Here is a 144179-nt window from a genome sequence, read left to right on the forward strand (position 1 = left end):
GAATGCAGTTTTATTTCGCCACTGAAATACGTCGTTTTGAACAATGCATGGTATCTTTACGTCGTCGATACTCATTTCGATAACCAGTCTGCGTGCATCATCGATAGATAATGGACTCAACAGACAAGATAAACACTGTGAATGTTGTACTAATACTTCCTTTAGCTGATTCTTACACAAGGACGAATATAAATGTTTAAGAAGACGTGATTCTAAATTTTACTCAGCCAGATAAATGCTCAAATTTGCAATCTTGTCATCTAGTAGTTGCAATCAGCTCTCTCTCCTTTCCTTATTTGTGACACGGTGCAGAACCTCACCACACACCGACAGAACCTTTGGACTGGGGCAAACCTGTCCCTTACCTCTTGTGCCTTCCTCTCCACTTTGCAGACTTGTGTACTTTTCACACAGCCCTAACTAACACATTATTGACTATAATAAAATATTACAACTGGAATTTATAAATATCTGTTTCTTTTCTTGTTTACTTGGCTTTGTAGTAAACCATTTTACATATAAAGAACAATAGTATTTCAACGTGGTTTATACCTGCTAATCCACTGTAGCTCTGTAGTTACGGTCATAATACAAAGCAGTGTCTATTTGATTTAGCCTGTTTGCTTTCACTCTACACTTACAACATCCTCTATTAATGGGTTATTTTCTCGGTGGTGGGGTGATCAGCCCAAATAGATTTTATTGCGAGGAAAATTGGATTTCCTTCACGATTTGTGAAACGCATGGTATGAAATATGCTTGCAGTTTGCAGAGTTTTGACATATTATAAAACACATTAATTACTTCTACCATATTTTACAGAGATATGCATTTTTCTCTCCCTGCAAGCTTGGCTTTTTGTTACTGCGCTGATTAAAGCTCTCCACAGACTCAGGATTTGCTCAAATTTTATTTGAAAGTATTGTGCTGAAAAGAAAACTTTTGAAGACAGTATCTTAAAAATAAGATGTATTCCAGAATGAAAAAAATGCGCCTAATATAAACGAACGTTCCACTAAGAATTTTAAAACTATATAATATGTTTATGATACATTCAATCTGCATACACTGACACCTGGGTGTACTCACCTTTGTTTGACAATCTTTCTGTTCTAAAAGTCCATTTTGCTGTACGGAATTCCCAATGCATTAAACAAGCACTAACCGCCTGGATTCAGTTAATGTTAGTAAAACGAAGCAACCTTAATCAGCATGCTGATTGCATCGCCAGCTAACAAATAATTTACTACACAGGGCATTCCATTCCATTAAAACCTCGTTAGATTTTCTGTTCTGCAGTGGCGATTTTTTTCTTTTGCTTTCGTTTGCAGCGTGGGCACTTGGAAAGAATTCAGATATGTAGAATCTACGCTGAATATTTCGGTGTAAAACATTTTGGACAAAAATTTTATTGCACGAAAAGATCGAGATGGTGTCTGAAGGTTCAGATGATCTGGGTCTCGGGTGCATTGTAAGCAAATCTGCGGTGGGCATGATGCACCCGGGAATAATTTAAAATGTTTTTGTTGCGTTATATTTTTCATGAAAGGGTATGGCTATTACACAAAGTGGATCTAAATATACATATATCTGATGTATCCTGCCACACACACGTGTACGTGCATGTAAATGACAATATACCTCCGTACGTTTGCATGTGTACATTTGGCAGTTAAGGATTTGCTCATTTCCCATTTAAAGCGTATCAGAAATTATGGAGTGTATGAAGTTGAAGTCGACACAGCGTTTGTTTTTCTTGCTTCAGACCATCATTTGGGGGGAAAGTCTAAAAGGAATACAGAGAACATCAACGATGAAGTTTAGAATGATTCCATTCTTTGTGTCCCTCTGCGACATCAAAATTAACTTTATATAATTCATGCCACATCGAAATATTTGTAAGATGAGGATTTGAAGCGGACCTCACAAATTCTAAAGACTTGCTGGCGCTGTTGGAGGAATTGGAAACACAGGGGACATTGAAACCACAGCCTGCAATGTTTTACTTGCTCGCCGAATTGATCGCACAGATCCATTCTATACAGCTGGGTGGTATCTCTGCATTTGCCGATCCCTCTGTAAAATGATGCAACGAGTGGATTGACATTCGTTCGTTCCAGCTTTATTTACAGAACATTTCTATTCAATGTTACAACCAACGGTTTCAAATTCAAATGACTACGAACCGTTTCTGCAACATGAAATATTTAGCCATCCAATGATTAATTCAATGCACCATATAAACCTTCCTCGATTGTCAAATATATAAATAAAAAGTTGGAATACGTGTAATTTTGAGATGGCATCGTCTAAACGGCAAGACGCTGGAAAGCGCCAGGTTTTAGCATAAAACCACATATCTACCACGCTAATTAGCATACAGTCATGAACTGCTAATTATGTGCCTGCACATTTGGGTCATTGTGCGTGAGTGGCTTCAATGTGCCGAACGATCTCAGCTGTTCGAATTGTTGCTGTACTGCAGTGCCCTCAGCTAATACTGAAATCACTGCCTGTGTCAGGTGTAGTTCTACATGCATCAGTGGTTGTATCATTTGCATCCATTCAGATAAACTAACTCTTACAAGTAAGGGCTTAAATGTGCACAGCTTATAATGCAGCGAGGGGCGGGGGAACAACCGATTTCGCCGAAGACTCACTTAATTCCCAAACACACTCTCGATGACACCCAGTTATAACACGGCATTATTACTAATTGAAATTCAGTTCAATTAACATTTCCGTGCCATTTGTAGAGGCTGCATTTTTTTAAAAAGTTATTCATTAACTACTTTAGCGATTTCCAGGGTTGAACCTCTGACAGAGAGGGGGGGTTGTTGCAATTATCGTGCAGTGAATTTGAAAGCATATCAGGTATCATTAAAATACAAATAATCAATCACCACACTATATATCAAGGAAATGACAACTGCTTTACCCTAGCTCTCTGCTCAAGGCCATGTTTCAGAACTGAAAGAGATCTACCTGGTCCAATTCTAATGTCTTAAATATTGAAAGAATCAATTTTACATCCCATTTACTGGCAGGTATTTCATAAATAAAATGTGTGATGCACTATGGCGATACCTGCTGTTTAGTTCTCTGGGTCATTATGCAGTGCCACTGGTACGATAAACCCCTAGTGCTGGTGCCAATATATCGTCTATATTAAATTATTAGCATTGCTCCAGATTCCGTGGGAGTTATTCACACATCTGAAGGAAAGTTTTTTTTAACATTACACGATTTATGTGCAACTGAACGCAGCTTTTCCATAAAATCCACATTTGGTAGTAGCCATTTGCGCCTTGAAATATGACCTCACATCAAGCGCAAGATTGCCAACTTTAAAGTTTCTTGGAATTTTAGAGAATTTTTTCAAATCAGGAGATTGTTTGTAACGCTGACCCGTATTGCGTAGGGTGCATAGGTATGATTTGCATTTAGGGAATTAGTACATTCCTTCGCCAGTCTTCAGGTGAGCCTGAAGTTCAATGAGGATGAAGAACCTGGAAAACCCCAACTAGAATTATTGCAGCCATAGCGTTTGACATGTCTGCCTTGGCTAGGAAACTTAGTTATTGTGCAAACTTGAGTGATCGTTGCAGACAAATTGCATTCCAATTGTGGCAAAATTTCATGTTGCTATTGTATGTAAGGCCAACACTATAACTTGACCCTGAAATTAGTTTATTCATTAATGTCACAAGTAGACTTACATTAACTTTCCAATAAATTTACTATGAAAATCCCCCTAGTCACCACACTGCGGCATCTGCTTGGGTACACTGAAGGAGATTTTTTTTTAGCCACGCATCTAACCAGCTCCTCTTTCAGACTGCGGGAGGAAACTGGAGTATCTGGAGGAAATCCAAGCAGATACAAAGGATGTGCAGACTCCACACAGAGAGAGACCCAAGCTAGGATTCAAACCCAGTTCCCTGGCACTGTGAGGCAGCAGTGCTAATCACTGTGCCGCCATGCTCTTCTTTGTGCTATTTTTTCTCGAAGAATTGAGTTGTTGCTTCTGTTTGGGATTTATATATTCCTGTAATTCTTGACTCCCCTAAAAATCAGCATTGTACATATGTGCTCTTTTTCACCTTCAAATTTAATTATTTGGTTTCAGTGTGGATGAAGGAATCCAAAACGAATTTCACTGTTACAAAAACAGAAAATGCTCGAAAATCACAGCAGGTCTGACAGTATCAGTGGAGAGAGAATAGAACTAATGTTTTGAATCTGGATGACTGTTCCTCAGACCTTAATTTCAATGTTCCTTTTACTGAAATAATTTCTGACTTTGTATTTACACTGGCAAAGGCTGAAGGTCAAGATTCAATAGGCCCGAGCTGGGGTTGTCATGGAATTCAACTAAGTTGGCACAAGTAGCTAGGGAAATATAGCTAAACTATGTGATGAGTGGAGGCCCCTTAAGTTATTGGTGCCCAGACTCATACTTCAATTTTCTTGGTCCTAAGGAGACACAAAACATAAGTAAACCTTTGTGACTTTCAACCCCTACCCTCCCAATATCCCAATCTGACCTCCTTCTTTATACCTCTGGCTTCTTACACTGCTCCTTCTACCTTTATCAATACCTTCAGCAACCAGTCATACTCTGGAATTATGACTCTCTTAAACCCCTTCATCCTTACGTTTCACTCTCCTTTAAATAGTATTTCTCTTTAAACAAAATGTTAGTATTTCCTCTAAATTTTTCCCAGCTAGGTTATTTATTTTCCATAAATATATATGCAAAATATCTTGGGAAATTATTTATGTTCAAGGTTCTTTAAAATTTAATTTATTGTAATTAGCTGGCAATATAGTTGGCTTCAATTGTCATAAGTTAGGCTATTGTGCATCTCAATCCCCCAGTGATGAATTTACACCATAACTTGCTGTTAAAGTTAGTAGAATAGGCCACCAAGAGGCCAGAGGTGACTTTAAAGTGGCTTAGACAATGACCAACGTATAGATCTCTAAGCACTAATCATGAAAAAGTAAGATAATATGATAATTTCTAGCTAAAATACTAAGTTGCATTAAATTAATTATTTGGATTTTTACCCAAAGTTAAATGTTGGAGTGGAAGTGTTTAAAGTGAACTGGGTGATTGAAGATCTGCAAATAACTGCAAGCATCCAATTAGAAAAGGCAAACAAGGAAGTGGCCAGCAGATACCTGAAGACATATTGCTAACTCATTGTAAATCCTGTTCTCAATGATAGAGTAAATGAATCATTAAATCAAGAGAATTATAGCCGCTGATTGTTGGTACAGAACTTGAATATTGCTGACAAAAAAGATATGCTGTCAAAGTTTTTCATCTTGCACTCATCAGAACAGATGCAAAAATGCCAAATTTCAAAGGAGACACTAAATGAAACTGCAAGAGAAAAAGGATGCTGATTGGTTAGAAAGTCAGCTCTGATGGGTTGAGACTTTGCCAGGATGAATGCACTAGGGAGCCAATGTCCCCCATCCTTTTGTTTATTTAAAAACAGTGCAATGTCTGGACATTTTTCTTTTGCCTGCAAAAAGCATATCCCTGTTGATGAATATATAGAGCTCTAGCAAGAATAAATGAGCTCCATTGTGAGCCCCACTGATAATCTTAAAGTGATTGTTAGTCTAGATCTTGGCACACTCAGGATTTTTTAGTAAATGCTGCTCATCATGAAATTACATCTAATGTTAAACATTTTGTTCTGAGTTTTGGAAGCAGTGATTGGTTAAGTACTGTTATACATTTTGAAAAGAGTGCAGGCTGCTTTAAGAACTGATTACATGATTTGATAAGGATGTTATTAAGATGTGTGATCAGGCTGCTTTTTCACTCTGTATTTTGTATTCTGCAGTGCAGAGAGGGCAGCTCTTCAATAAAACTTGTGTGTTATTTGAACTTACTTGTGCAAACCATGTATTTTTCTTTTGGATAAAACCCACAAGTCCTAACATAGTTAGAACATTACAAAAAGATAATTGGTGATGAGATGGGGTTTTTTTTCATTGAGGAAACATCCTAAGGGAAACATAGTGGATCCTCATAGGCTGAGGAGAATCAACAACAGGATTAAAGTGCCAGTTCAGGAAGACACAAGTAAGAAAAAGCTCTATTTGTGGTTTTAAAAGAGGGTTTTTTTGATCAGAGAAGGGTGAGATTCCAGACTGAGTGGGGTGAGATTCTGGCTATTTGAAAAGCGTGAATGATTTACTGTACAGCTGGGGCTATTTGAAAAAAAGAATAAAGCAAATCAATGATCTAGATTTAAAAAGAGAAGTACTGGGAAGTCGGCATAAAAAGATTGAACAGTCTCAAGTCGCTAGTGCCTGCAAGAGAAGTGGCAGGTCAATTAGAATCGGTGGATACTTTCAGTTAAGAAAATTAAACATTGAGTTCCTCTGCAGAGTATTTTTAACATTTTGTACAAGCAAATAAAATTGAAAATGAAATGGTCATACCGGTTTTTCTCAGTACAATTGGATATAAAACCGATAATTTGATCCGGAACTAGGTTCATCCAGCAAAAACTTATAATGACTTGAATAAGATCCTTGAGAAGCATTACTCTCCTAAGCCGCTGATCATCATGGAATTGTTTATGTTCCACCAAAGGAATCAAGTGGAATATGGAAGCTTTGCACAGTTTCTGGCAACCTTAAAAAGGCTGGCACAATATTGTGAAGTCATTGGAAGATTCTCTTTGCAATCATATAATTTGTGGTCTCCCAAATGAAGCTGATCAAAGAAGATTGATTACTGAACTTGCTTTGTCTTCAAAAACAGCTGTAGAAATCACCATATCTATGGAACTGACTGCTAAAGCGGCTTTATAATTTGGTGCAGGAACGAAGATCGACAAAGTTGGAACTGCCTATAAAACACCAAAACAGCAACAATATGTCACAAATGTGCCAAAATGGGTCATTCAGTGAGTTAATGGGAAAACAATGCAAGAATTGTGGCAAAGTGGGTCACATTGCAAAAGCTTGTTGGGCTAGACCATCTTCCCCCTTGAGAAGAAAATTCAGAAGAAGAATCTGGGTATCTTTAAGAAGAAGAACAAGTTGCATTCTACAAAAAAATTGACAACATGGAAGGAAAGAATAATGAGTGTGAAGATGAGAATGTTCAGAAACATGATGAAAAGTTCCAACTGAATGTCTCATCCATAGAGCATGACTCACATAGATTCTGGATGATTCCAAAGTTAAGTGGACAACCTATTAGGTTGGACATTGATGCTGGTGCTGTTGGATCTTTAATCTCTGAGACTACATATCAACAAAAGCTGAAGCATCTTCCTTTAAAGCCAACTGATGTGATTTTAAAGGCATACATGAAAGAAATTCTGCTGTTAAAAAGTTACATCATGGTCAATGTAGAGTAGAATGGACAAGCAGAAGAGTTGCCTATCCATGTGGTCCATGGTAATTTTCCACCCTATTTAGGAGATCATGGTTGGAGAAGATAAATCTTGGCTGGAGTACTGTCAACAGATTGGTCAATGACAGAACAAATCTATAGCACATTTTGGATAAATGCAAATGTGTATTCAAAGAGACAATGGAGGAAGTTCAAGTGAAACTCAAGATAAAGCCTAACTGTCAACCAGAAAGTCTCAAAGCAAGAACGGTGCATATATAATTCATCCCAAGGTCAAAGAAGAATTAAAATGAGTTGTTAACACTGGTGTGTTAGAGCCAGTTATAATGAGTGACTGGGCCACTCCCATTGTATGTGTCATGAAACCAGATGATCAGTTTGCATTTGTGGTGATTTTGAAACAACCATATGCCTTTGGAAGTGGAATGACTAATAGTTACTGCTTCGCATACTCTGACTAGTGCCAAATCTAACTATGATCAGCAAGAAAAAGAAGCATTGAATATAATTTTCGGCATGAAAGTTTAATCATTATTTATATGGTTATCATTTCACATTAATGACAGATCATCGACCCTTAACTACTATTTTTGGGCCATATAAATATATATCATGGTTAGCTGCTAGTCAATTGCAAAGATGGTTGCGGATCCTATTTGCACATTCTTACAATATAAAGTATCATCAATCAAAGTGCCATGTTAATATTGATGCATTATCAGGCATACCTTTGCCTATTGAGCACATGCCACCAACTAATTTTGCTAATATTCTTTATTTTTTGCCTCTGACAGCTTCTTAAGTTCATTGACATACCAGGAATAATCCCATGATGGGGAAGATGATGGATATGGTATTGAAAGGAACTCTAGCTGGGACACATCATCCACATCCTGATCTGAAACCACATGTGTCAAGAAAGTTTGAGTTGACCGTCCAAGGTGGGGGTCTATTGTGGAGAATCTAAGTGATCATTCCTGCTCGTTTGCATGGAAGAGTTACAATTACATGAAGTCCAGATGGAGGAAGTTAGCAGTTAATTGTTTTTGGTGGCTGGGTCTGGATGTTTAGATTGAAGAAAAAGTGGGACATTGTTAATCCTGTGTACAAATAAGAAATTCACCACTATTGTCTCCTTTACATCCCTGGGATTGGCCTAAAATGCTATGGCAACAATTACATGTAGAGTTTGCTGGTCCATTTGAGGGTTATATGTTCTTAATGAGAATTGATGTACACTTAAAGTAGCCAGAAGTTGTTACCATGTGATCTACTACATCTGAACAAACCATTGAAAAACATGGAGTTTGCATGTTCTCCCCATGTCTGCATGGGTTTCCTCCAATGCTCTAGTTTCCTCCCAGAGTCTGATTCGATGCATTGGCCATGCTAAATTCTCCCTCTGTGTACCCGAACAAGCGCCAGAGTGTGGAGACTTGGGAATTTTCACAGTAACTTCATTGCAGTGTTAATGTAAGCCTTCTTGTGATACTAATGAATAAACCTTAAACATTAAGATCTGATAAACCATAACAGAAGTGTTAGCGATAATGTTTCACAATTTACTTCTCAGGTGTTTGAGGATTATCTCAAAGCAAATGGCATTCATCATAAAAAAATCTACATCTTATCATCCGTCAATCACTGGATTAGCTGAAAGATTCATTGAAACATGATTTGAAAGCTTCACAAGAGCAAGGCTTATTAAACTATATGATTAACTTTTTGCCATCTTATAGAAACACTACTCATGTGACTAGCTAAAGTTTACCTGCATTATTATCTTAAAGAGAAAGTTGAGAACTATGTTGCTAGACAAGAAATGAAGGCAAAACAAATTCATTTCAACAGGAGATGGCATGTTAGCATGTAATTTGCCACAAGTGAGAATTGGATGCCAGCAATAGTTTTAGCATAAATAGGCCCAATTTTTTCCATGGTTTAAACTGAAGTTAAACTAGTTTGGTGACACCATGCTGACCAGTTGCTATCATCTCAAAATGATTTATCAGAATCATCTCCAGAAGCCCCAACTTCTTTAGTCCCTAGAGTTGTGAATATTACTACGTAAGAATCTGAATTGCCTGAAGATTGTGGGCCTGATTTTACCAAACATTCGGGCACGAAATCGCGGTAAATTTGGGCGTCAGGCCTTTAACGCAATCTGCACCTGAAACAGCAGATCGCGCCTTTACCGACACCTGATTTGGGCACAGATCCGGTCCGCGCCCCAGTTGGGTGGCCCAACGATTTAAATGCATTAGCATGCATTTAAATCAACTTAATGAACCGCGCGCCCAACTCTACCGTCAAATCCCATTTTACTGTCTTTGGATCTGTTCTGGATCCGCACTTTTACCAACCTGCAGAACAAAAATCTGAAGTGGATTCCTATTCTGCAAGGGAACCTCCGAAGTCCATCCTCCTCGAACATCCTTTGCAGACCCCCCAACTAACCACCCCTGCAGACCCACCGCCCCCCCCCGCACTCCGAACCCTCTGGGAGGCAAACCCCCCCCCGCCCCCGCACACACCCCTGCTATTGGACCCCTCCTGCGAAGCAGGGCCCCCTTGGCAGAGCACACCGCCCCCCCCTCACCAAGATCCACCCCCCCCCCACCCCCCGAAGGCAGCCTCCCCACGCCGATCAAACCACCCCGCCCCTCCCGGAAGGCAGGACCCCACCCCCGGCAGACCCCCCCCCCCAACGTCAGAACCCTCTGGGGAGGCAGCCTCCCCTCCACCCCAAGGCAGGCCCCCCTCGGTAGAGCACACCCTGGGGGAAGGGGGTGCTGGTGGTGGAGGATGCGGGGGGAGGATGAACTTGGGAAAATCTCCACCACCACCCCCCAACCAGACATCCATCTGAGCCCGCCCCCGTCTTCTGGCAGATGCCAGTGGAAGACCAGGAATGTGCTGCAGGCTGTCCAATGAGTGCAGTAAGATGTCGCACAACACCAGGTTAAACTCCAACAGGACTTTAACCTGGTGTTGTGAAACTTCTTACTGTGTTGACCCCAGTCCAATGCCGGCATCTCCACACCAACAGGTTCAGGTCAGAAGGATGGTGGACGGAGAGCAGGTTGGGGGTGTGCTATGACGAGGGGGGCCTGCCTCCCAGGGGGGGGTCTGATCCTTGGTGGGGGGGGGGGGGGGGGCTGCCTCCCAGGGGGGGCCTGATCGGGGGACGGGGGGGGCTGCCTCTCGGTGGGGGGGCTGCCTCCCATGGGGGTCTGACTGGGGATAGGGGGCTGCCTCCCAGGGAGGTCTGATCGGGATTGGGGGGCTGCCTTCCAGGAAGATCTGATGGGGGGGGGGGGCTGCCTTCCAGGGATGGTCTGATCAGGGGCAGGACTGCCTCCCAGGGGGGTCTGATTGTGGGGACATCTGCCGGGGGAGCCTGCCTCCCAGGAGGGTCCGATCGCAGCTCATCCTCCCCTCCATTGCCCCCCCCTCCACTCCCTCGGCTCTCTCTGCTAGTTTTGTCTTTTGCGCAAGGGCGTGCTGTTTCAGATTTTTTCGAGCTGTGCGTGCGCAGTTCAGAGCTCCACTCGTTCCGGCAGCGCTAAGCCCAGTCCACAGTACAGACTGGACTGGAGCCGGCAAAAAGCATATGGGCGCCCTAGAACGAGGATTCTGAGCTCGGATCCGTTTTATGCCCGGATCTGGCCCTTAGCCTCCAATTGGTAAAATCGGGCCCTGTGTCTGCTTCTTTATTGAGTGAGAAGGATACAGGACGAGTTTCAAGAGAAGTGTTAACTGAAGTTCCAAATCATCTTCTAGGATTAAAGACAACCAAATTCCAGAATGCTGCATGCAAACAAAGAGGAATAGACATCATCCTGGTCAACTTTCTTATTGACTGTGTATAGTGATTAATGATGCATAATACTAAGTCTAAAGATTACTGATCCTATATACATTATCGTAGTAATTTGTTGTCATGGTCATGGAAGTAAAGAGGGAGGGATGTTATATAGTTTAAAAAGGGTGCAGCCTTCTTTAAGAGCTTTAAGATCACATGGTTTGATGGTGCTATCATTACGGAGTGTGGTGAGGCTGCGATGTTACTTCTGTTTTGTATTCCTTAGTGCAGAGAGAGCAGATCATCAATACAACCTGTTGCATGTGGTTTGAGTCCATGTCTGCGAACCACTTGCTTTTCTAACGTAGGTAGGACATTACAAGTATGGTCAACGTTCTGCCTGTTGTCAACAGCTAAATTAAATGTGCTGTTTGATTCAAATCAATTTTTGGGATACTTTACCCTTCCAGGGTAATTACCCATGGTGTTTCACACATACTAAGGCCACCACTTTTGAATTTAAAAAGTGCCCAGTCTGCCTCAAACTGCTCTGGAAGTGAAAGTATCGCAAAAATTTATGCAACAGCTGAACCCTACCATTTCATGCTGCTACTATGCAGTGGCAAGATGATTGGTGTTTTCCACTAATAGAATGCTGCCATCAAGCCAAAAAGACATTCTGCTGATTGCACAAATAAGCAATGTACTATGTGAATATCAGTGTTGGTGAAATGACAGATGCGTAGGCCATATGTCCCAACATCTGGTGGATCATATCAAACAGCATGTTCCTTCATGTAGCATAAACTGTCCTCCTCTTTTAAATTTGGCAAGCTTGAATCTGACATGATATGGACAAGACAAAAAGCTTCAACACTGAGGGGACGATTTCTGGCCTCGTCGCACCTGGCGCAGAACACGTTAAATGTGCGAGCCTAAAAATCAGTTTCATGAACATCAACAAAACGTTTGCAATCATCCCAGACCCTTTCTAATGGCGCAAACCAAGTTACACCTCAAAAGAGTGTAAGGCCAATTAGTATATTTAAAATAGTATTTAAATATGCATAACAGGTTCAATACCAGATTTTCCCAACTCACAGAGTCATAGGTACTTACAGCCTGGAAACAGGTCCTTCCCCAAACTTCGTAGAATCCCTACAGTGCAGAAGGAGGCCATTCAGCCCACCTATTCTGCACCGACCACTATCCCACCTAGGCCCTATCCCCACAAACGCATGCATTTACCCTAGCTAGTCCCCCTGACACTAAGGGACAATTTAAGATGACCAATCCACCTAATGCACATATCTTTGGACTGTGGGAGGAAACGTGAGCACCAGGAGGAAACCCATGCAGACATGGGGAGAATGTGCAAACTCCACACAGACGGTGACCGAAGCCAAAAATCGAACCTGGGTCCCAGGCGCTGTGAGGCAGCAGTGCTAACCACTGTGCAATCATGCCACCCTTGTCCATGCTGCCCAGTTTTTACCATTAAGCTGGTCCCAATTGCTTGCCTTTGACCCATGTCCCTCTATACCAATTTTACCATGTAACTGTCTAAAAGACTAAATTCTACCCACCTCCACTATTACCTCTGGCAGCTCATTTCAGATACTCATCACTCTCTGCATGAAAAAGCTGCCCTTTTGGACACTTTCGTATCTCTTCTCTCTCACCTTAAACTTGTGCCCTCTAATTTTAGACTTCCCTACCTTTCGGAAAAGATTTTGATGATCTATGTTATCTATGTCCCTCATTATTTTATAGGCCTCTAAGCCTCCTAGGCTCCAGGGAAAAAAGTCCAGTCCATCCTGTCTCACTTTATGACTCAAACCATCAAGTTCCAGTAGCTTCCCAATAAATGTTTTCTGCACTCTTTCCAGTTTAATAATATTATTTCTATAATAGGGTGACCAAAACTGTACACAGTACTCCAATTATGGCCTTACTGATGGCTTGTCCAACTTCAACAAATTGTCTGACTACTGTATTCAATGTTCTGACCAATAAAACCCATCTTGCTCAATACCTCTTCATCACCCTGTTCAACTATGACTCCAGTTTCAAGGAGCTATGAACCTGTACCCCTAAATCTCTTTGTTCTATAACTCTCCCCAGTGCTCTACCATTAACTGAGTAAGTCCTGCCCTGGTCTGATTGACCAAAATACATCACCTCACACTAACCTAAATTAAACTCCATCTGCCATTCATCAGCCCACTGGGCCAATTGATCAAAAATCCATTACAATCTTAGATAACCTTTTTCACTGTTCACTATGCCACCAATCTTGGTGTCATCTGTAAACTTACTAATCATGTCTCCTAAGTTCTGATCCAAATCATTAATATAAATGACAAATAATAATGGATCCAGCAATGGTCCCTGAGGCACACCACTGGTCACAGGAAGCTGGTTTGAAACCAACCTCTTTCGTCATCAAGCCAATTTTGTATCCATTTGGCTACCTCACCCTGGATCCTGTGAGATTTAACCTAATGCAACAACCTACCATGCGGTACCTTGTCAAAGGTCTTACTAAAGTCTATGTAGATGATGTCATCTGCACTGCCCTCTTCTACCATCTTGATTATCCTTTTAAAAAGCTCAGAAAGCACGATCATCTTCAATACCGATGCCCCACAAGGCAGTGTTCTCAGCCCCATTATACACCTATGACTGTGTGGTCAAATTCCCTTCTAACTTGATTTTCAAGTTTGCTGATGACACCACTGTAGTGGGTCAGATCTCAAACAATGACAGCAATGAGATAGTAAATCTGGTGAACTGATGCAACAACAATTATCTCTCCCTCAATGTTAACAAACCAAAGGAGATTTTCAACAACTTCAGGAAGGGAAGTGGAGAACATGCCCCTGTCTACATCAATGGGGGGGGGGCGAAGTAGAAATAGTCAAAAGCTTCAAGTTTTTAGGTGTCCAGATCACCAACAACCTGTCCTGGTCCCCCCATGCTGACACTATCATTATGAAAGCCCACCAACGCCTCTACTTTCTCAGAAGACTAAGGAAGTTCAGCAAGTCAGCTATAACTCTCACCAACATTTACAGATCAACCACAGAAAGCATTCTTTCTGGTTGTATCACAACTTGGTATGGCTCCAGCTCTGCCCAAGACTGCAATAAACTACAAAAGGTTGTGAACTAAGCCCAATCCATCACGCAAATCAGCCTCCCATCCATTGACTCTGTCTACACTTCAGCTGCCTGGGCAAAGCAGCAGCATAGTTATGAACCTCGTGCACTCATGACATACTCTTTTCCACCTTTTTCCATCAAGAAAAAGATACAAAAGTCTGAGGTCACATACCTGCTGATTCAAGAACAGTTTCTTCCCTGCTGCCATCAGACTTTTGAATGGACCTACCTTGCATTAAGCTGATCTTTTTCTACACCCTAAATATGACTGTAACGCTCCATTCTGCACTCTCTCCTTTCCCTCTCTATGAGTAGTATGTTTTGTCTGTATAGCATGCAAGAAACAAAACTTTTCACTGAGTAAAACACGTGACAATAATAAATCAAATCAAATTCGTGAGACATGATTTTCCACTCACAAAGCCATGCTGACTGTTCCTAATCAGTCTTTGCCTCTCTAAATGTCTTTCAGAATACCTTCTAACAACTGGTCCATTTTGGTAGTGGTCCATTCTGGCAGGACCAATGGGATGAAGGAGTACAATATCAAGGGTAGGAATCTTAGCAATGTTGAGGAGCAGAAGGATCTTGGGGTCCGGGTCCATAGGACTCTTAAATTGGCCTCGCAGATGGAGGGGGTGGTCAAGAAGGCGTATGGTGTACTGGCCTTCATTAATTGAGGGATTGGGATTAGGAGTCAGGAGATAATGCTACAACTTTATAGAACCCTTGTCAGACCCCACTTGGAGTACTGTGCACAGCTCTGGTTGACTCACTACAGGAAGGATGTGGAAGCTATTGAGAGGGTGCAGAGGAGATTTACAAGGATGTTGCCTGGATTGGGAGGCATGCCTTATGAAGATAGGTTGAGGGAGCTAGGTCTCGTCTCCCTGCAGAGACGAAGATTGAGAAGTCAATGAAGGAGGGGATGTCCCAGAGCATTGTGAGATCAGGGTGCCCTAATAAAATGGCGCCCTGACAATTTGCAGCTGGGCTTAGGCCCCAGTGAGGCCCTGCCCCTCCCAGAACTGGTAACTCACCACCCTCCCAAAAAATGACTAATTTTGGAATGATTGTGGTCTGGACTGTACCAGAAAGACCGACACTGATTGCTCCAGAAAGGGCATGATCTGGTTTATGCCATTAAAAAGGGACAGTGATGAATGCAAACTGTCTGGCACCAGGCACAAAATCAAACTTTGGCCTTGCGCTCTTTTCCAAAATCAGCGTGATCTGCATCAGAAGCAGCAAGTTCAGAAAATCACCCCCTCCCTTTTTTGGGGGAGAATTCTGCCTGATGTCGCTTTTTTCAACAACTACAACTGTCTTATAAAAAGTTATTTTCAAAGATCCTGATAGTTTGAAAAGGTCATCCAGCATATACAATTGCAACATATTTGATCAGCTCTACTATCTGCACATATGTTTCTCAATTATGCTTATTCTATTAAATATAATTGTCATTAAGTTACTTGTGCTCACTGATCTTCACTGGATCCCAGTCTGGCAATGTCTCAATATTAATTTAAAAGATTTCTCTTCTGGTTTCATTCCCTATATCCCCCCACCTTTCTCTCCTCCTTTAAGATACTCCTTTAAAATGTCCTCTTTGGTTATTCTAATGGTTCCATGGATTCTGCATCAATTTTTGCCACTTCAGATTCTGCGAAGCATCCTGCAATGCTTTACTATGTGAAAATCACATTGTGAAGAAATCTTTGTTGGGGCAGGACAGGTTAACAAACCAATCAATAACGTGTATGGCTTTAAAAATAGCATGCAAATGTCAGTTGGCCTGGCATTAAGCCTATATAAAATATTATTTTGACCTCAGATAGAGTATTGTGTTCAATTCTGAGGATCACAATTTAGAAAGGATGTTAAGGCTATGGAGGGGGTACAAAAGAGACTTACCAATACGTGATGAGGAATTATACTGATGAGGGTAGATTGGAAAAGCTGGGGTTGTCCTCCTTAGTGCAAGAGAAGAACAACAGGAGATTTGATATATATGTTTAAAATTATGACAGGCTTGGACAGAATAAAAAAATACTGTTTTCAATGGCTAAAGGATCAATAATCAAAAGGAACATACTTAAATAAGTGATACAATGACCAGAAATGACTGGAGGGATGCACTGTTTGTTGGGATGTTGGATAGAAATTCAATAGCAACCTTCAAAGGGAATTGGATCAATAATTGAATGGATATGGGGAAGTGTAGGTGGCAGTGCAACAAAGGTGGGCATAGCAGTAAGTTTGCATATTTAATAAGTGACAACCATCCCTGTTGATGGAAATGCCAGGTTCCTGAATTACCACCTCTAGCAGCTCACAGCTTCCATGGATAATCCCAAAATCCTGTGAAAATTGACGGAACTATTACTTTTGTTGCAGAGAGCACAAAACATATTTAATGAATTAAGATGCTGTGCAGAGGAGGGTGTACACTATCTGTTGCATGCAGGCCTTCACAATCTCTTGGTTGAAGGTACAGAAAACATCAGCATTTGACTAAAAGGAACTGGAATCACCAAAATTGACAGCTATCATTACTTTCATTTGACAATGACTCGTTGGAGATAGGCCACAATTTCAGGTTCTTCTGGAGAATTTTGCAGAGATGAAAAAAAGCATAGTTTATACATGCACCAGCTTCTCCCAATGTACCCCAAATGTTCCTTGTGCACTCACAAGGTGGAATGAAGGTCATGGCAAGTTTAATGCAGTTCAAAACTATGGACCCTCACACAACTTACATAATCTCTCCTCCTTCAGTTCTCCCACAATTGGGAACATTTTTTCTGAATCTGCCCTATCTGACCCTGTTAGAATTTTATAAGTTTCTATGCAAACCCTCCTCACTCTTCTAAATTCCAGTGAATGTAATCTGAACTGACTTGGTCTCTCCTCATATGACAGACCTTCCAGCCCAGGAGTCAGCCTGGTAAACCTTCGCTTTACTCTTGCTATAATTCACCTAGGGCAACCAAGTGCATGAATATGGTCAGTGAATAGGCCATGACAATGCTTTCACTCCCCTTATATGTAGGAAATGAAGTGCCTTCAGACATGAACATTGCTGAGGAATTGACAAGATTGCCAAAGCTGAGAGATTTAGAAAAAGAAAACTTGGAGAGCAAATTCCAGACTGTTGGAGTGAGGTGCCGGACACAACTCCCACTCATCTGATGAAAAGGCAGCACTCCGAAAGCTTGTGATACCAAATAAACCTGTTGGATTTTAACCTGGTGTTGTGAGACTTCTTACTGGAGTGAGGTGCCACAATTTTAATCCTTTTTGGTGTTTCAGGTTGTGATTCAGGGAGGATCATAGATCAGGTCACTCAAACAATTGCTGTGCCATGAATAACAGAATAAATCCAGACAATTGGAGATCACGATTAACTGCCATGAGACCTATTTCCTTCTACGTAGCCAGAGCTGACATTACATTCCAAAACAGCTCACTGGTTGGAGAGAGCAAATATTCAGCTATATCCCATGTCAGAACCAACAACGGGAGCTGAGTTTTTTTTGGGGGGGAGGGGGGGAGGTAGACAGGGGGTGGTTGAGGAGGGGGTAAGTGATTCTGGGTTGGGTGCACACCTGGATCAGCTGCAGATAAGAATTTTTTGGGGATCCAAGTTGAGCATTTCTGCTCTTCCTCATCCCACAGAAATAAAACTCAGAAAGAAGTCTGGTCCATTTTAAGGCCATAAGAAAGAGGCCATTTGGCCCCTAGAGCCTGCTCTGCCGTTTAATAGGATCTTGGCTGATCCGACAACATTCCCCAACTCTACTTTCCTGCCCTTTTCCAGTAACCCTCAATTCCCTTTCTGATCAAAAATTTATCTTAGCCATAAATATACACAAGGACTCTTTCCCACAGCACTCTGTGGCAAGGAATTCCAAAGCCTCACAATCCTCTGAGAGAAGAAATTCCTCCTCATCTCAGTCTGAATTTTGATTAGAGATGGCCCTTTATTCTGTGGCTATGCCCTCTGGGGTCTTCGATCTCTCATGAGGGGAACATTCTCTCAGCATTTGTTCTATCAATCCCTTTAAGAATTCGTATGTTTCAGTGAGATCACCTCTCATTCTTCTAAATTCAAATGAGTAGAATCCCAACCCGTTTAACCTTTCCTTATAAGACAATCCCCCCACACCGGGAATCATTCTCGTGATCCTTCTCTGAACTGCGTCCAATGAAATAATGGCCAGAATTCTCCAGCCATTCATGCCAGCAGGATTCTCCAATTCCTCCAACAGCACACAGTGTGGGGGTGCCATCAATGGGGAATCCCATTGACAGCAGTGGGACCAGAGAATCCTGCACTAGCGAACAGCACGCTGCCTGCCACTGCTAGGCAACATATGGCTGGGAGGCTGGAGAATCTCACCCAATATTTTTCCTTAAATAAAAGGACTAATGCTGCTCACACTATTCAGCAGTACCTAATATAGTTTTCTGAAATCTCCTTTATCAGTCTCTTTAAGGATTGCTCAACTCTGGGCCAAACAGGCAGTGCCAAATGGCCTCTTTTTGTGCTACAATTTCAATGATTCTATTATTGAGATCATAATATTAAATCTTTTGAAGTGCTTATTTTAGACCGATTAAGAAAAACATTGTAAAAATAGTTCACTGTACTACAGACTGATAAAGCAATTTAATAAACCTCTCATTATAATGAACGTTTATTAGCATAGAGGAAAATTGTTACAGCCTAGATGTGTAAGTAATGCAATTGAAATAGTCATATATGGATAATTAAAATATTGAAGTGGTAGTGAGTTGCAAGTTATTCTTAAATAGACAACATCCCCAACTTGGTTGAATTAATTGCATAATACTATTAATATCATGAAAAATGGAAGAAAAACATATACTGTGTTCTGCGAAAGACAGATTCAATTAAAGCAATAAGTAGCTTTCAAAAAGTAATTTTACAAACAAAACCTTGCACATCTTTGAGAACCTATGTCATCCCAAAATGCTTTACAGTCAATTTTTGAATGCAAAAATGTAGTCACCGCTGTAATGTAGGAAACACCATGAATTCAGATTTGGAAGGAAGAGGCAAGTCTAATCTGGTGAAACGTTGTGCGGTCCACTTATTTTAGATTTTTCATAAACATTACATACTGCTCGGGGAAAAAAGTCTCACAACAAAATTTCAGCAACAAAGGTTAATACCCTTTTTATAAAAATGGCAACAATTATTTAAAAAGCACTCTGAAGATAAAAGAAAGGTAAAAGGTATGAAAGCATCAATGCCCACAGTTGGCCTAATCCTTTGAGAAAAGTTAAGTCATATTCTAAGTGGCTGGAAAATCACTTTTTGCTTTGTTTAAAATGGATTATAACATTTAAAGGAAACTGTTACAATCCCAGTTGATATTTACTACTGGATAAGTCAGATTTTAGAGGAGAACATGACCTGATAGATCCTTTTCTTTTTAAGCTGTGGAGGAAAATTATTGAACAAGTTTACAGGAGTCTGCTGATGAACCTTCAAAGAATAAAATGTTTATTAAAAAAGCAAAATGACAATATTACAGCGGACAAAAAGGTTGGACAAATCTCAATACAAACACATGAAACGATTCAAATATTCACTGTTCCTTCACCTTCAGAGACTGACACATTCAGAAATATGAAACACTTTACAATAGCAAACTTATACTCTAAAAATTCAAGGCAAGAATATAGGTCATAGAACATAGAACATTACAGCGCAGTTCAGGCCCTTCGGCCCTCGATGTTGCGCCGACCATGTTCACATGGCACAAACTGGTGAACTGTAGTCAGACCACCACACTCCAATGTAAATGAAAGGTGCAACCAAAACAGACTCTTCAGCTAGAATTTTACTGCCCCACCTACCATGGGAATCAGAGCAGGCAAGGAGTGGACCATGGAAAGGTCTGTTGACCTCAGGTGGTATGTTATGGTTCTGGAATGAGCGAAGCCGTAAAATCCCACCCTATGGATCTCTTAACTATCTGCCGAGATGTATGTCATACTGTGGGCCATTCAGTCTCATTGAAACTCTATCTTTCTCACAGGGTTTTTAATCCTCACATTTGAAGAACCGCCTCGGAGTTCTCTCCAAACTTTCCCACTAAGATAGCTTCTGAAGGATCCAACTCCAGGGTTTCAACCTTGCCTTCTGAGATTCCTTTCCTCTGAATCTCTGAGTACACACAAGCTTCACCTTCCAAGCACACTTTCAGATCTTGGCCATGCAGAGCAGAATATTATTGCTGCGGAGGCCTACAGCACAAAATCACCAACTTTCAGCCTGGCTTCTGTTGAGCTCACATTGCTTTAAGTCTGCTCTCTGCAACTCCCTCTCTAACTCAGAGTCCATTTCCTTGCTCCTTTCTCTCAACTTTACTGAACTTATCTTTTCTGAACACTGCATTTGTTCCTCACCTGGGAGTTTCTTCTGGGACCTCTTTCTGTCCCATTCCCTGTTTCGGGACCTTCCTCTTGGTTTGGCACCTTCCCCTTGTCCTGCTCTTGAGACACCTTCTCTCAAATGGCACTCAGGTTCACCTGACCAGTCCAGTAGTTTCGCACTGTTTCACTTATTTTCTTCCATTCCTTCTGCATGTGTGCACAGAGCTTATTCATGGCCCAAAGAACACGATGTGAGTATGCTGGCGTTGGACTGGCGTAAACACAGTAAAAAGTCTGACAACACCAGGTTTTAGTCCAACTGATTTATTTGAAAATAAAATAATAATAATAAAAGAACACTAACAGAGTAAAGGTTTTTCATCCAAAATCACCTTTCTTTGGAGGAATTATGATTTAGATGAGAGAAGTAAGTGTAATATCTCCAAATTTGTAGACAATGCAGAGCTTTATGGGAGGGTTAGCTGTGAAGAGGTAGCTAAGATGCTTCAGTGTGATTTGGACTAGTTGAGTAAGTGGGTAAATGCCTGACAGATGCACTGTAATGTGGATAAATGTAAGGTTACCCACTTTGGTAGCAAAAACAGGAAGACAGATTATTGTCTGAATGGCTATAAATTGAGAGACAAATGTGCAACGAGACCTGGATGTCCTTGTACACCAGTCACTGAAAGTAAGCATGCAGGTGCAGTAAATCAGGCAACTACTCCTGCTCCTTTTTTTATGTTTCTATATTTGCAAGAGTATTATTGCACACAAAACATTAACTCTGTTTCTCTCTGCACACATTATGCCAGATCTGCTTAGTTTTCCCAGCACTTGCCATTTTCCCTTACAGTCATGACCACTTTAAGCAGGTCTGAAAAGCCTGTGTGCATTGCTTGGATGTTACAGATCCAGCCACATACATAACTAAGCCAGATTTGTGCTTCCTCATTGCCTATTCTGTTCCTGTGTAACTGGCCATAGCAATTGGAAAATGCACCTTCTCGTATCAGGTCATTCATTTGATGAATTGTTGATCAGTTATCCATTATTATTAACAGTAACAAATGGCAATCTGATTCTCTTTGTTTTGCTGGTAGGTTTCAGGAAGGTAACTCATTTCATCTCATAACTGACAGCCTAATGTCATTTAGAACTGATACGTTAGAAGCTTCAGGTTGGTATATTTAGTTCTGAATTGCTGTGCAGACACTGGTTCCTCGGGAACTGCACTTTATTCCATGCCTCTGAACAATGACCTCATGGAAGATTTCAGAAGTCATGTCAGTGCCAATTTTATGAGGCCATACCAGTTTTGCAGGGCCTTGTTTGTGGCAAGTGGGGTCAGGAAATATTGTGCTTGGTTTGTAATGTACTGCATTTTGTGACGGCTAATATAGAACAGCAAAAAAGGATAACATTACAGGAATGCATGGGTAACATTAAAATATCTAACTACGTTAAACTAGTCTCCTGCAAAATCTTGTAACTTCAAATAATGTTTCACTGGAATTGATGTAAAATATGTGCATGGATGCCAAACGATCATGTTCACTTAGAAGTGGATTTCTTAAAGGCAGATAACAGTTTCATTTGCTGATAGTGACAGATTTATTTAAAATTACATTTTGTTGAATTAATTCATTATGTTGGATAATTTTTAAATTTTTTATACTTCCAATCTGCTTGGAAAAATGTGTTTGTGTACTGTGGCTTGCCAAAGTCTTCGGACCACTGTGATCACCAAAGCCATTGTGTAGAAGTTATTTTATCCACCAAGTGAAGCAGATGCCCATAAATGCCTGTCTCCACAACATTAGACTGATGGGAAGTATCCCAAAGGTGCATTAGGGTATCCCTCTCAGAAGTTCCCAGGTAAGCATTTACACTGCAATTGTCCAGATGTGCTAACATCCCCTGGGTGCATTGGGAATTCTGGATTGTTCTGCTAGTGTTAAGCCAATAGTTACTCTGAAAAAGTCAAAATAAAGAAAACCACTTCTAACCTCAGCTTAACTATTTTAAACACCCAGATTGATCCTTCCACACAAAGCTCCCTCCAACACTCCCAACACACAGGGGACTCTGCCACCATTGCCCTCCCCCCACTAAGTGATGGTATTTATCACACCAACCATCTACCCGCACGGGATTCACTCCCTCCTCAACCTGAGCCCCTGCCCAACCTAACAACTCCCTTACACCTCCCCCAGAACTAACCCCAGATCCAACCAGGCTGGATGCCTCCAACCCAACATGATGCTCCCATCTGATCATATCCCCACCCGACCAGCCATCCACATCCCAATATCTGCCCCCCCCCACAATATCTGACTCCCCTCCACTCTCCCAATATCCAATTCCCCCACTGCCCGATGTTCAAAACCCCACATGTTCAAGATCTGACTATCCCCACCCAACCCCAACACGCGATCCATCTCACGCCATGTCTGATCCTCCCCATGTTCCAATCCCTAACTCTTCCAATGTCCAACCCCCTATGCCTTCCGATGTCTGACCTTGCACACTCGTCCACAATGTCAGAAACCTCCTTACCAACCCATGTCCCAAACCCCCATCTCTCATGTCTGAGCCTCCACTCCACATGCCCAACCTCCCCACCCCTCCCATCCACTTACCTTGGACACTTACCTTCTCCCCGGCCTGTTATTTTCAATGGGAGCTTTAAACTTAACTGCTTTATAGCAGCTAGTGCTATAATAAAGGAGGTCATCCTCCTGCACTATGATTCCTTTAGACTCTGATGCCAGACCCAGGCATGGACTGTGTGGCCTTCGATCTGGCCTGAGTCAGAAAGCTCAGGCAAGACAGGCACGGATTAAATTTGGGGCAAGTCAGCGGTATGGAGTGGCAATCCAATGTTGATCATCACGCCAAGTACAATATTGCCTCACCATGGTGTCAGGAGTGTGCAGTTGTACTTGAGTGGTTTTGGATAGCTGTAAGAGAATTGGCTATTGTCAGTAAGAGTGGACAATAATTAAAATTTCGATCTGCAACTTTAGAGAGATTGTTGAGTGCTAGATGAGTCAATGTGACTCAATATGAGTCATTATTTGACCTTTGCCTCCTATGGAGATGAAGGTAGATTTAAAAATGAATTGGAATTTCTTCCAGACTCAATGGCAGAGTTATGACATTACTGTTACTAGAGAGGCGGTGCTCGACAGACTGGAGGGGCTGATTGTGGACAAGTCCCCAGGACCGGATGGAATGCATCCGAGGGTTCTGAAAGAAATGGCGGAGGTGATAGTGGATGCCTTGGTGGTTATTTTCCAGACATCGCTGGATTCCAGGGAAGTGCCGGATGATTGGAAAACAGCTAATGTTACGCCGTTGTTTAAGAAGGGTGCCAGGCAAAAGGCGGGGAATTATAGGCCGGTTAGTTTAACGTCTGTGGTAGGTAAAATGTTAGAATCTGTCATTAAGGAGGAAATTGCAAGGCATCTTGAAGGGAATTGCTTGATAGAGCAGACGCAGCACGGTTTCATTAAAGGGAAGTCGTGTCTGACAAATTTACTGGAGTTCTATGAGGATGTGTCTAGGGCAGTAGATAGAGGAGAGCCGGTGGATGTGGTCTTTCTGGATTTTCAGAAGGCGTTCGACAAAGTACCTCACAAGAGGTTATTGCAGAAGGTCGAGGGACATGGAGTTGGGGGTAGGGTGTTAGCGTGGATAGAGGATTGGTTGTCAAATAGGAGGCAGAGAGTGGGGGTCAACGGGTGCTATTCGGATTGGCGGATGGTGACTAGTGGAGTGCCCCAGGGGTCGGTGCTGGGGCCTCAGCTTTTTACCATTTATATAGATGATCTGTAGGAGGGAACCGAGTGTAGGGTGTCGAAATTTGCTGATGACACCAAGATTGGGGGAACGGCAAATTGTGCGGAGGGTGTAGAGAGTCTGCAGAAGGATCTAGATAGGCTGGGCGAATGGGCCAGGAAATGGCAAATGGAATTTAATGTTGGCAAGTGTGAGGTGGTCCACTTTAGTAGGAATAATGGTAGGAAGGACTATTACTTACGTGGCGAAAAACTGCAGCAGACGACGGTGCAGAGGGACCTCAGGGTCCTTGTGCATGAGTCGCAAAAACCCAGCTTGCAGGTGCAGCAGGTGGTCAGGAAGGCGAATGGGATGCTGGCCTTCATAGCGAGGGGGATTGAATATAAAAGTAGGGAGGTCTTGCTGCAGCTGTATAGGGCATTGGTGAGGCCGCAGCTGGAGTACTGTGTGCAGTTTTGGGCGCCGCACCTGCGCAAAGATATTTTGGCCTTGGAGGGAGTGCAGAGGAGGTTTACTAGGCTGATACCGGAGTTGAGGGGGTTGAGCTATGAGGAGAGGCTGAATAAACTAGGTTTGTACTCGTTAGAGTTTAGAAGAATGAGGGGAGATCTCATTGAGACGTATAAGATGATGAATGGGATGGATAGGATAGAGGTGGAGAGACTCTTCCCACTCAAAAAAGACAGTAGGACTAGGGGGCACAGCCTCAGGATAAAGGGGGTGCAGTTTAGAACGGAGTTGAGGAGGAACTTCTTCACTCAAAGGGTGGTGAATCTCTGGAATTCTCTGCCCGTTGAAGTGGTGGAGGCTGCCTCGCTAAATATTTTTAAGACGCGGGTTGATGGGTTTTTGATAAGAGAGGGGATTAAGGGTTATGGGGAGAGGGCGGGAAAGTGGAACTGAGCCACGACAGATCAGCCATGATCTTATTGAATGGCGGGGCAGGCTCAAAGGGCTAGATGGCCTACTCCTGCTCCTATTTCTTATGTTCTTATGTTCTTATGTTATGAAATTGGTACAGAGTTAAACAAGAAAATTGAATAAGTAAGAGCAACTCTGTTATCAATGCTAGGGAAAGAGTGCTACCAGTTGTATTGCACCCTAAACTTCACTGACGAGTAGAAAGGCCAGTCTTGTAAATGTATGGAGGCCCTGAAGACTCACCTTGAACCCTTTATTGATGTTATTTATGAATGCTACATATTCAACACCAGAACTCAGGAAAAAGGGGAGAATACTAATCAGTATGCTATCACACTGAGATGTCCAGCTGAATCCTGTGAATTTGAGCAACTGAGGGATGATTTGAACAGAAAAATGATCGCTTTAGAACGAAGAAATCCTGCCACAAGAGCACATCTGCTGAGAGAAATGTAACTTACTCCCAGGAAAGCTATTGACATGTGCAAAAGTCCTGAAGAGATTGATCAACAGCTGAAAAGTATTGATGAGAAAGCTGATGAGGGTTGGCACTAGCAGAAAGGTAGTTCAGGCCTTCCAAGCACAAGATCAGCAGTCAGTGAAAGCTCTATCTCTAACTACAATAGTAGAACAGCTGGTTGACACAACAACTACTGTATACACACAGGCACAACAGTTTGCAGTCAACATTCCACGATCACAAAGGATGCTGGAAACTAGTATCAGTTTCTCATCATCGACAACAATCATGTAGAGATGTGCGTGCCACTAAACATTCTCACCACAGAAACACGATCCTTCAGCCTCAGGGGACTTTGATACAGCATGGAGAAAGAGGAAAACAAAGAAGTGCCAAGGAGACATGTTCGTTCACCTCACAAGAAACAATTGAGATTCAAAGCAACCCGTGTCAATGAGACAGCCAAACTCATCAGGTATGGGTCAACACTTAGCAATGCAAGAAAAGAATGAAAATTAACTCGACTGTAAACCCAACCTCTATGTCAACAGCAAGAACCAGAACCAACAGAGCTTGTTACTCTTCCAACAGAAAATGAAATGTAGAAGAGTTACAAGGCCTTCACACCACTTGAACCTCTAACTTCAAGGGCTTGAAGCGGGAGTGATGGAACAGTCAGGATGTTGTTAATGCTCATAGTGTAATAGCAATAATGTTGGAATAGCATTAAGATTATAACAATATGGTAAATGCACAAGACTTACAACAATATAAGATTTATAACAATGTAAGATTTGAAATAAACAAATGCAGCTCTATATCAACAGGATAGACTTGGGGAAGGTAGAGTATAAGAAACTGACCTCAGAACCACTCACACAGTGAGGTAAGAAGGTACATGATCCAGACCTAGGAGTTACGTGTTAAGACCCAGACATCCTTTTCTGTGCCCTTTTAGTGTACAAATGCATATAGTTACAAGTGGTTAAGGACTGGCTGTTAATATCCAGAAGACTACAAAGACTTCTTTAACCAATACAGCACAGTACACATATACATATGTTTCCAAAAACCATAAATACATCACAGATGGCATTATTGCAAAAAGTGGATATCGGAAAGCAAAACAAAAACTGCAGGAAATACTCAGAAGATTAACATTGTACCTTTTTAGATAGTCACACATTTTGGGCCCTATTTTACCATTTTGATTCTAAGTGCTGGGCGGACTTGAAACAGGCAGTGTTTCAGATCTGAATTTTAGACCTGTTCTAAGGCACTCCCAATCCACCTAAAAAATATCACTGATTCCGAATCACGCTGCACAGGCCTGTGAATGGGCATAATGCAACTGAAACCCTGCAGCTCCGATAGGCACTTCCAACTGCACATGGGCAGAAAAGAAATAGAATGAAGCTCCCCTGCTAACCGCTCCTGGGCCAGAAATTGCCTCCCCACTGGCCCCCACAGACATTTCTTCACCCTCCCCAACCCCCCCCCCTCCATATTACTGACCCCATATGTCCCCACCCTCATGCCAGCCAGATTGATCATGGGACCCTTCACCCCCTTAACCCCCACCGATATCAGGCAAAGTGGCAGCAGACTCCCCTTCCTCCTCACTGATCACAGGCAGATTGACAGCAGACCCCTCCTTTCCCCCCCCACTGATCTCAGGTGGAGTGGCAACAGAACCCACCCATTCCCCCGAGTGATCTCAGGCAGAGTGGCAGCAGATGCCTTGACCCCTCTTCCCCCCCTACCAATCTCAAGCAGAGAGCCATCGGACTAACCTCCCCTTCACCCACCACCGCCCCAACTGATCTCAAATAGAGAGCCAGCACGCTCGGTACTTACCTCCTCACTAACTGGAGTGCCCGAATCAGACTTTTATGGAGCATGTCTGTTTTGTGCTGATTCTGGATGAGCGAATGCAGTGGTAAAGGGGGAAGTGGCGGTAAGGTTAGGCATACAGCCCATTAGGTCAATTTAAATGCATGCAAAAGAATTTAAATGGCTGTCGCGCCTGTTTCGGGCCCAGACCTGATTGTGACCATTTTCAGGCCTTGGTAAAGGGGGAACCAGCGTGGAGGCGGATGCAGATCGTGCTACTCGTTTCACGCCCAACTTTGCCAAGTTTTCGCACCCAAATCACACACAATATGATGGTAAAATTGGATCCTCTGTGTCTTATGTGTCTTCTATTTCTTTTCCATTTCTCAAACTATGTTTCATGCAAATATCTTCTGCCATTTAACCATCTGCCTTCACTAAAGCATTAGAGATCAATGTCTTTTTTTGGGTACGGATTGTGCCATGTTGAAGGCTCCACAAAATATGTGGACAAAGAAGTACATTACAGTTATCTTCGCTTCTTTCCTGATATCACCAAATGTATCCCTCTCATTTTTCAGGCAACTACAAGAAATATCGAAAGCTGCATTGATTATTTTTTCTTTATAAGGGGCATTGTTGGCAAGGCCCACACTTGCTGCCTATTCCTAATGCCCCAGAACAGAGTGGCGTGCAAGGCCATTTCAGAGTCAACCACATTGCTAAGAACTGTGAACCTTTTCTTGCTACTAATATTACTGATAAGCTACAATTTTTGTGAATGCTACCTTGTCAATGTTATGCTCCTCTTTAAATTTAGATATATCCCGTGCCACAAGAGATGCCTTAGCCACACTAAACACAGAAATATAAGGTGATTTTGATTATTCATCAATACTGAGACATTCATGCTGAGATATAACTAACATTGGATGCGATCTTACTGCCTGTTCACATTAACGCTCTTGTGCAGCAAAGATGGAGAATTAAGCAACAAGCCAGGAGCTAAGTTGCTGCTGTTAATAATGGTTCTGATCAGTACTTGACTTGATTTGATTTATTATTGTCACATGTATTAACTTACAGTGAAAAGTATTGTTTCTTGCATACTATACAGACAAAGCACACCATTTATAGAAAAGGAAATGAGGGAGTGTAGAATATACTGTTACAGTCATAGCTAGAGTACAGAGAAAGATCAACTTAATAAAGGCAGGTCCATTCAAAAATCTGATGGCAGCAGGGAAGAAACTGTTCTTGAGGTGGTTGGTATACGACCTCAGACTTTTGTTTCTTTTTCCCGACAGAAGAAGGTGGAAGAAAGAATATCTGGGGCGAGAAGTCCTTAATTATGCTGGCTGCTTTGCTGAGGCAGCAGGAAGTGTAGGCAGAGTCAATGGATGGGAGGCTGGTTTGCGTGATGGATTGGGCTACATTCACGACCTTTTGTAGTTTCTTGCAGTCTTAGGCAGAGCAGGAGCTATGCCAAGCTGTGATACAACCAGAAAGAATGCTTTCTATGATGCATCTATAAATGTTGGTGAGAGTCATAGCTGATATGCCAAATTTCCTTAGTCTTCTGAGAAAGCAGAGCTGTTGGTGGACTTTCTTAACTATAGTGTCGGCATGGGGGGATCAGGACAGGACTTCATCCTCATTGATGTAAACAGAGGTATGTTCTCCTTTACTCTTCCTGAAGTTGATGATAATCTCTTTCATTTTCTTGACATTGAGGAAGAGATTACTGTCGTTGCACCAGTTCACCAGATTCTCTATTTCATTCCTGTACTTTGTCTCATCATTATTTGAGATCTGACCCACTATGGTGGTTCATCAGCAAACCTGAAAATCGAGTTGGAGGGGAATGTGGCCACACAGTCATAAGAGTGTAGGAGTTTAGTAAGGGGCTGAGAACACAGCCTTGTGGGACACCGGCGTTGAGGATGATCTTGGAAGAAGTGTTGTTGCCTATCTTTCTTGATTGTGGTCTGTGGGTTAGGAAGTTCAGGATCTAGTCGCAGGGGGAGGAGCCGAGGCCTGGGCCACAGAGTTCAGAGATGAGTTTCTTAGGAATAATGGTGTACTTCAGTGAGACAAGATCCTTAATCAGAAGATCAAGATACAGAATCAGTTTGCGTGGGGCTAACAAGTGGCAAGGACTGCAAACATTGGCTACCAAACAGTCGTAGTAACGTAGGGCACGGCATCATAATCCCAACTGATGTCACTACTGGACAAGTCAGATCCCAGGATGGAACCAGACATGACAGATCCTAATTTTTATTTTTTTTGTTTAGATATATGAATGAACAAAGTCACAAGACTGCTAATAAGCTTATAGCAAAAGAATAAAACATTTATCAAACAAGAGAAGATTAACTTTACTACACTACTCCTTCACCCCAGCTATACCTTTACAGATATATAAAGGTTTGTGAGGATAACACAGTTACAAAATTTAACTATCCTCTAATATTCACTGTAAATTGACAGTCCGTGTAACCAATGGGTTGAAACGGTCAGACACCCAACACTCTGAAACCAAGTGACAGATGTCACCCAATAAAACTTCTCTAGATTTCTCCATTCCCTGTCTCTTGAACCCCCCTGCCCAGCACCTTGTTCAAATTCCTATTTTTTTCGCTTTTGACTTCACAGTCTTCTGGAGAGCTTATGTCCCATTCCTTAGTTTCGAGGACTTCCTTTTCTTTCTTTTCGAAATCTGCTCTCAGCAGTTCCCTGTCTCATGTCCAGCTTCTCCTGTTACTGGTTTACAACTAGCTCAAAAGTCCTTGCTATCCCAATGTGTCCCCTGGTTGCTAGGCAATAGCCTAGTTTTTCTAAACCCCATTTGCTTTAGCATTGTAAACCTCATTACAATGCAGGCATCTGAACTAAACTAAAGTTATTAACCTTTACAAAAATAGAAACATAAGATTAAACTTACTTAAAGCTATACCTTATTTCTACTATCCACAAAAACAAATATAAATGATTTACAACTACCTCTATTTCCTGATATCTCCCCCCTTGAATGAAATAAAGCTTCATAACCATGAAGACTTTCTCATAATGGTGTTACTTCCACTTTGCATAATTTTAACATTTAAATATGTAACAAAATAACTAATTACATCATGCAAGTAAACTTTTTATCTTATTTCACATCTATACATGTTATATTGTATAACTGCAATGATTTAACTAAGGCAATAAATGCAGCCACATTATTAAAATCTGCACATCACAGCACTATCATGACTCAAGACTTGTGTCTCTTTTATCTCTTATTCCCAGTTCTTAACTCAGCAAAGAATATTTCATTAAAGTCCACAGTCCCAATCATCCTTCTCATTAACTATAGGTGGAATTCCATTCTCAAGCTTATTTTCCAAACTCAAATGTGGTAAATTCCCACTTTGGTTTAGCCAAGTCAAATGGCATTTTTGTGCATTATCATCTTATTTCTCTGGTCAAAATCTTTTTTAGTCATTGCAGGGATGTTGTTAAGATGTTTCTTATGTTCACGGGGCTTTGTATTCTTGGTTGGTTTGTTCTTTGAACATTTTATGATCTTGTCATTTCTCATAGTTCCATTTCAAATGAGTCTTTTCAATTCTCTTTGAGCCATTCAAACAATTCCTCCCTGTGGAGTTTTATAGTTTGTTCTAACTCTTCAACTTTTTTTGCATAATTTATGAACTGTCTACGTCCAGACCTCAGCAGGTTTTGAAGGGTCTTTTGTGAACTGTCCACCTGCCTGTATACCAGCTGCTGCATCTTCTGTATTATTATTGGCAAGCACCTGTAACCCAGTGTCTCTGATCATTGACCATTGCATAAATCAGGAGATTAAAGGTGCTTACAAGAGGCTAATATAGCAATCATGAGGGACTTCAATCTATATAGAGGTGGGTAAACCTAGTTAGGCCTTAAACTGTGGAAGAAAAATTCCTGGAATGTATTCAGGATGGTTTTCTAGAGCAACTTTTTGAAGAACCAACTACAGAACATGTTACTTTAGTTCTGGTCAGCAACGATAATGGGCTAATTAATAATCTTGTTGTAAATGAACATTTAGAATGAGTGAAAATAATATAATGGTATTTTCATTATATTTGAAAGAGATGTTTCAATCCAAAACTACAATCTTAAATCTAAGCAAAGAAAACTATGGAGGTATTAGGGGCACATTAGCAGTGGTAGATTGGGAAACTACTTTAAAAGGCATGGTGCTCGATAGACAATGGCTACCATTTAAAAAATTAATACAAATTTATATTCCTCTAAGGCACAAAAATCCAACAGGAAAGATGATCTAACTATGGCTAACAAGATTAGTTTAAAAATTGTAGTAGATCAAAAGGAGAGGTTTACAAAGTTGCCAAAAGTAAGCAATAAGTCTGAGTGTTGGGACCATTTTAGAATTCAGCAAAGGAGGACTAAGAAACAGATGCAAAAAAGAGAAGTTAGAATATGAATGTAAACAATCAAAAAAAAACTTCTTTAAAAATTGTAAAACTACTATAGTATGACAAAAGGAAAAGATGAACAAAGACAAATGGGGGTTCAATACAGAGAATGACAGGAGAATTTATAATCGGCAATAAGAAAATAGCAGAGAGGCTAAACAATTGCTTTGGGCTGAATTGTCCTATCTCACCATTATCGGGTTATGTGCTGCCGGGATGCAAAAAATCTATTTCTTGGTGTCAAGAAAGAGGTTAGGGGTAATATGCTGGCATGGATTAAGAATTGATATCTTAGGATACCTTTGTGTTCTGTGCATAAGTCACTGAAAGGTGACATGCACGTGCAGCAAGCAATTGGGAAGGAAGATCCTGCTATAATTACTCTCAAGAGTAAAGATATCTTACTGCAATCATCTCAAGACTTGGTGAGACTGCACTTGGTGTTTGTGTGGTATTGGTCTCCTTACCTAAGGAAGGATGTATTTGCCTTTGAAGGAATGCAACAAAGATTCATAAAGCTAATTCCTGGGACGGCAGGATAATCCTGAGGAGGAATTGAAGAGTTAAGAATTTTAAATGTATTAAAACAGACAAAATTCAAAATTTTTACATGCCTCAACAGGGTAGATGCTGAATGTTTTTGGTACCAAGGTCTAGCCCGCACCCAGTCTCAGAATAGAGGTAAGCCATTTAGGACTGAGTGGGAATTTCTTCATTCAGAGGGTGGCAGATCATTGGAGTTCTCTACCATGGAGGTTCAGTATTTGAATATGTCCCAGACAGAGATCATTAGATTTCTAGACATTAAAGATATTAATATATCAGGATAGTACAGGAAAATAGCACTGATGTTGATCAGCCATGATCTAGTTGAATGTTAGAGCAGGTTCAAGAGGCCAAATGGCCTACTCCTACTCCAGTTTCCTTTGTTCCTATATTCTATTACTGAGCATTTCTAGATGGTGAAATTATATCATTCCCTTCCCTATCTGAACTACTGTGTTTAATAATTGTCCTGATGGCTGCTTGGACCATGCCATTTCTTTGCTCTATTGCTACTCATGACTGTCTCAGTGAACATTAGATGGCAGCCTTGGTCATCTTGATGCCTGCTCTACATTCTTCTTTCATCTTACAGCCACTTTGAAATTTGCCTTCCCTTTCAAATAGTCCAGACATAGACTGCCTTCAAAAATTTACTTATAAGGTTTTATGTTTTTTGTCTCTGACTTCTATAGCCACAGGGGTGGGACCCATTATGATTCATGGAACCAAGCACTTATGGCCATATGGATTCCATCAGAAACATACTGAAATTAGGGGAATATGTAATGCAAATATTTAGCAATATCTTTTGATTTTGCAGCTAGTTCTCCAAGAGCTTATCCGAGGAAAATACACATCAGTGACCTCTGAGATGCACCTGTGTACAGGGTACTGTGATTTACTGACACTGTTCGTATCTCTAATGGGAGGAAAAGAGTGTGTGCACTGTGGTGATCTTGAAATTACATTACTTTTTGTGAAAGTCAGTGTCACAAGGACGCAAAACCCAATTTCTCATCAGTAAAATGAAGCCTTGAACATTGTCTGATAGGCACTTTATTTTAAACTAATTCTTACATGTACACACACTGGCAAGGGTGACATTTAATCCCCTTCCTTAAGTGTCCTGAGGATGTGGTGAATGTTTCTTCTTGAATTGCTGGTTTGGATACAACCAAATTTTTGGTTATATCAATTCCAAGGGCAGTTAAGAGTCAATGACATTGGTGCAAGGAAGCAGTCATACATAGGTTGGATCAGTTAAGGGTCATCAGATTTCTTTCCTTAATGAATATTAATGAACACCTCCAGACAATGGAAAAAATAAGACTATAGTATCATAGAACCTTAAGGATGTCATTCACCCTATTATATCTGCCATCTCCCTCCTTCAAATATTTACTTCATTTTTATCTTGAAATAAGAATGGTGTTAATCTCAAGCAATTTCTATTTAATTTTTTACAAACATACAACAGCTTCATGGCCACTTAAACAGGTACTAGTTTTTTTTCTCCCTTGGGGAGAAATAGAGAAGATTATATATGTCAAGGTAGGAGTGGGCATTCCGTACCCAATGTGATCAGATTGCCTCAAATTCATTCTTTTGTCCCCTTCCTCTTTGTCGAAATACTGTGTTCAAGAAAGAGGGTAATGCTCATCGAAATTCCCATCCCTAACAATTTTAGTTGTGACAATGACAAACTTTGCTATCAAAATTTCCAAAACAAAGATGATCCAGAATAAATATGTGGATATTAAGGTGGAGGATGTATTAGAACTTTTGAATTCTATCAAGATTGATAAGTCGCCGGGACCAGATGGGATATACCCCAGGATACTGTGGGAGGCGAGGGAAGTGATTGCAGAGCCCCTGGCGATGATCTTTGCATCGTCAATGGAGACGGGAGAGGTTCTGGAAGATTGGAGGATTACGGATGTAGTCCCTATTTTCAAGAAAGGGAACAGAGATAGCCCGGGAAATTACCGACCGGTGAGTCTGACCTCAGTGGTTGGTAAGCTGATGGAAAGGCTTCTGAGGGACAAGATTTACGACCATTTGGAGAGGTTTGACATGATCAGGAATAGGATTTGTCAAGGGCAGGTCGTGCCTTACGAGCCTAGTTGAGTTCTTCGATAATGTGACTGAACACATTGACGAAGGAAGTGCCGTGGACGTGGTGTACATGGACTTCAGCAAGGCATTTGATAAGGTCCCCCATGCAAGACTTCTTGAGAAGGTGAGAGGGCATGGGATCCGAGGGCCTTTGGCCTTGTGGATCAAGAACTGGCTTGCCTGCAGAAGGCAGAGAGTGGTTGTGGATGGGTCTTTTTCTGTATGGAGGTCAGTCACCAGTGGAGTGCCCCAGGGTACTGTTCTGGGACCCTTGCTGTTTGTCATTTTCATAAATGACCTGGATGAGGAAGTGGAAGGATGGGTAAGTAAGTTCGCTGATGACACGAAGGTCGGTGGTGTTGTGGATGGTCTGGAAGGATGGCAAAAGTTGCAGCAGGACATAAATAGGATGCAGGACTGGGCGGAGAAGTGGAAGATGGACTTCAATGCGGATAAATGCGTAAATTTTGGCAGAACCAACGGGATGAATGAGTACACTATCAAGGGCAGGAGTCTTGGTAGTGTTGAGGAGCAGAAGGATCTTGGGGTCCAGGTCCACAGGACTCTTAAATCGGCCTCGCAGGTGGAAGAGGTGGTCAAGAAGGCGTATGGTGTACTGGCCTTCATAAATCGAGGGATTGAGTTTAGGAGTCGGGAGGTAATGCTGCAACTTTATAAGACCCTTGTCAGGCCTCATTTGGAGTACTGTGCGCAGTTCTGGTCGCCTCACTATAGGAAAGACGTAGAAGCTATTGAAAGGGTACAGAGGAGATTTACAAGGATGTTGCCTGGACTGGGAGGCATGCCTTATGAAGTTAGGTTGAGGGAACTGGGTCTCTTTTCCCTGGAGAGACGTAGGTTGAGAGGCGACCTGATAGAGGTTTATAAAATGTTGAGAGGAATAGATAGGGTGGATTCTCAGAGGCTATTTCCCCGGGTTGAAATGGTCGCTACGAGAGGACACAGGTTTAAGGTGCGGGGAGGAAAGTACAGAAGTGATGTTAGGGGTAAGTTTTTCACTCAGAGGGTGGTGAGTGAATGGAATCGGCTGCCGTCAGTGGTGGTGGAGGCGAACTCGCTAGGGTCTTTTAAAAGACTTCTGGATGAGTATATGGGGTTTTATGGGATTGGGGGTTATAGATAGGTGTTGATGTGATCGGCGCAACTCGTGGGCCGAAGGGCCTGTTTGTGCTGTAGTGTTCTATGTTCTATGTTCTATGTAAACACCCAAAGAAAAACATTAAAAATGTCATCAGTAACAAACTGAAAGACAAAGTTGGCTTAGTATGTAAAGTTGCTTCACCTTTGGACACTAAATGCTTGGACCATATTCAACCATTTTACATGAATAAAGTGAATATACAGCTCATTTCCTGCCAGAAAATCTCAGCTATGCTGATTTACATTTCAAGTGCATTGGTTGGAATATTTTCTTCACGTGATGCATTCTGATACAAGTTAAAAAGACCGATACATTGGCCCTAACATCTGCTTAGTTTTTAGATAAACTTTATACTTTTTGAAGGTGAAGAATGTTATTGATGCAGTGTCCAAATGAACTGTCAAGAAAGACAAGGGCAACCCTATTTGCAGAGTAAAATGGCCTGTACTTTATCACAAAAATGTCTTCTGCACATCATTGTGGATCTTTCTATTTTGCTTAATATGCCAGCCTGTGTTTGCCAATAGAAGCAGACTATTTTGTGTCAGGAGAGTAACAATGTTTTGCTGCAGACCCATGCCCAAAGAGAACTGATTGAGGCAACCCAAAATAATTTCAGATAGGATCCTTAGTCAGCAAAGAGATTTTCATCCCATGAATCTGGCTAGGATTCAAACATACATTCAAAGTGAATGTTCAGCGTTCTCATCCTCTTCCTCATTGAATCCCATATTCCCCTTTGTGATGGAGAACTGTACATTTGCAGGAATGTCATTTCAACTAAATAATGCAAACTTTTCAACTGACAAAATTTACATGCAAATGCAATGTGTGATAACATCACATTCCTATGTTTATAATTTTTAAATTAGCATCAAGACACTTATTTTTAATACATTATGACAGCTTAAAAGTATCATGCACCAGAACATAGGCACATCAAGAGTTTGCCCATGCCTTTCATTGATTGAAATTTATACCTTAATACATCTATTATTTTGGGATTAGGCCATCTGTAACATTTGATGACTTTTATCAACAGTACAAGAACATCATCCAAAGTGGAGTCACCTGATCCTGAAATGAATTGTCTTCAAGTGATTTTCTTTTGGCAAGTCACTAACTCAGCAAATCCTGTTGCTCTTTGGATATAACGGAAGTCAGACTTCTTTGTGAGTGACAGCAACATGGTAATGATACCAAAGGCTTACAAAGCCTCTGCTCATTTCCCTGGCAACCATCAATAGCACAGCACCAGTGGTACTGCCTCAAAGCAAATCAGTCTGATGTATTTGTTGGCGCTGCTGCTCACAGTGATTTTATTGTGAAAATCAAGAAGTTTATTGTTGATGCATTCTATTAAAAGCGTAAAGAATATGTGGGAAGAGTAAATATTGATGCATTATTTAAATAAGGATGGCAAGTTTCAAGTTCCTAAGATTTAAATTTATGTGTATTGCACACATAAAGTAATGCAGCGGAAGGGATTCCTCCTGAGTTGGAATGTACCTGCCTAGAAGAGCACTTTCACACAACAATACGAGTCTGGTAGCTACAATCTAGGATGTAGCCAGACTGCATCTTCTTTACATTGCTCCAGTGAAACTTGAATTATTTTACCCAGTAGAAAGCTACGCGCAAATGTACTTAATTTTATGAGCAGCGTTTCTCTATCAGTAGCTGCATTTTAAATATATAGTCAGTGTGAGCTGAAGCATTCAGTGGGTTTATGTAGCCAAACTACCAATGGAATGATGTGGTACCTTTCCTACTCTTTTGGCACCTGACTCCATACAAGGTCAAAAAGAAACATTATAAAACTATTTCACCAAGGAGTTTCATCCATTTATTGTTGCAGGCAGGCCAGGCCTTAACTCTCATGTTACACCACTAATTTAGTGCCCACTAACTTCACCATTTATTTACACTGACAGTCAGGCTTAGAAATTCAGGTACATTGGGACACAGTGATTAATTAATTCATCCTCCTGAATGTGAAAACTGAGATGTCTTCAATATGGGGCCTTGGGTCTCATTTCCATCAAGTCGGTGAAAAGCCCACCAGCAGCCCTCTGTTATGTGAAGGTAAATGACTCTGGGAAGAAGAGCAGAGGTCTGGTTAGGGGAATGTGAAGCTGAGTTCCAGAGAGCAGTTGTAGTCAGGTGGGGAATGCTGCCTGCATTCATTAAAGGTATGATTTAAAGCACTATTACTCCCATAACAGTGACTACACTTAAAAGTACTTCATTGACTGCAAAGCCCTTTGGGGTACTCTGAGGTTGTGAAAGGTGCTATAAAAATGTGAGGCTTTTTTCTTTAACAACTTAGAGGCAAATATATACATTCATGTTTGGCAGCTGTAGACATTGGTACAGATAGACCTCAAGTACTTAATAAAATCCTTCTCATGCTGTAGAAGTGACAGAATTAGCAGCAACAGAACTTGCAAGAGTTATCAGCAGCACAAGGGATGAGAAAACTAGGAATGGGAGAGGTACACATGGTACAGAAGACTTTAACGTGAAGTCATTAGTCAATACAAATGCTTTGTGCTCTTGCTGCTGCCAGTTCTGTGCCACAAGTCACACTGCTGCCTCTCCAGCTCCTGTTCCCAATGCCTCTTTCCCTCTCAGACCGTTGTCTCTTACCTTCCTGGTCACAATTAATTGAACATTCTGTCACTGCCTCTCCCATTCCTCTGGCTTTCCTGCTTTTCTTTCCACACTGCAAATTCCTCTTATACTCCTCTGATTCTCCTGATGATTGAGTGGCTTCTGTTCCCATAATATGAAGAATGATTCTGCTGGTGGCTGTGTACAATATGATTGTTTTAACTGTATTGTGCATAGTGCTTTTGCACACCACATTACAGAAATATGGTGAGAAGTTGAGTGCCTCTGTGAACTAGGGAAAGGGCGCTTCCTTCTGTAAATATTGGTATATTCCTACACAGAATACATCTTTTACTGCAGAATTGACAGAATAAACAATGTTAGAAGCTGCAGAAGAATCCGCAAACCCAGAGCAAAAAGCGATCTGAGAGGTGAGATCTGGGAATGGGAGACCTATATGCAATACACAGGCTTTTATTGTGAAGTTATTAGCTAATACAGACATCTTGTGCTCTTGCTGCTGCTGCCATCTCTATGGTTACAGATCCTACCGCCTCCTCTCCCAGTGCCACTGCCTCTCTGTGACTCCTGTGGAAACTAGTCAGGTTTAACAAAGAGCACCAATACATGTTCACAATTTCTCCACAAGAAATAAAGGATAACTTTTGTCACAATTTCACACGAGACAAGCAATGAAATATTGGATAAACTTGCACTCTAAGTAATGACAAGTCCAATTACTTTCAGTGTAATAATATGGCATAGGCCCATGCACTATCGAATTTGAGTTTGTAGATTTTATTGGATTGCAGTGGCTTTTCATAACCTGTGTGTCACCTTTTGCTTATTTTCTAGGTTGGCATGCCAGCTAATACTTTGCACCAACCCTAAAATAGCTGTGTGAAAACACTGCAAATCGTTGCATTGGTTTCCTCCTACTGCAGTGATAGAATAGAATTGAGATTTAGCATCTTCATTTCTTTCCCTGTTTCTACATATTAACTGAGTCTTTGTAAAGAGCATATTTCAATTTAAATGCCTTGAGGTTAGTACTGGAGTGATTCTTGGATTTGATTCAGTTTGCGTTAGATTCTCTGTTCTCTGATGCCCTGCAGGCATAATCTGTTGCGGTGATCAGATTTCAGTTCAATATCTCACGTGCCTCTCATGCAATGTACTACTGATTAACCAGTTTCAATTTAACATAGCACGTAGAATCAGATGGGATTTTCCAGTTCCGCCCACTGCAGGAATCATCATGGGTGGGATGGAAAATTTGATGGACTAGCAAAAAGGTCATTGACTTCAGGCAGGAATTTCACAGGACCAGAAAATCCTGCAGCTTTTAAATTAATCTTTGTAGATTCCCATTTTCACCATTCAACATAATTTTGTGCTGATTTAAGAAACTATTGTTGTGTATTAAATCCTCATTGCCTTGAATATTGTTTTCTGCTTTGATTGAACAAAAAGGGTTGAATTCTTTATTCATATTAATGAAAATTAAACAACAATGGGCTAGTGGTCTTGTATGCCACTGTGTATGGGTATGGAATGTAGCATATGGTGCCATGACTGACATATGTAAAGCTAGCTGAATACATAAATTGTAACATAACTGTTATCCAAAAGATATTTCTGTCCCCATTGCCGCCATTTTATGCTGAATCAAGGAAAAGGTGATCATTACCCTGCTAATTACAAGCCAGAAGGCTTTAAAAATTGTGCAAAGACTGTGTGAAAATCTTATTAAGTCAAGGACAAGAGACAATTTGATTTAGTAATTGAAGACCAGAACTGGCTACAACTTGCAGGAAATAAGGGAATAGCAAGCATGAAACAAAACTAGATCAAAGAATCGATCCATAAATCGCAAAGCTTCTAAATTGAAATGTGATCTTTACAAAGACTCAGAACACAGAAGTTTATGGAGGATAAAAGTTTTGTTGCACAATAATCAATTTTCTCCACGTATGCCTTTGCTCATGCAGCCATATTTAAAGAACCAGGTTTACTCAAATGGAAAGTCCAGAGTAAACTGCCTTCAGAGACTCCATATCAACTGGATAACAATGATAATGGGCTTCAATGTTAACTGTCTTTCCCCACTACCCTCCAACTACGTGTGGGAGAGGATTGGGTGAAGGGATTAAAAAGAATGTGTCCCTGACATACAGTAGCCATGCCCATTGCAATTTTTTTATGGCTGTGAGTTCAAGGGCTTAATTTCAAATTGTCCATGGGGGTAAGTTCAGATGTAGGTGTGCTCGCAAGTTGGCATCACTGACCATCATGTCAGCATGCTGCCATGATTCTGACCCCCTCAAGCCAGGTTGAGCCACGAATGGCAGACTGCAATCAAGGAGCCTCTCTTAGTTTTCCAGTCTTTTTCTCCATCTTTAGATTGGCAGCTCTCACCTCAGCTGATCAGACTGCTGATCTGTGAATGCTGCAGTGCTACTCATTGGCTTGCCAAATTGAAGAACAGTCCCAATTGGAGGGATTTAATTTAAATAGTAGGGTGGGGAGAGGCAGGAGGGTTTGAGTAAGGGGAAAGTTAGAAAGTTAAAGAGAAAACACAGGTAATGACACAAGGTAGCAATACAACTAATGACAACCAAAATGTGACAATAAGGCAGAGCATACAGACATAAAAGTGCACTCACAAATAAGGTCAAAGTAAGTAAAAATGGTTAAAAGACAGAGTTAAAAGTTTTCTACCTCAATGCTGAAGAAAATGGATCAATTGATGGCACAAGTAGGAATATATGATGATCTGCTTGCCATTTAAGAGAAGCAGTTTCATGATGAGCAAGCCAATCAGGGACATTTGACATTTTGGTAGGACAGAAAGAAATGTAAAGGAGATGGGATAGCTCTGTTACTAAAGGATAAGAACAGCACAGAAGTGAAAAATGATCCTGGTTTGGAAGATGAAAGTGCAGGACTGGTTTGGCTGGAAATAAGAAATAGAAAAAAAAAGTCACTGGTGAGCGTAGTTTATAGATGCCGTAACGAACTACACTGTAGGACGGAATATAAATTAAGAAATAATAGGGCTTGTTAAGAAGGATATTTCAAAAGTCATATGCAATTTTAATCTTCATATAGATTGCACCAGCTAAGTTGGCAAATGTAGCCCGTGAAATTAATTCAAAAATGTATTCAGGACAGTTTCTGAGAACAATATGCTTTGGAACCAATGAGAAAGCAGATTATATTAGACTAAGTAATGTGTAATGTGGCTAGATTAATTGATAACCTTATAGTAAAGGATCCTCTAGGCAACAGCGATCATAATATGTAAGGATCTCGCTTACAGTCTGAGGATGAGAAATGTGAATTTAAAACTAGTGTCTTAAATAAAGACAATTACAAGGGTATAAGGATAGAGTTTGTTAAAGTGGACTGGAAGATTAAACTAAAAGGTAAAAAAAGCAGTGGCAGACATGAAAGAAGACAAACCATAACTCTTAACAAATATATATTCCATTAAGAAGGAAAAACAGTATGAGAATGATGTACCATCTGTAACTAACTAAAGAGGTGAACAATGGAAACCAGATTGGAAGAAAAAGCTTATAATGTTGTTAATATTAATGGTCAGCTAGAAGATTGGAAAACTTTTAGCAAAGGATAACTAAAAAAAGGGAAAAATAAGAATATAAGCAATAAGTTTAAATACAAACAGTAATACCTTTTAAAAGTATATAAAAAAGAAAAAAGAATAACTAGGATAGCGTTGGCCACTGACAGAATGAGACTGGGGGATTAATACTGGGAAACAAGGAAATGATAGAGACTTTGAATAAGTATTTTGTAATGTCTTCACAGGAGAAGGTGCAAAAAGTATCCCAAGAATAGTCGAAAATTGAGAGGCAAAATGGAGGGAGGAGCTTAAAACAATCACAATAGCTAGAGAAAAATAGGAAAACTATCTGAACTAAAGATTGACAAATCCCATAGACTTGATGGCCTGCATTCTAGGCTCATAAAGGGATGGCAGCAGAGATAATGAACGCATTGGTGGTAATCATCCAAATTTCCCTAGGTTCTGAAAAGGACACAATAGATTGAAAAGTTACAAATTGAAGAAATGAGGGACAAAGAAATGAGGAAACTACAAGCCTGTAAGTATGGATATGGCATTGAGATAGAGGATCAGCCATGGTCATGTTTGGTGATAGAGTAGGCTCAAGTCCTGCTGTTAATTTCTATGTTTCTAACATCTGGCCTTATGAAATTGCTGAATTCCATTATTAAGGAAGTAGTAGCAAGACATTTAGAAGATCATAGTGCAATTAGGCAGAGTCAACAGGGTTAGTGAATTTGAAATTGTGTTTGACAAATTCATTAACTATCATTAAGGATATAACAAGGAGGGTACATAAAGGCAAAGTAGTAGATATAGTGTATTTGGATTAACAAAAGGCATTTGATAAGGTGCCTGTAAAAACAATTACAAGAGCTCATGGTGCTGTAGTTGATATATTAATGTGGATAGAGGATTGGCTACCTACAAGGAAATGGAAACATGATAAATGGGTCACTTTCAACTTGTCAAACTGTAATGAGTGAGGGGAGATTCTCCTAGCCTGCTGTGTTGCTCAAATAGCACAGTGGATTGGAGACGTCAGCGGGGTCTATTTCGCAGGCTGCCCATTGGGTCTCAAAAATTTGGTCTCGTATCTCTGGGACCAAATTTTTCAGCATCATCAGCTCCACGTGGGAAATCAGTGTGGAGCTGATCAGCATATTAATGGGGCATTGGCAGTCTGACCCCACTGGAGAGAAGAGAGGTCATTGAGACATCCCTGGGAGGTGGGGGTAAAGGGGATTTGCCCCTTGAGCAGTGCCAGCTTGGCACCCTGACACTGCCAAAGGGGCAAACTGTCAATGCCCTTCCAGGCATCAGGCAGTGCCAAGGGGATGGGACATACTGGGATGGGGCCCATTGAAAACAATCGTTGGTGGGGTGGGGGGGGGGGGGGGGGTACCTGCTGCCACTCTGCAATTGTAGCATCGAGAGATGATGAGGAGAGGGAGATTGGAGCTGACCATCCAGGTGGAGGGGTGGGTTTGGGACTGTCGGGGAAAGATCAGGGCTGGCATGGGGAACATTGGGGCTGGTCAGTGGGATCAGGAGGAGTAGGACTATCTGGGGAAGGTCAGGACTGTTGAGGGGGAATGAGGGAGATGAGTGGGGGGGAGATCGAGGCTGCCAGGGTTAGAGGGGGTGACATAGGGATTGGCCCGGGGAGGTCCAGCGAAGGGGGATTGGAAGGCCAGCGATAGGAGGTTGTGGCCCCATGCCCCATACGCATCTGGAGGATGGGAATGGGGTGGGGGGGGGGTGCCATTGCACATGTGCCGATCTCTGCTCTGACAGATCAACGCATGCGCACTGGACTGCTCAATGCTATGCTGCCAGCCTCTAGGGTGGGAATAGGCCCCGCCCACAGATTTGCAGAGTAAATCACACTGAGGCACGCTGTGAAGTACAGGGTGTCAGATTCATTCTGAAAATCACATTAAAAAGGCAGGTGGGAGTTACACATCGGGAACTTAGAATTTTTTTGGGAGAACCCTGGCCATGGAGTGTCGCAGTGATCAGTTCTAGGGACTTGACTATTTATAATCTACATTAACAACATGGATAAAGGGACTGACTTTCTAGTAACTACCTTTGATGATAATAGAAAGATAAGAAAGCAAGCTGTGCGCAGGGTATAAAAGTCTACAAAAAGATATAGATCAGTTAAGTGAGCAGGCAAAAATTTGGCAGATGCAATATTAAAAAATGCAAGGTTGTCCATTTAGGCAGGAAAAATAGAAACACACAATGGGGATAACAGATGGCTCTAAATGTCTTTATACAAGAATAACAAAATGTTGGCACGCAGGTATAGCAAGTAATGAGAAGGGATTGTTTGGCCTAAGTTGCAAGGGGATGGAGTACAAGAGGAGGAAAGTCTTGCTACAACTGTACAATGCATTGATGAGATCACAGCTTGAGTATTGTTTGTAGTTTTGGTCACTTTCCATGACAGTGGTTTAGAGAAGGTTCACTAGTGTGATTTCAGGGTTGTCTTATGAGGAAATATTAAGAAAGGGCCTAGAGTCATTTGGTGTTTATAAGAACGTGAGGCGATCTTATTGGACCATATATGATTCTGAGGGGGTGTAATGGGATAGATACTGAAGAGTATATTCTCTATCCGTGTCTTGAGAGGATGAAACTCATTATTTGGCAATAATTCCAAATGGCTGTGATTTTAAGAGAGCTCATTTTACATCCTGCCTGATTTTCTTTTCCAGCCAGTTCAAAGGACAGCACATTGAACAAGTGTAAAATAAATTGCTGGTTCACTACCACCTGAGTTTAACTAGTGTCAAAGACCAATTTAACCCACCCACTCCAATAAGCTCTGCCAGTCAGATGCCATTGAAGGATGAGGAGCAGGAGGCAAGGTGGGTGAAACATTTTCAGGAGATCTTCCACCAGCTCAGCCGCAGCTCTACTTTCGAGTTTGGCAACAACACCTGCAGCTCAACATCAACCTGGGAGATATTTTCAGATTAGAGGTCCAAGAATCACCAAGATAATGAAGCACAACAATGCACCCGGGATTGACAAAACCTGCAGTTCTTGAAATCTGTCAACATCACAAGAGATCTCCTGTTCAACAAGGTCTTGCCTGTATAGGATCTTCTGGATGAGTCAAGCTGCCAAGATTCAGTGATTGAAGCAACTGGCAAGGTTTTTTGCACGACGCTCCTCAGCAGTGAAAGCAGAAGTGGACGGTACCCTTCACAAAGAACAGGAACATCTTCAAGATGACAGATCATGCAGAACATCGGGGAACACCATAGATCAGAGCCGAGGGTACCAGAAGCCACTTGTTATCAACTTTATTGATTTTTAAAAAAGTTTTTGATAGCATCCATTGGCAATTACTTTGATACACTGCAAGACAATATAGCATCCCAGAGCAGTACATTGACATCTTCAAAGCCTTATACCACAACTCCAGCTGTAGAGTCAAGACTACCACCAGGGATTCCTTCATCATTATCATGGGAGCACAGTAACACTGCATACTCTCCCCATTTCCTTTCTTCTTGGTTATCAATTTCAATGTGAGGAAGGTAATGGTGGGTGCATATTTTAGCATCTCATGGTAACACCATCGTTGATGGACCTGGATTTCACAGATGACATTGCTTTACTGGTTGAAAGATTGTGTACATGCCAAGACATGATCACCAATCTTGAGAGTAGCACTGTCATGTGGTGTCATCAACTGTGAAAAGACCAAGACAGTAATGACTGGAATGAAACAAGGTTCTCCCATCACTATCAAGCAACAGAACATCGAGGACATCAGCCACTCCCCTCTATAAGAAGGAATATCTTTAGCGATGCAATGTAGAGATCAACAGTCACACAAAAACTGGCAAAGGATTGTTGATTTTTCAACAGTCTACACAGTCTCGGCATTCAACACCATCAACACAGCCATGAAACTGTGCTTGTACATGTCCGAAACAGTACTACCTGCAGTTTATTACAGTGAGATTCTGGGCATCACGTGGAGAGACATCACCAATGAAGTAGTGATATAAAAACACTGTGGGACATTGTGACAAGTGACTGAGAATGGCCTGACATTCAAGTTGCCTCCTGAATATACGTACCACAGTAGCAGTAGAGTAGACACAACCAGGTTGAAAAAGATGGCTTTCCAAAGAAGGCCTGGTGAAATACATTTACGGAGGATTTTCAAGAATGAGACACCACCTGGGCTGGAGTGAAAGAAGTTGTGATGACCAGGGCTGGTAGCGGAATCTTGCTGCTCATTGTCCTGCATGGGACTGGAGGAAGTAAGTTTAAGTAAAACTCAAATGAGGTAGCATGAGTTACAGGAGCATCCTGTTACTCAGAAAGCAGGTATTCAATGTTCCCAAACAGAAATGATCTTGTAATTTTCAACTTTCCCTCACTTTTAAAACGATCTGGACAGATAGGCTCTGTGAAATACTAAGAATTCAAATAACATGCAGGGCAAAACCTAGTTCAGGATTCCAACAATTCTTCCATTTTTCCTAGCATGTGATTACTGGGATAACGATCAGAATGTTGGTTACTGAAGAAATCTTGTTATCCTATAAAGGAGATGGTTAATGATTTTATAAGTGCAGAAGATATACCATTTACCTGTTTTTTGTTCAATTTCAATATTCCCTTACACAAATTTGATGGTTTTATCCTTCAGATCCAGAATTAATCATTGTATAAAGTTTGGTACCATCAACAAAGGGAACAAATGATTTCTGGGGACATCCTCAGGTCATTCACAAATGTAAGGAAAAACTATCTTGTGAGCAAATAGGCTCCAATTCCTACTGGGATGTAGATAAGGATTAAACAAGTTACTGTGTGCAATTTCAGGCACCCAATCATCAAAAGGACATTGATTTATTAGAAAGGGTGAGGAGAGTGAGAAGCAATGATGATTCTGGGACTTAAAGCTAAACATTATGAAGAGTTTCACAGAATTAAGCATGTTTTTGTTGGAGAAAAGAAGATTAAGAGGGACATGACTCTCAGATTGCTGAAAGGCTTTGATAATATAGTTCTAAGTAGGTTATTTTTAGAGTGTGAGCATAGAACTAGAGAAACAATTCCATAATGAACAAACCTGAAGCAAAAACAAGAAATTAGAAGAAATAGGTTTCCCAGAGAGCAGCAGCAAAGTGTAACTGCCTTATAAAGAATGTAATAATGTTGCACACATTCAATTCAACGAAATAGAGTTAGTTATATATCTAGTTAGGAACACTACGACAAAGTTACTCCATTGCTGAACTTTTTGGATCAGAAAGGCCTTATCTGAATCCACAGCTTATTTTCGGTGAACTGAACAACTGAGATTTTGTAACACAGGTTGCAACATTAAATTATAAATAGTAACTCTGAATATATTCAATATATATTAAACACTTCTGTTCATAAATGCATCATCACAATAACTCAATGATGTTAACCATCACTGGTATCGAAAAATCCCATTCAGAAATATTACATTTTCTCAAGTGGTTAATCTGTAGACAAGCAAAACTTCTTTTAAATAAAACTTCTATTAAGCAACAACATCAAAACAAAGTTTTCATTTCTTCTCGTTAATAATTTATTTTTAAAATCCCCAGTGTTATTAGGCTTCATGTTGTATATTTTCTTCTTGTTTCCAAATAACAAAAGAAAAAGCACTTTCAAGTGATTAATCAGACCCAAAACTATCTCAACTTACTGGAGGTCTGTAAACTAAGTTTCACACTGGTTAGCTCAGCAATTCACACCTGCTATGGTCACAACACTGACCAAAATGAAGATAATTCATTCAGGAAGGCACCAAACACGTAGAGAAACTTCATCAGGAACACACAGTGGCATTGGAGATGTACAAACCACCTAACAACTCATCTACCTGACCCTTAAAGCATGTGGCAGAATCTGCACATTGGCTTCATCAGCCACCTCAGAACCCATTAAGCTGGAGTGGAAGCTAGTCGTCCTTGATCCGGCCTGCCTAAGAGACAGATTTGTTTCACAGTTGATTGTCATTGTCCTCCCTTTTTACCTGCATTCGATATCCAGCACTGTAATTTCAGGCAACTTCAATTCCTCTTCCCACAGAAGTTTCATTCTACCCAGCCTGCATGTCATTCCCTTGGAGGTCAATTATTCTTTCCAAGGTGGGATGCTCACAATTGAACTGTGAGGTGACAGCTGCCTACATTGTGCACTCCAGAAATCAATCCTCCTCCTCAGTAGTAAACAGTCTAAGAGAACATGGACAACTTTGTGTTAAGTCCATTCTGCCAAACACCCACTCCCTTTATACATAATTTCCATTTGATGCAGATAGTCATTGAGTTAGAATGACTATCCTCAATGCACATTCAGGAATGGAAATTAACTTAGTTTAGACCTCTCTCCAAAGTTGCCCTGTAGCAGCTGCCCCCCTTCTTTGATTAATTCACTATGCATTTTGAATCAAAATTTTACAGGTGCCATGTAAACCTGAGAAGGAAATAGAATACTTAGAGTGCAGAAGAGGCCATTCAGTCTACTGAGCCTGTACCAACAACAATCCCACCCAGGCTTTATCCCCATAACCCCACATATATACTCTACTAATCCCCCTGACATTCCCCTGATACTAAGGAGCAATTTAGCACGGGCAATCAACTTAACCTGCACATTTCTGGAGTGTGGGAAGAAACCAGACTTGGAAGAAACCCATGGGGAGAACGTGCAATCTCTGCAAGGTGACCCAAGCTAGAAATCAAACCCGGGCCCCTGGCGTTGTAAGGCAGCAGTGCTAACCACTGTGCCACCCCAGTGGAAACAAACCCCGTATGAATCAATAGAGTTGCACATGTTGAGTGTGGACTGAACCCAATATGAATGGAATACAGTGCTTCTGTATGTGGTTTGTGGCAGACGATCAAGACGTTGGTTTCTCTATCACCTCCAGTAAGTTGAGATAGTTTTGGGTCTGATTAATCGCTTGAAAGCGCAAAAGTCATTCTACTTTTTCTTTAAGAATTAAAATTTACAATGTTTAAAATGAATTGTAATGCATAATTTTAAGTATAAGCTTCCTTTCCCACTGCAACATTGGAGCGGAGGTGGTGGTGGTGATGAAGTTAGAAAGTGTGTCCACAATTATCATACTGAAATGAACCTATTTTCAGTTAGCGTTGTGAGTCTCTTATGGGGCATTAGGCATTTTTATTAGAGGAAAATTCATTGAAATTCTTTCGTTGCTGCAACAAATTATCTGCTGATCTTGGGCAAAGCAGTTCAGAAAAATAAATAAAAATAAGTTAAAATTGCAAACTACCAGAAATTATTTGGACCGAACAAGATAAATTAACATAACGAATATACAAGATATAAGATGAAGGCATGTAGAATCGCCAGTATCAATGCAGCCCTCCCCAATGAGTTCAACGCATTCTATGCTCACTTTAAGAACATAAGAACATAAGAAATAGGAGCAGGAGTAGGCCATCTAGCCCTTTGAGCCTGCCCCGCCATTCAATAAGATCATGGCTGATCTGTCGTGGCTCAGTTCCACTTTCCCGCCCTCTCCCCATAACCCTTAATCCCCTCTCTTATCAAAAACCCATCAGCCCGCTTCTTAAAAATATTTAGCGAGGCAGCCTCCACCACTTCAACGGGCAGAGAATTCCAGAGATTCACCACCCTTTGAGTGAAGAAGTTCCTCCTCAACTCCGTTCTAAACCGCCCCCCCTTTATCTTGAGGCTGTGCCCCCTAGTCCTACTGTCTTTTTTGAGCGGGAAGAGTCTTTCCACCTCTATCCTATCCATCCCATTCATCATCTTATATGTCTCAATGAGATCTCCCCTCATTCTTCTAAACTCTAATGAGTACAAGCCTAGTTTATTCAGCCTCTCCTCATAGCTCAACCCCCTCAACTCCGGTATCAGCCTAGTAAACCTCCTCTGCACTCCCTCCAAGGCCAAAATATCTTTGCGCAGGTGCGGCGCCCAAAACTGCACACAGTACTCCAGCTGCGGCCTCACCAATGCCCTATACAGCTGCAGCAAGACCTCCCTACTTTTATATTCAATCCCCCTCGCTATGAAGGCCAGCATCCCATTCGCCTTCCTGACCACATGCTGCACCTGCAAGCTGGGTTTTTGCGACTCATGCACAAGGACCCCGAGGTCCCTCTGCACCGTCGCCTGCTGAAGTTTTTCGCCACGTAAGTAATAGTCCTTCCTACCATTCTTCCTACCAAAGTGGACCACCTCACACTTGCCAACATTAAATTCCATTTGCCATTTCCTGGCCCATTCGCCCAGCCTATCTAGATCCTTCTGCAGACTCTCCACACCCTCCGCACAATTTGCCGTTCCCCCAATCTTGGTGTCATCAGCAAATTTCGACACCCTACACTCGGTTCCCTCCTCCAGATCATCTATATAAATGGTAAAAAGCTGAGGCCCCAGCACCGACCCCTGGGGCACTCCACTAGTCACCATCCGCCAATCCGAATAGCACCCGTTGACCCCCACTCTCTGCCTCCTATTTGACAACCAATCCTCTATCCACGCTAACACCCTACCCCCAACTCCATGTCCCTCGACCTTCTGCAATAACCTCTTGTGAGGTACTTTGTCAAACGCCTTCTGAAAATCCAGAAAGACCACATCCACCGGCTCTCCTCGAACCACCGCCCTAGACACATCCTCATAGAACTCCAGTAAATTTGTCAGACACGACTTCCCTTCAATGAAACCGTGCTGCGTCTGCTCTATCAAGCAATTCCCTTCAAGATGCCTCGCAATTTCCTCCTTAATGACGGATTCTAACATTTTACCTACCACAGACGTTAAACTAACCGGCCTATAATTCCCCGCCTTTTGCCTGGCACCCTTCTTAAACAATGGCCCTTCTTAAACAACGGCGTAACATTAGCCGTTTTCCAATCATCCGGCACTTCCCCGGAATCCAGCGACGTCTGGAAAATAACCACCAAGGCATCCACTATCACCTCCGCCATTTCTTTCAGAACCCTCAGATGCATTCCATCCGGTCCTGGGGACTTGTCCACAATCAGCCCCTCCAGTCTGTCGAGCACCGCCTCTCTAGTAACAGTAATGTCATTAAGACCCTCCAGTCCTACCACCTTTCCATCGCTAACACCCGGCAAATTATTCACGTCCTCCTCCGTGAAGACAGAAACAAAAAAGTTATTCAATACCTTAGCCATATCCCCATCCCCTACCACTAGGTCCCCTTTCTCATCCTCTAAAGGACCAACGTTCACCCTATCCAGCCTCTTCCTTTTTATATATTTATAAAAACTCTTGCTATCCTTTTTTATATTAAGCGCTAGCCCAGCTTCATAGTTTCTCCTACCCTTCTTTATCAACTTCTTTGTCAATCTTTGTTGACATTTAAACCTCTCCCAATCCTCTTCTTGCCCACTACTCTTAGCTACTCTAAATTCCTCCGCTTTTAATTTAACACTTTACTTCACCTCCTTCGTTATCCACGGCTTATTACCTCTCCTCCTACTGTCCTTTTTGACCATCGGAATAAATTTCCGCTGAGCACCAAGAAAGATCTCCTTAAAGATCCTCCACTGCTCCTCAGCAGACTCTCCCTCCAACGCGCTCCCCCAGTCAACATTTGCCAATTCTTCTCTCATCCTACCGTACTCCCCTCTATTCAAACAAAGTACGCGTGTCTGGGAACCCACTTTCTCCTCCTCCATCTGCACCAGAAACTCCACCATACAATGATCACTCTCCCCAAGAGGATCCTTCACCGCAAACATGAGGTCAGCAAGAGCACACTTTCCACCCCTCAGCCAAACCTGTATCCGAGATCATCATCACAGACGTCAGATCTGCCTTCTTGAAAGTTAACCCACAAAAAGTGGCTGGCCGGGATGAGGTACCTGGACGTGTACTCAGATCCTGCATGGTTCAGCTGGTGGGGGTATTTGCAGACATCTTTAACCTCTTTTTAGACCAACATGATGTCCCTATCTACTTCAAGAAGATGACTTTCATACTAGTACCAAAGATTAACCAAGCAGCGTGCCTTAATGACTATAGCCCTGTGGCTCTGACACCCATTATTATTTGATTTGATTTGATTTATTATTGTCACATGTATTTACAGTGAAAAGAGTTGTTTCTTGCGCGCTACACAGGCAAAGCATACTGTTCATAAAGAAGAAAACAAGACAGTGCAGAATGTAGTGTTACAGTCAGAGTGAGGGAACCCCACAAGGCGGTTTTATCCTCAGCCCCTTACTATACTCCTTATACACCTATGACTGTGTGGCCAAATTCTCCTTTAATTCAATTTTCAAGTTTCTGATGACATCACTGCAGAGGGTAGGATCTTAAATAATGATGAGACAGAGTACAGGAAAGACATAGAGAATCTGGTGAATTGGTGTGACAACAATAAACCCTCCATCAATGTCAACAAAATGAAGGAGATTGTCATTGATTTCAGGAAGTGTAGTGGAGAACATGCCCCTTTCTACATCAACGAGGATGAAGGGAAATGGTTGAGAGCTTCAAGTTTCTGGGTCTTCAGATCACCAACAACCTGTCCTGGTCCCTCCATGCTGACACTACAATTAAGAAAGCCCACCAGCACCTCTATTTTCTCCAGAGACTAAGGAAATTTGGCATGTCTGCTACAACTCTCATCAACTTTTACAGATGCACCATAGAAAACATCCTTTCTGGTGTTATAGCAGCTTGGTATGGCTCCTACTCTGTTCAAAACCACAAAAAACTGCAAATAGAACATAGGACACTACAGCACAGTACAGGCCCTTCGGCCCTCAATGTTGCACTGACCAGTGGAACCAATCTAATGACCCTCTAACCTAAACTATTCCAATATTATCCATATGCCTATCCACTGACCATTTGAACATCCTTAAAGTTGGCAAAGGGTCGTGGATGAAGCCCAGTCCACCACTCAAACCAGCTTCCCATCCATTAACTCTGCCTCCACTTCCTGCTGCCTCAGAAAAGCAGCCAGCATAATCAAAGATCACAAAGACATACTCTCTTCCACTTTCTTCCATCGGAAAAAAAAGATACAAAAGTCTGAAGTCACATATCCACAACAGCTTCTTCCCTGCTGCTAACAGACTTTTGAATGGACCTACCTCATATTAAGTTGATCTTTCCCTACACCGTAACTTTAACCGTAACACTACATTCTGCACCGTCTCCTTTCCTGCTCTATATATATTATGCTTGGTTTGTATAGCACGCAAGAAACAATGCTTTTCAATGTATACTAATACATGTGACAAAAATAAATCAAACAATAAAAATAGAGTGGAGAAGAAGATCACCACCATAACCAGTGGAAAGAGGAGAAAGAATGCCAGTTTTAATGACATATAGAAGAGTACCAGTTTAAGTTGGTTGGACTGCAAGATTAATTGACAAGAAGACTTACAAAACAAACTAGAACTGTCAGAAAAATTGATGTCTTCATGAAAGGTTAGCTTGATGGGATAAGTTTTGGGTAAGTGATTAGTGCTGAATATCCAAAGATCTTTGTTTCTCATCCAAAAAGATATGAGTTGCAAAATATAAAAATGCTTAAAATCAACAAAAATTGTTATTTCAATGCAAAAAAAAACATGAGAAACATCCCCGATTCCCCAGGAATACAAGAACGCAGGGAATAGAAGTAGGAGCAAACCATATGGCTCATTGAACTTGCTCTTCCATTCGGGCTTCAATTCCATTTTTCCTCCAGATTCTCATTTCTCTTCCCTGTGACACAAAAATCGAACTCATCTTTAAATGCATTCAATGATGGAACATTCAAACACTTTGGAGTAGTGAATTCCAAAGTTTCACAATTCCTTGAGTGAATAAATTTCTCAGTCATGAACAATTGGCCCCTTAGCCTGAGACTGTGCCGTTGTATTTTGTATTCCCCGATCAATGGAAACAATCTGTTTCCACCTTACCATGCTCTTTCATAATTTTGTAAGTTGCATGGAGATCGTCTCTCACTCTTCTAAACTCAAGAGAATATTAACCTGATAAACTTAGCCTCTCATCATAATACAAGTCACTAACAAAGGATCATCCAGACTCGAAACGTTTGCTCTACTCTCCCTGCACTGTTGCTGTCAAATCTGCTGAGATTTTCCAACATTTTCTATTTATGCCCCTTATCCCAGGCACCAATTTAGTGAGCTTTGCACCAGATTGCTTTTTGTTGTTGCCCTTTGGGGATCTTTATTGTCACTTGTTAAATTCCACCTTTTTGACTAAACTCTGGGTTATCTATCTTAAGCCCCTTTTTGTGTCGCTATGCGAAATTCTGGTCTGATGAGATGCCCATGAAAGCCTTCGGGGACATATTTACAGAGTTGAAAGTATCAGCAATAATGGTGGGAGTGCAGGCAGCACCAACGGTAATGATGGGAATGCAGATGATACCAGCAGTAATGGTGGAGGTGGAAGTGGCGCCAGCGGTAATGGTGGGGGTGTAGGTAGCATTAGCGGTAATGGTGGGGGTGCAGGTAGCATCAGTGGTAATGGTGGGGGTGCAGATGATGCCAGCAGTAATCGTGGGGATGCAGGCAGCGCCAGCGGTAATGATGGGGGTACAGGCAGTGCCAGTGATAATCATGGGGGTGCAGGGGGTGTCAGTGGTAATGGTGAGGGTGCAGGCAATGCCAGCAGTTATGGTGGAGTGCAGGCAGTGCCAGCGGTAACGGTGGGGGTGGAGACAGCAGTGCTGATGGGGGTGCAGGCAGTGGTAATGATGGGGGTGCAGGCTGCGGTAATGATGGGGGTGAAGGCGGCGATAATGATGGGGGTGAAGGCAGCATAATGATGGGGGTGAAGGCAGCGATAATGATGGGGGTGCAGGCGGCGGTAATGATGGGGGTGAAGGCGGCGGTAATGATGGGGGTGAAGGCGGCGGTAATGATGGGGGTGAAGGCGGCGGTAATGATGGGGGTGCAGGCAGCGATAATGATGGGGGTGAAGGCGGCGGTAATGATGGGGGTGAAGGCGGCGATAATGATGGGGGTGAAGGCAGCGATAATGATGGGGGTGAAGGCAGCGGTAATGATGGGGGTGCAGACTGCGGTAATGATGGGGGGATGAAGGCGGCGCCAGCGGATCCTTCACAAAGATGGCGGCCGGCAATATGGGGCCTTTCTCAGTTGTCGGCAGGCCTGGACATGGAGACTAATCATATCCCCGATCAGCCACGTCGGCACTTTGCATCCAGCAATTAAGTTTGCTGGTTCACGGCTGTTCGGATGCCACGAATTTTTAAAAATTGCCCCAGTCGACGCGGGTAATTCAGCGGTTTTTGCGTCCCGCCGTGTGAAATAGATTTATTTGGCGAGGCGACAGCGGGGGACAGGTGTAACTGGGGTCCTTCATGACCTCTGTGTGAAGGGGAGGTTGAGCCATGGCGGCTGCTGGTTACTTCAAACCGCTTTAGACTGCGGCCCGGGGCTTCTGTATGATCGCAGCCGGGAGGGGGGGATTCGTGTCCTGGCGGTCTCTCCGTTCACCTTCCCGCTAACATGGTGAGTGCGCTCGGGGCTGTTGCTGCTTTCACCCAGACGGAGCTGCTCATCAACCTCAGGCTGGGAGGCACCAAAGGGCGACTCATGCACTGAACCCCAGGAGAGTGCTGGGTGAACAACGTCCTTCACCCCCACCCCCAAACCTCTCTCTTCCCCACCCCCCCCCCAAACCCCTCTCTTCCCCCCCCCCCAAACCCCTCTCTTCCCCCCCCCCCAAACCCCTCTCTTCCCCACCCCCCCCCCAAACCCCTCTCTTCCCCACCCCCCCCCCCAAACCCCTCTCTTCCCCACCCCCCCCCCCCCAAACCCCTCTCTTCCCCACCCCCCCCCCAAACCCCTCTCTTCCCCACCCCCCCCCCCCAACCTCTCCCCGTTTTACATTTCCCTTATTCAGATCTTGGAAATAATGTTCTGTTTTTAACTGCATTCTTTCACTTATTCCATTATAAACCTGTTGACTGGTGAATTGCTGAGATCTGCTTCTCTTCACGCTGTGGACAGCAGTAGATCAAAATGAAATAGTAAAAATGTTCTAAAAACAAATGGACCAACATTTTTAATGCTTTGTTTAATGGATAGGTGTTCTATTGATGCAAAGTTTTTCACCCAGAAATAAATAGCTGGGATGTTGTTTGGGTGGATTGATGCTACTGCTGTACTGTTGCGTTGAATGATTTTGCTTTGTTGAGAAGTTGTAGTGTAAGTTTAGAGCTCACTTCCAATTTGAAGTTAAATAAAGCCTGATTTATTCTTCTTGCTTCTTAATATCCACAGATGTGTAGTCCCCTTCGCTGCCTCAGGAAATCCCTAAGCATCATAGAATTCGTACAGTGCGGAAGAGGCTGTTCAGCCCATTGAGCCTGCAATAACAACAATCCCACTTAAGACCTATCCCCATAACCCCATGTATTTACCCTGCTAATGCCCCTAACACTAATAGACAATTTAGCATAGACAATCCACTTAACCCACACACACATCTTTGGACTGTAGGAGGAAACCAGAGGAAATCCACGCAGACACAGGAGAAAGTGCAAATTCCAGACGCGCGCGCACACAGTGACTCGAGTCTGGAATTGAACCTGGATGCTTGGTGCTGTGAGGCAGCACTGCTAATTGCTGTTACACTGTGCTGCATCATACAGTCGAAGAAGGACTTCTGAAGCAAAACAGAAAATGGTGGAAATACTTAATAGGTTAGGTGCCAAGGTCAATTTTCATCAGATCTGGAAAATCTTAAGAGCTTTAATTTGAAAGGGGGAGGAGAGACCAACAATTATAGGCTGTGGAAGACAGGATTAAATGGCAAAAAGGATGATAGCATAGGTCAAAAAAAAGGTGAACCGAGCTGTGAACGACCACAGCAGAGTATGCCCAGTGTGTCCTGAGCAATAAGAAAGGGGAGCAGTGGTGATGGTTTTAAATTGTTGAACCAAATGTTCAGTCCAAGAGATGATATGATGAAAGATGATGCTCCTTGACACTCTGTTCCTTGAGATTCTGAGCTTCATTGAAACAATGTAGAGAACTGAGATCAGGGTGGGGTAGGGTGGGGTGGGGTGGGGGAAATAAAAGTTGCAAATGACTGGAAACTTAGGGTCGATCTTTAGGATTAAATAGAAGTGTTCAGGCAAACAATCACCTAGCCTACATTTAGGGCTCCCAATGTGTAGGTGACCATACTGTAACAATGAATGCTATGTACTAAATTGGAAGAAGTACAAGTACTGTTTCAACTGGAAAGCGTGTTTAGAGTCTTGGATGATGCGAAGGAAGGAGGCAAGAGGGCAAGTGTTGCATCTCTTACACTTGCTTGGGAAAATGTTGTGAGAAAGAGAGTGGGGGGGTGGATGGGACATTGTTAAAATCACAAAGTCGGCCATCTCAATGTTGAAAAGAAGAGGGAGAGATGTTGGGTGGTGGAATCATGTGACAGAAATGGCTGAGGATGTTTGTTTGAATGTGGAGGCTAGTGGATTGAAAGCTGATGAAAAGGGGAATGCTATTGTACATCTTCATACGTTGCTTACAGTTTTGAGGCACCTTGTCCTTCCTGGGTAATCTGAGGTAGACTGCACTTTCAGGGCCTTGGGCCCATTCTTGAGTTTGCGTGATATATTGCATGAAATGATCTGATCAGGGCAGCCATTATCCTGCAAGAGAGGGCACAGTGGTTAGCACTGCTGCCTCACAGCGTCAGGGACCTAGGTTCGACTCCCAGCTTGAGTCACTCTGCGTAAAGTCTGCACGTTCTCCCTACGTTTGTGTGGATTTCCTCTGGGTGCACCAGTTTCCTCCCATGGTCCAAAGATGTACGGGTTAGGTTGATTGGCCATGCTAAACTGTTCCTTAGTGTATGGGGATGCATAGATTAGAGGGGTAAATATGTGGGGTTACAGGGATGGGGCCTGGGTGGGATTGTTGTCGGTGCAGACCTGATGGGCCAAATGGCCTTCATCTGCACTCTAGGGATTCTATAGTTAATTTCGTTTTAAGGTGATGTTATGCACTTATTTATTGCGTGAATGCATCAGAAATCCTTTTGTTGCTGAAATACAATTAATTTATTAAGAAATATTATTTGAATAATTTAAAAAACTTTGACATGGTTCATGCTGACTTCTTTCCCTTCCAGGGTGTTATCGGCGTGCAATTGGTGATTACTATGGTAATGGCCAGCATAATACAGAAGATCACACCTCACTACTCATTTGCTCGCTGGCTGCTTTGTAATGGAAGGTATGGGGATTATTTTCTATTGAGACATAATGGGATAACTGGTTTTGTATTTGCAGTTCATGTTTTGTGCATCTGATATTGAGACAATTATCTTTTTATTAGGTGAACTTACATCACCAAAGACAATTTGCTCAATGTTGTTCAGGCAGTGTTTTCCTCTTTTTCCCAATTAGATTAATGTGCCCCATTTTTTAATATGGGACAGAATGCCCCCTTTTTTCTTGGAGGGTACTTTCAAATTCAGGTCTTGAGAACTAAAAGCAAAATATTGCAGATGTCACTAATCAAAAACAAAGTTTTTTAAGCACTCAGCAGGTTAAGAAATAGTTGTAAAGACCACAAGTTGCCATTTTGCATGTTGAACATTTCCTCCACACTGGAAGATAATACAGATAAACTATAACATTTTAAAGGGAAAGGGGGAAGGAATGGAGTCGGGGTGGCATGAAATGCATGTGACCGGTCGTGGTGTAACTAGGTGGAAAATGGGAGATTTATTAATGTTGGTGAGGTGGTCTGCTGCCTTGGTGTTGGTGTTTGCTCCTAAACCTTGGTCTTCTTTGGTCCTCTTTAGCTGTTCACCCATACTCATTCCATATATTGTGCATATGTATTATGCCTCTTGTTCTGTTCTCTGCATGAGCACTTTGAGTTATTTTTTTCCTGTGTTCTGCTATCCTTAAGTTCATTTTAACTTGCTCACTATCCCTATCTCGCACACCATCCCTTTGTACTTTCCCATGTTCGATTCATTTTTAAATCCTGACCACTTTTAATTTTTATACAGATTTTGCTTCGCCTGGATATTTCCAATGTTCATTTGAGATTTTGACCAAGTTGATGCCAGCTGCCTTAACTCAGTTGATTGCTTGAGATCAAAATATCAAGAATTTTATCATCAAAAAATCTCTCCATGTATCCTACTCTTATTTATATTCACATTGCATATTGCAAATTTAATTTTCTTCATTTAGGACAAATAATTCACTTGAACTTGCTGTTTGAGGGATTAATTTTTGGATGTAATATTTCCTTTTCCTCCCTCCCCTTAGACTGATGCCCTTTTCATGTGAGATTTATCAGGTCAAACTGTAAGAGTAGTGAGTGGCCTTTGTGACTGAGCAGCAGTCATTTATACATATATGTGACTTGGTAAGCAGGTCAGGACACTTGTCTATTTTCTTTCATTTTGGTTGCTTTGTTCAGTACCTTAGATTATTATTTAGCCACAGTGAGCATCTTAGTTTCTGGATTTTGTTCTTTACTAATCTTGATCAGGGTGATGTTGCAGTTGTCCTTTGCGTATCCATGCTAAGGATGAGAGAAGCAGTTGCCGAGAATTTGGTGTTCCTGATCACCAGACAGCTGACTTGATATTTTGCAAATGTAGATTGTGTATGTGTCTGGCAGGACAATAAAAGGCTTCATAGTGGATATCAGCTGTTAGGCATTGTCCTGGTTCAAGCAGAATACTAGAGCAGGTTACTTGCGGATTTCTTTTCTTCAAATTCTTATTGAGTTATTGCCAAAGCTGGTGACTCAAAGGAACAAAAATCAGAAAGCTGAGGAAGGCCAAAAGAAAATCTCTGGGGTGTAGTAATTATCTGTTTCCAAATGATGGCCTGTTTCCCACTTAGGGAAGATATACTTGAGGTGGGGTGGGGGGTGGGCAGGGGCAGGCAAATGTGTATTTTTAATCCTCTGTTAAACTTTTCCTTGCATAGTTTAACATGTTGAACACCTTCCTTACTTGACGTGGTTTCAACACTCACCTTTTATTTAGCATTCCTGAGTATTTTAGCACTGATATTTGACAATTTTTGACCTCTGGTTCTACTTGTAGTATTTGACCTCTATTGCATGTGCATTGTAGTTATATTGTATATGCGTTACGGTATGCTGATATGGGATTGAGTAATGAGTTATCTTGTGTTGGTTCTCTTAGGAATGGTAACTGAATCAAAGGTTCTTTTGTATCGGATCTTTTTCAAACTAATGTTAGTGGTTATCACCTTGCTTGCCCTTGGGGTACTATGTTTGTTACAAATTTGGATCAGTTAATGTTTGTCACCTGATTTCTTATCATTGTTTTTCAGGAGGTAATTTGAACACAAACTATTAGCTAGCCAGACATATAGCATTCTTAAGGATAACAAGATGATAATTATTACCATTCATTTGAAAACTTCTATTGATGTCACGATAAAGAAAGAAACGTAGCCAGGAACAATCAATATCCAATTGAGACAATTATCCCGTTGCCTGAGGCATATATTTGATTTGCAGTGTATCCTGCATGTAGAAGGTCATTGAGGTTACATCACTGTTTAAAAAGTGCTTTAAGTGTGGTTGATTTGTATTCGCGTTTACATCTGCTTGCCAGTAGTTTGTCCAAATCTTGGCAGTTGGGTGCTATTTTACTGCCTACTTCTGATGTTTAAGAATTCACATCCTTTGTTTCCCTTTTCCTGAATAGGGTAGGAATATACACCTACAACACGACCACTTCATTCCGTCATTAATTGTAAGCTTGGTAGTATTGCGCAGGTCTGACTTATTTGGCATGTAGTTGGAACCAAGTGTTTGGCAAAAAAACCCAGAACTCTTGAAGATGTGATTGGCCCTTGTAATGCTGTAGAGTGGAGGAGGATGCAAACACAGTCCTGGTAACTTCTTGGCCATATATCAAGCTGCTATAAGTGTTTGTCGTTATGAGGTCATGGTAGTATCCAATATCTGAGCCTTCCTCCTTGTCTACTTCTGTCAATCATAATACTTAAGATGATTGGCAAAATAACTTTAGTTACCATTGTAGATGTCATTCCAAGTAGATTGCAGGCAAGCAACAGTTTGTCCAGCAACATCTAGATTCTGGCTTCTTTGAAAATCTGCAAACAGCCATTAGGAGGATTTCTCTACACTGATCAAGTATATAAATTGTGTAAATAATCTGCATTCTCTGCAGTAGCAGACTGGCATAAAGTCAATTATAACTGCAGTGAATTTTGTAAATGTTTTTGATTATGTGCTAGTTGAAGCACTTTTTTGTTACCAACAATGAGCCTGCATTTCTTGCCTCAACCTACTCTTCCCAATGGCTACCCATCCACTTTCCCAAACTCTTTTGACTTGTGGAGTGGTCAAGTCCTGGAATGCAAGATCCAGGAAACTCATCCTTCCTAATGCTGCACAGTGACAACAGCTGCCCTTTGAACTTAAGCCACTGGAGTCACTTGAGACATGTATGGTCCCCCAATACTCATGAAGTACCCTGAAGCTCCCACGTGGTGCAGGAATTGCAAACAGGTCAATTAAGATCGATTGGATGGATCAGTAGTTTTTTGATTCTGTCCCATCATTTTTGCATAATAGATTTGTGGAAGGTTTACCCTCCTTGTTTCATTGAAAAGGCATAGATAGATCTATCAGCAAAAAGCAATGGATAGTTTTTTCGATTTTTATTGTTCTGTATGTCTTACTAAAAACTTAGCTAGATATCAATTCGAACATTGAGATTTAAATGCAAGAGTCAGATATTTGGCAGGAAATTGTAATTGCAATGGACTTTGGCCTTCAGTTTTGAAAGATGGATTTCCAGAAGTTGTTGCAGACAACCTAAGCAAAGATTTGTTTGATTAGGAATGTAAGATCCTGAAGCAGTTATATAAATGAGTGGACTTTCTTTGAAAGTCTGAACATTGATATTCCGGTTACCAAATAGGTACTTGGGGTTCATCTCATCAGTTAGGCAGTGCATCTGCACACCAAAGCCGTCTTTTGCTTTGACCATAACAAAACAAAGCCATTGTTTAAAAAAAAAATGCAAGTCTAAACATGGAGCTACATATCAAATGGGAATCCCAGCCCTGATGGAACTGAGGCATGCACTGACCTGTTGCAAGAAGAAACTACGGAATTATGATATCCTGATTTGTCGAATACTGGGTGGGTTTAATGTTGGTATAGAAGAGCAGCAAACAATCTACAGTAAAATTACTTAACTGGAGGAGAGTCAATTTCAATGGGTGTGAACAGATCTATCCCAGGGAAGTTGGAATAAAAGATTGGTAGGCAGAACTCCAACCGAAACATAGGCTGCTTTAATTTGGCTGTACGTTTCCATAAGGGGTAAAGATAGCACAACCAGAGTAAGGTGAAACAGAAAAAGAGTGCATGTGACAGATGCCAGATTGTTTATACAAATGGGAGCCAGACTGATGTAGAAAATTCAGAGGGGAATTCAGTGGAATAAGATAATGGGAGAAAGCAGAGAATGGCAGACATTTCCTCTCACTTCCCACCCTTATTTTATTATGCATGTCATAATTTGTGACATTACATTGGTCAATAATATTAGTTTGTATATCTGCCAGCCTCTAGACCCAACCACACCATGTTCCCATTTTGTGTTTTTACATTTATTCATTTTCCTTGAACGTTTGAGTCTTGTACCATTTGCTGGTAAATTCCTTTCTAATTTGCCAAACGCAGGTAAGGCGATTCTGATTGGGCCCTGTAGTCCAGTACTGGACTTGTGGAAGAAAGCAATAAAGGAAGAAAGGACATTTCAAAACAAAATTGAAGTAAAGAAAGCGCAGGCTGTGTTGCAGTAATAACATGGTTGATTTGTGTGACTTTTTGAGATGTGCTTGGTCCATCGTGACTGAACCTGGGGCCAACTTCAGCTAACAGCATTGGATGACCTATAGTATGCAACATTGCATTTATTCAAAGTAGAACACTTTTTATGTGCACCTGATTTATTTATAATGCTGATTGTTGGAAAGGGGAACTTTCTGAATGTCACTAATTTTGGAATTTTATTGTTACAGTTTGAAATGGTATCAGCATCCTACAGAAGAACAACTTCAGGCCCTTGCTGGGAAACAACAAAAAGCAAAATCCAGGAAAGACAGGTAATGGTAACAAGATCACTTTATGTACATTAAATTTTTTTAATCTATTTGACTTCCATCAAATAAGCCCCCTGTTTAAAATGTCCATGCTCATGAGGATTTTTCCCCCAGTAATGGTAACTCTATTAATAGCCCACAAACTGGTGAACCTTTTCTTTCACATTTTCCTACCTTGTCCTTGGATGTTAGCAGTGGCTCAGTGATGCCACTCTTGTCTGATTCAGAAAAGTCTGGTTTCAAGTTCCACCCTGAGGTTTGAGCACAAAACTGAAGTCAACACTTCTAGTGTAGAACTGAGAATTGGAGATACCATGGGTTGAATGAGATATTAAACTGAAGAACCCTAAGATTGTGTGAAGCAAGAGTAGGCCATTCAGCCCATTGAGCTTGCTCTGCCTTTCAGTAAGACCATTGCAGACCTGATTGTAGCCTTAACTCCACTCGACTTCCTGCCTGCGCTGCAAAACCTTTGATTCCCTCCAAGATTAAAAATCTGTCCAACCCAGTCTCGAATATATTCAATGAGCAAGCCTCTGCTGTTCTCTGATTATTGATCCTCTGAGAGAAGAAATTGCTCTTTATCTCCATCCTAAACTGTATCCCTAGTTCTAGATTCCAACAGCCCTACCTTGCCCAAGGGGAGAAGCCCCTTCAGGACCTTGGGTATTTCAATAAGATCATCCTTCATTCTTCTAAATTACAATGAGTGTAGGGCTAACCAACTCAATCTTTCCTCAGTGAACCTTTTCTGAACTGCTTTCAATGCAAGTATATCCGTCCTTAAGTAAGGTGACCAGAGCTGTACATGGTACTTTAGGTGCAGTGTCACCAATATTCCATACAGTTCTAACTTGACTTCCCTACTCTATTTCCCCTGTCCAAGTGAAGGCCAACATTCCATTTTCTTTCCAGATTACTTGCCATAGCCACATGGTCACATATTGTGATTCATGTACAAGGACACCTAGATCCCTCTTCTGTTTCTCTCTCCATTTAAATAATATTCTGTTTTTCCATTCTCCCTGCCAAAATGAGCAGCCTCACATTTTTCCACATAAGACTCCCGTCTCCAATTTTCCCACTTCATTTATCCTGTCTATATCCCTTTGTAGAATTTTTGTGTCCTCTCAACTTGCATTCCTGTCTGTTGTTGCATCATACAATACACTAGGTCCCTTCAGTAATATAGGTTATAAAGGCTAGCATTGATCCTTGTGGTACCCCACTAGTTACAATTTGCCAACCTGAAAATGATCCATTTATCCTGACTTTGTTTTCTGTTAGCTAATCCTCTATTTATGCTAATATATCACACCCAACACCATGAACTCCTAACTTCTGTAGTAAACTTTTATGTGGCATCTTACTGAATGCCTTTTGGCAGTCCATCTAGTGGTTCTCCTTTATTGACCCTGCTTGTTACATCCTCAAAGATCTCTAATCGATTTGTCAAGCACGATTTCCCTTTTGCATTACCATGTTGTCCCTGCCTGATTATGTTATGGTTTACTAAATGTCTTGCTGCTATCTCCTTAGTAATGGATTTTAGCATTTTTGTGGTGACAGATGTTAGGTTAATTGGCCTATAGTTTCCTGCTTACTGTATTCCTTTGATCTTGAATAGAAGTGTTACATTTGCATTTATCCAGGATCTGGGGAATTTTGGAAGATTCCAAAATATGCATCCACTACCTCTGCAACCACTTATTTTAAGACCCTTGGTTGCCACCCATCAGGCCCAGGTGACTTGTCAGCCTTTAGTTCCATTAGTTTTCTCGGTACAAAACTGTCTTGAGCTGTTTGTTAAAAATTGTGTGAATTGTCTCAAAGAAGAGAAGGGAAATTCTCACCAGTGCCTTGGTCAATATTTACCGCTAAGCCAGCTTCCTTTATTTAAAAAAAACAGATTATCTCATTACACCATTGCTGTTTATGGGGCAAATTGGTTACTGTACTTCAAAACTGTAAATCATTGGCTTTAAAGCAATTTTGGTCATCCTGAGGTCCTAAAGAGTGCTTGTCTGTTTTTAACTCTCTGCTCTTAACTCTCTTTGCTACCTTCCTGTTTGTTTATTTCCTTTTTACATGCAAAAGTATCCAAAAATAGAAGGGATTATCAGGTCAGAGTGAAAGGGTGAGGAGTACAAGGGAGAAGGGTGACCAAGTAAGAGGGAAAGGACTAAAGCTGTACACCGGGGGTCTTGGTCTCTTTTTGGGTCAGTGGATCATTGCTGGCTAATGAGGGTAATATGTAGGCCACGTAGCAGTTTTTGATATTGAAGATTGAGTACCAGTCAGGTAATGTCATAGCAGGATAGAATGTGGTAGAAGATGAACAGAAAGATGTGGAGCTAGATAGATGTGGAATGGGAGAGGGAAAGACGATAATGGCCAGGAAGGATCAGATACTCAAGGAAATGGCAATGTCCAATTGCCCACCTAGCCTCTGCCTTGGGAATGTATGTTATGTGTTAGCAGGCTTCCTTCAAGTCATGAATAAACCCTAAAGAGAATTCCTTCCCTTCCAAAGCTAGTTTGTAGCTCTAACTGGGAATCTTCAATTTCTGCATAGATGTATTTTTGTCTTTGGCCCTCTGATCGTACAAATCATTTGTGTTTGTACCAAGGCCATGTTCTTGATCAAGCTGTTGCTCGTCCTTCTAAACCTCTGGTAACAGTTTGAGACCAATACCTGAGTCCCTATTTATATAGCCTGTGCTAGCAGCCAGATGAAGCCAAGCGATATAAATGTCTTTGCAGAGGTGCAAACTTATCAGCATTCAGAGTTTCGGTCACATTTTTTGAAGTGCTAGTATAAGACTCTGTTTCTCAGTCCAAACAGAATATTTGTTTTGCACCAGTTGCAACTGGTTCTTGTTCATGAATTTGAGAGATACGATACTTTGCATTTGAAAGAGAGCCAATACTGTTTGGCACTAGGAAAAACAATGTCAAAGAACTGTTTGTTAACAGTTTCTCTTGATTTTTATTTTATTTCCTGGCAAACACTTTCCAAGTTACGCAGTTCTGTTTCTTTACTTGCTTAATAAATTTTAACTTTGCTAGTTCAGTGTCATAACCATTTGGGTTAATGTACCCTTTACTTTCTTTAACTGTTCTTTTGGAACCTCTATTTTCAAACCTTTTAGCAGTGTATTTATATAAATAAATGAAAATAACTGGGAAATATTTGGGATTACAGTTTTGCAATACTGCTTTTGAATGAAAATCTGTTAAAGCATTAAGGGATCAATAAAAACAAAGTTTGACTTATTTAAAAGGCTTCTTTGTCAAATGTAACCATAAAGGTGACAAGTAGATCTCTGGATTATGGTGCATGCTGTTAAGTTGCCAACATGATGCAGTCTTCTCACTAGATAATGAGAATCATTCTAAGCTCTCTCACTTTGGCTCCCTCCTTTGCTTCCACTACCTCCCTTTTTCTCATTTACTGAAGACCACTTGTCAGCATAAAAAGCGCCTATTTACCACTAGTATCAGCCCTGGTCCCTTTATGATTTGGAACCTCAAAACATTTTCAGTCTGAGCTGTTTCCTAGACAGAGACCAACTGCACCCATCTTTATTCCCCTATTTTATGTTAAAACTCTGATACCTTTATTGCATCTTTTCTTAATCACTGCAATGCTGAACTCCCATTCATCAACCTCAAAACTCAGCTGCCTGTGTCATATCCACACACCAAGTTCCAAAGGCCTTTTATCCCCAATCTTGTTGACTTTTGTTGACTGCCTCAGCATGGACAATATACAAAATTTAAAATTCAAGAATCAAATTTAAAATCGTTTGCCTTTTTCCTCACATCAGTCTATGCACTCACATGTTCAAAGCTCTTTAACATCCTGCCTTTTCCTGTGAACTTTTCATTCTTCTGACTTTAGTATCACTTGCCCTCCGATTTTCCCTTGCCCCCTTTCACCCAATCATTCTTGCCTTCAGCTTCCTTGATCTGATTCTGGATTTCCCTCATAAATCAATTTACCCTCAGAAAAGCCCCCTATACTAAACTTTTGGAGACCTCAAATTATGCTTTCTTGGCTTGGTTTATGCATTCTCTCTTATCTAACGGCCTTTAGATTTTCTGCTTTAAAACTTCTATAAATGCAAATTGTTGTAGTAACAATGTTTACAGCCTCTCCAAGTAAGATGGAAGAACATCAGTGTTTGTTTACAATGTTTAGACATGGTCAAAATTAATCGTTGCCAGGGATGAGAAGGTAAGGATCTTCCATCTGGAATCGGAGTGAAGGAGCATGAGTTTCCATTTGTAGACTTACAGCCACTTATATCGTGGTTTTGCCAGGAAGTACAATGGGCACATAGAAAGCAAGCCACTGACTGTTCCTAAGGATATTGATCTCCATTTGGAAGCAAAGACCATTACAGAGGTGGATACACGAGGTAGGATATATGGCTGAAGATGCACATTTAATTATTTAATTGAAAAACCCCTTGAACTTCATGTGGTGAGTACTCTATACTCACTAATTTTCTTTCAATGTAACTGAAAAATTAACTTTTATTTTTCAATCACCCTATGGTGTATATGGAAATATTTCAACTGATGTTTTATTGAAGTGACTCTCCATTTCTCTTATCAGATTTGTACAAATGTGGCATAGATTCTTTAAAACATTTTGTTCTTTGTGATGGAGACAGCAGTTTTTATTGATTTATCGTGGTCATACATCAAGGTGGAGCAAGTCACTGCAAAATAATCCTTCAGGCATTTTTATTCACTGAGGTCATGTGAACTTTTTTATCATCACCTTAGTCAGTGGAAGATGCTGACCAGTTGTTAGCTTTTTTTTTGTGCTGAAGTCAGCAGATCATTTCCTTGCTATCAAAAGTTCTCAGAAGAAATGCATAATATATTTCTTCCTTTAGCTATGCCAAATGCTTCGTGCTCCAGTGCACAATGTAAGCCTTGTTCTGATGCAATGTATTTTTTTTGAGCTTAAGGTGGTCCCCTGCTTGTCACTTGTTTCATCACATCAAATTTTGTGACTCTATTTGTCCGATACCTCATGCAGCAGTTGTCCTCCACGCTTTTCCTTTTTGCTCCTGACTCATTAGAATGCACTAACCTAGTAGATAGATTCCTGAACATTAACCAAATCCAGGAAAGCCTGACTAGTTAAGTGTGATCATGTTATTTTGAATTAATCTGACTTAATCCTTTAACTGCTTTGTAGCAGTATTCATCAACTCGTGATTATCATAGAATCATAGAACCCTACAGTGCAGAAAGAGGCCCTTTGGCCCATCGAGTCTGCACCGACCACAATCACCCAGGCCCTATCCCCATATCCCTACATATTTTACCTGCTAATCCCTCTAACCTAAGCATCCTAGTACTCTAAGGGGCAATTTTAGCATGGGACAGTTTCCTCCCACATCTTTGGACTGTGGGAGGAAACTGGAGCACCCGGAGGAAACCCACAAAGACACAAGGAGAATGTGGAAACTGATGAGAAGCGAGAGCTGTCGCTGTTTTCTTCCCTCAATGTAGCGAACCACGCGTACCCTTCCAGTGTCATGTTTTAAAGATATCGTAACCAATTGTAGTTCCTTTGCCATGTGCTGAGATCAGGTACTCAACAGAGAATGGGATCATTTCTGATTGTATGACCCAGAACAACTGAGGTATCAAATGCTGAAATACATTGTACAAAATACCAATCATCTTTCTCAAGATATTCACTTACGTTCTTTGATTTCTCGGAAATTAAATGCAAATTTTACTGACGTTTTAAAAAAAAATTGAGATTGTGCAAACATGTTTTGCATAAAGCCAAAACAGCTTGCTTCATTATGCTCAAGCTCCTTAATTGTAAAATGGTTCAAATGCCTACAAACTGTACTGTAAGGTGATTTGATGCTATTGGTTAAAGTGCGTTCAACATCAAAGGTCAAGGTAATAGAGCTGGACTGTAAAAATCAAAAACGAGCAAGATCTTGTCCAAGTTAATCATGCAGAAAAATTTACAAATGGGTTGACAGTCAAAAATCTTGAAATCTGAAATGCATATAGTGAGGTGAATTTTACGCAAACTATTTCTTGTTTCCCCGGTTTTAAAAAAAGTTTGTCATGAGCCAACCCAGCTTAAAAAAAATTGTCCTGCAGCCAGAATACATTGGGGCAGTCTTAACAAGCTGAGTGTGGGACTTGTGTGCCTCAGGAAAGTCCTGCCCTCGAGTGGCTGGTCAATCTGGCCAGCAACTGAGTAGTCCTCAACAACCCCAGAACTCAATAGTGGCTGCAGCTAGGATTATAAACAGCACCCAGGGATCCACAGTGCTGGGTATGGTGGTGAGTCTTGTGTTTTGGCTCAGGGAGGGATCAGGGGCCTGAGGGAGGATGAGAAAGGGGGGAGGTCAGATTCTTGGGGGTAAGGAGGAGGAGCAAAGCAGCATTGCCATCTTTGAAAGGAGAGGTGTATTATTGCATTGAAGATAGGATAGCCACCCACTCTATTTTGCAAGCCCACCCCACCACCTGCAAATATGCCAGTGCGGATCATAAAATTCCTCCTAGTACAAGAAATATTTCAGTAAGGTGAAAAGGATTTCTTTAAATACTGAAGTTTTAAACTAAGCAACTTAAAAGGCAAGCATAGCAAGACTAACATTGTGGATTTTTCAGTGCTTGTGGAGGTAGTGTACCATTGGCTGGGAACTTCTGGCCAAGATCTGACAATGCTTAAGATAACCAGGAATATAGAGAGGATGGTAAAAGGGTACATGGAGATATCTGAAGACATGAAGGAAAATACACAAAAGGACTTGCAAAATTTCTAAGAATATGAAATGTGGGGAGTGTGTTCAAGAATGAATAGGGAGGGTGAAATTATCATTTTTAAAAAATGATGGTCTAGAATTTGCTGCCAGAATAATGGTGGACCTAATGGTACTTGCTATTATTTATGCATAAATGATGAAACAACATCAAGTGAGAAACTTTTGGGAACAAAGGAGTAAGCTATAGGGTCCCTCAAGCCTGTTTTGCTATTCAAAAACACATTTAAATGCACGCAGTCCACTCCCTCAGCATTGATATCCATAGAATCAGAAAATTGTATTTTTGCCTGATAAACATGAACTAACGTGTCTCAGATATTGGACAAGACATTAATAGAGTAAATAGCCATCTAATGATGTGAGAATTACTGCCATGCAACTCCTCGGGCACTGAAAATAAATAATTACAGATGTACAATCTTGTTCCTTCAAATGTTGAATTTTGCTTGTCAATTTTAAAAATGTATTTTTTCTCAATCTATTCATTTTCTACCCTGTCTTTGTATATCTTGCTGTATTTGATTTGACATTGAATTCATTCTCCTCTAGTTTCAGTGACATGAACATAAAGTCATTATCAGACAGGTTTTCTAGAGTTTTTAAGAAGTAAGATAGATTTTATTGTACTTGGGCTGGTCTAATTAAAACTAATAAAATCTTGCTCTCTCTCAAGTGTTGCATTACCTACTCACCAATCCCACAGTACTATTTGTACATGGTTTAAATTGTGAGCAGAGGCCTGCAGATCCTAAAAGCCCAGAAGGATCTAAATTATAGGATGATTCAGATTTCCAGATGAGAAAAACACATACTGCCCTGCAGCCATTTAACAGCCACTTGATGATTAATGAGCTATAGGTGGGATTTCCACCTTTCTCGATCACAAAATCCTGGCTGGCCAATCGAAGGCCGACAGCTCTCAAACAGTTTGGGACAGAAGCTTGCAACACTGGAGCAGAATTTGAGTAAGCATTTGAGGGTATAGCTTGTATGAAGTTCCATGCTAGACAGGGATGAAGATCAAACATTGGGAGGTGTTCTGTTCTAAGATGGTGGCTCCTGTTCCTCAGATGGCACTGGCATGCCCAGAGAAACCTGCCAGGCTAGTGACTTGGTGCAGGCCTCTCCCAGCAGTAGTGGGATGAGGCCCTCAAGTGATTATTAGTTGCTCAACAGGCAGGGTGCCTGATGTCACTGTGGGGACAGGAATAGGCAGTTAGATTGATTTAACGAGTCTCACTGAGCAGTAAATCAAGCCCAATGTTTCAGTCTTCAAATTGTGGTGTAGGCAATGCAGCATCTTTTACAGATGAAGAGAGAAGCAAATATAACTTTTCCTTGAGGGACGCTGCATAACTGGGATTTTCCTCTCCCAATTAATCAGATGGTTTAGGATTGTGAGAAAAGTTTTATATTGTGATACACAACCTATCACAATTGTGTGGGGCAGATTGGTTGGACCAAAGGATCTATATCTGTCATTGTTTGTGCAAAATCATTGCAATAAGCTTACTTGTGACACTAATAAATAAAACTAAACTTAAGTACATTCATTATATTTCTATTGAAGTCAATTTGTTTGACAAACTTAAAAGCGATTCATGAAGTCACTGATTGCATTAGCTATGAAAGTTGTCTCGTAAGAAACCTGTTGGAAAAATTCAGACAATGGCAGAAGATGTTTAGAAGTATGGATTTAAAGAAATGAGTTGACAGCTGGGAAACAGTGTTAAGGCATTTGAATGTTTCTCGAGTGAAGAAAGGTTAGAAATTATATTGCAGCAGGTGTCAATGGAGGGCCCACTTTTGTTCTTTGTGCGTATTGATGATTTGAACTTTGCTGGAGGGAACATAACCTTAAATCCTAAAAATAAATTTTGTTAAATTTAAAAGAAAAGTAAAAGCTTTGGGAAAGCATACAGATTTTTAAAAAATGGACGACTTAGATTATTTTGGTTCAGAGGACATCGAATTAGGTTAGGTAGAGATGAAAAATAATAAAAGGAAGCAGTTACTTGTGGGTATAGTTTATAGGCCCCCAATAGTAGCGACTATGTTGGACAGATTATACATGAAGAAATAATATGGACTGTTAAGAAAGGTACTGCACCATGGGTAATTTTAATTCTCTCACATTAGACAAATAAAATTGGTAAAGGTAGCTTGTAAGATGAATTCACAGGGTATATATGGGACAATTTCTTACATTCTAGAGCTAGCCAGGGTGCAAGATAGTTTAGATTTGGTAATCTGTGATGAGATGAGATTAATTAATTAATTACATCATAACAATGGAGACTCTAGGCACTCGTGATCAGAGCAATAGAATTTCATTTTCTGTATGAAGGTGAGAAGTGTGGGCCTAAAACACATGCTTAAACTTACATAATGGCAGTTGCAAGATTATAAAGACAGAATCAGCTCAAGTCGACTGAGGGAATAGGTTAAAAGGTAGAAAAGCAGAGGCGGGTACTTAAGGGGATATTTCATAACTCTCAACAAAGTCTTTACAAATGGAATGTATCTATGAGAAGGGTACATTGTCTGTGGCTAGCTAAGGAAGTTGAGATAGTATCAAATTGAAAGAAAATGTGTGCAATACAGTTAATATGGTAGGTCAGCAGATTTGGTCAAATTTTAAAAATCAGCAAGGAATAACTGAAAAAATAATCAGAGAAATTAGCACAAGAGAAAGCTATCCGTCAATTCCTTCACCACTGGCTCACATTGGCAGCCTTGTGTGCCATCTACAAAATGTACAACTAAGCCTCATCAAAGCTCCTTCAACACCTTCCAAACCTATGACCTCTACCACCGAGAAGGACAAGGACAGCAGATGCATGGGAACACCTGCAGGATCCCCTGCAAGTCACTACTAATCTGACTTGAAACTAAATGCTATGCCATCACTCCCTTAGAGCACAGAGCATGTCTATACCACATTAACTGAGTATGAACCAAGAAGGCAGCTCGCTTCCACCTTCTCAACGGCAGTTTGGGATGGGCAATAAATGCTGGTATTTCCAGAGACACTCAGATCCCAAGATCCAATAAAAAATATTACCAGAAGGATGCTAGAGATGGGAGGGTATAGTTATGAGGAGAGACCGCAGATACTGACACTATTTCTCCTGGAGCATAAGCCAAGAAAAGATTTAAGAGGTTTTTAAAATTGTAGCGTTTTTATAGAGTGCATCGGAGAAGACTTTATTTCATTTAGGGTATCTGTAATGAGGATTCATCAATTTAAGATTATTACGGAGAGTAAGGAGAGGTTAGAAGAAATGTATTTACACGGGCTTATTGGAGCATGTAATGCTTTGCCACAGGGAGTGGTTGAAGCAGGTACTGTTGCGTCTTTTAACGGAAAATTGGATAAATATTTGAAGCAGAGAAAGATAAAGGGCTATACAGAGAATGTAATGCAGCAGAATTAGTTCAGGATTGCTCTTGCAAAGAACCAAAGCAGACTTGATCTGCATGGCTGCCTTTTTCACTGTAAACTTTTATTTGATATTTGGAGAGTAGTATGTATAGTGCCTGCATTCTCTACTATAAGATGGATTATTTTTGAAATTCTGATCAAGCTTGAAAGGTGGGTTAAAGCAAATTTTGAAATTTTAATAATGTTGGTCAGATAAAATTTTGGATTATTTTTAGCATTTAAGATATGTTTTAGGGACAGTGGAAGAGGCTGATGGAATTACACTGTTTCTCCCCTGCAGAGACATAAACTAGAAGTGTTTTTTTCTATTTTTAGAGTTGGTTTAGAAGGTGAGATTAAATTAAATTAGAAGTAAACTGGAAAGGACCCTTGGGTGTGGAACGAAGCAGGGATAATGATAATTAAAAGCATTTAATGAAATAAGAATGGAATTAAAATAAACTTGAAATTGAAATGTTGATGCGAGCAGAAACCAGCGAGAGAGGGGGGAAAGAAGAACCCAAACTTTCAAGGATCTTTTGATTTATATGTTCGTCAGAGAATAATGAAGGAAGTGAACTCCATTCTAACAGAGCTTTTGTAAGTGATCCAAATTGATGATGCCCATCGAGTCCTGACATCAAAAATGTTTTTAAATGTTCTGAAATTACATCTGTGATAGAAGGGAAAACATTATCTTAAACATTGTGTTGGGCATTGGCAGTATATTTTCAATTGTGTGCCAAGTCATTTGTAAAATGTCATGCTGTCTGCAATGCTGTCTCACCAGATAAAATATTCCTGTGATAACAGGCTCGTTTCGCTTAAAATTTGGAATAGGTGTTAGAAAGAAAACAACAATTTTTTCTCTTCCCTTTCATTGTCTCCTGAATCACAAAGCAGGAGATGAGCTGAGATCCTTGTTATATTTGGATACAGTACAGTATGCATTTATCCACAACAGCTTGAATTGAATGTAGAAGCAGTTGGTTATGTTTTAAAACAAACGATTGGTGTACATAGCCGATGACACTTTTTTTCTTATTTTTCTGACATAGTTTCAAACACTTGGTCATTGAAACAATTATTTTCTTCCACAGTTCTCCATTATTTCCCTGAGTATCAATGGTTGGTGGATTTTGCTGCTTCAGCCACAATTGTTTATATTATTACAGAGATCTACTACAGCCTGACAAACCCCCAAAATGAGATGAATGTTAGCATAATTTGGTGCCTGCTGGTCCTTGCCTTTGTCTTGTATCCTTTTTAATAGTTGGAAAATAAAGCATTTGAATCCTGTATTGACTTGTAAAATGTACAAGGAATTGGCTGAATTTGTGAGCTGCCCTGAAAATAATGGTTTGTATTGGGTTTCATTTATCTATTTTGGTAGCATTTCTACGTGTTTTCAGTAATTAACTTGATTAACATGGTTAACCTTTGTTAAACTAACTCCAATTTCGAAGTGTGGCAATGTAGTTATTGAACATGCACTATATATTCTTTTGACTTGATAGTTCTTATTTTAAAAAAGCATTATAATTGTTCTAGTTCTGTCCTACAACTTCTCCAGACTTGCATTTCCATGCTGTCAGTGGCAACCTTTTGAGAAAGAAGAGAACCATTATGGTGATGGTTGTGATGTCTCATGAGCAGTTAGGTAAAGTGCTGTGATATATGGCAATACGCAAGTGAATGAGATGATGCATTGAATATTATGGTGGAGGGAATCCAGCAATTTTATTCAGAAGTTTTTCACAAATCAAGAGAAAATTCAGTTATAAATTGAATGAAAAGTTCCAGCGTAAGCCTGTGCAATAACTTAATGCTAATGACCTTTTGACAGTGCTTGATACAATGCTGCATTGAGTTTGATCTATTTATTCTTTAGAGGCGTACCAAATGCTTTGGTTGACCACAACGCTTATGCATTTTAAATGATCTTGTCCTTTCTAACAGCAAAATGTAATGATTTGGGCTGTTCCTCAATGTAATAAACTAACTTGCTGATTCTTGTAAATTTTGAGCAGCAACTTCGTGCTAGCCTATGAGGAAAAAGGTGTTATTTATGGGTCAGTGGAATATCACGTATTCCAAACAATTCTGTTAACACCACTGAGACAAGTGCAAGAATGACCACAAGTGGATTGTGAGCATCAGTAGCTAAATATTAGTAACAGAACTTTGTTAGTTTGTTGAATTTCCTGAAGGAAATACTCCAATCAAACAATTAATTTGGCATATATCAAGTATTGCAAGTGTTGTTTTTTAAGAAGAGCCTCCTTTGTAGAAGAGAAAGGGTTCATCCTAAATACCTTGATTAAAATGCTGTATTTCTGGTGACAAATATTGCAAGTCCAATAGTTGGTGAGAATGCATGTTGCTTATATATGGTAGTCACAAATTCACAAATGTAGTTTTGAATCCCATTGTCAATTTGCCAGTTACAATATATAACTTTCAAAAAAGCTTTGTTTTGCCCTCTTGTTACCTGGCCAATGTTTGCTTAACTAGGAAGATGTAGCCTGATCCAATTTTGTACACTGCCCTTTGGCTAGTGCTACTTGCTATGCTTGTAGTGATGTCTGTTTGCCTTAGCTGATATGGAAGACAGCAATTTTAGTAGGTTCACTAAAGTTTGTTTCTATCTTTTTTGAAGGATACATTTGTATGGTGATTTAGGGGTAATATTACTGGACCAACTATTTAAACCATGAGTGTTTAAATCTCAGCATGACTGGAGTACTGTGTGCAGTTTTGGTCTCCGCATTTGCAAAAGGATATATTGGCCTTGGAGGAAGTACAGAGAAGGTTCACCAGGATAATACCAGAGATGAGGGGGTTAGCCTATGAAGAGAGATTGAATAGACCGGGTCTGCACTCATTAGAATTTAGAAGGCTGAGGGGGGATCTTATAGAGACTTACAAGACAATGAAGGGGCTAGATAGGGTAGAGGTGGAGAGATTCTTCCCGCTTAGAAAGCAGAGTAGAACTAGAGGGCACAGCCTCAAAATAAAGGGGGAGGGGGTGGGGGTGCGGGGAGGCAGTTTAGAACAGAGGAACTTCTTCACTCAAAGGGTGGTGAATCTCTGGAATTCTCTGCCTATTGAAGTGGTGGAGGCTACCTCGCTGAATATATTTTAAGTCATGGGTAGATAGATTTCTGAAGACAAGGGAATTAAAGGTTATGGGGAGAAATCGGGAAAGTGGAACTGATCGACTTCTGATCAGCCATGATCTTATTGAATGGTGGGGCAGGCTCGAAGGGCTAGATGGCCTATTCCTGCTCCTATTTCTAATGTTCTTATGTTCTTATTGAGAATTTGTATTCCATTTATTTAAAATCTGGGAATAAGCTGGCCCCAGTAAAAGTGTCCATGAACCTTGCAGCAAAATGTTGTAAAAATCCAACTGGTTCAATAAAAATTCTTTAAGAAATGGCCTCCCCTGTCCTTAGCTGGCCTGACCTATGTGTGACTAATTCCAGAGCAGTATAGTTGATTGTTAATTGTGCTCAGAAATGGCCCAGTCAGTCATCATGTGGTAGGAAACTTAGTACAATACCAATGGTTTTCAAGACCAGTTAGAGATCGGCAATAAGTGCTAACCTTAGCAGTTGTACCCACGTTTGGAGAATAAATTAAATAATTCTTTACACTGACAAGAAAAGCTAAATATAGCTTTTATTTTTTTTAATTACTTGTTTTTTTTTGACAGGTTTTCCTGGTTTCCTTTCCACTTTTTAAAAGATTTTCTCCTTTTTGAAACACTTCATTTCCTCGCTGCTACGATGTGCTAACCTGAAGTTTTTATTTTCTCATATTTTCAGTTTATCATATATCAGTCTTTTGTTGCTAGCACAATAAAAGATGGTCATCAAAGTCTTTCAGCCATTGCTATCCATATTACATTCTGAAACTATGACCCACATAATTAAATCATGGCAAATACAATGGGTCATTCAAACTCAGATGCACTGTTGATACTTTCCTTTCATGTGAAACATTGTTTTACATAAACATATGGAATCTTACACAAGTATAGTAAAATACAAGTTTGCCATTTGTGAAGGCAAATGAATAAAAATAGTTTGAAATGAACCATTTTTGTAAGTACATTACTCTATGAAGGAACAGCTGCACTTTTTTCTGCTTGTGCATGCAATAGCACCCATTACCCAAAACTCTTATCCTTTGTTTAAAACCCACATACAATTAGTCAAGTATTATCATTGATATAAATACATTAGCCATAATTTTAATTCCTGGGCAGAAAATCTGAGGGATGTGTGGTTAGACATCCAGGAGTTACAGCGGCAGAGACAGTCTGTTGTGTCTTTGGGCTGCAACATTAACATTCTACTGATCAGCTGCCTGACTAGTGGGGCGTGTTCCAAAGCAGCTTGGTTTTGAACCTATGATGATTGGATTGTCGGGAGGCTGCCGTTTTAACAGCCAGCTAAGTGGTAGTGGGCAGCGGTTGGGAGAGTTCGCCACAGGTCAGGGGTTGATGTAGAGTATGAGGCTGAAACAGTCCAAACTTTATTTATAGAATGCAGAGTACTTCTATTGCTCCTGACTCATGAAAGATATTTAAACTTTGGGGTTTTGCCAGGTTTTACTAAATGGAGCATTTACATCAGTTACTCTATTCATTCGGCATTTGAGATTGTGTCAGAGTCCTCATGACACCAGAAACCCAAATTCATAATTATTAATAAGGTTCCTACCAAATCCAATGGTGCTTTAACTACCCAAGAAGCAATGCTCTTTATAAAAGGAATGACTGGTGAACTCACTGTTTGAACTTTTAAATCCTGTTCATCCCATCCATCCAATTTCTGCTATGTCGCAGGAGTTATATTTCCTTTTTAGTTATCCCATTCCATAATGTGAAGTTTAGCAAACTAACTTCCTTCCCAAAAGCTGTTATTTAGTAATCATAGCAGAAAATACAGATGTCATTCCTTTAAATCACAGCTGAGCAGTTTTCTTTTTGCAATATGTATTGTAAACTTTTTGGGTTTGTTACTTACACTTCAACATTCACAATTCAGATCTCATGAAATACATGATGTACACAGAACAGTCAGCTATTGTATTCTGTTGTGGAGATTGTTGTAGATTGTAATTAAAACTTCATCTGTTCTCTGGAGGTTTATGATATTAGAACCCCATGATTGAATTACTGCCTTGTAACTCCCCCTGCCATTGTCGTTATTCTATGTTTTTGGCTTTGTATAAAAAAATGTTTTATTTGTGAGCCAAATCTTTCTTCAGCAGACAAGCAATTTATCTATGGTGATGTAATCTTACCAAGAGTGCCCTCAGGAATGGAATGTTATCCCCAGATGTAATATTGCAAACTTGATGGCCCCTTTTTTGAGTCACATGTGGTTAAAGGACTTTCTGGAGAATGTTTTGATAACAAAGTAATGTTCCTCAATGTAAAATTGAGGAACATATCGATACATGGGGAATCTTCCACACATGGGATCTAAGGAAGTTAATTAAATTGTGAATGAATCAGATTGGATTACTGTAATGACCTGCTTGTGGTCAGTTGCCCACTCGATGGCCCGAATTTTATGGTTAGAATAAATCAAGGCTACTCATCACTGTCTTCAAAGAAAACTGCCAGCACAGATCTAGCAGTCTTGATGGTCCGGATTTTCTCTTTCCCGACAGTAGTTTAAATCTGATGTCAAATTAAGGGATGTCCTGGCATGGTGCTGCTGTGATTAACAGCAAGCAGGTGAGGCCTTCGTCACCTTAAAGTATTCATTTACAACCATCTGGGATGTTAAAAACACTTAATATACTTAAATTTTAGGTAGCAAAATAAATGATTATGATTGCATTAACGTGGAAGCCAAAACAATTGAGGAACAAAAAAATTTCAGTCTAATATTTTTGTTCCCTCAACCTCATTATTTGATCGTTATTGCACTGCTATTTGTCAAACTTTGCTCTATGCAAATTGGCTGCTGCTTTTTCAAAATTCTAATGGTGACTTCATTAAAAATGAACTGCATGTTCTATAGTTATAAACATTTCAGTGTCACTCAGTTCCTGACCTCATTGCAGCATTGGACCAAACATGGAAGAAGTAGCTGAACTCCAAAAGTGAGGTGACAGTGACTGTCCTTGATGTCAAGTCAGCATTTGACCAAATATAGCCTTAAGGTGTGCTAGAGAAACTGGAATCGATGGAAGTTGGTGGGAAACTCTCCACTGATCAGTCATATGTAACACAAAGGAAAATGGCTGGGTTGTTGGAAGTCAATCATCTCATTGCTGGGACATTGCTGTTGTAGTCTCTCAAGACAGTATTCCAGGCCCAACCACCTTTAGCTGCTTTATCATTGACTTTCCTTCCATCATAAGGTCAAACATAACGATGTTTGCTCATGATTGCACAGCGCCATTTGTGACTTCTCAGATGCTGAAGCAGCCCTGACCTTGACAATACTCAGGCTTGGGCAAATATATGGCAAGTAACATTTGCCATATATTTGCCCAAGTGCCAAACCAGTGAGAATCTAATCATCTCCCCTTGATGTTCAATAGCATTATCGTTGCTGAATTTACCACCATCAACATCCCATGGGTTATCATTGACCTGAACCCACAATATAAATATAGTGGCTGCAAGAACAGATCAGAGGCCTGGAATTCTGTGCTGACTGACTCACCTCCTCACTCCCCAAAACCTGTTGTCCACCATCTATAAGGCACAAATCAAAAGTGTGATGGAATAATTTCTACTTGCCTGGACAGGTGCAGCTCCAACAAGGCTCAAGAAGATTGACACCGTCACAAATTGACACTTCTGTCACCATTACCACAACAAATTTCCAGGCCACGATGACTGGTTAAGTACTTTAGTTAGAATGGTAATCCAGAACTCATTGATCCTTCTAGTTGCTGCCTTAATTTGTTACAAAATTTCATTGTATTACAAGATGTCTTTGAATTTTGGCCAAGTGGTGACTGTTAATAGTGTGCAAAGATTATGGGTGAAGAGCAGGAGAAAGTCAGTTGCTCAAAGTACCTGAGCTCTGGGTGGAGTAATTAAAAGAAGTGCAGTGGACTGTTATAGAAAAGTATTGCTGAAACTGAAAGAAACATTCCACAAGACAGTTGAGAAACTGGTCTTGTTATACAGTGCAGAATGATGGACAACATCAAGAAGAGGAGAGAGCGACTACTGAATGCAAATGAAATGTGGATACTAAGATGGAAATGTGGGTTAATGAGAAAGGACAGTATCAGAAATCAGTACATCAGGGATCATTTGAAGGTTGTGGAAGCTCAAAGAAAATAGCTAAAATTGAAATGGTATAGGCATTTGTTGTTGAGTGAAAGAGGACAAATGGTGCATGATCGAGTAATGTAGCTGGAACTATCAGGAACAAGTAGCTGATGAAGGTCCAGTACTGGATGGAAGGTTGCAATGGCATTGAAATACATGATTGACAGGAAGGGATGTAGAAGGGTGACCAACCAACATTTTGGTAGCCCCCAAGTAAAATGGGGTTAGCTGAAAAAAAATAAAACTTTTTTTCGTAAACAGATATGTTTATCAAGGTAGATCCCATCTTCCAAATGGAGTTTTAGGGTGCAAGTAATAGATTTATAGATTTTAAAAAGAATAAATGGAAATCCCACTATACATTCTTAATGAGGTTGGAAACCAAAATTATAGAATAAATGTTATCCAGATAAGACTTGAGTATACAACTCACTAACCAAATCGTATTCAAAGGTGGAATGATAGTGTCATTATCAAGTAGAAAAGTGGAGGAGAAAATGATTGATTGGATTTACTGCAAACGTACTTGAGAGCAGCAAAATACCTGAAATTTCTGTGCAGTGGCTTGGCTGTGAATTTTTGTAGCGCTGAAGCTCTGAGAAATCAGTTTTTGTCTGCCTCATAGCTTACAAATTAAATACTTTGAAACACTGCATTTATTTTAAGTTTTCCTCAACAAATGTTCTTCAGTAAAGTACTGTTCTCCCTGACCACTCACTACTTTAAAGTGGAAGAAGGTGGGGAGAGGTCACTCTGCATCACTTTTGGCTTCTTTTTCTTTGTGAAAGCAATGGCGATCCTGATTGTGACTGAGAACTATCTGGAGTTTGGACTGGAGACAGGTACTTGTGATATTGAGCCTAAAATTTTAACTGATTACTGTACACCGGGGCATCAGATTCCAGCCTTAGATAAGTAATAGCCTTAGAGCTTCATTTTTTTTTTGCAATACTGTCAATTTACTGTTGCATCTATGCAAATATGTTTTTATTATGTTGATTTATGATGATACTCAATTTTTTAATTACACTTCCTGTAGATGTTTTTCTGCTTGCCTTGCATACCATAATTCTTAAATGCTCTCTCCCTGCTTTCACACCACTGGCACATCAGTGGCTGGGAAGGGAGCACAACAGAGGAGGGAAGGGATCAAAAGGGCAACTGAGGAGGCAAGACGGAGTGAAGCTATCACCTAGTAAATATAGGGATTGGGTAGGCGATGGTTACAGCCGGATGACTCGACAAGAAGTGCTGTATACTCAGTGTGCTATTGATGGTTCCACACAGAGATCAGAAGAAACCTGTGGAGACTGGAACGGCACTAGGAAAATTATTGCAGGTGGTTCGGCATTGAGACTGCCAGGACAGGAATGGTCCATGCAGCAACATGATCAAAAGTTGCGGATAGCCAAACACGTTTTCCATATCCTATGTAAATGTTTGAAAGCTGTGTTTCCTCTTGTATCCATTGTTTTACTCTTGGCTGGATTTGATATACAGCTTAATTGTAAAGAACTTTAAAACAAGTCTTCAATATTCTGAATCAGCTGCCTAACCTAGTTTTCTACATAAAATAGTGCGGCGTTCTGGATGAAATTGAAACCGTAGCATATTCATTGGCTGATATATCTCTTTCAGCACTGTGCACACCTGCAACACAGTTAGCTGACCTGTTGATAGTGTCACGACAGTCCATGTGCTGCTAAGACTCTGGTCAAAGGATGGAATAACCACCTCCAACAGCTCTCAAAGGTATGCTCATTTCCCTTTAGGGGGGTAAATGGCCCTACCAGTGGAGTGATTGAGAACTACAGCTTTTTGAAGATGTTGCCCTGAAGGTCCTGTTGCACGTGGTCCTCTTACTTGACAACTGAGCAAAAATGTTCCACTTACTCAAGTGAGTCAGTGCCAGGATCCATGGTGTACATTTGTATATTGCCATACATCTCCTTGGCTAGCCTACAGAAACATTGGAGAGTGTGATCACTCTCTACTGCAGAGCTGCCTTTGGCTTGGGTCCTTAGTTCAGACTTAGTTTCCATAAGAATTCCTTTGGTGTTCTTAAAAACCTTAGGCTTTGATTTGCTGCAGTTCTCGTTGTCGAGATTCACTGTTGGCGAATAAGGTTAAGGCAGGAAAACGGCAGGGCTTGAACAACCAGATTGTGGTCACTCTTTGGGTGGAGAGTATTCCATCATTTTTCTATGCTAATCCAGGAATTTGATTGACAGCATTATGTACAATTGTCTGATCAAAGTTCCATAGTGAACCAGGTGCTGATGTTGCAACTACTGAAGCTCATCAGTTTCTGAGTTCAAGTTCCACCTCAGAAACATTAGCATAAAGTCCAGGCTGACATATTGCAATGCAGTACTGGAGATCCCATCTTTCGGATCAGAAATTAAACTGAGGCACCATCTGCAGCCTTGAATCGGCATTTAAAAAACAAATCCCAGTGCAGTATTTCAAAGGAGAGAGAGGAGATCTCCCCAGTGTCCTGACCAGTTTTTATTCCTCAGCTAACCTCACTGAAGCAGATTATCTGATTGTTATCACATTTCTACTTGAGGGACATTGCTGTGCATAATGGACTGCTGTTTTTCCTATAGTATAATGGTGACTTGACTTAAGAAGTATTTAATTGGCTGTTGAGTTGCCTTGAAGCCAAGTGAGGATGCTAGAAAATGGAAGTCTTTCTTTCATTTTTGTGTTATGTCCTAAATAGTTGGATATTTTCTTTACAAATACAATGGTGCTTCTGAAATGTTGTTTTACTAATTAAACTTGATCTTAAGTTTTTTTTAATTGAAGAAAGCACATTTTATGGTGCTTTTATGCATTCACTTCATATGATACCAAACAAATGTATTTGGTAGAAGGCTATGGGTTCTGACAACATAACGATTGCAGTTCTGAAGACTCGTGCTCCAGGACTAGCCGTGCCCCTGGGTCAAATTATTTGTGTGCAGCTATAACACTGGCATCTACTCAGCAATGAGAAAAAATGCCTAGGTATGTTTTATTTTCCAAAAGCAGGACATATCCAACCCAGCCAATTACCTTCAGTCAGTCTTTATCAATCATTGGCAAAGTGATGGAGGGTATCGTCTGCAATGCTATCGAGCATCACTTACTCAACAATAACCTGTTGACCAGTGCTCTGATTGGGTTTTGTTAAGTCTATTCAGCTCGTCCCATCATTACAGCCTTTGTCCAAATGTGGACAAAAGTGGTGAATTTCAGGAGTGAAGCGAGAGTAACTGCTTTTAACATCAAGGCAGTATTTGACTGAGTCTGGCAGCAATGAAACAAAATTATAGTCACTGGGAACTGGAGATATCATTTATATTTAGCACAAAGGTTTTGCTTGTTGAAGGACAGTCATCTCAGCCTGAGTACACCATTGCAAGAGTTCCTCAGCAGTGTTCCCCCGGTCCAACCATCTTCAACTGCTTCATCAGTGGCTTTCCGTCCAAGGTCAAAATTGGAGATAACTGCTGATTGCAATGTTCAGTACCTCAGATATTGAAATACTCCATGTCTGCATGCAGCAAGACGTGGACAACGTTCAGGCTTGGGCTAATAAGTGGCAAGTGACATTGGGACTACACAAATGCTAAGCAATGACCATCTCCCACAAGAAGGAATCTTAACCATCACTCCTTGATGATCCACCGTACTACTATCACAGAATCCCCCCACTGTCAACATCCTGGGCAGCCGCTGACCAGAATCTTAACTGGATAAACCATGCAAAGTGTGGCTACAAGAATGGGTCGGAGACCAGGAATTCAGCAGCCTCCAGATTCCCCAAAGCCATAAGGCACAAGTCAGGAATTTGGTGCTTGGATGAGTGGAGCTCCAACAACATCTTGATTTGACATCATCCAGGATAAAGCAACTCATTTGTTTAGCAGTCAATATACCATCTTAAACATCCACTCCATTACTGGCACATTATCTTAGCAGTCTGAACCATCTACAAGATACACAACAGCAACTTGCTAATATACTTTGGAAAGCATCTTGTAAACTCAAGATCAATCTCCTCTAAAAGAACAGCAGCAGACACAATCTCTTGCAGACTTGCATACTTTTATTATTTTCACAAGAGGCTTTCAAACAGCCCACTATAGCACTTGGCAGTTCCTGAGGCTACCTCCAATTTGCATCTGGAGCAGGTGGGTCTAACTTCATCATGCACATGCACGCCCCACGAATGCACACGCATACGCACACTGTACCCAGCCCCCCCACACCTTTGTTTCCACAGTGGGTGTGTTAAACCAGGACATTTTCTGACTTGCTCTCCTGGCCTTAAAGGTGCATGTTTATTTGATCTTGGATGTAGGCTTCCCTGACAATGGCAGCTATTGTTACCCATCTCTAACTGCACTTGTTGTCTCGAACAGCTACATCCACAATGCTGTTAGGCAGGGAGTTCCAGGCTGTTGACCCAATGACAGTAAAAGAATGGCATTGGAATTCCAGGATGATGTGTGTGATTTGGAGGGAGGAAAGGTATCTTGTATGAAATTAAGTTACTTAAAATGGCTATTTTGAAAGTAAATTTTCAATAAAATTCTGAACTAATGCAAATTAACATGTTGTAAACCTTGTGGTGAAATGTGATCTATTTGATCATGAAGTATAATTACATCGCTGATTTGATTTATTATTGTCACAGGTATTAACATACAGTGAAAAGTATTGTTTCTTGTGCGCTATACAGACAAAACGTAGCGTTCATAGAGAAGGAAACGAGAGTGCAGAATGTAGTGTTACAGTCATAGCTAGGATGTAGAGAAAGATCAACTTAATGCAAGGTAAGTCCATTCAAAAGTCTGACAGCAGCAGGAAAGAAGCTGTTCTTGAGCTGGTTGGTACGTGAACTCAGACTTGGGTATCTAGGTATCTAACACCTTGGTATTTTACACTAGTGACCATTCTGGTATGAGTTTAGATGATTCAGCTGTTTGTTTGACTGGACCAACACAACCATATGTTCTCTCACACACATCAGCTCCACCCACAAACTAGCTTAACACTCTAGAAAGATTAAGTAACTTTGAAAAGCCTGTAGACTCTGGTCAATAAGGCTCTGTTCTACTTAGTAAATACATTTGTTGATTTGAATTATTACTTCTAAATGTTGCAGATTTTTCAATGTTTCTGATTAGGGAAAGTTTAATAAATTCTTAAAATTCAGATCATTCCTTTTAGGTGGAAAAGTGCAAAACAGTTGCACATGGGATTATATTCCATTTCCTATACCGGCAGCTGATAAACATCCAAAATGCATTTATTTCCAAGCTGAGCAGGCTCCCTAGGTTTTTGTTAGTGTTGGTCAGTTGCCAGCTGGAAGATATGAGGAAGGGTCTATGAGGGAGGGCTGGAATAACTTGAGTTTTGTTTGTTGACTGTTGCATGAAGATCAGTATCCAGCACCCAAATGCATATCTGCAGAAAATCCAATTGAGCTGCATTGTTGCATCTGATTCCAATGAAGTAACTAAGATAAAAAATAAACATGTCTAGGAAGTAGGAATTCACATCTTAGAATTAAAGAGAAGAGGGAACATGTGCATTTATAGTTCTTGATCTTTGCGCTTCCATGCAGGCTGCCATGGTACTTTTACCCAACTTGGAATAGGTTTTCACATTTTAGAGTTGGGGAAAATGTTCAGTTCTAATTCAGTGCACCGTTTGTTTTTTTTCATTGTTTGTGTTATGGTTTAAGTAAGTTGATAACATTATAAACAAATACTGTAGTAGCATCAAGAATGCTCTATTTACATTGCATAAAGGCAGTGTACTTATATTATTCTGTGAATGTATGCAAAATATTGAATGAAATTCCTGTCAAATTAACTTTTTTTCAATTCTCTTTTCTTCACATTTACTTAGGATTTGCAAACTTTTCTGATAGTGCTTTGCAGTTCCTTGAGAAACAAGGCCTGGAATCCCAGTACGTTGAATAACTTTTACTTTTTGTAATAATAGTCATTCATGTAACTACTAAAATAACTCTGCTTTTGTGACTAAATATAATTTTGAGATTTATCAGTTGCCATTGTACGTTTTCTTTGTGTAGTTAATGCTAGTTATCATAATTCATATACTTCTAATACATAAACATTTGGAAAGAATAAAATTTGAAGGATGAATATAGCAATTGTACGATATTCATTTAGCGCATTTGCATTTTATTCTGAATGGAATTGCTCAGAGTAATAAATGTATTTCCTTAGCATGCAGAGATAACTTATTCCAGAACTTTTAACACTTTGCCATTCTGCCAGCCAGCAAGTTTTAAAAAAAAGTGTTGAAATAAAGTTAGGTTAGCAGACTTGCCTTCATCTGCGCAACTATCTCTGCTGAGTTGAACAATTCTGTTTATAGTAAATTGCAGGCATAAAGACCATATTGTAACGCAGGTATGACTTAGAAGCAGAGGTAGACCATTTATCCCTTTGAAATTGTTCTGCCATTCAGTAAGAACATGGCTGATTTGGTTGTGGTCTCAACTTTATTTGCCACCTGTCTCCATAACCTTTTAGTTCCTTGATTTATCAAAAACTGTCTAATTCTGCGTTGAAGAAGTTCAATGACCCAGCCTCCATTACTTTCTGGGGAAGAAAATTCCACGTTCTAACCGCCCTGTTAAAGGAAAAGTTTCTCCTTATCTCCGTCTTAAACTGTAGACCTTTTCTTCTTAAACTGTGTTCCCTGGTTCTAATCTCCTCACAAATGGAAACACTTTCTTGATAACTACCCATCAAATGACTATCAGGATATTATATCTTCCAGTAAGATCATAGAATCACACAATCCCTACAGCACAGAAGAAGGCCATTTGGCCCTTCCAGCCTGCACCGATAACATTCCCACCCAGGTCCTATCCCTGTAATCCCATCTATTTACCCTTCTGACTCTAAGGGGCAATTTAACATGGGCAATCAACCTAACCTACACATCTTTGGACTGTGGGAGGAAACCAGAGTATCTGGAGGAAACCCACGTGGATACTCAATGTGCAAATTCCACACAGTCACTCAAGGCCAGAATTGAACCCTGGTGCTTTAAGGCAGCAGTGCTTGCCGCTGTGCTGCCCATATCATCTCTCATTCTTCTAAACTCCAGTAGGTATGATCCCAACCTGTTCAATCTTTCTTCATAAAAGAAGCTTTTGAGTCACATGAACCACCACTGAATTGCTTCAAATGGAATTATTTGAAATGTGGAGAGCAAACCTGCACACAGTAGATGTGATCTCGCCAATGCCTTGTACAGCTAGAGTAAAACTTTCCTACTTTTATGTGCCATTCTCCTTGCAATAAATGCCAACATCTATTTTCTTTCCTAATTGTGTCTGTCCCTCACTCTAATTTTTCATGAGTCATGCACCAGGATACTCAGGTTCCTCTCTATCATCAGGTTTTCCAGTGACTTTAAATGAAATATGCTTTATTTTTCTTCCTGCAAAAGTGGGCAAATTCACATTTCCTCACATTATACTCTTGTCTGGCAAATTTTTGCCCACATCTCTTTGCAGACTGTCTCTACCTGTTAACAATTTACTTATTTAGTGTCGTAGACAATGTAGCTATCATCATTGGGTCCTTTCATCCAAATTACTAATGTAGATTTTAAAAATTTAAGACTTCAGCATGAACCTTATGGTACTCCGCACCACTTATTAAAACTTGCAAACCTTAAAAAGACCCATTTATCACCATGCTCTGCTTCCTGTTAGCTATCCAATCCTTTATCCAGGCTAAGCATGTAATCTGATCTGGTTTATTTACCTTTGATATGGTTCCTTAAACCAAACGCCAATTGGAAATCCAAACACACCACATTTTACAGGTCCTCCGTTATCCACGTTGCTCTGTTACTGCCTCAAAAACACTCTTTCCCTTTCACAGACCCACATGGACTCTGCCTGATCAAATTATGATTTTCAAAATGGATTCCAGCAATTTTTCCTTAACAGATGTTGGGTTAATTTACCTGTAGTCTCCTGCTTCCTGTCTCCTCCTTTCTTGAATAAAGGTGTTGCATTAGTTATTTTCAAATTTACTGGGGCCCTGCCAGAATCTAAATAATTTTAGTAGGTTATAACCAATGGATCTACTGTCTTTGCTGTCACTTCTTTTAAGACCCTAGGATGCAGGCCATTTGGTCGTTGGACTTGTCAGCCTTTTAAATCTAATTGTTTTCCAGCATCTTTTCCCTAGTGATAATTGTTCACCTGTTGATTTTCAAGCAACTTTAGGAAGTTTTCTAGATCTTCTACCACTTGAAGTCATGGACTGTCTTACCTCTTTCTGACTGAGTGTGATGTTCCATCCTGTTGTGATCACTGTCACCCAGAAGCTCCTTTTACAATGAGGATATTGATTAATCTTGTGTCATTGCTCATTATCAGATTCAGAATAGCATGATGCACATTGGCTGTAGAACTTACTGCTCTCAGAAATTGTCCCGAATACACTGTATAAACTCATGTTCCAGGCTACCTTTGCCAATCTGATTCAGAATGTGGCACTTGGATACATTGATTGTGTCACTAGATTACCATAACATGAATTGCCAAGTGTAAATGATTCAATAGTAATTTCAACATTTTTAAAAAGTAAGTGGTAAATCTAATATCCAGTTTTTTGTTAACAGATTATCTCTTATAATTAGTATTTCTAATTAAGGAACCTTTTTAAACAATCCATTTTTACCTTTTTGAACAAACATTTTCAGTATTTTTGTACAAGATTGATTTTTTAAAAAAATCTTCTTATTTTGTTATTCCAGGGGTCCTGTCTCGAAACTGACCTTTAAAATGTTTCTGGCTGTTTTCTGTGCTCTCATTGGTGCTTTTTTGACATTTCCTGGCCTGCGGTTGGCTCAAATGCACCTGGATGCCCTGAATCTTGCAAAAGAAAGGCTAACACAGTAAGGAAAGTTATTATGATTAAATTAACAAAACACAATCCCATTTGTATCTGTTATCTCCACTAATTTATATAGTCTTAAGCAAATTGGGTGGACTTTTCTAAAATTTAATGCAGAATATGACTTATTGCTTCTGTCCTCTTGTATACTGAAGTCAAATGGCTCAACAGACTCATGGGGGAACTGGGACACCTTTCAGGATTGCGTTGTGCCATTCCATTATTTTGTTAGCTTGCATGATATATAACAGCTATCTCTTGCTGTCTCCTTCTTAGTTCTTTTTAATCCTGTTCATATTGCATTTGCATTGATCCCATTGAAAAAAGGTCTCTAGTTGCAGTGTGGGCACAGGCCAGCTCAGTTTCCTAAAGGTACATTTATTTCAGTTCTCGGATTAGTGTTACACCAGTTTCTTCACAACAAATTATGACTTTGTTACATATCAGTTTTGGAACAGATTCCGGATCAGATGCAGGAAAGTTAACTCTTGAAATTAGAAAAAGTAAAGTAAAGACAACAGCCACCTCTTGTCTGCTTCACTACACAAGCTCTGTACCATCCCAATGACTTGTCTCTTTTTACAGCAACATGTGCTGATTTACCGCCAAGTATCTTTGCAGCCAACTCGCTAGTTCTAACTTTCAGAGCTCAACTTATCTGAAACAAAGTATTTGTGGTGAAGAAAATATATTCAGACTCCACCTCTTCTGAATTCAGATTGATCAGTAAAGAGACTGTCATTGCTGGATATGTCAACTTATTCTCTGAAAATTGGTGCTTTTAAAGGTGAGATTTGACAGTGTCACTGATGTGTAATTGACATTCTGAAACTGATGGATAAGATTCAAGTCCTTATACAGGGATACCATATTGATGAGTACAGAGCAGGCTGAACGGCCTCATTCTATCACGTTCATGCCAGCCAACAAAGGTCCGGCTAAACTAATCCCATTTTCCATCACTTGGCTCAAAGCCCTTGAGGTTATGGCAGCACAAGTGAATGGCTAAGTACATCTTAAATGATACAAGAGTTTCTTACAGTGAGTTCTGGACTCCCACTATCTCCTGAGTGAAAAGGTTTCTCCCCAACTAAGCCCCCAGGTTATTGAACCCTTTCATGGCTTAGCTGGCACAATAGGCCCAACAATTGCTTTAATATTGCTTATCAAGTGAAATTCTTTCTCTTATACTAATGCTAAAGGTGAGATATGAACTTAAGTATTAAGTTCTGTGAGATGTGAACTTATTTTGCTTTTCTTTGCATTCTCCAAAATGTTAGTGAATTTCAGGCCCATACTGGATATAAGAAATCTGAACAAGTATCTTGTGTGGGAATTCAGTCTTTCCTTCCTTAAAGGTTGGCTAAATGTTCAGGATTACCACTTCTGTTGAAAGGTTCCTTAAGCCAGGTACCTGCTAGCAGTTCGGTTTGTTCTTTTGAAATTCAGGTCTCTAATGTTGCAACATGTGCTGAACAGTTTGGTGCATCTTTGTTATTGGAAAACTGACTGATCAGCTTCACAATAGAAAAGCCAAAAAGTGGTTAAGACCATAATGTTACAGATAAAAGAACTGGCATGTTCTTGCTGAGCATGAAGAACTTCATAATGCCTTGAGTCAGACACACTGCAGCTCTTCAATGGCAATTTTGTTGGATATCCAGAAACTCATATCACATGGTCTAACTAAATATGTCAATACTGAATTTTTCTGGATTCTTATGCTTGGCTTTTTGTGAGGTCACATTACATCTGTAATTATTTTACATATGCTCACAAATGTGCACATGCCTCTCATCTCCAAACCTCATTACATAGTTTATCCATGTTTGGACCATGTATCTAAATTCTAGAGGGGAGATGAAGACTGAGTGCCCTGACATCTGGATAGCAATTGACAAAATCTGGCACCTAAGTTTCCTAGGAAAATTGAAGTCAGTATGCAAATGTTCAGTTCCTTTCACAACTCCTCTAATAAAGCAGTCTGTGTCCACATGCTGTGCAATCTTGTCAAAATTTACACCTAGGCTGTAAATGACAAATAGCATACATACAATGATCCTCTCCAACAAGGCAGAGTCAAATTATTGAATGTCAATGGCATTACCATCACTGAAATCCCACCGTCACCATCCTGGGGTGACCAATAATATAATTGGATCATCCATTAAATAACTGTGGTCACAAGGTTAGGTCAGCAGTGGAATATTTTGTGGTGAGTAACTCATCTTCTGGTTCCCAGAACCTTTCTGCTGTCTACAAGACATGCATTAGTAGTGTGATGGAATACTGTCAACTTGCCTGGATGAATATGCCTCCAATAACATACTTGAGCTCAAGTCTATTCAGGACAACTTGGTCTGCTTGATTAACATTCCATCCACATCATCGGTGCACTATTTACAAGAAAAATGCAGTGCAGCATCAGCCAAGTTTTCTTCAACACATATATACACATGACCTCTACCACCCAGTAGAACAAGGGCAGTAGACAAATGGGACTGTCACCTTCTGCACATTTCCTTCAAAGTCATATGCCATACTGACTTGGAAATGTATCATTGTTACTTCATTATTTGACCAAAAACCTGGAATTTTTTCCTTTTCAGCACTATGGGTGTACCTACATGACGTAGATTGTAGAGTTTCAAGAAGGTAGCACCTTTTACTAATCAGCAATAAATTTTAGCCTTGCCAGTAATGTACACACCCATGAACATACAATGGTTCATACGCAAATCTGGGATTGTGAATTTGTTTCCTGCTTTGCAACAAGAATTACACTTTGAAATTACTTAAATGCTGCTTCAGGATATTCTGAAGTTGTAAAAGGCCATGGAAAATAAAAATCCTTTGTCACTTCTCCATTCATATTTTCTTGTGCACAGCAGCAATCCTCAATGGCTTTATCCTGTTGAAAAATAAATTGGATGGAATTCTCTCATTTTTTTGACTGAAGTGCCAACTTGAGCAGGGAAAATAGAGTGTAGGCACTGATTCCACTGCTGGATTTTCCCACCATACCTTTTGACACTTAGTCAAATAACGATCAAGGGGAGGCAGGTCCCAGAATGTTGTGTATTATCTTTTTGATATTCAATAAAAGAACCACCATCCCCGCAGCACCCACCCAAACAACCTTCCAGTATTTTGGGGGGGGGGGAATCGTTAATAGTGGGGATGCCTAAACGTATTTATATGTATTACAATGCTGTTATGTCACTGGTGGCAATAGTGGAGTGGGGAAATCCCACCAGCGTGAATGTCACTTTGGAATTCCCAATCTATTCTCCATACACTCTACCATCCCCACTCAATGAAATGTGGGAAAAAAATACCCCCACCCTCCCATTGTGTCTGTCTTGACCAGGATAAATCTAAAAAGTGGTTTATAACAGTCAGAATCTTTACTCTTTTACCAAATATCTTCCGGGGCTAGCTACAATTGGAGAGTATGGCTGTTGTGATTTGGAGAAAATGTGATAAGTCATTGTGGAAGAATCATGTGTTTCGTCTGGAAATACTGCTTCCCTTACTATTTAAATGATGCTTTGATATTATAGTACATTGTTTTGAGCCCAAGCTTCTACCAATTTGCTATATAATCCTTCAGGCATTTTTAGACTGTCTCCTGTGCCTCTTTACTAGATTCTGCAGCTCTGTCTTTTGGCCACTCTTGCATTCTAGTTTTCCTATAGTCCCAACGTATTAGCTTTGCATTTGCACATTATCTTTTCTTGAGTGGAACACATTCCATCAATTCCTGAGGGCACAGAATTTTTGCCATATATTCTATGCTTTACATTTTTTAATTCATATTAATAATTAATGACTGCATGTTGGTTATTCCTCATTACTTTGGGACCCTGACTTCACAACATTCTCCCTGTCAAGGTTGTTCCAAAATCAACAACGAGTTTTTAACATCAGACTGTAATCACGTTTTATATTGGCTAAAGCATTTGGTCAACAGTCACCTATGGAATAAATGGTGTGTGGCTAGTCTTAATAGTTGCTATTACTCTCCTGCGACTGACGGTATATAGGTCGGAGTGATGTTTGCATTAACAGGCTGAACAAAGTCAACGAAGCAGAAGTGCAACTTAACATCTTTTGGATAAGGTGCTACATCATAAAAATCATAAGATCACAAGAAATAGGAGCAGGAGTAGGTCATCTGACCCATTGAGCCCACTCCACCATTTAGTTAGATCATGCCAGTTGGGTGTTAGTGCTAAGGGAATGGGACCTGAGTGGGGACTGTGATAGTGGATCATGATTTTGGGGGGGTGTATGCAGTGCATGATGGGGACATATCGAGGGTTATGAAGGGGGACTTAATGGGAGGGACTGGATGTCAATGACCCATATCAGGGAAGGGGTGGAAGAATATGCCACCGATGAGAGGGGGGGTCCTGATGTCCGTGGATAGCAGGAGTGGATCTCCCTTTCACTGAGATTGGGCCACCCCTTGTGAAACAGCGTTGGAGCTCACCTGTGTGCAGCTCTCCAAAAAGTGATGAGTGTGGGACAATTGCAGTGTGGAGCGCAGTTGAGAGACTGGCGAGGATCGCTCCATCATTTTCACTGTTGTGAAACTTTGTTTTTTGTGGGAAATTTCCATTCCGTGACTAATCTAATTGTAGCTTAAACTTCACTTTTCTGCCCATCTCCCTTCCCTGCATTGTCGATCAACTGTCTGTCTCAGCCCTGATTATTTTTATTTTCACTACTATCTGAGGAAGAGAATTCCAAAAACTAACAACCCTCAGAATAAATTCTCTCTAATCGCCTTCAATGGGAGATCCCTTATTTTGAAACTGAACCGCCTCGTACTTGATTTCCCCCTGCTCTTTCAAACCTGCTCAGAATCTTGTAAGTTTCAATAAGGTCACCACTTGTTCTTAATTCCAATGAATATAAGCTGAATCTGCTCAACCTTTTCCCATAAAACAATCCCTTCATTTCAGGAATCAACCTGGTAAGCCTTCACTAAAAACTGCTTCCAGTACAGGTAATGATAAATCTCTCAGATCATCTTAAAAGGTCCCGTAGCTTTATTTGGAAGAAAAGGTCAGATTTATTCCCAGCACCTTGGGCCATCAATTATTTCACAATCAAAATCACAAAAAAAATTATCTAGTTATTATTCTTGATTGCTATTTGTGGGAGCTTGTTGAATCCAAATTGGCTACTGTATTTTCTAGATAAATGACTAGGTGTCAAAAAGTACTTCAAATGACTGCAAAGTTCTTTGAGATGTATGGTGGTTGTGAAAAATGTACCATAAATGCAAGCCTGCCTTTTTAATTGATTAGTAATAAAATAGCTAAATGTGGATTTGATTTGAAGATATCAGCCTATTTCAGTTATAGCCTTTGAGTGAGAAGGTCATGAATTCAAGTCCCACTCTAGACTCTTCACATAATGGTGGCTAACATTTTACTGCAGCATAGAGTATGTTCTGAACTGTTTATGTTAAGATGTTAAACCAAAGTCCTGTTAACTTCATTATGTATATGCAAAAGGTTCTATTGTATTATTTGAAGAAGAAAAAGCAGGACAGTTCTCACAATCTCCTGGCCAATATTTATCCTTCAATTAATGTTGCTAAAACACATTACATTGTAATTTGTCTCATTTCTATGTGCTGCATTTCACTATATCATGACAGTATCTGAACTTCAAAAATACCGTGTTGGCTGTAGAGTGCTTTGATGTATTTTGCATTCATGACAGTGCTGTATAAATAAAATTTATCTCTCTTCCTTACCCTCTTTTTACTTTTCCTTTCTCTTCAAAAAAAAGAGTTCTTCTGGTTTGGAATGATCTAAGGTTTTCTCTAATTTATATTAACTGTTTCACTTACTGCCTTCTCATGCAACCTTTTGTCAATTTTATAGTGTGTACACTCACTCCTTAATCTGTCTACTGGCTTGCAGTTTTACTGAGCATGAAACAAATCTTTTCATTTACAGTTATTGAACAGATTTGAGTTTGCCCTGTTCAATACTTTACCTATAAAGAAATTTAATTCCAGAAGGTGATTGGTATTTGCACATTTGTTCATGTTTCAGTCTCTCAGTTAATATTATTTTCCTTCTGTTCCTTATTCTGGACACAATAGGGTTTTCCATGTGAAACATTTGTTTGTACTTGCTTGGAAATAAATAAGAGAAGTACATTGCATATTATAGAGGAACTGACAAAGTTCAGCATTTCTGATATCAAAATGAACATAGAACATCACAGCACAAACAGGCCCTTTGGCCCACAAGTTGCACCAATCACATCTATACCTATCAAGCCATAGAACTATCTGTAACTCCCAATGCCATTAGGTCCCATATACTCATCCAGAAGTCTTTTAAAAGACCCCAGCAAGTTCGCCTTTACCACCACCGACGGCAGCCGATTCCACTCACTCGCCACCCTCTGAGTGAAAAACTTACCCCTAACATCTCCTCTGTACTTGCTTCTCAGCACCTTAAACCTGTGTCCCCTCGTAGCAACCACTTCAGCCCTGGGAAATAGCCTCTGAGAATCCACCCTATCTATTCCTCTCAACATTTTATAAACCTCTATCAGGTCGCCTCTCAACCTTCGTCTCTCCAGGGAGAAGACACCTAGCTCCCTCAACCTATCTTCATAAGGCATACCTCCCAATCCAGGCAACATCCTTGTAAATCTCCTCTGCACCCTCTCAATAGCTTCCACATCCTTCCTGTAGTGAGGCGACCAGAACTGCACACAGTACTCCAAGTGGGGCCTGACAAGGGTCTTATAAAGTGCAGATACATTTCCACAATTCTTGTGTATGTCAGAATATTTATGCACGTAGTGATAGAATCATAGAATCCCTACAGGTCAGAAGAATGCTGTTTGGCCCATTGGGTCTACATTGACTCTCCAAAAGATCATCTTACCCAGGCCTCACCCTAGCCCTGTAGCCTTGCACATTTTCCATGGCTATTCCACCTAACCTGCACATCTTGGGACATTAAGGTGCAATTTAGTATGGCCAGTCCAGCTAACCTGCATATCTTTGGAAGGAAATCGGAGCACCCAGAGGAAACCTATGCAGACAAGTGGAGAATGTACAAATTCCACACAGTCGCCCAAGGCCGGAAGCGAACCTGAGTCCCTGGTGCCGTGAGGGAGCATTGCTAACTACTGTGCCAACGTGCCGGGTTGATGGTTGACCTGGAAGAAGGAAGCATGTGTTCATTCTGACATCCCAATAAATTACTTTTAAAGTAATCGGCACTTCTAAGTAATTGAATGAATCCCTGTTTATTGTGGCACATGTGGCAAAAGTCTGTGAAATGCGTAGACCCATTAATAGCCACTGAGCTGAATGACCAGTTTGACAGTTTTGGCTGTGGGAGGGAAAACAACAGGAACAGGAGCACTGCCTGCTTTAGAACAAAAAACAGGAGAAGTTTAACATGACGCTAATGGAGCAGTCAGAGGAGGAGAAAACTGAAGTACATAAGCAGGCATAAAACGCGATGCAAACACAAAATTGTTAATATTTTGAATGATTACTACCTCCAAGTGTTCACAAGAGAAAAACATGTACCTCTTCAGTCCCTCAGTGGAGCTAAACATAATAAAAGCAAGGACTTTGATATTAGTTGGAGCTTCTAGATGGACCTAAAGGGCTGAATACCCTTCTAGCAATAAATAGTGTTAATTCCAGTATGCTGGGAGATGGGAGAAAAGTTACTGCAGCACTGAGGAAGCCAGTGGAATATAGTAAGATACCAGGAAATTGGAAACACATGAATATATTCAAATTCAAAATGAAAGGGGTATGGATTTTGAAGAAGCAACTCATTATAAAATGTATTGGATTAAATATGTAATTGGGCAGAACAATGGGTGATAATAGTGCTGAAAATTTAAGATTATTACTGCTCTCTTTAAAAACTGCATTGAAATAGTTTATCATGCAATAGGTAATGACAGGCTAGCTTTTTCCATCCATTAGCTATGAGTGGATGTAAAATTCTAGAGTCAGTTGTGTTGTGGTGAAAACATTCTAGCGATAACCATAGGGACTGTGGAAATTGCGTATTCGGAACAGTCTATAAAAATAAAGGCTACTCTTTGGCATATGAGGATTTGCAGCATGAATTACAAAGCTAAAATTGAACGTGCGAGAGGATATGTGATATGATCACATAAGAGCTACTACTTGGAGTTATACAGCACCATTAACTTAGAAAATACTCCAAGGCACTTCACTGAGCAGTAGTAGAAGTATTATTGCAGAAGTCAAAAAAGATAGCTTTTTAAGTGGTCTTTAAAACCTGGGGGGGAAGCAGTAAAGCAGACAGATTTAAAGAGATTGTTCTGAAAAGTAAGGCTAAGGTGGCTGAAGAGTTTGCTAACAATATTAGATTGTGGGAGGTTGGGAGCACAATTGGAATTCCCCCTTCCCGCCCTGTAGTCATGCAATCTCTGGAGACAAAAGAAAAGAAAAATTCCATGGTGCTTGAGCCAGAGAGAAAAAATAATTTTTTTTCAAAATATTCAATTAGCAAAACACACCCTGCTGCTTATAAAGCCGTATTACTTGTCCCTTATGAATGATATAACAGACTTGAGGAATTTATTTGCAACATAAGAAAGGGCCTACAATTTTTTGGCAGCTTTTTTCCCCGCCCTTTATTGAATAAGGGTGAAATGTGCTCTGAAGATTATTGGAAAATTGTGAAACTGCTATCTCTGTTCCACCATTTATTTGTAATCTGGGATGCCTACCATCTGAGCCAGTGGCATGTCACATTTCAGCTCCATTAACCATTTCATCTCCTCTTCAATTATTCTGTATTCCACCACTTAAACTTTCACTTTTTTGTAAGCAGTAACACAAAATGCTAATTAAGCATCTAATCCCTCACACTGATGAGTTGACATCCTTTATCTGCAAAGTGATCCCTACCTGTCTTTAACATAATTTTGCTCATGCCAGTAAAATTCCATGGTGTTTCCTTTTCTGCTGACTGCCACATCCTTCTACTTTTATGCTGTCTTTCTTCTATTCGGAGTTCTTAATCTCCCTTAGGGCTTTTCTTCTATTATTTTTATATTTCATAGTTTTCCTTTAATATTATTCCTCTTCTGTTGTTCATATCTTTTTACACTTTTTATTAGGCCTTTGCTATTTATTATGGAATACACTTTTGAACTCCAGCAGTAATATGTTTAAATTGCACCTGATTCATCATGTACTTGGATGTTATATGGTGTGCTTTCTCTTTTTGCTTTAATTGATCTTGCATTGAGTTTAGATAAATTCCAGTCTACATTTTTACCGTTATCATCTACTTATTAGGTTAGCTATGCTGTTACCTAAAGGCTCTGTTTCTGATTATCTACTTGTCCTGCTTGGTTATCTAGGATCAGATCTAATGCTGCATCTTCTCTTACTGATACTGAAACACACTAATAAGGGAACGGGTTTTGGGGCATTCCAGAAATGTTCCATCTTTTGACCATAAACTTTGTTTTATCTGCCTAAGAATATATGGGTCCGTATTTGTGTTCAGTGTTGAAGTGGCGGCATTTACCGCTGGCCTTGAGGAAAGCTGTCCACAAGGATCAGCTTGTCTCTTGTGATGTGAATTCCGTATTCCTGACCATTAATTTCAATTTGGTGCCAAGGATAGGAGACCTTATAAGTCCAGTGATATTAACATATGTCAAATAAAATAGGCTGAGTAGCCAGTCACTTTGAAGATTTCTCTCTGGCAGCAAGCCAGCGAGTGAAATGCATTAAATAGCTTTCACTTTTTGATCATTTTATCAAATAACAAATAGTGGTCAATATAATTGGCGTTAAGGTAGAAACTGAAATACAGGCTTGTTAATTCCTCAGACTGGCAATCCACTGGAGATACTCTGGATGGACCGGGGGATGTCATGTATCTCCAGGGTATCCCTTGCGTGGCTCGGTCTGCGTATTTAAATGGTTACTCAAGAGTTGGAAGTGATTCTTTTCCCTCGACTCAGGAACAGTCATTATAGTTCCAGGTCAGGGTGGTGTTTGGCTTGGATGGGAACTTGCACGTTTGTGTGTTCCCATGCCCTGGTCCTCTGTAATCGAGATTATGGGTTTGGAAGGTGCTGTCAAAGAAGGCTTGGCAAGTTGTTGCAGTGCACTTTGTATATGATGCACACTGCTGGCACTTCAGTGGTGGTGGAGGGATGATGGCAGCTTTGTCCTGGATGGTCCAAAACGTCTTAGTGTTGATGGAGTTTCACTTATTCAGTGGAGAGTATGCCATTGCACTCCTGACTTGTGCCTTGTAGATTGTGGATAGGTTTTGGGGAGTCAGGAGGTGAGCTACTCCCAAAATCCAGTTTCTGAACTGCTTTTGTGGGCACTGTATTTATATGGTTGATCCAGTCAAGTAACAGTTCAGTGGTAGCGCCTGGGATTCTAATAGTCAGGATTCAGTGATGGTAATGCCATTGAATTTCAAGGCAGATTGTTAGGTTCTCTCTTGGTGATTAATTAGTTATTGTCTGGCACTTGTGTAGCGCGAATGTTATGCGCCACTCATCAACCCAAGCCTAAAGGTTGTCCAGGTTTTGTCACATATGGGCATCGACTACTTTGGTAGCTGAGGACTCACAAATACTGCTGAACCTTGTTCAAACATGAGAGAAGATCATTGATGCAATTGAATTGATTTGAGCCTAGGCCACTACTCTGCGGAAATGGTGCAGCGACATTCTGGCATAGAGATGATCGTCATTGATTTTTAATTTTTAGCCAGTAACACGGTGACACTGTGTTTAGCACTGCTGCCTCACATTTCCTTGGATCCAGGTTCAATTCTGGCCTTGGGTGTCTGTATGGTATTTACATATTCTCCCCATGTCTGCATGGGTTTCCACCAGGTTTTCTGGTTTCCTCCCACAATCCAAAGATGTGCAGGTTATATTGATTGGCTGTGCTAACCCTTAGTGTCGTCACAAGATGTATAGGTTACATGGATTAGCTATGGGAAATGTGCGGTGTTAAAGGGATAGGGCAGGAAAGAGGGACTGGATAAGATACTAGGTCAGAGTTGGTGCATACCCGATGAACCGAATGGCCTGTTCGGCACTGTAGGGATTCAGTGAGGAGACTGGAGTTGTTTTCCATAGAGCAGAGAAAGCTGATTGAGATGTACAAAGTCATGAGGGATACAGATATGGTAGAAAAGAACCTTTCCCCTTATTAGATAACCAGGGGTCATAGATTTAGGGTAAGGGGTAAGAGATTTTGAGGGAATTTGAGGAAAATCTTTTTCACCCAGCATGTGGTGGGAATCTAGAATTTTTTGCCTGAAAGAGTGGTAGCGGCAGGAACTCTTACCACATTTTAAGAAGCATTTAGATGAGTACTTAATGCCAGACCAAACAAGAAAATGGACCAAGTGTTCAAAAATTGAATTAAAATAGTTAGGTGCTTGATAGTCGACGCAGACAAATTAGGCCAAAAGGCCTCTTTCTGTGCTGTACAATGTGACTTATGATTTGTGGAAAAGGTAAAATCAGCGCTAATAGCTTCAGGATTTCCTGGTTTAACTTCAAATGTGCAGGCACGAGAAGTTATTGTCGGTTTCATTGAGCAAATGCATGGCCGCTGTCAGTTTTGCCATCAACACAACTGGGCAATGGAGTCCCCATAATTGGAACAATTGTTGTTGCATACCTTTCAAAATTGTCTTGTCTTGAATTTCTTTTACACTAATTCGTTGAGAATGTAGTACCAATGTTATTATTTCCAAACTCAGTCCAGATGGATCCTGCCTACAATTGCTCAATTGTAGTCGTATCCTTTGTGCAAGGTCCCCTTGTTTCTCCTCTTCTTGAAAATGGTATCGATGGAAGTATTTAGCCAAATTTTGAACAAGAACACAGGATCAGTGTCTATTCATTATAATTACTGATCGCAGCTCCTAAATTATTTTGTAATCTTTTGTACAGTCAAACGTATTCTTCCTTTCTTTACAATCTTTTCCTAAAAATATGTATCTGCATTCCTCTCTTGAATGAACTATTGTGGATGGATTTGATCTTTCTAAACTTTGTTCTGCCCAATTTCCAACTGATTTGCTCTTTCTCTGCCTTAGTTTTCTCACTTTGTTGGGATATTGGTACCAGTTTAATTTAAGATTATACCATTCAATTAAACATTCTGTCATTAGTCCTTCATCAGAAAGCTCACATTAAACCCTTCCATGCTTTCCAAAGGTGAAAAAGTCCGAGCATGAAGCAACTATAGTGCAACTGATCTAAAGAGTTTGGTTTGGGCATGAGTTCAGTGATGAACAAGAGCTTGGTTGCTGCATCAGACCAAGATCAAGCACCAGGCAATTCAGCCTGATTCTTTCAATCAATTTTGGATTTGGTAATGGTGCTGGGATTGTGAATGTTACATATCTGTTCAGAAAAGGAGAGAGGTAAAGATCGAAGGGGGTGGGGGTAGATATTCTAGCCATCCCACAGCACGTTTTTCATGGCAGAAGGCAGAGTGGCATTCGCTGGCAGCGGAATCATCTGGTTCTGCTGCTGTCAATGGGATTTTTAACCACTTTCTGATTTCAATTTTGTTAAGAGACCAAAAGTAACGAGTAGTGGCGAATGTTTGTTTATGTCATTGGAGGGAAGTATACCATGCAGTTCACCAGGAGCTGGTGTTGAGGCCACTGCTCTTTCTGATATATCAATGATCTGGACATTACCTGACCCCCAACCTCTGGAATTCCCTCCACACACCTCTTACCTCGCTTTCCTCCTTAAAGACATGGTGAAAGGGAGTGGTTTCGATTCCGGCCTTGTCTGCGTGGAGTCTGCATGTTCTCCTCAGGTGCTCCGATTTCCTCTCGTAGTCCAAAGTTGTGCAGGTTAGGGGGATTGGCCATGTTAAATTGCCCCTTAGTGTCCCAAGATGTGTTGGATAATCTGGAGATAGCAAAAAATATTGAAATGTCATATAAACTTAAGAGGGAAGTAGTAAACTTCTGAAGGATATATGTGAAATGAGCAGATACATGATGGATGAAATTCAGTGCCAAGAGTGTGAAGTTTTCATATTTGTTCTCCCAAAATGCAAGAGGCGATATAAATCAAAGATGATGTAGGAGCAGAGACACCTGGGAGTTCACATAAGCAAAACTTTGAACATGGTAGGACAGATACAACTGCACTCAAAAAGGTGGCACATTGTTTAACACTGCTACCTCATGGTGCAAGGGAGAGGTTTCAATTCTGCCCTTGGATGACTGTATGGAGTCTGCACATTCTCCTCAGGTGCTCCAATTTCCTCCCATAGTCCGAAGATGTGCAGGTTAGGGGAATTGGCCATGCTAAATTGCCCCTTAGTGTCCCAAGATGTGTAGGTTAGGGGTATCAGTCATGGTACAAGCGTGACATTATGGAGATAGGGCGGGAGAGAAGGTGTAGACCTGGGTGGGATACTCTTTCAGAGAGTCAGTGCAGATTCAATGGCCGCATGGCCTCCTTCTGCACTATACTGATTCTAGAGTCCTTGGCTTTATAAACAGGAGAATGGGCAATGAAAACAAGGAACTTATTGGAAACCTTGATAAATTATTGGTCAATCCTCAGCTCTCCAGTTTTGGTATCAAACTGTAGGATGTTGAAACCTTGGGCTGGCTGCAGATAAGGGATTTCAATTATCTGTTGAAACTATTGAAACTTAAGCATCTGAGCTCCAAGCTGAATTAAGGGGAGGTTTGATTGCTATGTTCAAAATTGTAGAGTTTTGACAGAGTAGACGTTGAGAAACTTTCCATTAGAAGAAAGATTGGTAACCAGAGAATGTAGATTTAAGATACTTGGCAAAAATTTAGGGGCAAGGGGCTATAGTAAAGATGGTTGTTTTTATGAGTTATGATCTGAAAGGCAGTGTGTGAATTCATGTTTGAAACAGATTTAACAGTAATTTTCCAGATGACCAGAAATTTGGTCAAAGAAGTATGTTTTTAGAAATGTCTTTAAGGAGGAAAGCACAGTAAGAATAGAGAGGTGTGCGGAGGAATTCCAGAGGTTGGGGGTCAGGTATTGCAGGCACAGCCTACACTGATGGAGCAGTCATGATTGTGACTTGGAAAAGGAGAAATTTTCATAACTGTGGGGATAGAATAGAAGAATAGGATGAGATGAACAACTCTTTCAAATAGCTAGCACAGGTTATAGGCCAAGCGGCCTCCTTCTGGCACTATGATTCTATGATAACTGACAAGAAGAAGAACATGCATGGTTTTCATGACCTCTGACTGTGCTAAGGAGCTTCACTGTTGCCAAAGTACTTTATAAGTAGTTTATTTTGTAATGTACAAGCTATATGCCCCAGACAGCAATGATATGCAACAACAACATCTAGTTTATTGGAGTCAATTGTGGGTCAGAACACTGGAAGAGCTCCTCTTTTGAATAATACTCTGTTGCTTGCATTCACCTTAAAGGGCATGTTGCCTCAGTTTAATTTTTCATTCAAAAAATAACACTCCTGAGAGGGCAGTATGTCTCCAGTATTGTCTTTTAACATCAGGTTCAATCACATGCTCAAGGCTCTACTGGGTCTTGAACCCATGGCCTTCTGACTTGGTGATGAGAGTGGTATTATCGTGCTGAGCCTAAATCAAGGGAGGAGTGATGCAACATGTATTCTTAAGGCACAAATTGCAGTTCCTACTCCATTTGGGGGAAATCACTCTGTGAATGTTACAAGTTTACAGTAATATAATGTGAAAATGCTGCACAGATGTGCTTTATTAAAATCTCACAGCATCCTAGGATGCCTGATTTGTCAAATTGTTTTAGTTACAAATGCAAGGTCATTCTTTAACAATTACAATTAAGAAGCCTTGTAATATCCAACAAGTTGTTATCCTGGCTAATCAAAATGTTTAATAATCGTAAGGTATCTGGTTAACCATGTGCTTTTTGGATTTCCTGACTTGTAGGACTCTGTTTCATATAAACTTCCTGTCGCCACTAATTATAGTACTCCTCTGGGTGAAGCCCATTACAAAGGACTATATCATGAATCCACCACTTGGTAAAGAAAGTGTTCCTTTGTAAGTATATCTGTTTGATGAAGAACCTACTTGCATAACAAATTCCATTCAGTTCGCTTTAGAATGTAACCTTCTGAAATTTGCCCAGTTTGGCTCATGGGTTTGGTGGGACAGTTTTCGTTACTACTTCATATTTGTTGAGCTTTTCTGTTCAATGGAAACCAAAAGAATTTTAACTTCCAACATTTTAAATCAGAACGATGCAAATCTCTTCATCTGTAGCTCTGACATGATTCAGTATTCAGATGTATGTGCATTTATGCAAAGAGGTCAAGATGGTTAACTATGTGCTGATTATGCTGAGAATTTCAGAGTAAATTATTTGTAAGTTGCAAGCACAGTGTAAACTCAGCTGAAGATTTATTTAATTTCCTCCCACTTAAACAGGGAGGCAGCGAATCCAGCCTCAATGAGTTATTGTAATTTATTGGTTACAGTAGTGAAAAAGACTCCCACATTATTTTACAAACATTTCTCATTTTAATATTTATTGACCTAGTGTTAGATTTTAAATATAGCTGAAAAGTTTGTACTAATACCAATTTAATTTTGCATGCAATCAAAGTATTTTATCTATATACAATGCAGTTGAAACTTTAACCAAAATGGATAGTAGTTTGGGATAGGTAAGATAGAACGGTGTGGCAGGTTTGGATATTGCAGATGTGTCAAATTAGTTCTTGCCAATCTTTGAGTAACAATTTGTAAATCTAGTTAAAACACATTTTTGAATCTTCAAGAGATAGAGGTCATTCATTATACATATATTTGGTTTAAACTTAGAGCATCATGTTTTAAATGGTTGCTAGAACCATTCCGGCCCATGCAGTTAGCTAGATCCAGCTGCAAAGATTTCTAAGTGACAGAATACTTATTAGAAATCGACTTAATCGAAACATGTAACTCCTATTAATAGATTTATTTAAAAGAGAGAGAGAGACAAATAACTGCTTAAGAATTGAAATGTCTGGGTTTAAGTAAAGGCAGATAATGAGATATTTTTTATACAATCAGAAAACTACATGGGAATGCCTTGTGTTAAAACTAACAGTGTGGTTTGATCTATTCTGAAAAACTGTGGTTCTGAATTTTTAAAAGTCTTTTATTTCAATAATATTATTAAACTATCTGCAGAATGTCAGAGACTACATATGACTCTTTGCGACTTTGGGTTATTATCCTGCTTTGTGTTCTCCGACTGGCCTTAATTCGCCAACATTTACAAGCATACCTAAATTTGGCACAGAAGGGTATTGAACAGATGAAGAAGGAGGCGGGGCGAATCAGTACAAAGGATCTACAAAAAATGGTAAGAGCTTGAGGCCAGAAATGTGGAATGCATAAATACTAAAAATCTTAATGGGAATGAATAGCTAGAAGTTGCAGAAAAGAATAGGGTGAAACCAAAAAAAAGAGCCTGATGGTATTTGAGAATTGTGATGCAGCAGACAGAAAAGCCTGGATATAACATTTGAGAATAACTCAACATTGTAGTAATGTTGAACTTATGGAGGCCAAAATGTAGATGTTTCTATTACATAATTGATTTGAAAATGTGCTTGTACAATTACAAATGTTTTGGGGCTGGGCCAGGATAAGAGAATGAGACATTCTAGTGATGGCTTACATAATGATTGCTGCAGTTTGACTTTTCATGCATATTCTTAGAGTTGTAGAGCAATACAGCATGGAAGCAGACCCTTCGGCCAAACCAATCCATGCCCACCATGGTGCCTTCCCAGCTAGTCCCAACTATCCATGTTTGACCCATATCCCTCAAATCCATGCCCTTCCATATGCTTACCCAAATGCTTTTAAATGCTGCTGTTTAAGCTGCCTCAACCACTTTCTCTGACAGCTCATTCCATATATGCACCACCCTCTGTGTGAAGAAGCTGCCCCTTATTTCCCCTTTAATTCTTTCCCCTCTCACATTAAACCTATGCCCTCTACTTTTCAATTCCCTGGGAAAAAGATTGTGTTCAACCTATCTATGCCCCTCATGATTTTATACACCTCAATAAGGTCACTCCTCATTTTCCTACATTCTAAAGAATAAAGTGGACATACTTGCCTTGTGGACAGACTTTGGCGAAGGGGGGATGGTGGTTGGTGGTGGTCAGAAGGTGAACTACAGATTCCTAGCTTCTCCCCTATTCTTGTAGCCACAGTATGTATATGGCTTGCCCATTTCAGTTTCTGTCAATGACAGAATAGTGGAAGGTTGTGGGTTCTTGGCTGATGCCTGGCCCAAAAGAGAATGCAGTCAGAAGAGCACTTAGAATTTCAGACAAGTTTTCAAGTGTGTGATTGTAATAACTTTGTACCATCAGGTGCCACACTGAATCCTGAATAGTTAGCTGCGCCCAATATTGGAAAACTGGGTTAAGACTGATGTTTTAATATTTTGAACTTGTTGTGAATTTTGAGAAATTAGGCAACAGCTTGGATGTATTGTATGGCGCAAATGTTTAAAATAAGCGGCTATGAAATTGTGCGCAGTATATTGCTTGTAATTTTATCAGGAAATAAATAAAGACTTACATTTAAGTTGTCGTTCAGAACCTCAGGATGCTCCTGAATACATCACAGCCAATTAAGTAATTTTGAAGTGTGGTGTCTGTTCTAATGTAGGAAACTCAGCCAATGTGTATTCATGAAGCAACCTTAAACAGCATTGCGATGATATTGAGATCATCTATAGTTTTGTAATATTGATTGAGGGATAAATGTTGAGGGATATTGCAGATAATTCTCTGCTTTTCTGCAAAGTAACATCATGGGATCTTTTGCATCCATATGAGAAACTACATGATGCTTCACCGTCTTATCTTGAGAGTAAGAGGCTTTCATGAAATATGTAAATTGCAATATAACAAATAACATTTTAGTAAAACATGTCCTGGCTGCTTAATTTCACTTTAACCCCTGACCTTGAGCCTGAGGAAGGAGCAATGCTCTGAAAGCTCGTGATACCAAATAAACCCATTGGACTTTAACCTGGTGTTGAGACTTCTTACTGTGCCCACCTCAGTCCAATGCCGACATCTTCACCTCATCACTTTAACCCTTTTGCCAGGAATAGAACTTGGGAAACTTGTCTCAGAAACATATTTTTTGTTTTTAAACCATGCAGCCTATTGAAACAGATAGAGTAACTCAATTTTCTCTCTGCTTGAAGGTTGCCCGAGTTTTCTACTACCTTTGTGTGATTGCACTTCAGTATGTGACACCTATGATTATGCTTCTTCATACGACATTGCTTTTAAAAACCCTAGGTGAGTGCAAATTATCCACTCATTTTCTGTTCAAATTGTGCTTTTCCTGCATTAATCTGTGTAAAATACTGTTGAGTTACAGTTCCCACAAAATTTTTTCCTTTGATGTTTTAGTGGGTAAAATCAGCACCTGGTTTCATTCTTTAGCCAAAACAAACCAGGTTGTTCCAGTTTTGATTCCTGATTTCAGCCAGTGGCTGATTGACTGTAGTTGGCTTCAGTACCACGCAAAAGGAACTACCCAAAGCATTTATGCTTTTGTTTTAAGCCTAGTGATCCTTGTTGGAAAGCATGTGTGCATGCGCATCCTAGTTTTGTTTTGAGCTTGCCTATGATGCCTCTATGATAAGTAGCCTACCAGCACTCCATCATATTGGCTTAAACATCAAGGATAGCCATTTGGGCAGATTGCTTAAAGGGCTGCCAGTATCCATACGATGGTAGTCCATTAAATTGGCTTCCAAGGTAAATGAAAATTGGGGAACAGAGGGAGGGGAGGAGAAGAAAGAATCAGTCTGTGCCTGCCTGAATATTTCTGCTCTTCCGTCCAGTTTAAACATGTTTTGTTTGCGGCGGTTGTGAAAATTCAATGCAAAGTAGTTACTACTTCTTTAATGAGCAATATTAAAAAGATTAACTCAAGTAAAACTTAACTAATATTGGGCAAGACTTTTTAAGAACATTTGCTCCATTGCTACTGAGAATTGAGAGTGCCCTCTGTTGGCAGGTTTCATGTCCACTTTCTTGTGACTGCAGTAATTCTTGTTCTTAAATTTTATTTTTAGTTATAATTTTGCTCCCTTTCTCTGACATTTGATTCGGTGAAATGCAAGTAATGCAATTCCACTTCTAAGACTGATCGTAAAATGGACTCCTAATACAAGTTTATTGCATATCTTATTCATCTCATTAATCACAGTTCTAGGAGCCAGTAGAATCTTGTGACTTCTGTTTTCTCTTAAAAAAAAAAATTTGGATAATTTGTATATTTCCAAGTTCGTTTTACAATTTAAAGAAAGAGGACCAATGCAAAGGTTTTATTTTTGTAAGGAAAGGGAAAAATAAACCAGCACGGAGGAAATGTAAAGGCTTCAGTGTCCAGGAAAAGGAAGCAGCGGCCATTGTGCATGGAAAGGGAGCTGGCTAGTGGTAAAAGCGTATGGCAAGGAAACAGCGGCAATAGCTCAGAGGACGCTAGTGGCAACAGCACATGGAGGGAGGGCATTGTCAGCAGCATCAGTGGAGAGAGGGGACAGTGGCAACAGGGTACAGGAAAGGGGCCAGCAGCTACAGGGCACAGCAGGAGAGAGATGCAGCATGAAAGATCGTCTAGAGAGGTGAGTGAACAATGGCAACAATGCATGAAAGAGTGGGAGCATCAGGGGTGGGGTAGTACTGGCCTTGGGGCAGAAGGAGGCTGTGGTCACTTGGAGAGGGTTGTAGTTTTTAGTTGAAATGAAGACTCACCTTTGAGAATAGGTTAGATGGACGATTGCAGAAAAAGAGACTAAAGTAATATGGAAAAAAAGTGGGCATGTCCAAAGATGTGCAGGCAAGTTGGATTGGCTATGATGAATTGTCCCTTAGTGTCGCAAGATGTGTTGGTTAGGGTGATTAGCAGGTAAATGATTGGGGTTACACGGATAGGATGGGGATGGACCTGGGTAAGGTGCTCTGACAGAGAGGCGGTGCAGACTTGATGGGCTGGAAGGCTCCTTCTGTGGGATTCCTGATTTGAACTGCTGCTTGCATGTTGTAATGATTTGGGCTAAGTGTCTCCATGATGTAATTCCTGTTTGATCCTCTATATGTTTTGAACTCAACACAAATCAGTGGTTGATTGTTGGAGCATTTGATGATGATCAGTGATGGAATCCATGTGGATGTGATCTGAAATATTAGCAAAATGTGATATCTCTCAAAACAAGTGCTTTTTGTGTAAAGATGCATGCATCATGCACGTGCTACTTGTAATCATGGCATATAATCAAAGCATGATTTTGCAAGGACTGGAAGATTATACTATGTAGCGCTTTTCAATAAAATGGTGGCATTGTTGAATCTTAAGCCCATCTCTCACTCAAATCCATTCATTGGAATTCACTGTTTTAATCCATGGTGAATTGACTGAGAAATGTTCTAATTTGGAGTGGAGAAGTTGGAGAAAGAAAACCTTTTTGTATTCCAGGTATTGGAATATCTGCACCATGAATCTGTTTTGCATTGATGAGGTAACACTCCTTCCTTCCTTTGCTGAAATGTCCTTTCTTACAGGTATAGTAAAGATGTAAAAATCAAGCTTAAGTAACTGATTAACAAACTGGTGTTTCATTTATCCTCCTTGAAATAGGTAACCATTCGTGGGGTGTCCTCTCCGAATCTTCCTATGTGTCTCCTACGGAGATTGCTGAAACCTCCAGTTCTGACAACTCAGCTACCCTTGGAGCTAATGAAAACAAGAAGCTAACAGTTACACAAATAACTATCGCACTGGGTGGTCTGCAGAACGTTTTCACTCCATTACTTTTCCGAGGTCTGCTCTCTTTTCTAATCTGGTGGATTGCAGCTTGCTTGTTTTCCACAAGTCTCTTTGGTCTTTTCTATCATCAGTACCTGACAGTTGCATAAGTGACTAGCATAATAAAAGCTGGACTTCAAAATGCTCTTCTAGATTTGAACCTAAAATCAAAGCCACTTCTTTGGGGTTAGAACAAAAGGCAAACTTTAAACCATTGTGGAAACAGCATATCGCTAGAATACAGAGCACAGATCAACCTGCTCAGTTCAAATGCTTCCTCTGGTTCTCAGGGTGAATAAATGTCTTAACAATTTGAAAACTAAAAGCAGGGATGATGTCATGTTTCTAATACCATAGATAGGTCATTTATCACCAGTCTTTGATGGAACTTTGGGATTACTGGAGGTTATCAACAAAAGATAATTTGCCCTAATTGGTTGGTAAACCAGCAGACCAGAAGTAATGGTATAACCATGAATAGGATTAAACTTTGATAGTCTTAAATCCCCATTTCCACTTATAAATTTGCATTTGCTGTGAAATTACAGCTCATCTGAATTTTAAAATTTAGCAAAGGATGAGAAATGCAACATAAATCTTTGGAATTAACTTTACAAGATGTCAGTCTGGCTAATGTACAGTTTAATTTGAATATCCCAATTTGTGTTGCACCTCTGTTTTTCCCACCACACAGTAACCGGACCCTGTTTTTTCACTACAGAAGGATAGTTATTGAGAAAATGGGAAAGGAAACCCTTTCCTTTTGCTTTCTTTTCTTCATTCCCCAGAAGCATATGGGGCTTTATTTTAATCCCACAGGGTCTTTGGATACAACATTGAGGACTGACTTTTAAATAGTTGTAAATTTTGAGCTAATGATGGTAAGCAAATCTAGTTTGAGCAACAAAAAATGATTTTTGACAGATTCTTTAACAGAAACTGAGCCGTAAAATGAGTTGTTTATCCATCTGTTGGGCAATCCAGCATTTTTCACTGTGAAGAAGTCTTTGTGGTGGAATTTAAATGTAACTACTGTATATTACAGTAAAGGTTAAATATTTCAGACTTTTAAGGGAACAAATTTATTTGAAGTTGTGGCTGTTGCTATAAGAGAGCTTGATTTACTGCTTGATGTTAAGTCATTAGGTGGGTGATTTTTTTTATTTTAAAAAAAATATTGTTTTTGTATTGTCCACAAAGTACTGCAGAACTTTGCTAATCTGTCTGCGTACAGGAAGCATGTGCTTACAAAGCACATCAAATGTGACTGCATTAAGTCAAAAGGTTATGGTCCCCAATTCTTACACAACACTCTCAAATCTAATTAATGAATCATCATTTCCTTTGTGATTTTTTTTTGATATTGCAGCATCTTAATTTCTCTATGATGTAATCTGCTACTGAATTATGATTTTCATTTTAGACAGTGTCAACATTACAAATGAAATGTTTAATGCACTTCAACACCAGTAATAGAGATTTTAAACAACGCCTTGCAGTTGTACAATATACCAAAACAGTACAAAGGACTTTACCAGATGATCGGATGATTTTAAACTGGAAGTAGGAGGAAAGTCTTTTGAGTAATTCCACATGATAAAAGCTAGTATGAGTAAAACATTCTCCACTAGCTATTTTAACAGTGAGCAGCTAGCATTTCCATTGTGATTTTAGAGATGCTGAATAGTGAAAAGATAAGGCAATAGATACTTCTTAATTTCTTTAAAGTTATTTAAATATTTTTAAATAATCAATAATCTATAAAAGCTGATGATTGCACTACCTCCCGTTATGCTGAATTTCAATATTTGGTACAAGAAAAATTAACATGTTGGAATATGCGCAAGAAAATGTAAAGTGCCAAGCAGCTTTTCCTTTTTTTGTTGTCATATTTTATTTACCTTGTATATTTATTGCAAAACAACATCTGTTCTTGTGGACCAATTAAAGGCTATGAGTTCAGGAAAAATGTGTAAGTTCACATATTATTTGTAAGCAATTGATAAAAATGCTGCACATGATTAAGTAGCCCTCAGGCTATAAATTTTAATCCAGTTTGCTAAGGACATGCTAATAAGGAATTCATTTCAAGCTTCCGATAATCCTATTTGATTTTGGTAATTTTTAGTACAAATTGTTATAGCATCTTTGAACTATTCTGTTTATGACAAATCATAATCTGGTCAAAAAGTACAAAATTCTATCCATGTTCTATCCATGTTTTTCTGATTTGATGCATCATCGACTATCCATTTTAAACAATACTTTGAATAGCAAGTTCAATTTTGCATCTAAATTTATATATATGAAGCACATTTATAGCAGATGCAAATTAAACTTATCAGGTAATAAAATACAGTTTATAGAATGAAGTGCCAAAAACCAAGTATCAAGCTCATCTGCCTGTCTCTCGTGAGATCTGTTTGCTTGTTACACTTTTAATATTTGGTTGTAATTGCTGCTAAGGGAATGCCAGTTAACTCAATTAGCTTGGCAGCTAGCATGTGGATCAGATAATGCCTACATCACCGGTTTGATCCCCGTTCTGACTGCGGTAGACTTGGTGCCTGCTTCATTGCTCTATCTGTAGAAACAAATGCGCACCACTTTACTGTAGTTCCACGAATAATCACCATGGAACTGCCTTCAGGTAGAGAACTCGAAGAAGAGGAGTAGCTGCTATGTTGTATATGGTTCTGCTCTTAAGCAAATAAAATTGGTCCTTTCATCTTCCTTGTTTATTCTAATAACATCTTCTTCCTCAGTGAGTGTGACTGTTTTACTGATGACATAAGTTTCAAGGAGTTATGGTTGTGTTAATGCAATTGTTGCCAGACTTGAAATCAAAAGTCACAAATCTGAATTGGCCTTCAATTGGTTTAATTGTTTGTCATTATAAATTGACCTCTATGCACAAAATTATATAGTTATTTATCAGTCACCGGTTTCCTCCCACAATCCAAAAATGTGTGGATTAGGTTGGCCATGCTAAATTAATCTTAGTGTCAGGGGGATTAGCAGGGTAAATGAGAGAGGTTATGGGAATAGGGTCTGGATGGGACTGTGGTCAGTGCAGACATGATGGGCTGCATTGTAGGGATTCAGTGAAGATGTTTAAATCAATGAAGTCAAAATACTAGGAATGCATTTGAGCAATTACAATTCTGATTCATAGTCCTAAAGCTGGCATATCCAGCAGAAATATGTCACTGGATAATCTGTGGCATATGGTTAACCATCCATAGCCAACAATAATTGCCTGAAGCCTTTCTAAAAAATTACATAGTTCACTTGATGTTTAGTTAGTGTGGTATTGCATTCCAAAGACTTGTTGCCTTTTCATTTTAATAAATCACTTTACTGATTTGAATAAAACAGCATATTTCCTTTTTGGTGCATATATGAGTACCTGTTGCTTCATACAATAAGATGTATGCTGCAGTAAAACTAGTGTAAATTGGTCGCCTTACAGACGACTAAATTGGTTTCTTAAGACAGAAGTTCTTTGAACCTAGGAACCAAAATGATGTTTGTAAATACTTATTTATATTGGAAGCAATGTTCCCTTTAAAATCTGTGTGGAGCTCTTTGTTTAAGCATGTGGCCCCTTTGAATTATTTTCCGTGACTATGCAGATGCCTTATTTCTCATTGATCAAAGCCTGCAAGGTATTTTTTAGGTTGCTGTGTAGCTGCACAGTTTAGTGGCAACATTAATTCAGAGCATGTAATTGTTGTGTATAGTGATCCAGGGACCTCAACTAATAATCCAGAGAATATAAATTCAAATCCTATCATTTTAATTAATTTTTTTTTTAAAAGTCAAACCTGGAAAAAATAATGTCCATAAAATTGTAGGAACAGGTTCAATAATGTCCTTTGGGAAAGAAAACTGGCACCTCATCTGGTCTGGCATACACTTGGCTCCAAACTTATGCCAATGTGATTCACTCTTAACTTGCAAGTTGCTCAGTATTATCAAACTCCTATAAAGCAAACCATAATGATTCAGGAAGTTGTTCCAACCACCACCATCAAGTTAAGCATTGACAATGAATGCTGGCCTTGTCGTCACTGGTATAGGCCATAGCACCAGTATTACTTGGGCTACATTTCATACTTAATTTCTTAGATGTAATACCTTCCTTTGTTACCTGTTCTATTCTTCATTTCAGCTTGGGATGTTCTTTGACAAAGAGTCATCCAAATGCAAAACATTGGCTTTCTTCTCTCTTCACAGATGCTGTCAGGCCTGCTGAGACTTCCCAGCAATTTCTGTTGTTATTGGGGTATTCCTTACAGGAGAATTTTTCATGCTTAAAATTGTATTTTAGAACACAAGAAATAGGAGCAGGAGAAGGCCATCTAGCCCTTCAAGCCTGCTCCGCCATTCAGTAAGATCATGGCTGATCTGAAGTGGATCAGTTCCACTTTCCCGCTTTCTCCCCATAACCCTTAATTCCCTTGTCTATCAAAAACCTATCTACCCGTGACTTAAATATATTTAGCGAGGTAGCCTCCACCACTTCAACGGGCAGAGAATTCCAGGGATTCACCACCCTTTGAGTGAAGAAGTTCCTCCTCAACTCCGATCTAAACTGTGCCCCCCTTATCTTGAAGCTGTGCCCTCAAGTCTTTCTATGCTTTCTAAGCGGGAAGAATCTCTCTACTTCTACCCTATCCATCCCCTTCATTATCTTACACGCCTCTATAAGATCCCCCCTCATTCTTCTAAACTCCAGTGAGTACAGACTCAATCTATTTAGTCTCTCTTCATAGTCCAACCCCCTCAGGTCCAGTATCAGCTTAGTGAACCTCCTCTGCACTCCCACCAAGGCCAATATATCCTTCTGCAAGTGCGGCGACCAAAACTGCAATTTTCTGTTCACTTCATATGGTATGATCATTTCATTACAAGTGTATATATTTTTTAAGTAATATCCTGTGTGAGGACACCCTAGCTATGATTGTAACACTACATTCTGCACATTCTCGTTTCCTTCTCTATAAATGGTGTGCTTTGTCTATATAGTGCGCAAGAAACAATAGTTTTCACTATATGCTAATACATGTGACAATAAGCAAATCAAAGGACCATCATTAACTTTACCATTTTATAATATGAGATCTCCTATTGCAAAATTTGACAAAAACAATGACCTATTCGTTCCCAGTTTCTAGTAAAGGGCAGAGATTCACAAACCTAACAGCCTGATAATCCCACCTTCTTAATCTCAGGTTTGGCTGTATCTTTAATAAACAAACTCGTTACCCAGTGGTTGTAGTTATATCAGCTGATGGCTATTAATTCAGGTTCTAATTCTGTTCCATTATGCTGAGTACTGTTAGAAAAAGGACATTTTGTTGAAGCTTTTCATCTTTCACTCATCAGGCTAGTCATGAATACGAATGTCAGGCGAAACAACTAATTGCATGCAAAAAGAGAGTTGACAACAAGTGTACTGTAATAGAGGTGTTGCTATAGAGACAACATTGGATTTGATTCTGTGATTGGGTATTTGCTAAATAATCCTATGCTAAAAATTTGCACCAACCAATTTTTTAAAATTTTGTTTATTTACTGGTGTCACAAATAGACTTACATTAACACTGCAATGAAGTTGCTGTGAAAATCCCTTAGTTGCCACACTCCGGCTCCTGTTTGGGTACACTGAGGGAAAATTTAGCATAGCCAATGCACCTAACCAGCACATCTTACGGATTGTAGAAACCGGAGTACCAGGAAACCGCGCAGACATGCAGACTCCGCACAAACAGTGACCCAAGCTGGGAATTGAATCCGGGTCCCTAGTGTTGTGAGGCAACAGTGCCAACTACTGTGCCACCCTTTATGTTGTTGGGCTTGCAATGTGGCACATTTGTGTGTACTGGAAGCTACATATATTGATATACAGGGCGCTCACACAAAGAACATATACATACATTGCACTTGTTTCAGCTGAACAAAATAAGTGACAGCCATACACTGGTTCATTTGTCAGGGCAATGTCCTGGTCAATGAGAGACAAGCTACCTGGTTTAAATATTCAAACAATGCTTGGCAGTTAACTGTCAGTCATAATTAAATGATGCATTCTCCATGACAACATCACCAACCCTCTTTATAAATTTGTTGTTTCCCCTGGCATTTGTATTCTTGAAATTGGCCCGATAAGTGTAAGATGTTAAACTTAGACAAAATGCCCTTTTTTTTAAGCAAAACTGAAGTTCTCTACAACCAAATAACTATTTCTACTAAGTTATAAAATATTATGTTTGGAGAAAAAATAAGTTGACCAGTCAGAGTGTTTCACTGTAACGTCGTTGAACTAGAATTTGGTGTGGGGTAGAGTGTTTTGATTTATAAATACCAGATATTTGAAACAATTTTCTGTTTTATATTTATAAATTATTGGGTGTGCATAGTTTCCCATTTAAAATTGTGAAATGATTGCATTGACAAGCTGATGTTTTTTTTCTAAGTTATATTGTAAATGTCTGTTAATTAAGGAACAATGGCAATATATTTCACCCATATTTGATAGAATTTACGATTGGAATCTGTACTTAAAATATTTATTAAAGTACAAGGCAATGAAACTGGCTTATTTTGCATCAACACTGTGCTTAGTTCAAAGAATCATTAAACAGCAACTGTTGAATGAATAAACAGAGTGCACTATTCAATGTGCAATATAAAACCTCAGAATATTGTATTTTAACTATCCTCTTCAACAGTATTTGTAACTAAGCTAGAGTAAAGATACAGTTAGTGCAATGATTAGAATAAAGTGCAGCATGATAGCTATAACTATGTAATGGCTTTAAAAAATAATGCTACTGAAGTTGAAAGGATTGAAGTAGGTATAGTAGCTGAATCCATACAGTGACAGTGGAATCTGTTCAAGTGAATAAACCAAAGTTAGTCATTAAAGATATGTGTCATTGTGGGGAAAAATTACTACCAGTCAAATAAAAAGCTTGTGGCATTCAATTCAAAGTGAAATACTCAAGTTTTTTTTTAAACAGCAGTATGATTACTCAAAATGTATTGGTTTATCATGGCATTTTCCAAAATAGCTTTGTTTTCCTCATACCTCTGCTGCTTATACTAATTTACATAAACAATTTTCAACATCTAACTGCATAGTTGACTGTTGACCAATGTTCTAGTAGTGCACATTACCTGGTATGAATGCAGGCTAAGGGAACTTCAAAAACATTTGGATTGATTTTGAGGAGAAGGTGGGGCAGAACAAAAGTCCTGCCCTTGGGCAGGTGGAGACAGCACAGCATGCGAGAATTCCCTGTACCTTAGAAAAGCGAGCAGAGTAAGGGAGTGAATGTGTGTCACTTGATTATTTTGGTCTTCAGGAATGTTGTTTATAAGTAGCACACCTTTCAGAAGAGATGCTAAACTGAGGGCTTGTCTCCCCTTTTATGGTGGAGGTAAAAAAAAATCTTGTGATGCTTCTACATGTGTCCTGGATGATATTTATCCTTCAACCATAAACCAATTATTTGGTCCTTATTTCATTCCTGTTTCTGGGAGTTTGTTATGTGTGACTTGACTTCTGCAATTCCTTTATTGCAATAGTGACTACACTTCAAAGGTACTTTATTGACTTTAAATTACATTTGGGATGTCTTGAGGTCATGAAAGGCTCTATACAAATGCAAGCTCTTCGTGATTGTAGCTTATGAAAATAATTTGGCTCCCAGTAAAACTTTTGTTCACTCAAAATAATATTTATGGTCCTAAGAAAAGCATAGTGCATTGAGAATTAATTCACTCGAGGCGTATTTGCTTATCAGCTATTAACATAAGTGGGTACCATTATGTACAAAACACAAGACAATATTACTGTGTATAGAAATATTCCAAAGATTTTGTGAATAATAGTCCATGAATATGATCTACTATATTTTACTCAAGTCTGGAAGGTTCTTGACATCTGGTTAATGAATACACGAGTAGGTTATAAAAGGTCATCTTCATAAATAGGATTTTAAAAAGTATAAGTTTTAGTTACCATTAAAATAGGCTGCAATGTTTTATATATTTTAAAAGCGTACATTAGCATAAACTGCTGATAAACCAAATGGTGTGCTACAAAGCTAACTCTCATACACCACTCCTAAATTAACTGGCATAGTGAGTTCTCAATCTTGGTTTGATGACCCACCAAATGAGCCAAGGAACACTTGTTTCAAATCCCAAAATGAGACTTTATGCAGGAAAACCCAAAGAGGAAAGAAATTACTGCTGTATTCACCATTAAATTGTTTTTTTTAATGGCCTGTTCTAGATTGGGTTTTTTAAATTTTCCCACAAATCTAAGCTAGCTTTCCCTTCTCTGAGATTTTGACAAACAATGAAACAACTTCCTTTTTAACAGCCCCAAGTATTGCATTGCATTTAGTCGACTTGGGTACTGAACTCTTCGACGTTGTGAGTGAACCTTTCAAAAGGTTTATTGGTGATTGTTACAAATTGGGTTTGTTTTGCTTTAAAATATGCATCCCATTGGTTTTAATTGTAAATTTTCCAATCCACTTCAGAGACAGCTGCAATATTTTTAATAACTTAAACGCAATATAATATTCAAGGTTTCCACAGTCCAAATCATTGCTTAATGCTAACCATAAAGTTACATCTTTCATTTAAACACCAAGTAATAGCAATTAATTACATCACTGTTATTGCCAACGTACAGTGTACTGAGATTAGCTTCTCATGACTTTCGTTATCCAAGTGATTTCATGTTAATTTTTGCCATTTAAACAAAAGCACATTGTACACAAATCATGATATATTTCAGAAAAAGTGTTTCATTAGTTTAACTTCCAGATAAACCAGTAACATACACAACATTTCTACAGATGTTGCCTGATCTCAATGTTAGCAGTTTTCCTGTTTCCAGCCTTTGATCCTTATAGTAGTGAGAAGTGTGCTTGAGTATTTGTATACAAATGAAGTTACCTCAAAATTTAACTAAAGCTATTTCTATCTCCAAATATTTCCAAAGATCATCCCATGTAATTACTAAACATGTAACCAATGTAGATTTATCCTTCACAAAACAGTATGTCTGCCTGCTGCTCTATAGGTAATTTTAGCTGCTGTAGCGCATGTCTTGGATCCGTAGTAGCACTTATTTCTCTGAAACATAAAGTTCAAGCCCCACTCTCGGTCTAGAGCACCTGATCTAAGCTGACACCTCAGTTTAACACTACAGTGTGAGAAGTCCTATCTGAATATTCAGGTGGACATAAAAGATCCTGTGAAACTATTAGACAGTTGCATTGCTCTCCTGGTGTCCAGAATACTCTGTGTGACCAAAACTGGTTAGTCAGTTATCTAATCATTTGTGGCATCTTGCTGTGTACATTCATGACTGTGATGACATATGTTACAACAGTGACCACACCAACAACAAGTCAGTGATTGTGAAGTGCTCTGGAAAGACCTGAAGATATGAAAAATACCTTATACTGTAAATGGTAGTTTTTATTTTGTATACCACAACAGAATCATGTGTTTCATAGCTGATATGTCACGTAAATTTTCTTGCATCATGCCTGGGTATCTTCAGATATCACTGCTTGTGTGCTTTTATGTGTGCCTTGAAATGGAGAACAATATGTGGTATTTTCGCACTCCCATTCTTTTTATTCAATCCAACAATTGAAGAAATGAAATTATAAATTAAGGTGTGTGATTGTTGACAACCATTGGATTATAGCAGCTCCCATTATAGAAGCTCTGGAATATGTGAGCATTAACGTTTGTGTAAATGAAATTTGTACAATTAAATTAGTTTTCTGTTTGTCAATAATACAAAAGCACATATGACAAAAGTGGTGTAAAGAGAAAGTAACAAAGTTTGCTGGTGGAACTGCTGCTGCTTGAATTTTTTGTGGCAAATAAAAGTTCTCACTTGATTATAGTGAATTTCTTTTTAATGTGGAACAAAATGTCTGGCAAGTTGATGTGTGGTACAAGTTTATCTTTTCATCTTTTTGGATTTTGTGGTTTCCATGCCAGATGACAGTATACATAAAGAACGATTTATTTCACAAGATAAATGTGGAAAAAAATTGCAGCTCCTGCAGCACTGCACCCCCCCCACCCCCAAATCATCAGCGCTATTGCTCATTCAAGGTATGCAACTTATTAATCAAAGCTTTCACCCCTGCTCCAGTGTTTATCAGTATGAAGAAAATCTTACTGACATTAATCCCACATTTTACTTGTGCCAATTTAAAATTTGTGTTTTGTGTTATAATTTAGTTTGATTGTTTTTAATTCACTTTTCTAATGTTCTTTTCTGTAAACCTCCAAAAAACCATATCCCAGTCACCATCTTTTCGGGCTGAAAAAAAATTTCTTTTAACTGGGGTTCAGTCTTGTGGTAGTTCTTTGAAATGCATCCAAGTGTTGAATGTCTGAAAGAATTTTAACATTGAAATACATGTACAAGTGACAAAAAATGTCAGTGCCTTCAGAAACCAGCTCCAACATGCGAACTTCTGACTTTAGGGCATATCTGCTGTGTGTGAGTGACCATATCCTGAGAAGTAGATTCATGATGAGAATATTTAATTTGTATTCCTATAGTCGTTTAACCAGCATTTAAATTGAGCAGCACATATATGGATTTATGATCATGGATATATCTTGTGAAGAGCTGGGGCTCAAGCACTGATCCCTGCAGAACTCCACTAGTCACTGCCTATCACTGTAAAAAGGCCTGTTTATTCCGACTGTTTCCTGACTGCTCACCAATTTTCAATCCGTGCCAATTTATTACTCCCATCCCATGTGCTTTAATTTTGAACACTAACCTCTTAAGTGGGATTTTATCAGCAGCTTTCTGAAAATCCAAATACACCACATCCGTTGGCTCACTGTTATCTATTCTACTTGTTACATCCTCAAAAAATGTCCAGTACATTTGTCAAACATGATTTCCCTTTCATAATTTTGTCTAGTCCTGTTGATATTATCTAACTTCTGTTATTGCACCTTTTACAATGGAGTGTAGTATTTTCTCTTCTGATAAGCTAACCAGTCTGTAATTCCTTGTCTCTCTCTCTCTCCGCCCCCCCCCCCCCGGTAAATAGAGGAATTACATTTGCTATCCTCCAATCTGTCAGGACTGTTCCAGAATCTACAGACTTTTGGAAGCTAACAACCAAAGCTTCCACTATTTCTATGGCCACTTCCTTTAGTTGCCTGGAATGCAGATTATTAGGCCCAGGGGATTTATCGGTTTTCAGCCCCATTAATTTCTCCAACACTTTTCTAGTAATACTGATTTCCATGAATTCCTCCTTCTCACTAGACCCTTGATTCCATGGCATTTCTGGGAAGTTATTTGTGCTTCCTCCATGAAGGCAGAATTTAAGTAGTTTAATTCCTTGCATGTGCAAGGAAAACTCAGAACTCCATCATCATCACTAGATTCAGCTGAAACGCTTCATGTTGTTGTTGGACCATCGCCAGGTTGTGAATTCCCTGGTGGCCTTCAATGCCATGACAATGTCACAAGCCCCTTGAGAAGTTTGTCCCATGTCCATCATCAATCCTTGCTCGATACTCTTTGGCATCACTTTCATGGGTTCCGGCTACATATTACTACATCTGGCCATGTTGGCTGGGAGAGTAAACTATATGTGAGACTTTGAAGTAAAGCACTCAACATATGCTGAGATGAATAAATCAAATATAGAGTGCCATGCTTGAAATGGAGGCCATCACATACACACCCTTATGCAACTGGGTGCAATTAACATTCGATTCTTTGTTGTGCTTTCCCTGTAGCTGCTGATGATGTGGAGCAGTTTGCTGGCCTTGCTGTATTAGAAGCCTATAGAGGTCTTCTGAGAGGGCCTGTCACAGGATTTGCCACGCATTCATGCAGAGGTCACTGCTTTTATCAGGACGGGCTGCACTGTCTACGTCACTGTCAGAGGGGCTGAGGGAGCACCACTGAAGTTATGAGTATTTTGAGCACAGCCCCCATCACCTTCAACCATCCACTTTTCAACCCTGTCATGGCCCATCTGCACACCCCTACCTACCAGCAGTGGACTGTCACCTGGCAACAGGTCTATGTGCTGTAAGCCACCTCACCTACTCAGTGTTCCGTGCTGCTTAAACTTGGTGCTGCACTGAGCATTTGATGCATGTCTCCTGCATCCACTTGGTGACCTATTGCACCCATTAGGATCTCCATTAGGTCAGCATTCTCACAATGCAAGACACAATGTGTTCATAAACCAGAGGCATGATATGGATGGAATCCTCCATCATGCACATCTGGGAGAGGATCTGAGAAATCTTATGACTGTTCCTTAAGAACACACTTCGCTGATGACCTCCAAGTCATTTGAAGAATGAAGTCCGATCCCATAGCAAAGAGAGGGAACAGAGAGTGGCAGAGTGACAGCAGACAAGCTATTGCAGATGCTGAGGTGGGTGTGAAGCCCAGAATGAAGTTTGTGATGACAGCACACAAATACTTCTTGGTTGTCTTTTCAGTGGCAGCTCTGATGATGACCATTGATGCTCAGGAGCTTGTGCAGGCAGGCAGAGAGGGAGCAAAGTGATATCATTAACTGTGTTCAACATCTCCTGCAAGGCCAGTGGTGGAGGCAGAACCTCAGAGAAAGAGGCAGCATCTGAGGCTATACCATCACATCAGTATTCTTGAACAGGGACTCTCATAACAGTGGGGCATAGTGTGGTTAGAAAGGGCGAGCATACACACACACATGCAGGAGTTTTCCTGGGTTTGCAATAGCTCTGCTCAGAGTATCAATCAGATGATTCATACTCACTTTTGAATTTTTCACTTTGAATGCTCACAATGGACATTCAGGGTTCTAGCTACTGTAAAGTTAATCTTGGAACCTCTCTGTTACTTTGTTTGGCTATTTGAGAGGAATGATCATTTTGAAATACAACACGAAAACCTTCGTAACAACCCCTAACACCTATTGAAGTCTTGCTACCCGTGAGCTTGTGACTCAATGGTGACAAAATCCAGATGCCAGAGTTTGATAAAACATATCTTGTGGCATAAAAGGAGAAGGGATTTGTACATTCGAGCACAGGAGTAGAAAACAAGAAAAAGACTCCTTGGCATTTGGATTGAGTGAATACTGGCACCCATCTCACTTAAGAAGCTGAAGAAGAGGCAGACATATATGCTACTACACTGCCTGGTTCCCAAGAGATGCAACTATAAATTACAGCAGATACATTTAATGTGTGATCTCTGCTATGCGCCAATAAAAGGTGTGCTGTACATAACCAATTAGTATCAAGTTCAAATCTTTGAAATTCTGATGTATCCTGGTGCGTGGCCTTCATGATACAACCTCAAGTTATCAACTCCTTTCAGAATTTGTCATCTGGGATTTGCAAAGACTGCTATAGAATGTTAGAAGGACTTAGCAGAGGGACAAGATTTGATAACAATTTTCCAACTTAGCTGGACCATATTTCACTCTCTGCTTATCATAGAATTATAGAATCCCTACAGTGCATTTGGCCCATCACGCATGCACCGACAACAATCCCACCCAAGCTCTATCCCTGTAACCCCACATATTTACCCTGCCAGTCATGCTGATGGACAATTTAGCATAGCCAATCCACTTCACCCATATATCTTTGGACTTGGGAAGAAACCAGAGCACCTCACGCAAACACATGGAGAACATGCAAATTCCACAAAGACAATGACCTGAGGTCAGAATTGAACCCGCTGATTGCTGTGAGGCAGCAGTGCTAACCATTGTACCACCATGCTGCCTGTGTTTGCTAGGTGATATTTAATTATGGCACTGGGTAGCTTGGAGATCCCAATTTCACCATGACAAATGGTTTGCATCTCTGAATTCCAGGGGTTCCTCCTCTGCAGTTGTTAGCTGTGAGATCTGTGGAGAGCCACAACTGATTCTTTCCTTGTATTTTTCACTCTCTTCTGCAATGGGGAAAAGACTATACCAGCCACTAACTGCAATGGCATACTTGGTGACTGTGTGCATTTGGTGAGGGGGATTGCCAGGGGAAACACTGGAGATATCATCTCAAAAAAAGGCAAGAATGCTTGGTTATTACTAGGCTATTAGACAAACATTATATTTATTCCTGAGAATGAATTTGATTATTTAGAAGTATTGAAGTAAAACAAATGGGTTTTTCCTTGTCTGCACCTTTGAAAATGAGTACCAATTATTTCTGTTTACAATTGAATGGCACTTCTTCAGTGTTCAATAGCTCCGTCATCATAAATCTTCCCCTTGTACATCATAATGATCACGGCAAATATAGTCTTTTTTTGTGAATTTTCCCACAGACATTGGGTTCCTATATTTGGGACTAAATGGGGGGATTTGGAGCCTGCTTCAGCTGGCAGCAATCTTTGCTGCAAGCCCATTCAGTAAACCAACAGTTCTGCAGCCTTGGCAGCCCCAGTGGGAGAGATGCAACTGGGAGAACTACGTGAATCTCAACATGATCTCACCCATGCTGGTCTGCATCAAATAACCGGCATCTAGACTAATAGGTGAATTGGGCTGGGCAGTATTAGTAGAAGTGATTACTGCACAGTCGTGTGGAGATGAGATCCCATCTTCACTCTGACGATATCTTCCATTGTGTTGTGTGGCACTACCAGCAAACAAAATGGGGTAGATTTACAACAGATCTAGCAGCTCAAAACTTGACATCCATGAGGCACTGTTGCCCTTCAGCAGCAGCAGAATTGTACTCAATTACAATCTATAACCTCACACATAATATATCCCCCAATCTCCCATCGCATCAAGCCAGGAGGTCAAACCTGGTACAGTGACAAATGCAGAAAGGCAGGCCAGGAACAGAACCAGGCACACCTAAAAATGAGGCATCAACCTGTGAAGCTTGACCAGGTTGCACGCCAAATAGCAAAAACATTATGTGATACATAGAGCCAAGAGGCCCACTACCAATGGATCATATTTGAGCCCTGCAGTCCTGCCATATCCAGTTGTGAATGGCAGTGGACAAATAAACAACAAAGGAAGTTCCACAAATCCATCCTCAATGATGGGGGAGCCTAACACATCAATGGAAAAGATAAGGCTGAAGCATTTGCAACTGTCTTCAACAAGAAGGGTGGAATGGATGATCCACTGCCACAATTCCTCCCCAACCAAGGTCAGCAGCATTATTGATGCCGATCTTCAACGTATTAGATTCACTGAATGTGATATCAAGTAACAGCACTGGATACAACAAAAGCTATGGCCCTGATAATATCCCAGCAGTAGCACTGAAGGTTTGTGCTCCAGAACTAGCAATGGATTCTTCAAATATTGAAGCAGTCTGTATCGATATGCAGCAAGACCTGGACAACATTCAGACTTGGGCTGATATGTGTTTGCAAAATTCATGTCACACAACTGCCAGAAAATGACCATCTCCAACAAGAGAGAATTTAAGCAACTCCCCTAACATTCAATGGCAACACCATTGTTGAAGGTACCTCCACCGTCATTTTTTAAAACTTTCCTCCACCTCTGATGCACAAGGGCAGCAGTGTGTATCATCTAAAGATACACTGTAGCAACTCATTTAGATTCCTTTGTCAGCACCTTCCAAGTCTGTGATCTCTGCCACTTAGAAGGACAAGGGCAGCAGATGCAGGGAATACCACCAATTACAAGTTCCCCTCCAAGCCACTTTGGACATTCTGATTTGCAAATACACCACCATTACTTCACTGTTTCTAGGTCAAAATCCTGGAACTCCCTTCCTAATAGCACTCAAGTTGTACCTACACCATTTCAAGCATTTCAAGAAGACAGTTTACCAGGACCTTCTCAAGGGTAATTAGGGATGTTGGCATTGCCAGCTTTGCCTGCAACCATGAGAGAATTCTAAAAAAACAGAAGTGCTGCTACACAGCTATATCTCTTGGTCTATGAACTTTATTCATTTTCCTGTTCTGACAAAATACCATTAACCTAGAAAAATAACTTTTGTCCTTGCTTCACAGATGTTGCCTGACCTCCTGAGTATTTCCAATACTTTCTCTTTCTAGTTTAGATAGCTTGTACATTACCAGATTACCATTTCAAACAAGCATTATATGCAAAATCCATCAGATTATTCAAGCAATTGATATTTAAAACCAAAAGCTTTCATCACTTTCCTCTGGGGAGGAAGAATCTGCTTGATAGAATGCAAAACGTTGCCCAGGTAGCAGGGATCCCAGAAGTACTAGCTTGTACTGGGACGGCAATGAACAGACCACAGAACCCAATCACGACCTGCTGATGAGACAGATACTTTGAAATGGCAAAATGGCCAATTATTCTTGCACCCCTTGTAGCAGTATGTTCAATTAGCCAACCATCAAAAGGGTGTCAAGGACTTTTTTACTATTATTCGACCACAGACTCTATTTTATTCTTCATTGAGCTTCCTTTCGTTTCATTTAAAGGTAGTCCTTTGATTTTGAAAAGGGTGATCTATTTGCTAGCCTTGTACAATTGGATTGTTCATTAACCCTCAGTCTAAGATACCAGAATTATTCTTATATTGGAGACTCAACAACCAATCTGTCCAAAAATTTTGAAACCTTTTGAGAAACTTGAAGATATAGACATGGATATGCTCCTTACTAGATTTTTAGTATGATTAAACCTGCTGCAGCTTTATAGTAGAATTTATGCCGTACTTAAATTTCATGTCCTCTGCTCCACTCACATTACTTCCAGGTATTTCTTCCATTGCCTTGCAATGACTAAATGTTCAGCTAACTACAAAGAAGTGTCTTTGGAGAATAGTTTTTTTTTAAATTCTCTGGGTGATTAAACTTCTAAGCTACAAGGATAGGAAGATATTCACCTTTTAAATTTTTAATGTTGAGTTAGTTTCATTAAGGATTTGTGAATATTGTTGGAAATAACCTGACTGTAAAGGTTAATAATTTTCTTCACTGGTTAATGGTTGGGTTGGTATAGGTAATAGCTATGTTGATGTTTCTCTTGAAATGAAAGCTATAATAAATGTAATTTCTGTAGTCTTCACATTGAAATTCCTTCAAATCATTACAATGTCACTAATATTTTTGATTGTATATTGATTGCTTGTATTATGTTGTTTTCTTTTGTAACTGCCTCTTGTTAAAACATTTGTCCTATATACAAGCTCCTGACAATATAGTCAGCAATGGTGGTGTTGGTTCAGGAATTAGTGTTGACCAGAATATTGGGAGAACACCCTGCTCTTGCTTATATAATGCCATAGGACCTTTTATATTTACCTGTTTTATCACCCTAAGCCAAAGCAGCATTCTTGCAGCACTGCACTGAGCTGTTACCCTACATTGTGTACTTGAATCCATAATGATGCCTGGGCCCAAAACATTCTGACAGAGTTGACAGTGCCACCAGCTGAAACTAGAGGCTAAATTCTCCCACTTGGGCTGCTGCTCAACCCAAATGGAGGAAACATTATTCTGCGTCCAAAGGGCTGTTGTCCAGTGATAACTAGTCCAGGTGGCCCTAACCAAATGAGAGTGGGACTTACACCTCTCAGTGCCAGAAGAGAGTACAGGACAATACAGGGACTGCAAAGAGGCCTAGGAAGCATTGCATGTATACCAGAGAGAGATAGGTGTCAAACTGGGAGGGAACAGGCACCCTAGGAAAGTTAAAAATGATTTTCTGCATTGGTCCACCTCCACTGCTCAGCATATTATAACAGTGGAGGAAGAATTGGAGGCTTGAGTGGCCACCACTTAGGGCCTCAATAGATCAATTGGTGAATGGGCTGGCGATTGCGTTACCTGTCTCCTTTATGGTGGCTAGATCAGGGATGGCGCTGTGTAGAATCATAGAATCATACAGCACAAAAGGGGCAAACCCATTGTGGTCAGCGAGTCAAGAGATTGGAAAAATATAAGAAAAATTAAAAAGATTAGCCTTCAGGAGCAAATAAAATAAAATTTTGAGTAAAAGGAAAATGAAAGCATGTAAGGTTTTGAAATAAAAGGAAGATATACCCAGCTTAAAAAAATCTGTATTCCAGATTTTAAAATGAGAATTCTGGAGAGAAGGCATATATTGGCTGCAGTTAAACAAGTTCAGAAATAAAATGAGAACGATCTCAGTAAACTGCAATGTTTGTCTCAATAATGTGGGAATGTGAAAAGCTGAGATTGTGAATCTCCCCTTTTGTGGGTGCCTGGAACTCGTTGCCGGGGGAGATGGTGGAAGTGGATACAGTAGTGATTTTTAAGAGGCGTCTTGACAAATACATGAATAGAATGAGAATGGAGGGATATGGTCCCTGAAAAGGTAGGGGGTTTTAGTTCAGTTGAGCAGCATGGTTGGTGCATGCTTGGAGGGCAGAAGGGCCTGTTCCTGTGCTGTAATTCTCTTTGTTCTTTGTTCTAAACAGAGCCTGTAGGGAAACATCCCTGCATTAAGGGGTTGTAGGCAGTGAAGTTTGAAAGTTTCCAGATGGGGAGAAGTCCTCTACCTGTAAAAAAAAGTCAAAACTTTAAAAATATATACTATGCCCCTGAAAGGACAGCCCTGATCTCTCTGAGTGAAATTACCAAAAAAATAGGGGCACATTTAGAAAAGAAAATCACACTCTCCAGCCAGCCAGGAAAAAAGTAAAAATCTAGAAGTTGAAGTTGATGTGTTCTGACAGCAAAAAAATTAGTTAACAGTCAAAAAAGGGCCCCAAAAAGAGAAACTGTAGGTTCCCGCCAAAACTCCAGAAGCACGGGAAAAACACAGAGCAGGAGAGCGAGAGAAACAGCAGCTGTGACAATCTTAAAGCAGTAATGAATTTAAGATTGTACAACATTTAGTGACACAATCACGAAGGAACAATGGACAAGGGACAGAAAATCATAGAGGGCAACTCTAAAAAGAGAGAGCAATTTGCAAAGGGGGGTCCATAAGAAATGCAATATTTCAAAGGGGGAAATTCAGACATCATGAAAGAGGCAAAGCTGGAGCTCAAAGGAAATAATAAGCCCGCAAGCAAGAGTCAATGCCAGACTCAGACTAGGCAGTAAATGTACCCTGAGAGGGAGGGTACTGAGAAATCCCAGAGAGGGAGAGAGCCAGAAAGAGGGCAACAAAAGACTCTAGATGACTAAATGAAGAGCTGAAAGCAAGCAAAACTGAGCTGAATTCTATCTTTTTGTATTATAATGAAGAATTCCTTGAAATGTTTAACAATAAACTACAAGTAAACAGTAAAGCTGTGATCAGTCAGAGAATAAGACAGCCACAACAGAAGGTGTAAGAGTGGAAGAAAGAAAAAAGAGTTGGATAAATTTCACCGAGAACTACAGCAAATGGAAAATGAAATGAAACTTCATGACCCTAATCTAAATGAGAAGTGGCACAGCTATATCAAAGCTAGGGAGAAAAAAAAATTAGCACTATGAAAAGGGTGGAAGTAGCTTGGAAATCTATTTGGGTCAGTAAGAAACAGTACAACATTCACTAGCAAGCAGTGAAGAAAATGGAGTTAGAGTATGAAGATGTCAATAAAGGGTAAAAAGTGTTCAGAGAAAAAGACACAAGTGGAACTCAGCAACAGAGGGAATAGCAGGGAAACGGAAAAGAGCCAACAAAATCCCATGTAATGGATCCTATCAGTTCCATAATGGGTGAGAAAACTGCTCATCTCAGAGTGAAACACATTGAAGATTTGTTTCATGTATCATTTACTATAAGAATCACCACACTGTTGAAGCAGAGCTATCATTCCCAGAGCCGTAATGGGAATCCTTTATAGATCCAACTGAATGGTCAAATTACCTGTCGTGTGAAATACACAAATGAGCTGGAGAAATTGGAATTCTGCAGAGAAGCAGAAACTGTCTGATGTTTGAGGGTGCTATGGGGGACATAGTAATGGACAAACCCAAAGAGAGAACACAAATCTTGGAACAAGTTAATAGTTCTGAAGAGTTGTCTCATAAATAGAACATAACGGTGGAAGAAATGTTGAACGTAGGAGTAGAGTTCGATGCAACTACAACAAAAGGAACATGGCAGTTGTTTGAAAATTTACAAAGCATAAGTATGAAGAGATCGCTATCAAATGTTGTCAGAAGATAAGGGATTGTCCTACGGGATGGCTTCTTTTACGTGTTTAGGGTGGAAGATGGAGAAGTGGAGCATTGTGAGGTTATCCGTGTGCTTGCAGTACAGTGAAGTGCTGAGGTGACCGTCCTTAATGGAGATGCATGTGTCCAAGAATGCAACCGATTCTGGAGAGTCATCCACCATGAGTCTGATGGTGGGATAGAGCTTGTTGATGTTATCATATAGTTGTTTCAGTGATTGTTCGCCATGAGTCCAAAGGAGGAAAATGTCATTGATGTATCAAGTATATAGCATCGGTTGAAGGTCCTACGCAGTGAAGAGGTCTTGTTCGAACCTGTGCATAAAGATGTTGGCATACTGAGGTGCCTCCATGGCTGTTCCGTGTGTCTGGATGAAGAACTGGTTGTTGAAGGTGAAGATGTTGTGGTCCAGGATGAAGCAGATGAATTGTAAAATTGCATCTGGAGATTGGCAGTTGTCATCATTGAGTTGCAGCAATGCCATCGTTGTGGGGGATGCTGGTGAAGAGTGCTGAGACATCCAGTGTGACAAGGAGTGCTCCTGGTTCAACTGCTCCATGTGTACTGAGTTTCTGTAGAAAGTCTGTAGTGCCGTGACAAAAGCTGGGGGTTCTTTGTACAATGGGTTTCAGGATGCCCTCGAACAATTACTGAAACAACTATATGATGACGTCAACAAGTTCCACCCCACCATCAGACTCACCGTGGACTGTGCTCTGGAATTGTTTGCGTTCTTAGACACGTGCATCTCCATCAAGGACGGTCACCTCAGCACCTCAATGTACCGCAAGCCCAAGGATTACTTCACGATGCTCCACTTCTCCAGCTTCCACCCTAAACATGTTAAAGAAGCCATCCCCTACGGACAAGCCCTCCGTAGACACGGGATATGCTCAGGTGAGGAGGATCGCAACAGACACTTCCAGACACCAGAAGATGCCCTCGTAAGAACAGGATATGGCGCTCGACTCATCGACGAAAGTTCCGATGCGCCACAGCGAAAAACTGCACCAACCTCCTCAGAAGATAAATATGGGGCTTGACGGACAGAGTGCCCTTCATCGTCCAGTACTTCCCCAGAGTGAAGAAGTTACAACATTTTTTATGGAGCCTTCAACATGTCATCGATGAAGACGAACATTTCGCGAAGGCCATCCCCACACCCCCACTTCTTGCCTTCAAACAACCGCACAGTCACAAACAGACCACTGTCCGCAGCAAACTACCCAGCCTTCAGGAGAACAGTGACCATGACACCACACATACCTGCCATAGCAACCTCTGCAATACGTGCCGGATCATCTCACACGAGAACATCATCCACCAGGTACACAGTACATAATCTTGCAACTTGGCCAGTGTTGTCTGGCTGATACGCTGCAGGAAAGGATGTCCCGAGGCGTGGTACAGTGGGGAGATTGTGCAGATTCTACAACAATGGATGAATGAACACCGCTCGACAATCACCAGGCAGGAGTGTTCTCTTCCCGTTGGGGAACACTTCAGCAGTCACGGGCATTCAGCCACTGATCTTCGGGTAAGTGTTCTCCAAGGCATCCTTCACAACACACGACAATGCAGGATCACTGAGCAGAAACTTATAGTCAAGTTTCGCACACATGAGAATGGCCTCAGCCAGGATCTTGGGTTGATGTCACACCATCTGTAATCCCCATGACTTGCCTGGACTTGCAAAATCTCATAAACTGTCCTGTCTGGAAACAATACACACCTCTTTAATCTGTGCTTAACGCTCTCTCCACTCACATTGTATGTACCTTTGAGACTTGATTTTGTGTAAAGACTCGCATTCCAACCATTATCTTGTAAATTGAGTATGTGTCTATGTATGCCTTGTTTGTAAACACAACTCCCACTCACGTGATGAAGGAGCAGCGCTCCAAAAGCTTATGGCTTGCACTACCAAATAAGCCTGTTGGTCTTTAACCTGGTGTTGTGAGATTTCTTACTGTGCTTACCCCAGTCCAATGTCTGCATCATCACTTTCTAAGGGCCATTTTCTATCTGCGCAATATTTAGGCTGGTGGGTAAATGGTAGTTCAGGGGGGAAAGCCCTGAAAAAAACAAAGTTTGATCTTGGGTGGGCATTGGTGATGGGACTGGAAGGCTGTAAAATCCAACCCAAGTTTAAAAACAACCTTTCTAACTTCCAGCAGACAGTCAGACAGCCCCTTCTGATTGGAGGTGCCCTCCACTTAAGGCACAGTGACCTTCAGCTGTCTCTTTCCGCACTCCCCCTGCCCCAATTTATCCCCAAAGTCCCCAATCAACTTCTTGTGACCATTGCCACTTACCTTTCCTCCAGGTCCTGGTACTTAGTTCCAGGCAGCTCCCCGCAGTACCTCTTCCAGCCACTGGCATGCTGTGTCTGGAGGGACTGGAGAGTTGCTGGTCAATCTGCCAGTTAATCTTCAGGCAGAGTTCAATGTGAATTCAATATCATTCATTCTAGGACGTTATGTTTTATATTAAATTAAAGGAGACTGGTTAAAAGACAACCACCTTATAAAGTTTCACATTTGCAACATAATGTCCAGGAAGGGGATAAAATTGCTGGAACTTGTGGGGGAGGGAATGTTAAAGTGTAAAATGCAATTTTCAACAGGTCTAGATTTAGAACTTTATTGAAGCTCTGGGAGAAAATGTATTTTTTTAAAAGCGACATGAGGATAATTTTATTTTAAACACTGTCCCTTAGTACTCTAACGTTGTGCCCAATAGAAGAACTTTTAATCAAATTTCTCTATATCCATAGAAATAAATAATCTTTATTGTCCTCCTCATTATCCTTGTTTCCAAGGAATAATGTATTAGGGTAGGTAATCTTTCCTCATAAGTTCAAGCCTGTAGTTTAGAAATGAACATAATCCCGAGCCATCTTTGCAGCTCTGTTATTTCAAACACATTACCATTTAATACATTTAACTGCTTTCACCATCCATCGCTAGATTTGCCTTGATAACATCAAGCACTATCTGGTTAATTTTCAACTGCCAAAATAACCTTCAACTCCACGATTATCCTGCGGAATGGAGATAACCCTTGACACCTTTTTTCTATTATCAACCACCTCTGTAACCTCTTCTCACCTGCATCTTACCTCAGCAACTGTGAAGAGCTTGTGTACTTTTTTCACTATCGTTCATCTCGTTTGTTCAGCCTGCCCCCTTCATACCATATCTGCCCCAGCCCTGAACCTGCTTCTCTCCCACATTTCTTTCCCATCTTTTCTCATGCTTTTAATTTTTCTAAAAGACCTGCTCCCTACTCATTTAACCTCATTCAGAAAACACAGCTCTTCTTCTTGTACCTCCCTTTCCACATCTCTCTTGACACAATCAATGTCTTTCTTTCCCTTATGTACTCTTCCTCCTTTCCCAAATCACATTCATAAACACCTTAACCTCAGTGTTCTTGTATGCAACAGCCTCACCTTGTTTTCTTTTCTAGTCTTTGCATGTGCTGCCACCTAAATCCATATTCATTTTCCTACAACTCCTTCTTGAATATCCTCAAACAGATTTCCACCTCTGCCACAACATCAAAATAGCACCAATCGAAGTTGTAACTAACAGCCATGGACACCGACAATGATATATTATCCTTCTTCATCCCCTTAAATTCAGTGCGAACCTTGACAAGCTTGATTACACCGTTCTTTTCAATAACTGTCATTCATTGGCCAGCTCAGTGGAACCACTTTCACTTGCTTACACTTCTTAACATCCGATTGTAGCCAAAGTATCTGCCGCAATCCACATCTTTTCCTGCAGTTGCACAATTAGCTCCTGATTAACACGATGTCCCCAACCATGGATCTATTATTGGCCCCATCCTCTTCTCCATCTACATACTGTCCCTTGGCAATATTATCTTCAGAAATGGGATCTGTTTGCACACATTTAATGATGATAGCCAAATAAACCTCCCCACCATCTCATTTGACACTTTCACAGTCCTTGGATTGTCAGACTGTTTATCCAGTATTTATTCTAAATTGATTGAGCCTCAATTTCCTCCAACTAGACATCAGGAAGACTGAAAGCATGAGGTTTTCCCATGAGATCCAAAGCTCAGCATTAACTTCCACTCTTCCTGGACATTGTGTTACAAATGCATGACTTTATAAGATAGTTAGCTTTTAATCTGTTTCCTTTACTTTAAGGTAAAACAGAATGTCCAAGAATGAGAGATGGTGAAATCACATTTTTATGTTTAAGTTTATTTATTAGTGTCACAAGTAGGTTTACATTAACACTGCAATGAAGTTACTGTGAAAATCTGCTAGTAGCCACACTCTGGCACCTGTTCAGGTCCAACGAGGGAAAATTTAGCATGGCCAGTACACCTAACCAGCATGTCTTATGGAGTGGGGAAGGAAACCAGAGTGCCTGGGGGAAACCCATGCAGAGATGTGTAGACGCCACACAGAGACCCAAGCCAGGAATCGAACTGGGTCCCTGGCGCTGTGAGGCAGCAGTGTTAACTACTGTGCCACTCATATTGAACTCTGCCTGGATTCAGAACTCATGTGATTCTGTTGCCATGGAAACAGAGACCCAGGTTGAAACTCACGGAAACTCAAATGCCAATTTTCACACCTCAACACTAAAGGGGAGTGGGGACAACTGTTTTTACTCCCAGACTCAGTTAGAGAGTGACAGCTGGATAGGAAGACTGAAAGCAGTTGTTGCTGTGTCAAGCAAAGGGAAAGGCTGTTTTTGTGTTAATCACCCATAAGAATGCTGGTGAAAATGGATTCCCTGTTTAAAGACTTATGACTTGTAGAAATTTAAAGATCAAGTGTTGGTTCAATTAAATTTAGGAGATTGAGCGAAGGGATTTTCAAAAGGACAGTGGAAGGCGTAGCCTGATGTAGCAGGGAGCTCGAAGGGACCCTACTGAAAGACTGGGAGGAATTTAGGCTTTATCCGCAAGTCTACATATTTGTTGAGAATGTGACATAACATATAAATGTGTCATGGGGACTTTTGGCTAGTTTAATTAGCTAATAGAGAAAATACCATTTCTGTAATGTAGTGTATTATTTGCCTACTAAGTAAAGTCAATGTTTACTTTAATTTGTATGATATAGTAAAAGTCTTATAACATGAAATCTTGTGCAATTCTTTCCATCAGTCGCTGAGAAATACTTTTCTCTTTTCAGAAGTTATCAGTCTCTGCAGGAATTATAACAAATATCTCAATCTGAAATAAACTGGACATCAAGATTCCAAACAATTTGACCGTAAACTGAATTTCCAACTGCAAATTGTAAAAAGCATCTATGTTCATCTCTGAATAGAAGCCACACTTAATGAATTTTATTGGAAAACTCCTCACAAACAATAATGATAAGTATACTTCACCTATATACTTGCTTGACAAACATCTGCCATCATTCAGTTCTATGCATCATGGATGGTACCAAGAAATCAGGTGACCATCTAACTTTACACTCATCACAGTTTTCTAAGATGTCCTTTTTCTTTCACAAAAGTTTGCAACACCGACATGAATTTATCAGACACAGCATATCTCAGTGCAGTTCTCAGTTTCTGGCCCAGCAGTTGTGTGCTGTATTTAGAGTGATTGCTGAGAATGTTTACAATAATACTCACTATGTTTGCCCCTGCTCTCCAATTGCAGTGTGCATGGATGCTGCTTGCCCTTTATAACAACATTCCCTGTGGCGTTGCTCATTATTGGTTCATAGCTCCCTCCTCAATACAATGTTTCTGGTGTTTTCAAGGTGCTAGACCCAAGCATTTATGCACCATTTTAGCAATTATCCAAGAAAGTGAAACCTGCAGAAAGATCAAAAACACTTGCAAACTTTGAAATGAGCTTTGAGAGATATCAGTGAGGGGTTTTGAAATCTGCTCAGCCAATTCTATTAGCACACTTAGGTGGAAATTATCACTGCCGAGAGCCTTGTTAATGTTAGACTCTTAAACCTTACCACTATTCCTTTCCTTCAGTTTTCAAAGGTTCTCCTTTATAATCCTCTTCCAACTCAGACTCCTCACCCCCATATAAATATTTTTAAAAAATCACAAAATAATGGGCTAATAATTTTTCGTATCTTCAGTTTTGCTGCAGGTAGATCAGTTTAAGTTCATTTTTTTAGTGTCACAAGTAAGCTTACATTTACACTGCAATGAGATTACTGTGAAAATCCCCTAGTCACCACATTCCAGCACCTGTCAGGCACACTGATGGAGAATTTAGCATGGCCAGTGCATCTAGCCAGCATGTCTTTTGGACTGGGAAATCGGAGCACCCAGAGGAAACCCATACAGGCTCAGGAAGACCATGCAGGCTCCACACAGACAGTGACCCAAGCCAGGAATCGAACCCAGGTCCCTGGCGCTGTGAGGCAACAGATCTAACCACTGTGCCCTCAAAGGCAGGTTGGACAAATCATTCAGTGCCTCTTTGTTCCCTTCTCCTTTCTGATACACTCACAAACTCTTTGTTAATGTCCCTTAAATTTCAATTAATGCATTTCATAACCCCTTTTTGCATCTATCATCTATCTGGACCTTATTTTATTATTGTCAGTCTCCGTATCTTGTTCCTTCCCTGTATATTTCAGAATCTTATATACTGTTTTTGATCTGTGTCAGTTATGCTGGCCTATTTTAATCTGTAATTTGTTTTTGGAATAAACAGTGTTTGCAATGTTTCTTTAAGCCAATTTTCTTCTGCATTCTTCCCTTTGCTAATTCTACCCAATATATTTCTTCCACTTGCTTTATTAATCCCTCCTCATTAGTTGGAGACACATTGAATATTCCCTTCACTTCCTGGATTTCCTTACCTTTTTGATGTGTTTCAATAAATTCCCCCTGCGATAAATCTCAGTGTAATACAGGAAGATTAAAATCTCCCATGATTATAGCTGAAGGTTCAGCATTAATCTTTCCTGTAAGCACACACAACAGCTCTGTTGTAATTTTATGGTGGCCTACAAAATGTTTCTGCTGCTAACTATTCCTCTTTTTAACAAAGTTAGAGTTTTGAACATTCTTTCATTTCACCTATGAAGTAGGTTCGAATTGTACTTAGTCAGAAAACTAACAACCTGATAAATGCAAAATACTATGGATACTAAAATCTGAAACAAAAACAGAAAAATGCAGGAAAACCTCAGCAGGCCTTGCAGCATCCATGGAGAGAGAATAGAGCCAATGTTTTGAGTCTGGATGACCCCTCATCAGAGGCTTAATGACCTGAATGGCTTTTCTTTCAGCCTGTCTGTGTTTTTGCTCACATTGTTAATAAATGCCTTTGAATAATCTGACTTGAAAATAAGGCAGATTGTATGCTGAAAATGCTCCCATATACCATGCACATAATCGCATGGTATCTGGTGGATATGATCGAAGAAACTTTTATAGTAAGTAATATTTTGGCCATCATCAGGTTTTCATGCATTTAGAATCCTTTCTCCTCGCACTCAAATAATCTAAAAATGTTTCTAAATGATCTACAAAAAAGGCAATTTATATAGTAACTTAATTGCAGTGTTAATGTAAGCCTATTTGTGACAAATAAATAAATATACATTAACTTTATTCATAAAGTAATCATTTGATTCTTTTTATTCTTTCTTGGGATGTGGGTCTGCTGCAAGGCCGGCATTCATTGCCCATCCCCAATTGCCCTTGAACTGAATGACTTGCCAGGCCACTTCAGAGGGCAATTAAAAGTCAATTATATCGCAGCGGGTCTGGAGGCACTTACTGATCAGAAAGATAAGAATGGCAGATTAAAATTTTAGTTCACCAGCTGATTCTTTTACAATAACCATTACTGAGTTCATTTAAAATTTGTATTTAAATTCCATTAACTACCATGGTGGGATTTGAACCCCCACATCAACCTAAGCCTCTAGCACTAATCCAGTGACATTACCACTATGCCACCATCACTACTTAAATTGTTAACAATCAAAAATGTATTCCAAATTTTTTTATTTTATTTTCACTTTTAAAGAATGATAGGACATTTTCCAAGTGGAAAATTGAACTCTGGTTTTAGCATTCCTTTAAGAAGGATGCAAAAGCACTGGACAGGGTGCAGAAAAGATTTACGAGGATGGTTCCAGAAATGAGGAACTTCAGTTTTCAAGGTAGATTGGAGAAGTCAGAACTGTTTTCCTTGAAGTAAAGAAAGTTGAGAGGAGATTTGATATTCTAGATCATGCCAGGTCTGGATAGAGCAGATAGAGAGGAACTAATTGCACTCATGAAAGGATTAAGAACAAGAGGGCACAGATTTAAAACAATTGACAAAAGAAGCAAAAGCTATATGGTGAAAATCTCCCTTTTGCAGCCAGTGGTTAAAGTCTGTAATTCACTGCTTCAGAGTGTGAGAGGGACAGGTTCAGTCGAATGCAGTCAAAGGGAATTAAATTGTTATTTGAAAAGGGAGAATATGCAGGATTCCAGGGAGAAAGTGGGAGAATGGCACTAAGAGAATTGTTCATGGGGAATCAGCGCAGATATGATGGGCTGAACAGCCTCCTTCTGCACTGTAATAGTTCTGTGGTGCAGTGAAGTGCACCTATAGTGACTGAAAGACCATTGTAACTGATATTGAAAGCAGACAATTCTTAAAAAATTCTTGCATCTAATGTGGGTGTTACTGGCTGGGTCAGCATTTCATTTCTGAGAAGGATATTTAAGAGTCAACCACATTGCTGTGAATTTGGAGTCACATGTAGGCCAGGCCAGGTAAGGACAGTGGATTTCCTTCCCTAAAGGACATTAGTAAACCAGATAGGTTTTTAACAACAATCTGCAATGATTTCATGGTCATCATTAGACTTTTAATTCCTGCTTTGTTCTATTCAATTCAAGTTTCACCATCTGTTATGATGGGATTTGAACCTGAGTCCCCAGAGCACTACCTGGGTCTCTGGATAACTGGTCCAGTGACAATACCACTACATCACTGCCTCCCTGATATGATCAGTAAAATACAGACTCAATCACTAAGCCATAGATTATGAACAAACCAAGTTTTGCACACCGTATTGGCCAAGAGAATTGTAATCTCAATACAAATCATTCAGTTGTATAAACCTTCCTTGCCAACATGACTTCAATGAAAAACACTGACTGTTAAATTCCATATTCCTAATATCCAACATTATTACAGACTGGTGAGGAAAAAGGCTAGAAAACTGAAATCAAATTCAAAAGTTGGAAAATACCCAACAGATCATTCGGACTAAATTTACCAAAGGTTTAACCTGACACTCTCAGTCAGTATTGTTAAAATTTTTATATGCAATGTGGGCATTGCTGGCTAAGCCAGTATTTATTTCCTATCCCTAGCTGTTAGTAACCTGTTATGCGCTTTGAGCATTTTTATTACTCACTTATTCAACCTGTTAAATATTTGTAACGGTGACACCATTCTCTTCAGTTCACATAACCAACTCCATTACCTTGGCACCTACTCCTTGAGAATGTTGCTCAAGTTTCCTACTAGCAAGGTCAGGTCAATGATGTAAATCCCAACACTAATGACAAGCAACCATTGCAACCTCAATCTCTAGCCTTGGAAACCTTGACATTGCAATTGTGAAGGAATTTGACCATAATTGTAATGTAGCACATTCAGAGCAATTTAGAAGACTCTCCTTTTTCCCAAATTTTATAAATTAATAAGGATTTCATTTGAGCCACTATGCTTATTATAATTCTCTCTATAGTGGACTGGTGCACCTACCTGCTGCAGTACAGCGCCACATGTATCTCAGAGACAGAGCCTTTGATACGCTCCAACCTTTGATCCACTGACTTGTGAAACAGAGCAGTACTATGTATATCCTATTACTGCTCCAGCACTCTTGCTTTGAAAGTTGTCCACTGATCTCCATTCCCACTGGCACTTAGGCTTTTGATGCCTGTGCCCATAGCAGTTTCTCCAATTCACATTGCTGCATTTGTAGTGATGAATTCTCTGTGCCTAGTAAAGATAGACCTGGTAATGGAAGAGTGGACAGTGTCAGTGCAGCTATCACAATCTTGGTGATGCTTTTACTAGGGCTACAGAAATAATGCTTGTGTATTTTATTTGTGGTAGCGGTTGTGCTTTAATTCCAGATGATCGAGGCACACCGATGAGAAGGGAAAAAGAAATCAAGAGTCTATCACACTGCAATGAAGATTAATATATTAATGAATATCAAGTTGCCGTGACAAATGAGGACATGATAATTTATATACTCTATACTGATTATTCCAAAATCATCATTTTGAAATATCTTCTACAGAAGTGCAAATATGTTCAGCATGGCAGCCCTCACTGTGAAAGATAGCCAGATCTGTTGATGAAGGGAGTGGAATGCAATTCTCCTAGTCTGACAGCATTGAGAAACCTTAGCTCTGCAGAGGCATCCGTTGTTACAGCTGAGTTCTCTTGATCTCCTTATGATTCATACACGGTCAGCCATGGAGTGGGAGCATGAAAGTACTGTGACGTAATGGTATTATCGCTGGACTAGTAATCCAGGGACGCAGGACTCTGGGGACCTGGGTTTGAATCCCACCACAGCACATGGTGAAATTTGAATTCAATAAAAATCTGGAATTAAAAGTCTAACAATGACCACAAAACCATTGTCATAAAGACCCATCTGGTTCACTAATGTCCTTAAGGGAAGGAAATCTGATATTCTCATTTGGTCTGGCCCATATGTAAATCCAGACCCCAGCAATGTGATTGATTCTTAACTGCCTTCAGAGAAGGGCAATAAATGCTGGCCCAGTCAGCAATGCCCATAAATGAATTTTTTTAAAAATGACTGATGTTTGATTTTATTATAGTCACATGTATTGTTTCTTGTGCACTCTACAGACAAAGCATACTGATCAAAGAGTACATAGGAAAGGAGAAGGTGCAGAATATATTTCTGCAGTCACAGATAGCGTGTAGAGAAAGATCAGCTTAGTATATGGGAGTATCCAAAACAGAAGACTCTGCACCATCATATCATAATCTCCACAAAGTGCAGATACATTCACGATGGCGGCTACTTGCATACATTTAGATAGGGTGGCATCGGGTGAACGAGTGAGCAGGCAGAGGTGATAGAGGCAGAAGCAGCCATGCTCAGTTGCGCATTGCTTCAGAACCTCAGGGATCATATGCAAGGAGGATCTACTTTGACCAGCAGTGAGACACACATGTCAGAGTTCCCTAAAGCAGGGCAGGATCATGGCCTAGGAATATAGGAATCCATTCAGCATGTGTTCCACTATGTCTCAGGACTTTGAACTCATGGGCTCCTCCATTGAGTAAGTGGCAGACCACATAGTGAGCCATATGTGGTAGCATCCAGAATGGATGCAGGAATGGCACTTTGGCATACACAGAAGACATACCATGCTCTGTGGCATAGAGTGGTCAGTGATGTTGATGGTGAAGGGATGCATGGAGTGGAAGACAGTTGTGCCAAGGTTCCCTTCCACCATTAAAGGACTGAGGCAGTCATCAAAAAGGATGAAGGTGCCATATCACATGGTATGTCATCAGTATCATCAACTGCCTTGTGACCTTTCCAATTGAAGGATCATCTAAACAGCAGAACTTGATAATAGCGGCTGCCCCTAAATTGACTCTGTGCAGCAACCTGTGGAAATGCCTCAACCTATTGGCACTTCCACAGAGAGGGTAACCGCCAAGAATATTTAAGTCCAAGCAGCCACACGAGCAAGCTGCCTCCACCTCATCTGAGACTACAGGGAGTGCACCATAACACCATAAATAACAGTGGTTAGCATGGTGCCTCACAGCACCAGGGACCCAGGTTCAATTTTGGCCTCAGGTCACTGTCAGTGTGGAGTTTGCATATACTCCCCATGTCTGCATGGGTTTCCTCCAGACGCTTCTGATTCCTCCCACAGTCCAAAGATGTGCAGGTTAGGTTGATTGGCCATGCTAAATTGACCCTAGTGACAGAGGGATTAGCAGGATAAATATGTGGGGTTGCGGGAGTAGGGCCTGAGTGTGATAGTGACCAGTGTAGACTCGATGGGCCGAGTGGCCTCCTTTGCACTTCAAACTCATGGAGAGCAGAAACCACTACATAGATCTGAGCACTGACTGATTTACTGGCATTTACTTCATTAGTAAATGTTCACTTTGTGGGGACAATTCTCCCAGCTCGAAGATTTCCAACATCATCAACTCCACGCCAGAAATCAACACAGAGCTAATTAGCATATCAAAACGTTCATTTCCATTTTTTTAGTAGGCCCAGGCCTGAATAGCACCAGCCCCGTGCCTAGAGTGGTTTACTCCAGCGGGGTTTACACCTGCTCACCATTAATGGGGAACAGGTAGCCGAACCTGCTGGAAGGAATAGAGGCATAAGAACATAAGAACATAAGAAATAGGAGCAGGAGTAGGCCATCTAGCCCTTCGAGCCTGCCCTGCCATTCAATAAGATCATGGCTGATCTGTCGTGGATCAGTTCCACATTCCCGCCCTCTCCCCATAACCCTTAATCCCCTTGCCTATCAAAAACCTATCAACCTGCGTCTTAAATATATTTAGCGAGGTAGCCTCCACCACTTCAACAGGCAGAGAATTCCAGAGATTCACCACCCTTTGAGTGAAGAAGTTCCTCCTCAACTCCGTTCTAAACCGCCCCCCCCTTTATCTTGAGGCTGTGCCCGCTAGTCCTACTGTCCTTTCTGAGCAGGAAGAGTCTCTCCACCTCTATCCTATCCATCTCATTCGTCATCTTATATGTCTCAATGAGATCTCCCCTCACTCTTCTAAACTCTAACGAGTACAAGCCTAGTTTATTCAGCCTCTCCTCATAGTTCAACCCCCTCAACTCCGGTATCAGCCTAGTAAACCTCCTCTGCACTCCCTCCAAGGCCAAAATATCCTTGCGCAGGTGCGGCGACCAAAACTGCACACAGTACTCCAGCTGCGGCCTCACCAGTGCCCTATACAGCTGCAGCAAGACCTCCCTACATTTATATTCAATTCCCCTCGCTATGAAGGCCAGCATCCCATTCGCCTTCCTGACCACCTGCTGCACCTGCAAGCT

At 40.3% G+C, this 144179-nt stretch overlaps 1 protein-coding gene across 6 annotated transcripts; it reads left to right on the plus strand.

The window, feature by feature from the left end:
- Window positions 1-55720: 55720 nt before the first annotated feature.
- On the plus strand, window positions 55721-120815 carry tmem161b (transmembrane protein 161B). Of its 6 annotated transcripts, none has more exons than XM_080189157.1 (12): window positions 55721-55847; window positions 58483-58586; window positions 63419-63502; window positions 67826-67923; window positions 74848-75004; window positions 81753-81904; window positions 86970-87030; window positions 89874-90014; window positions 105007-105120; window positions 106255-106429; window positions 108302-108398; window positions 110749-120815. In XM_080189157.1, the coding sequence occupies exons 1-12, from the start codon at window positions 55845-55847 to the stop codon at window positions 111024-111026; spliced, it is 1464 nt and encodes a 487-aa protein (XP_080045283.1). In that variant the 5' UTR covers window positions 55721-55844; the 3' UTR covers window positions 111027-120815. The 6 variants fall into 6 exon arrangements, with proteins under 6 accessions (XP_080045283.1, XP_080045284.1, XP_080045286.1 ...); XM_080189158.1 differs by having other exon boundaries at window positions 74923-75004; XM_080189159.1 differs by lacking the exon at window positions 55721-55847 and having other exon boundaries at window positions 58482-58586; window positions 67794-67923.
- The last annotated feature ends 23364 nt before the right edge of the window (window positions 120816-144179 follow it).

Source organism: Carcharhinus amblyrhynchos, chromosome 5, assembly GCF_965287045.1.
Source record: "Carcharhinus amblyrhynchos chromosome 5, sCarAmb.v2.hapA, whole genome shotgun sequence".
NCBI lineage: Eukaryota > Metazoa > Chordata > Chondrichthyes > Carcharhiniformes > Carcharhinidae > Carcharhinus > Carcharhinus amblyrhynchos.

What these genes read in the sequence shown, in the direction of transcription:
- tmem161b (XM_080189157.1), top strand. An exon ending in TGGCTGCTTTGTAATGGAAG is followed by an intron (nt 58,587 to 63,418) that starts GTATGGGGATTA and finishes TTATTGTTACAG; the next exon opens with TTTGAAATGGTATCAGCATC. An exon ending in TACAGAGGTGGATACACGAG is followed by an intron (nt 67,924 to 74,847) that starts GTAGGATATATG and finishes TTTCTTCCACAG; the next exon opens with TTCTCCATTATTTCCCTGAG.